The sequence below is a fragment of the Dipodomys merriami genome, unplaced genomic scaffold (genome assembly GCF_024711535.1).
Source record: "Dipodomys merriami isolate MVZ:Mamm:240054 unplaced genomic scaffold, mDipMer1.0.p SCAF_14, whole genome shotgun sequence".
Taxonomy (NCBI): Eukaryota; Metazoa; Chordata; class Mammalia; order Rodentia; family Heteromyidae; genus Dipodomys; species Dipodomys merriami.
In genome coordinates, this window is record NW_027202715.1 from 15755256 (window position 1) to 15898696 (window position 143441).

The following is a 143441-nucleotide window of genomic DNA, read 5'->3' on the forward strand; positions in this document are numbered from 1 at the left end:
TCTCCAGTCACCATGATATCCCACTTAAGTGATCCATTGGCGCTGATGTGGTTTGTTGGTATTGTTTTTCTGCTCTTTGCTTTCTTTTCCTGCTCTCATGACTCAGTTTTCTCACAGTGTTAAGTGTATTTGTGGGACTACACAGATCTTTGAGACAAGAGTCCATCTGCAGACCCCCTTCGCTCTAATAAAAACTCCTGATTCAACCTCAAAAAAAATGTGGCTTCTGTTTTCTTGCTGTACAACAAAACCAGACATGATCCAGAAGAAAATATCACCATTCTTTCCTTTGTAATATTAGATGGGTTGACTAAATGGAGATACACATTTTCATACATAGGAAGACTAATTTTTTTTACAAAATTCCTAACAATTGGCAATAGTTTTGTATTTCCTCAGTAGTAGCTTTTAGTGTGTATTCTTTACCAAAACATTATTTTTAATTTTTTCCATCAGTTATTGGGAGTTGAACTCAGTATCTGATGTTTTTGCTGACTGACTGATGCTCTATCACCTGAGCCACACATCCAGACTCACTCACCCACCTTTTTTTAACCTAACCATTCTAAACTTCAAGTGGAATAATCTTCCAGGGGGCTGATTGTCTTTGGCTCATCCTTGTAATCCTGACTACTTCGGATGCTGAGAGCAGAATAACCATCAAATGGTTAGATGATGGGCCATCAATTCTTAGCCATTTTCCAAATCATTTTTTTCTGTCTCCTCCCTAATCTTCTATTGTTTGTGTACTTCAGTTACATATACATTAGGAAACTGAAAGTTTTCCCAAAGCTCATTGGTCTTTTTTTTTCAGTGTTCTGTTTTTAAGATTATCTGTTCTACTGTAAATCTGATGTCAATCACATTCAATGTGTTTGTCATCTTTACTTTGTAGGTATTATTTCTGTTTGATAGGGATATTATAACATTGCTATAAATATGAATCAATAAATACAATGAAATATATTAAAATATGTTATATATGTGGTTAAATATGTTATATATTTATTTTAATTATGTTCAGTTATTTTCATTATTTTAATGTGTTTAATATTATATGCTAAAATATTAAATACTTATTTTAATATTTCTACTTCTTTAGTATGAAGGTCTTTCATGTATCTGCTTATTTCTTTGAACATCTGAGATAATAGTTAACTTTGTGGTAGGTTTTTAAAAATTATATTTATTTTTCGTGGTCCTGGGGCATGAACTCTGGGCCTGGGCACTGTCCCTGAGCTTTTGTGCTCAAAACCAGATCGCTACAACTTGAGCCTCAGCTCCATTTCCAGGTTTTTTGGTGGTTAGTTGGAGATATGGGACTCATGAACTTTTCTGCCCAGGGTGGCATCAAACATTGAGCCTCAGATCTCAGCTTCATGAATAGCTAGGGTTACAGATGTGAGCCACTGATGCCCAGATTAAGATAACAGTTTTAATGTCCTTGTTGTTTTTTTTAAGTCTAAAATGTTTGTCAGTTCTAAATCAGTTTTCTGTGGTTGGTTTTTCCCATCACAGCAAGTTGAATTTTCTGCTTCTTTGCCATCCTGCTAGTTACTAGGTTGTGCAAATGATAGGGGTGTACCATATAATGTTGTGTTCTTTTACACATTATTGAGCAGGTCTATTCTAACCATCAAAACTCTAGGAGTGGAGTTGTGGTGGCTCAAATGGCAGAGCACCAACATGGAAAGGGACAGTGCCCAGGTGTTAAGTCCCAGTACCAGAACAAAAGCAAAAAACAAAAGCCTTCCTGGCCAGGATGGTTTTGAACTTTAATCCTCAGGTGTCATTCTCCTAAGTAGGTATGAGCCACAAGACCTGGTTTCTTCAGGGCTTTATCACATGACAAAATTGGATTGTTCACAAGCTTTATCTACATATCTTGAGATGATTATATAATCATTGCCCATGAATTTTATTGTGTGTACTGGTATGTGTGTGTTGTGCTATCTTTGCGTTTCTGGCTATAATACACGCCTGCATTTTATCCATTGATTAGCCTTCTCTATAGGAAACCTTTTCAAATATCACCCTGGAAAGCAAAAAAAAACAAAAAAACAAAAAAACAAAAACAACAACAACAACAAAACCCACTGATTTATCTTCCATGCTCCTTACTCGATCTCTCTGACTGCCAGCCCTCTGGTTGAATATGTACACCCTAATCTTCTTTCCTGTTGTCCCCTTTTGAGGCTCACTGCCCTCTTTATTCTGGTGTCCCTTAATAATAAGACTATTTTTTCCATTTCACCTGCTTGGCCTTGCTGCTTCCTCTGTGTCTCAACATCCCTAGCCAGAAAGGAAATGCAAATCAAAACAACACTGGGATTGTATCTCATCCCAGCAAGATTTGCCATCATCAAGAACACAAGCAACAACAAATGTCTGTGGGAATGTGGTGGGGGAAAAAGGAACCATATTACACTAGTGCATTTGGAAGGAGATTTGTAGATTTTTTTGGGGGGGTCCGGTTGTGGGGCTTTAACTCTGGGCCTGGGCACTGTCCCTCAGTTCTTCAGCTCAAGGATAGCGCTCTACCACTTGAGCCCCAGCACCACTTCCAGATTTTTCTGCTTATGTGGTGCTGAGAAATCGAACCCAGGGCCTCAGGCATGCAAGGCAAGCGCTCTACCACTGAGCCACCTTCCCAGCCCCCTGTAGATTCTTTAAAAAAAAAAAAACCTAAACATAGAACTACCCTATGATCCATACTATTCTTGGGCATCTTCCCAAAATATTTCCACTTAGTATGCAGTAGACACTTGTACATCCATGTTCACTTCTGCACTAGTCACAATAGTCAAGCTACAGAAGCATCATGGGTACCCTACAATGAATGAGTGGATCAAGAAAATGTGTGTGTATATGTATATATGCATATATACACATATACATATATATACACACACAATAGAATTTTATTCATCTATCAGAAACTATGTCATTTATAGAAAAATGATGGACCTAGGAAAAAAAATTATGTTAAGTGAAGTAAGTCAGGTTCAGAGAGACAAATGGCAAATGTTTTCTCTCATGTGGAAGTTAAGTCTAAATTATGAACATATACAAAAACATATACAGGGTTATATGCATATATACACAAACTAAAGAATGATATACTTTGGGGAGGAGTCTTATGGTGTAACTCCTCTGGATAAACCATTTAACAAAATGATACTAGGATGTTGAAACACGTTCTGAGTGGGGAGCTGATCAACTACAGTCATTACATGTAATGTACATTATGAAAAAAAAATTGAACTATGTAACTGGAGGGTAGAGATTGGATGGAGAAAGATGGAAGGGAAGAGTTGAAGGGTTAACATTAATCAAGATGCACTGTACTCAGAACCTGACTTTTAGAATTGAAACCTCTTTGTACAATGAAAATATTTTAAAAAAATAAAAAATACAACGATCACATAATGCTCATTGAAAGGAAAACTTTAATATACAGTAAAATGTTGTGTATTTATTTCTATTGCCCTACTATTCTTTTTTGTTACTTTTTTTATTGTGAAAATACTGTACAGAGGGATTACAATTACATTTTGCCATACTATTCTGAAGCCCCACACCAAACTTGTAAATTACTTTTTATAACAATTTGCATTTTCAAAATGTCACTGCATCTTCTTCAAGCTTGTCAAGTGAAGTAAGTGAAGTAAGCCAGGCCCAAAGAAACTTAGGTCCCATGGTTTCCCTTATTTGCAATAACTAGTATATGTCTGAGTCAAGCAGAAAAGGTCAGATAAGATGATGTTAGGGAAATGAACCCTAAGATATGTATTCAAATGTTTCTTTCAGGTGATTGTTTCTAACACATTTATAAGATTATTTCTTTGTTGCTTTGTATGTCCCTCCCCCATGGTATAACCCCTACTTTCACTGTATTTGAGGTTGGTATAATTTGTGGAGGGGAAGGAAAAAAACAAATCGTTTAAATGGGGATCCAGGTGGACCCATTGCAACAATGAGATGTGCAAGATGTTATGTGGAAAAACGAACTTTACAACTTAGGTGGGGGGAGGAGGAGGATTGGGTGGGAGGGGGCGGGGGAAGAATGTGAAGGGATGGGAAGGGGAAACAAAGGAGGAGGCTACAATGCTTGATAAGAAATGTACTCATTATCTTGCCCATGTAATTGTAACACTCTGTACAGTATTTTTACAATAAAAAAAAACAATTTGCATTTCCAAATGTCACTGGATCTTCTTCAAGCTTGTCAAGTGAAGGAACTCTCCATCAAAAATGTTAATTGGGCTGGGCACTGGTGGCTCATTCCTGTAATCCTAGCTACTCAGGAAGCTGAGATCTGAGGCTTGCGTTCAAAGCCAGCCTGGGCAGGAAAGTGCATGCGACTCTTAGCTCCAATTAACCACCAGAAAACCGGAAGTGGCACTGTGGTTCAAGTAGTAGAGTATTTGCCTTGAGCTGAAGAGCACGGGGACAGTGCTCAAGCCCAGCGTTCAAGCCCCAGGACTGACCAAAAAAAAAAAAAAAAGGTCAGGTGCTGGTAGCTCATGATATAATCCTAGCTACTCAGGAAGCTGAGATCTAAGGACAGAGGCTCAAGGCCAGCCCAGGCAGAAAAGTTTGTGAGACCCTTCTCATCAATTTTCAAGCTGGAAGTGTAGCTGTGGCTCAAGTGGTAGAGTGTCAGCTTTCATTGGAAAAGCCAGGTGGGTTGGGGGGTGGGGGCTGTGCCCAGGCCCTGAATTCAAACCTCAGCATCTGGACAACAACAATAGTGATAATAATGAGGGAGAGCTAGGAGGCTTGTGTCTAAAAGTGTCTATAATCTCAGCCTTCAGGAGGCAGAAGCAGGTGGATTTCCAGTTCCAGGTGAAATACAGGTACTGGGTCTAAGTAACATCATCTTGTCCTCACCACCATCTTGGCATCTTAACAGATGATGGGAACTTTCTGAGAACTCTAGAGGTGACACAGGACATTCTTTGAACTGCAGATATGTCATGGGCTGTGTCATGAGTTGTAAAGCTCCAGGAAAGTTTTGTTCCAGAGAATACTTGTCTTTGGTGGTTCTTGATTGCTCCCTCTAGATACCTGGCCCTTGATTGCCTGTGATTGTTCTCCCGAGATAGTGTGTTTTGCTTCTGTTAAACATGCTTGGCTAGTCCCCATTCCATGTGAAATCTGCCTTGATGTGTTTTTCACCTTTATAAACTTTGTGCTAGCTACATTTGGGGCTGCAAATGTTTGGGGACATGGGTCTGCTTGCAGTAATTGGCTTTATAATAAAGACTATGGATTTGACCCTCAAAGTATGGCTTTCCTGTATCTTGTTGACCAAACTCCAATATAACACAGGAGACTAGGCTCCATATTCAAGGCCAGCCTGGACTACATGTGAAGACTGAAAAACAAAGTTCTGAACTGAGATTTTATTAACAACTGTGTTGTATTTCATTGAATATTCTGTAAAGATAAATGAAATTGATTGTCTCTTTGGTAAAAACTGATAGCACAACAAAAAATACTAAATGGGGGAATATAGCCTGAAGAAAATAATCAAGACCAGGGAACCACATCAGACAGAAACCTAATGGAAAGTTCGCTTGATTAATATGAAATTCCCTTCTTTGTTTTTTCTAATTATAATTTGAAATATGTTTTATCTGATAGTATTACTACCTCAACCTCTTTTTGAAGACCATTTTCTTGGAAAACTTTGTTCCAGACTTTCACTTGAAGTTAATATTTGAAAGCTTTAAGGCCATGGTTAAAGACAAGGAAAAAGAGGAATTGTTGCAGATTAGGTATGCTAAGTAGACAGGATAACTAAGCAGGCTAGATTAGATTTTGTGATGGAAATAGAGTATTAGTGAAAAATGCTGGTGAGTATTAAAGGCAATGAACTAAAGCAGTCTAGTTTAAAACATTACATCTCTTGGTAATTATACTGTTCTGTGGGTTTTCAGCCTTAGGAGATGCTGATAAATGACAAGTAGTTCTTTAAAAAAAATTTTTGGGGGGGTCTGGTCGTAGGGCCTGAACTCTGGGCCTGGGCACTGTCCCTCAGCTCTTCAGCTCAAGGCTAGTGCTCTACCACTTGGGCCACAGTACCACTTCTGGCTTTTTTCTTTTTGCTTATGTGGTGCTGAGGAATCGAACCCAGGGCCTCATGCATGCAAGGCAAGTGCTCTACCACTGAGCCACCTTCCCAGCCTCTCTTTGAAATATTTCTGTAATTACTTTATAAATCTAAAATTATCTCTGTTAGTGAAATGAGCTCCCTTCCCATAGCTTAGTCCTCTCTTTCCCTTCTCCACAGCTTAGCATGCTCCATTCCTAGGCAACACTAAGCCCATGTAGTAAGGCAGTAAATAATCAGCCTCCAAACCTCTTTACCTTAGGATGGCACTTCTCTGGGGCAGCTACCACCATATATGGCAATAAGATCCCCTTAGAGTGACCTTCAGCTCTGGGCAGTTGCAAGACCCCTTATCTACTATTTGGATAACAGCCATAAATCCTAGTCTGCCATGATGAAGCCCCTGGCCCACAGGTCCACACGGGGGTCTCCACCTCCTAGCCCCTTCCAGACTCTCCTAAACCTATTAGGTTATATAGGTCACCTCAGACAATAGCTAGTGCTGCTTCTCGTTTCTCCCTTGTGAGGACTCTTGCTGGCCCATTTTCCCAGCAATAAATCTTTCTTTGTTCTCTATACTTGGATGTCTGCGTGGTTCTCTGGCAAAGTCTAATTAATCTTTCAATCTCAAAATACAAAGTCAAGGAATTATGTTTTCCCAAAATCCCTTAAGTAAAATATAGGAAACTTTAGTGGTTTGAGAGGGCACAAACATCTCACAAATTTGAAATGTATTATGATATTGAAATTCGTTTTCATGATTCTTTAAAAATCCTTTTACTCTCTTACTGTACATTCTTCAAAGTACACCTATGCCTTGAACTTGAAACCAGTGAGTTAGTGGTCAGTGGACTTTGTGTCTTGGCAGATACTTATTTAGTATCTGAGGATAATTGATCACAGCAAGTATACCTTCAGGTTGTTGATGCTTTGTGCTTGTGTTTATTGAATTTGCATTTTTGTTGTTATCTTTTCACAACCATGCATCAATAGCTTCAGAGATTTGCAGGGGTATAAAATTTGGGACAGAAATGTTTATGAATTAGCTCCAAATTGCTAACACAAATGTAAACTGAAAAGAGTAATTCATTAAAAGGAAAAATTGCAAAAAGTATCTACTATTGAAAAGTATTTTAACAATTTTTTGCATTAGTATATTGTCTGAGATGAAATCTGTAAAGAGTAGCTGTAAGAACTATGATGTTTTCTTTAATGACATTTCCACAGAATGTTTCAGGACATAGTAAACTAAGGGTATGGATTAAAAAAAATTACTACTATAGACTTTGTGTCCAGAAACCTAGACTTAGTTGTGTAAATTTGGAAAATAAATTAAATTCTAAAAGCCCTTATTTGCTCACTAATGAAGTTGGGGTAATGAAATACAGCTGTAGTGAAGATTAAAATAAATAATAGTGTTGGGAAAGTGAAGAAGAAATGAAGGAACGGGCCAGACTCGATCTCAACAGGCTAGGATTGTTTATTGAGGAACAGCAAGGGACCTTCCCTCTGGTATGGAGTTTTGTGTAAAGACATGGGCTCAGGAATGGGGTTTTATGGGGGCCAGCAAGGAGGCAGGGGTTAATGAAAAGCTACTGGGTCAAGGAAGGTGAAGGACTCTTCAGTTGGGCCCAGGATGAAATATTTACAGCCAGACTTAGATAGATTGCTCTACAGGCTTCAGGCATTCTGCACTTATGGCCTGTCTGGTATCTGTATGCACCTAGGAAAACAGAGTGGGAGTCAGTCCTTCATATTCCACCTTTGGATACCTAAAAATAACCGGCTGAGAGTGGAGAGGTCAGTCCTTCTTATAAGGACTTTGGATACATGAACAGAATAGGGCGGGAAGGGAGCAATATGTTATAACGAGAACAAAGCAGATTCCCATCACTTAGAACAAATACGAAAGGTTCAATAAGCAACTTAAAAGAAGAAAAGTTGTTATTGCTTTGTTATTGCCACTGTATTATTGTGACATATTGGAAAAATTGCCTGTAACAATGCACAAATAAAAAAATGAATCTGGAAAAAAAAGAGGGGAAGAGTAATGAAAAGAGGAAAGGATGGCAAATGCAATCATTATATTGATGATACATATGTAAAAATGGAACCAGGTAACTTAAGAGGATGGGTAGGGCTGGGAAGGATGGAGAAGAACAATGAAAGAGTCAACACTAATCAAGATGCATTGCACTAATAACCAACCTTGTTGAACTGAAACCTCTTTGCACAACAACTTAATGATAAATACAAATGAATAAGAAAAAAACAATTAAATTTGTGCTACATTTCTTATAGTACAAGAAATAAGTTTTAATTTGGGCAAAGCAAAATTAAATGAGATACATGACAAACTCTGGAAACGCCTTGTGGGTAACAATGCCTTTGGAAATATACATGCCTCATTTCAAAAAAAACATCAATCTTCAGCTGGGCTATCAATATTCATTACAGGTTCACGCCTGTAATTCTAGCTACTCAGGAGGCTGAGATCTGAGGATCATGGTTCAAAGCCAGCCCAGGCAGGAAAGTCCATGAGTGAGACTCTTACCTCCAATAAACCACCAGAAAATCGGAAGTGGTGCTGTGGCTCAAGTGGTAGAGCGCTAGCCTTGTGCTGGAGAGCTGAGGGACAGCGCCCAGGCCCAGAGTTCAGGCCCCACGACCGACCCTCCCCCCACACCCTCAAAAAAAACCCGACCAGTATTCTGACTTTATTTTCTTTTGAAAATACAGTGATTTGTGAGCTTTGGGACACTATCATCCTAAAGATCACATAACAAAACTAGATTTGCTAAAACAAAGAACCTGATAGCCATTTCTTCACTCTATTTTCTTAAGACATTTCCTGGAGAAACACTTCTAGATCCTTTCGGTATCTCTTAAATCTTTTCTTTCTGACAATGCTGGGGCTTGAACTCAGGGCCTGGGCGCTGAGTTGCTCAAGGCTAGCGATCTACCACTTGAGCCACAGCGCCACCGGTTTTTGCCGGTTAACTGGAGATAAGCGTCACAGACTTTGTTGCCTAGGCTGGCTTCCAACCCAGAGCTCAGCCTCCCGAGGGGCGAAGACCGCGCGCGGGGCCGGACTTGCAGGCTGGCGCGTGCAGCGTCCCTGTGTCCCTCCAGCCAAATCCCGCCTCCGCGGAGGCTGCTGGGAAGCGCCCGTGGAGCCCGCCTGGGGACGCTCTGCGCATGTGCGGCGCCCTCATCTGTCACCCTCGGCTAGCGGTTTTTGTCTTCGGCCGCGGCACGGCAGGTAGCGGACTCCAGGTGGGCCTCGCGCCGTCCGTCCGTCCGCGGTGCCGCTCGACACAGGGACTGTGCTCGCAGACCGGGCGGCCGGCCGCGACCCGGAGCTGAGGCCGTGACCCTGAAGGTGCGTCAGAGGCCTCTCGGGGCGGGCGGGAGAGCGGGGATTCGTGGCCGGGTGGAGGTCACGGCCTGGAGGCCGCCGCCCCCCAGTCCGAGAGCCTTGCAGTGAGCGCCCCGCCGCACCCAGGGGCCTGACCGCGGGGGGGGAGACCTGACCGCGGGGGGGGGGGAACTGACCGACCGCGGAGGGGGGAGGCCTGACCGCGGGTGGGGGAACTGACCGACCGCGGGGGGGGGAATTGACCGACCTCGGGGGCCTGACCGCGGGGGGAGGCCTGACCGCGGGGGGGCCTGACCGACCGCGGGGGGGAGGGCTGACCGCGAGGGGGGCCCTGACCGCGAGGGGGGGCCTGATCGCGTGGGGGGGGCCTGACCGCGGGGGGGGAACTGACCGACCGCGGGGGCCTGACCGCGGGGGGAGGCCTGACCGCGGGGGGGCCTGACCGACCGCGGGGGGGAGGGCTGACCGCAGGGGGGGAACTGATCGCGGGGGGAGGGCTGACCACGGGGGGGAGGGCTGACCGCGGGGGGGGAGGGCTGACCGCGGGGGGGGGAACTGATCGCGGGGGGAGGGCTGACCGCGGAGGGGGGAACTGATCGAGGGGGGGAGGGCTGACCGCGGGGGGAGGGCTGACCGCGGAGGGGGGAACTGATCGAGGGGGGAGGGCTGACCGCTGGGGGGGCCTGACCGCGGGGGAGGGGGCCTGACCGATCGCGGGGGCCTGACCGCGGGAGGGGACTGATCGCGGGGGCCTGACCGATCGCGGGGGAGGGGGCCTGACCGCAGGGGCCTGACCGACCGCGGGGGCCTTACCGTAGGGGGGCCTGACCGCGCCTGACCGCGGGCCGCCTTCTGCACTTGACCGGTCCCCCATATTCCGGTGCTGGAACCCTGTCAGGGGCGCCCGAGGAGCCGCTCGAGGGATGCGGAGCCGCAAGTCCAGTCAAATCGCGTCGATTCGCCTGGATTCGATTCTTCCCGGTTCAACTGGCTGGGCCCCAGGCTCGCGTTCAGATAGGTTAATCTAGGGCGACTCAGTCACGGGTAAACATGATTGGAATACCTTGCAGGAAAATCCCTCCTTGTAAATAGGGCAGTGGATGTCTAGGGTGATGGGAAATGGGTCACGGGGAGCTGCTTTCTGGATCGCAAAGCATACCTACAGTTGCCCCCCCTCCCCGCCCCAAACACACACTATTTCTGGCTACCTGTAATCAAGGCAATAGTATGAATACAACTTTTTATTAATTCCATTTTATTACTATCACAGGTTCAATTGTTTTACTAAATTCCAGTCTTGGTTTGTATTTGGCCCGGCAGTTGTGTCCAAACACCTCCAGACCATAGTTGTGTAATGCACCAGTTCTTACCATATGGTACTATTCTATTTCCAAAAATTCTTGGGTCTAGCCAAGAACCTGATGAGGACCCTTCCTCCCATCTTCCCATTTGTCTCTCTTCTCAGTGGACTGCTAAGCCGCTCCACCTTTCAATGTTCAGTTTTACTCAAGAGTTGGGAATTCTATCCAAGCTGAAAGCTAGTTTCCGAGTATTTTTTTTTCTTCCAGGGTTTGAATTATGAGCCTCCCTTGCTAGACAAATGCTCTGACAATCTATCCACTTCCCTAGCCTTAAGTTTTTTTGGTTACTGTTTTTAATTTTATTTTTTTCCAGTATTGGGGCTTGCAATCAAGGCCTCAAATTTTTGCTTGGCTTTTTCTCTCAAGGCTGGCTTTCTACAACGTGAGTTTCACCTCTACTCCCAACTTTTTGCTGGGTGATTGGAGATAAGAGTCTCACAGATTTTTATGTCCAGCCTGATTTCAAACTGTGATCCTCAGATCTCAACCTCCTGAGTAGCTAGGATTACAGGCATGAGGCACCAGAGCCCAGCAAGATTTTTTTTTAAAGATGAAAACTTCAGTCCAGCCAGGTTTCATATTATAAAGGTAGTATCATAATGCCTCTGATTGGCTGGTGGTATTGGGGCTTAATTAAGCATTTTGTAAGCACCTGTGTTGTGTGGATATGATTGCTGCTACTAATGAGAAAGACTTTAGGATTATTGCATCTGCTGTGTTTTGCTATGCACATGAAGGACCTGTTTGCTGATTGTGGTGCCAAACTGCTATTTTAGAAGCTGTAGTTGTGTCAATAACAGCAGATTTGGGGGATGATTTAGAGTTCACCAAGATCTAATTAATTTTTACCATAGACCTAACCTAAAATTTGTAGGAGAGCAGAATTCATTCTAGGCATTGTCTTAATTTGCAGTCCTGGGTAAAGAAGTAAATAATACATGAAGAATTAATCAAGATTATCTAATTCTTCCTAATTTCCAAGGTATTAACATTGAAAACAAGGCAGTGACTATGTTTATAACAGGATATGTAGTGGAACCAATCATATTTAGGTGAAAACTTTCTTGGATAAGCATTTTATGAGAAAATAAAATTAAAGAGAAGAAATGTCTAACTTTTGAGGATTTTGAATGGATGTTCTGCCTTTGTGGAATTTAAAATATTAAAAGAAAAAATTGCAATGATATGTAACACCTTTTATGTATCAAAAACACATTAATCCAACATCATTTTAATAGCAATCATAGGGAGAGTTCCATGTTTGGACATGTTATACACCGTATTTAACTGATCTTCCATCACTCATTATTTAAGTTTTCAATCCTTTGTGTTATTCACTGAACAGATACATAATTATCAAAACAACCAATAGAAAAGAAATGTTTAGATTCAGTCAAAAATGTCACATGTTCATCAAGATTATTGTCAGAGTCATCAATTAAACAGGTGAGTACTATTTCATGGCCCTTCTATTCCTTCTCATGGTTCAAAGGGATATGTCCCTAGAGGTTTATAGTGAACTTAAATATGATATGGAAATTTCTCACAGGTAATTCCTGGAACTACAAGATATGATCTGTTACAACTTCTCCCTTCCAGTTTTTCCCACTCTGGCTTCATAGTTTCTACTCTTCCCTGAGAGAATCATAAAAAATGAAAAAATTCAAGGTGAGTCATTTGTTTAGCCTTCACTTTGTGTGTGTGTTTGTGTGTGTGTTTGTGTGTATGTGTGTATATATGTACTGAGTTTTTGTGTGTGTATGTTTGTGTGCTTGTGTATATGTTTGACAGCTCGTGTTAAACTAGAAAAGTGGAACTAGTTTATAATCACCTTTAGGGAAAATATCATTCGATTAAAACAGTAGCCTCCAAAGTATGATCTTCCAAGCCCCATGAACCTGAAGACCTCAAAGGGTCTGTATAGTTATCTCAAAATACTACTGTTGCCTGATTGCCACGAATTAAGGCAATGAGGGTATCAGGAGGGACAAGTGAACACTGAGCAAGTTTAGTAGCAATAAATCATCTTTTACATATAGGATATATAGCTGTGCAGAGAAATAAAATTTTATTCTATGTCATTGTTTGAGTTTTACACCAAATACTCTGGTCTACAAAGAATTTGTAAGTAGGCAACATTCTGCTCTGAACGGAAAGTAATTCTTTAGAGACATAACCTGCTTATGTCTGTGACTCATATTTGACTATCAATAAAGCATGGAACGTGAAGAATCTGGGGAAAAATAATAAAATAATCAAAAATTAATAATCATTGTATTCTTCCAAGGGACTCATAGTATACAAAAATTGCCAAACAATTTACTTAAGGATATCCTTAACAAAAGAATCAGTATTGATTCTCAAGTGCACATCTTTTTTATTTTCCACATGATAAAATGAGCAGTTCATACCTCTCTTTCCTGCTGTATCCTGAGCTATCCTGATTGGTTGTTTCACGGACAATTAGTTGTTTGATATATGTTTACCTGAATACTTGTCATTGGAATACCTTCTTTTGCTTGAAAGAACAACGAGCAGACAAGCCTTGGGTATTTAAGCTTTATAAGACTACTTAAAGTAAAAGAAAACAAAGTAAAAAAAAATAGTGAAGGAGAGATAGGGAGCCAGTGGCTTATGCCTGGAATTTTAGCTATTTAGGGGGCTGCGATAGAAGGATCACAATCCAAAACCAGGCCTAGCAGGAAAGTTTCTGAGTCTCATCTCCAGCTATTTACCAAAAGCCAGAAGTGGAATGGTAGCTCAAGTCGTAGAACACAAGCCTGTGGTTTTTGTTTTCATTTACTTAAAATTATCTTTTGCATAACTAACTTTGATGAACTCTAACTTTTCTTTTTTTAGTTTATTTTGGTATGTTGTCTAAAAAGTCTTCTTTATCCAAAGCTAACAAAGACTTTTCCTATCTTCCAAAAATGTGACTGTCTTTATGTTTTATTTAGGTCTATATTTTATAGGTCATACTTATATAAATTATAAATTTATAAATTATATAATATAAAGCATAAATAAATTAATTGGCTTAGGTTCTGTTTTTAGATATAGATCTCCACATGTTCCAGTGCCATTTTTTAACCACATTATGTGTGTGTATGTATGGTGTGTGGAAGCAAAGTATTTTACATATAATTCAGAGAGAACAATCCTATGCATCTACACAGAGAAATGAAATCTAGGTTCATAAAAAAAATCCATGAAAAAATATCTATAGCTACTCTGCTTATAATTGTCCAAATATACAAACATTTTAATTTTTTAATTAGTAAGTGGATAAATAGGGTACATCATGCAACTGAATAATAATGTATTTTAATAATATATATCTTAAGTATATATTTTGGTAATATGTACTATTTAATATGTATGTACTATATATCTTACATATAAATTAATATACATAATACTACTTATATAATCTTAATAAATACATATTGGTTTATATATAAATATGAGTCATTATGTTTTTGTTTTTGTGCCAATCATGGGGCTTGAACTCATATCCTGTGCACTGTCCTTGAACTTTTTTTCTCAAGGCTAGGGCTCTACCACTTGGAGCCACTGCTCCATTTCCTGCTTTTTTGGTTGTTAATTTGGAATAAGAGTCTCATGGACTTTCCTCCTGGCTTCAAACCACAATTTTCAGATCTTAGCTTCTTGAGTAGGTAGGATTATAGGCATGAGCCACTGGAGCTGAGCTATGAAAGTAGTTACGAATTTATGTACAAAAATAAGTCCAAATATGTGCATGCATTTATTAGCTATGCTGAGAAGGCCTAGGAGCATTGAACTCCACATAGGCAGCTCACATCCTAATTTCTGATACCACCCTTCACAAAAAGGAACTAAAGCTCCTTGGAGAGTTGGCAATGAAAACTAGAAAAGCACTGAAAGTGTTGTAGCATCATAAAGTAAGGGAATGCTGAAAGGCAAAATGACTTGCATGTGTTAAACGATACAGGGACCAACTTAGAAAGCAAGGATGCAGGGACCCACTTCATTGGCAAAGGTGAGACAGTTGGTGCAAAAAATTCAAAGCATAAAATAAATATATGAGAGCTGAGCATCAGTGGCTTGTAATCCTTGCTACTTGGAGGCTGAGAGCTAAGGATCACAGTTTGAAGCCAGCCCAGCAAGGAAGTCTGTGAGATTCTTACCTCCAATGAATACCAAAAAGCCAGAAGTGGAGCTGTGGCTAAACTGATAGAGTGCCTGCCTTGAGCAAAAATGCTAAGGGACAGCACCTAAGCTCTGAGTTCAAGCCCCTGTACTTGCATAAAAACATGCATACACACGAGGCCATATTAATATAGATGTTTTTACAAATAAATGGGGAGAGAGTACTTTTCTTTATGAAGAATTCCAAATAATAGGTACTGCTCTCTCTCTCTAGTAGATATTTTTCCTTCTTTTCTTGAGGATGGACTGGACTTTGTTAAAAGAAAGAAAAGAAAAATTGCTACATAAAGTGGAGAAAACTGGCAAACATTACCAAAACAAAGTGAAACAGGTTGACATCCCTGCTGTACCTCATCTTCTTAGCTATATGATAATGGGGAGGGCTCCCTGCTGAGTTGATTTTCACCCCAAACCTGTAATCTCAGTCTAATCACAAGAAAAGCTTCAGATAAAAACAGTTTGAAGGGTCTTCTACAAGATATTCAAAGTACTCTTAAAACTGTTCAAGGTCACCGGGCGCCAGTGACTCACACCACCTAGCTACTCAGGAGGCTGAGATCTGAGAATTGCAGTTCAAAGCCACCTGGGGGCGGGGGGGGGGGGAGTCTGTGAGACTCTTATCTCCAATAAACCACAAGAAAACTGGAAGTAGTGCTGTGGCTCAAGTGGTAGAGCGCTAGCCTGTAGCTGAAGAGCTGAGGGACAGCACCCAGGCCCTGAGCTTAAATCCTGTGGCCAACAGAAAAAAAAAACAAAACTGTTCAAGGTCATAGAAATCAAGGGAAGGGGGGAAGCTGACATTGATTAAGATGCTTTGTACTCATAAACTGACATGTTGAATTGAAACTTCTTTGTACAACTGCTTAAAGATAATAAAAATATGATGGTGATGACGATGATAATGATAATTAAGGAAAGGTGTTGAGGATACAACTCACTGGTAGAGTACTTGCATAGCATCTTCAGGGCTCCAAGTTCAATTTCCAGCACTACATAAGTGAATAACTTTTTTCTGTGATGGTCCTAGGGCTTGAACTCAGGGACTGGGCACTGTCCCTGAGATTTTTTGCTCAAGGCTAGTGCTCTCCACTTGAGCCACAGTGCCACTTCTGGTTTTTCCTTGGTTACTTGGAGATAAGAATCTCACAGGCTTTCCTGATCAGGCTGGCTTCAAAGTGCAACCCTCAGATCTCAGCCTCCTGAGTAAATAGGATGGTAACATAAGTCACCAGCACCTAGCAATAAATTTTTAAACTAAAATTCAAGGAAACACTTTCATAGGCTATAGGAGACATAACAAATGAAATATGGTATATACTCAATTAGGGAAGACTGAAATTAAGTATGTCTAGAATTCAGTTAATTGTAATATACCAATATTTGTTTTGCCTTTGTGTGTATGTGTACACATGTGCACACATATGTGCTGGTACTGGAGCTTGGAATTAAGTGCCCTCAGTTTTTTCACTTAAGCTGGTATTCTACCACTTGACACACCACTGCACTTCTGGCATTTTGCTGGTTAATGGGAGATCAGAGTCTCCTAGGTTTTCTTGACTGGGAGCTTGGAACTATGATCCTCAGACCTTTGCCTCCTGAGGAGCTAAGATTACAGGTGTGAGCTGCCAGCACCCAACATGCTCTGTATTTTTGGTTAAAGGTAATCATATTGGGAAAAGAGGATTATAGAGCAATTGTCTTGGTCTGTTTGTGCTTTTACAACAAAATTTTCAAAATGTATTAATTTAGAAAGAGCAGAAAGTTACTTTGTCACAGTTATGGGAGTTAGGCTAAAATCAAGGTGCTAACAATGTTTGCTGAAGGCTTTCGTTTCTGCTTTCAAGAGGGTGCTTCGAAATCTGGTCCTCACAAAGCTGAAGAGCAAAAGAGGGTAAGCCCATTTCCCCCAAGCCTTGTGTAAGGTCCTTAATCACATCTATGGGAGTCTGCTCTCCTGACTTGAACACCTACTAAATCCACCACCTCTTCATAATACCACATTGGCCAGTAAGTTTTTTTTTTTGGGGGGGGGGTCTGGTCGTGGAGCCTGAACTCTGGGCCTGGGCGCTGTCCCTCAACTCTTCAGCTCAAGGCTCGCACTCTACCACTTGAGCCACAGCGCCACTTCCGGCTTTTTTCTTTTTTTGCTTATGTGGTGCTGAGGAATCGAACCCAGGGCCTCAGGCATGCAAGGCAAGCGCTCTACCACTGAGCCACCTTCCCAGCCCCTGGCCAGTAAGTTTTAACATTAAATTTTGGGGACACACTAAGACACCTGCAAGAAAAAGTATATCTTACAGAGTGCCTGAGGTTCACACCTCTAATCCTAGCTACTCAGAAAGCTGCTATCTGAGGGTCACTGTTTGAAACTAGTCTGAATAAGAAAATCCATGGGACTCTGAGTTCCAATTAACCAAGTTAAAAAGGCAGTAACAGAGCTGTGGCTCAAGTGGTAGAGCACCAACTTTCTGAGTTAAACCTGCAACACCAGCACCCCTCAAAAAAAAAAGAAAAAAGAAAAAAGTATCTCTGATCATTCGGTATATCTATAATTATTCAAAAATAAAAAATTATATGAAAAGTGTTTTCAGTCTGATATATGTGATCTACTTCATTCCAATGAATGTTTTTCTACTTAGCTGAAATAAATTTCCATTTGTTTTATATAATTAAACTACTTTTAAGAAATAACACAATTTTAGCTGGACACCAGTAACTAATCTTTGTAATCCTAGTTACTTAGAAGTCTGAAACATGAGGACTGCAGTTTGAAGCCAGCCCATGTAGGAAAGTCCATAAGCCCATTCTCCCCAGTTACACACACACACACACACACACACCATTCTCCCCAGTTACACACACACACACACACACACACACACACACACACACACACACACACACACACACACACACACACACACACACACACACACACACACACACACACACACACACACACACACACACACCTCTGCATAGCAAAGAAAACAGCAAAATGAAGACAGAATAGAATAGGAAAAAATCTTGGCCAACTATTCATATCTGACAAGGGCTTAATATTAGAAATACAAGAAATGAAAACAAGATAATCCCAAAAGAAAAAATAATCAATAAATGGGCAATTAAACTAAGCATTTTTCAAATTAAGAAATACAAGTTGAGGGCTGGGAAGGTGGCTCAGTGGTAGAGTGCTTGCCTTGCATGCATGAGGCCCTGGGTTTGATTCCTCAGCACCACATAAGAGGAAAAAGCCGGAAGTGGCACTGTAGCTCAAGTAGTAGAGCGCTAGCCTTGAGCTGAAGAGCTGAGGGACAGCGCCTAGGCTCAGATTTCAGGCCCCACAACTTGCACAAAAAAAGAGAAAAATACAAGTTGACAATAAGTTCATGAAAAAAATGTTCAACATCATGGGGTTGGGAATGTGGCTTATGGAAGAATGCTTGCCTAGCATGCATGAAGCTCTGGGTTTGATTCCTCAGTACACGTATACAGAAAAAAGCTGGCACTGGTGGTTCAAGTGGTAAAATGCTAGCCTTGAGCAAAAGGGGCTCAGGGACAGTGCCCAGGCCCTGAGTTCAAGCCCTGGGAATGGCAAAAAAAATTCAACATCATTAGCTATCAAGGAAATTCAAGTAAGCAAATATTTTATTCTGTTATCTTCAAGTGGTTGTACAAATTGGTTTCAATTCAACATGTGAGTTTATGAGCACAGTGCCTCTTGATCACTGTTCCTCATTTCATAATTCTCTTCCATCTCCTAATCCCACACAGCCCCTTAGTTTTCCTGGCTCCATTTTCACATATGTACAGTGACTATTATGACTGCATTTTCCTCCTTCCTCTCTCCATTGGTCTACCCTCCTCCCCTTGACCTCACCACATACCACCACCACAAGTTTGTAAGATAGTTGTTCAAAGGAGTCACACTATTGGACTCCTCCCCTGTATATACCATACTTTAATCTGTTTGCATATATATACATATGACCCTGTATATGTTTGTACACATACGTATTTAAATTTAGCTCTAACTTCCACATGAGAGAAAACATACATCATATTTTCTTTTTTGTTCTTTCTTCAAAGGCACTGGAAGCACTTTATTTGCATGAGCCCTCACAACACCCATGTGAGGTAGTGACTAGGATTTTGGTTCAAGACCTTCAGTAGGAGAATGCAAACCGAGGGCTGGAAGGTGGCTCAGTGGTAGAGCGCTTGCCTTGCATGCATGAGGCCCTGGGTTTGATTCCTCAGCACCACATAAGCAGAAAAAGCTGGAAGTGGCACTGTGGCTCAAGTGGTAGAGCACTAGCCTCGAGCTGAAGAGCTGCGGGAGGTGTGCAGGCCCAGAGTTCAGGCAACACAACTGACAAAAATAATAAAGAACGAACGCAAACCGAGTTACCTTGCTCACTGATGCAATAATAGGATTCCCAGGCACCTGGATTTCTTCTCCACACTTCTGACACCTGGAAAGTTTTCTTTACCTAATTCTTACTGCCAAAGATAGGAAATAAGTGACGCTTAAAAAGTCTACATTATTTTTCCGGGCACTGGTGGCTCACACCTGTAATTCTACCTACTCAGGAGGATGAGATATGAGGATCGAGGTTCAAAATCAGCCCAGACAGGAAAGGCTGTAAAACACTTATCTCCAATAAACCACCAGAAAACCAGAAGTGGTGCTGTGGCTCAAGTGGTAGAGTGCTAGCCTTGAGCTGAAGAGCTGAGGGACAGCACTCAGGCTCAGAGTTCAAGCCCCATGGCCGACAAAAAAAAAAGTTCTACATTTTTTGCATTGAAAAACCTTTTATGCCAATATTATGTTTAAGAAAATAAAAATGGATTCTTTCTGTGTGTGTGTTGGTCCTGGGGCTTGAACTCAGGCCCTGGATGCTGTTCCTGAGTTTTTGTGCTCAAGGTTAGTGCTCTACCACTTGAGCCACACCTTACTTCAGCTTTTTGGTGGATTAATTGGAGATAAGAGTCTCAAAGACTTTCCTACCCAAGCTAGCTTCAAACCTTGATCCTCAGATCTCAGCCTCCTGAGTAGCTAGGATTGCAGGCATAAGCCACTGGCACTTGTGGGGACTTTTATGATATCTCTGCATTCATTGGTGTTGATAATTGTCCAAGTGTATCTTTTTATTATCCTTAAGTAGTTCTACAAAGGATTTGCCATTTAACAAATTAGCTTATGAATACAGTATATCTTAGTCAATGTCACCTCTTTCAACAGTCTCATCCATCCTACCCACCCCTTCCCTTCTTAATTTTGTAGGATATACATTGGAAAACATGCATCTTTTGTCTCAGTTTTTCCAGGTCCATCCATTCCTCTGCAAATGATATAATATCATTGCTATATTTTAGAATTTCCCAGTGACATATGCCAGAAAATAATCCTCTGAGTTTTGATCAGAATTACATTAGATATACTGATTAAGACAAACTTACATATCTCAGTTTTTTTTAATCTCCCCATTTACACAAGTCTTTGATTTTTTCTTCTTTTATGTAGTTTTCTACATTTAAACCATAAATATATGTAGCTAGATCAATACCTAAATATTTAATATGCTGCCATTTCAAATGATATTTTTTATTTTTATTAATTACTGCCTTTTTATTGCATAAAGAAATATGGAAAATTTTGCAAACGTTTCAAAATATTCTGCTTTTAACATTTTTCATTAAATACAGATTTTTTAAAAAGGGACCTTAGTAAATTCAATTGTTATAGAAGTTGTCTTGAAACTCCTTAAGCCTGTCTAAATAAATGATTTTTTTTGGGGGGGGGTCTGGTTGTGGGGCCTGAACTCTGGGCCTGGGTGCTGTCCCTCAGCTCTTCAGCTCAAGGCTAGCACTCTACCACTTGAGCCACAGCACCACTTCCAGCTTTTTTCTTTTTGCTTATGTGGTGCTGAGGAATCGAACCCAGGGCCTCATGCACGCAAGGCAAGTGCTCTACCACTGAGCCACCTTTCTAGCCCTAAATAAATGATTATTATCTATAGCAGAAACAGTTCTAGGCCAGGTGCCAGCGGCTCACGCCTGTAATCCTAGCTACTCAGGAGGCTGAGATCTGAGGATCTTGGTTCAAAGCCAGCCAGGGCAGGAAAGTCTGTGAGACTCTTATCTCCAATAAACCACTAGAAAACTGGAAGTGGCACTATGGCTCAAGCAGTAGAACGCTAGCCTTGAGCTAAAGAGCATCCAAGCCCAGAGTTCAAGGCCCACGACCGACAAAAAAAAGAGTTCTATTTTCCTCTTTCTTTTTTTTTTTCTTTTTTTCACCAATTGTGGGCTTGAACCCTGGATGTTGTCCCTCAGCTTTTCAGCTCAAGGCTAGTGCTCTTGAACCACAAAGCCACTTCCAGTTTTCTGGTAGTTAATTGGAGTCTCATGGACTTTGCTGCCTGGGCTGGCTTTAAACAGTGATCTTCAGATCTCAGCCTCCTGAGTAGCTAGGATTACAGGTGTGAGCCACCCTCACCGGGCTTTTTTTTTTTTTTAATGGTACTGGCTATGATTTTCTAGTGCATTGAATGAGTGCTAAGAGTAGATCTCTTTACTTTTCTCCCCTGATCTTAGGGAAAATAATTTATTCATCCAGTAATAAGTATCATGCTGTTTATATACTCTTTGTGTAATTGTCTGTTTCTATGTGTCTGTGTGTCTGTGTCTGTTTGTGTGTATGGTACTGAGGCTTGAATATAAGGTCTCATGTTCTCAAAGTACCACTCGAGCTATGCCTCCACCTTTTTGCCTTGGTGATTCAAGGTAGGGTCTCATTTTCTTCCTGTGTCAGCCTGTGTTTCAATCTTCCTGCTTATGCTTTCCAGTGTCACTGGTGCCCAGCCATTGTTCTTCCTCTGTAGGTAGGATAACAGGTCCATGCCACCAGGCTCTTGGGTCTCATCCATGATTGTTTGTTCCCATTGCATTTATGCCAGTGTTCAGGCACAACATGGCAGGTGTGTGTGGTAGAGCAAAATCAATCCTCTATGACCAGAAAGCAAGAGGAAGAAGGAACTAAGGGGTTCAGGTTCCCTTGAGGAACTCTCCCTCTAGATCCCACCTCCCCACAACGGCACCACCTGCTGTGGTAAAAACCACTTGGACCTTGGGAGGAACTCAGAATGGCAGCTATAGCACTGTGCCTAGTTAGAGTTAGTTTTTCATGAACAGATCTTGACTCGTTTCTACATCTTTTCAGATGATTTTTCTTTTTTTCTGCTTTATTTTATTACTATAATGAATTTCATCGAGAATAGAATGTTTAGCCAGATATGTAAAGCCATAATTATTTGTCTTTATCTTTAATGTTGTAGATTCTTCTGCCTACTTAAATAGGATGCTAGTCTTCTCCAGTGAATTTAAAATTTTGTTATTTTCCCCTTAAGTTTTGGGTCCAACTTTTCACTTCCATCTCTTTGTTGATCTCTGTGTTTCTCTGTTTCTTTTTTTTTGGGGGGGGGGTGGAGGTGAACTCAGGACTTTGCAATTGCTAGGCTTGCATTCTGCCATTGGACCATATTTCCAGCCCTTTTTTACTATAGGTTTTTAAAAGATAGGGTCTCACTTTTTGCAGCTTTTGACCATGTTCCTCCTACACCTCGCATGTAGCTGGGATGACAGGCATGTGCCACCATGCCCCACTTGTTTCTTGGATATAGATGGAGGATCTTGTTAACTTTCTACCCTGGTGGACTTCAAACTATCATCCTCCTGCATAGTTGGGATGGAAGGCATCATGCCTAGCTTGTCTTGTTGAGATTAAGGTTTTACCTTTTGCTCCTGCTGGCTTTGAAATGTGATCCTCCCTATCCATTTTCTCCTTAGTAGCTGGAATTGTAGATGTGAACCACTGAATCCATCTCCCCAGTTCTTTGCTGGTATTCTTTATTAGCTTACTTGTGATTCTGTTTCCCTTTATTTCTTCTACTTTGGAAATATTGGGGTTTGAACTCATGGCCTCTACAATGCGCTCTACCACTTGAGCCACACTTCATCCCTCTTTTGCTTTAGTCATTATTCAGTTAGGACTTCGTGTTTGTCCCAAGGGCTAGCTTTGGAACATGATCTTCCTACATACAACTTTTATTGTACATGTACTACCATGTCTAGTTTATTGATTAAGATAGGGTCTAGGGTCTGGTAACTTGTTTCCCAGGCTAGCCTCAAATGGTATTCTACTTCCTGAACAACTCTGCTTCCTGAATAACTGGGATTACAGGATGTACTGCCATGGCCAGCCTCCTTCTTTGTGTATGATTTCCTATAGAACTTTTTTTTTCTTGCCATCTATATTTGTCCTTTTATTTCTGACAGGATAACCAAAGACAGTATTCAGCAAAATTAGTGAAACAAAGAAACTGTGATGCCAACATGCTACATTTAATCTAATTTTATTCATGCTTGCCTTGGGACAAGGAATAGATGATTCAGTAAAAACATACCGTAAAAACTAAAAAAAATCTTGGAAGTAGAGCTGTGGCTCAAAATGGTAGAGTACTAGCCTTGAGCAAAAATGCTCAGAGACAGTGCCCAGGCCTTGAGTTCAAACCCCACAACTGACTAAGTAAACCTTATTATACACAACTTTTAATGAATAATTATATACCTTAATTAACTTCCATACATAGAAGTCTAAAATTACTGGTTTAAAAAAATAAGCACAATTAATCAGGTGCTGCTAGCGAAAGCCTGGAATCCTAGCTACTCAGGAGGCTGAATGGGGATCACAGTTCAAAGAGAGCTAGGCAGGAAAGTCCTGGAGACTCTTTTTTTTTTTTTTTGAGCTTCTTTTTTTTATTGTGAAAATACTGTACAGAGGGGTTACAATTACATGGGCAAGATAATGAGTATATTTCTTTTTTTTAAATCTCCAATTAATACTAAAAAAGCTGGGCAGGGCACTGGTGGCCCACACATGTAATCCTAGCTACTCAGGGTGGTGAAATCTGAGGATCACAGTTCAAAGCCAGCCCAGGCAGGAAAGTCTTTGAGACTCTTATCTCCAATAAAACATGAAAACCAGAAGTAGTGATGTGGCTAAAGTGATAGAGCACTAGCCTTGAGATGAAGAGCTGAGGGACAGCACCCAGCCCCTGAGTTCAAGCTCCACAAGTGGCACTTGTGGGTGTGCATACTCCCTCTCCCAAACCACAAGACTTCTAGAATATTTTAGATATTTTTTGTAGATTAAGTGCTTGTAAAATTCACACAGACACACAGACACATGCACACACTATCTGAAGAGAGAAAGCAACATTTCCTTGGTGGAGAAGGTGGAATAGGAAAGTTGAGTGGAGCCATATGGGCGCAGATTGGGAGGTGTCCAGAGGAGAGAAAATAAGGAAATGAGCCAAAAGAGGGATCACTGGACTTTTTCTGAGTTTTAAAAATAGAAATCTTGGGGCTGGGAAGGTGGCCCAGTGGTAGAGTGCTTGCCTTGCATGCATGAGGCCCTGGGTTCGATTCCTCAGCACCGCATAAGCAAAAAAGCCGGAAGTGGCACTGTGGCTCAAGTGGTAGAGCGCTAGCCTTGAGCTGAAGAGCTGAGGGACAGCGCCCAGGCCCAGAGTTCAGGCCCCACAACCGGACCCAAAAAAAATAAAAAATAAAAAATAAAATAAAAATAGAAATCTTTGTCCTTATCTGGTATGAGAAGGGATCGAAGGTCAAGGCTATCTGTATAAAGAGGAGTGGAAGATGACCCTAAGGGACTGGAACAAAGGAAAATGGCTTTGGAGAAGGCAGATGCCTTGTTGGAATTGGAAGGGAGAAAGCTCAAGGGAATGGCAGATTCCTCCAAAGAACTGGAAGATGGAGAAGAGCTAGACACTGGGCTTGATGATGCAGGTGGGGCTGAGGAAAACTGAGGATCCTCTAAAATATCAAAGGACTTTTCTTCAGGGAATACAATCAGATAAATTGGACATCCCTCTAGAGGTCCTTATTCTGAGAGTCATAGAAGCCTGGATATAAGGAACTTTAGATCATTTAGAGGACTTTCAGTAGAAAAGACCAAGTTTCAAATAGTGCAGCAATTAACAGTACCATTTTGAGGTCACATTACTCAGACTTACAGACTATTAGCTGGCCATGGCACATTGCAAGTAAAGATGAAGCATTTCTTTCTTTCTTTTTCTTTCTCTCTCTCTCTCTCTTTCCTTACTTTTCTTTCTTGTGCTGGTGTTGGGGCTTGAACTCAAGGCCAGGGCACTGTCCTAAGCTTTCTTACTCAAGACTAGCACTCTACCACTTGAACCACAGCTCTACTTCTGGCATTTTTTGTGGGGGAGAGGATGCTTAGTTGGAGGTAAGAGTCTCACAGAGTTTCCTGCTAAGGCTGGATTCAAACCTCAATTCCCAGATCTCAGACTCCTGAGTAGCTAGAATTGCAAGCATGGTTACCAATGAAGCATTTCTTTTTAAGCATTTGAGGTGAAGAGCTAGCCTCGTGCCAGAGAAGCAGCCCAGGGGTGAGTTTGAGGAGATGAAAGTGGCTTGATCTGTATTAGAGTATGGGTTATGGTACCTAAGTTCCATCCTATGTACCTAATCCCACCAGGAGAAAAGGAGCTCAGGCATCCATGGAGGACTGAACCAGGATCCTGCCTCTGATAGTGTATCCCACCCAATCAGAGGGGCTCCAAACTCAAGGTGTGACTCACAAATTGGAAGATACTGTCAGCTTTGAGATGTCTCCTGAAGTAAAGTCTGGATGTGAGAAGAGGAGGCACATGGGAGAACTTAACCACTGGAACTGAGAATCTTTCCACAAGTCAGCAAGAATCCTGCAGGGTACAGATGATGTCATCTGAGGAGCCCTTAAGAAGACTTGAAAGTAAAAGTGTCAGAAGAGGGGTACAAAGACTCACCCAGTCTCCTGCTGCCTCCTCTGCTATGGGAAGTGGAGATATGGAAGAGAGAGGACAAATAGGCTCTTCACTTTAATGGTGTGTAGTGATGTAGAAACAGTGCACAGAAAATAATATCTCCGTAGGAACCACCGTGATGTAGTAGATTCTGGAATCACAGTTTGTGTGTGTATGTACTAGTACTGAGTCTTGAACTCAGGGGCTTGGGGTTATCCATTAGCTTTTTTCACTCAAGGCTCTACCACTTGAGCCACAGCTACAGTTCCAGCTTTTTTATGGTTTATTGGAAATATCTTAGGGGCTTTCCTGCCCAGGCTGGCTTCAAACTGTGATCCTCAGATCTCAGCCTCTTGAGTAGCTAGGATTACTACAGGCATGAGTCACCAGCAGCCAGTTCATACATTGTTAAAAGCTTACCAAGACAGAGGAACAGGAGAAACAAGGGATATTAGGATACATTAATGAACAATTAATAGAGTGCTAGACAGAGGGGTATGCTGTGCTGCTGCTGCTGTCGTCCCTATTCCTGTTCTGATAAAGCTTTGGGGACAGGATTTTATACAGTTTACTTAGGACTTCACAGATTGGCTGTTTCTTTCTCATGGGGCTTGTTAATTGGTTGTTTCTTCCTCAGATTATGGTTTGAATTTTGTTTGCATGGGAACATCTTGTGAGTTTGGCTTCCAGATTCCACCTGACCCCATTGTACATACCTGACTCCCTTCCACATTCTAACTGATCCATTGTCTGTGCTTGACATGTTTCTGCATTCCATCTGGTTCATTTTGAGCACTCAGCCCCTATTTCAGCATTTTGCTGGGCCACTGGTGTTTTATAAGGCCTCCTTAAGAGGGGGGCTTTGAGCAGGACGTTGGTGGCTCACACCTATAATCCTAGCTACTTAGGAAGCTGAGATCTAAGGGTTGAGGTTCAAAGCCAGACCAGGTGGGAAAGTCTATGAGATTCTTTTTTTTTTTTTTTTTGGTTCTGGTCATAGGGCCTGAACTCTGGGTCTGAGCGCCATCTCTCAACTCTTCACCTCAAGGCTAGCGCTCTACCACTTGAGCCACAGCGTCACTTGCGTTTTTTTACTGCTTATGTGGTGATGAGGAATCGAACCCAGGGCCTCATGCATGCAAGGCAAGGGCTCTACCACTGAGCCACCTTGCCAGCCCCAAGTCTATGAGATTCTTATCTCTAATCACACCCCTCCTTTCCAGAAAGCTGGAAATGGGACTGTGGCATACGTGGTAAAGTGCTAGCCTTAAGCAAAAGAAGTTCAGGGACAACTCCTAGGACTTGAGTTCAAGACCCAGGACTAGCATGAAAGAGAGAGGTGGAGGAGAGGAGCTTTTCTACTCACATATGGTTTATGTTAACCTGAGGATGCCCAATGTCCTGGTGCTGTGTCTATCACAGCTGCCAGGGCTGTTCCTGAGATGCCTGGTGGAACAGGCGTTCCTGGCTGGAAGAGATCCTCTGAGTGTTCAACTTTATGCATGAATATATGAGCAGAGGACTGCAAAGGGGCTACATAGCCTCATAGAAAATAAAATGTAAGTCAAAAGCAATACCTACACAATCAAAGGGTTTCCAGACTCCCCTTGTCCCCTCCCCCCCAAAAAAGGAAAGGAATCAGGCTGGCACTAATAGATCAAGCTTGTAATCTTGGTCTTTGTATGTACAGATTACCTCTGAACTGACATTCCTTTGACACTTGGGTTGCCCACACCTTTGCCTTAGCTTTTTCCCATAGGCTCATGCAGAGTTCTAAGAGCAGTTAGAAGAGCAGCCGGTGATCAGTGCTCAATAGCCAAGATGTATTGTACTCATAAACTGACATGTTGAATTGGAACCTCTTTGTACAAGTACCTGAAGATAATTTTTAAAATAAAAGCTAAAAAAAGAAGAGCAAGCCAAGTGTCTTCTAAGATGTCTTTTGAGCATACAAGCACCCTGGCAGGCACACTGCTGTCTGGGTTCTCTGGTTTGCAGACTCCAGTGGATCAGAGCTCTCCTCATTCTCCTGTTACCTTCCTCCTCTGCCTCCTTCCTGGGTGTTGGAAAATGCACCCTGCTTGCTTCATGTTCTTCCACTACATGGCTGCTGTGAAGGCCCAAAGATAGTATTTTTAAATGCTTTTAACTAAGCATTGCTGTGGCACTTGCCTCAGCCTGAGGAGATAGAAAAAAAGGAATGTCCCCCCAGGTATATCCATCATAAAACCATCAAGACAGATAAAAATGGACAGAAACCATTTGAGAAGAATACTCTTTTTTTAAAATAATGTCTTTCATTTATGCCCAGACCACACTGGACTATAATTCTCCAGGTTTCACTTCCCATATAACTAGGATGACCAACACCTGTCACTGTGCCCAGATTTTATTGAGATGAGGGCATTGCAAATGTTTTGCCCAGATTGGCAAACTGAAAGCAAAATAACTAAAAAATTTAAACTGGAACAATGACCCTCCCAATTCTGAGTGTCTATGTTTTTATTTTTAAGGCTGTGGCAAATAGGACTTACTTCTGAATTCTTTTTCCAGGAAGTTTGTTGGTAGTTTACAGAAAAATTATTTTTAATATGTAGATTATTTTATCTAGCTACTTTGTTGAAAAGTATTTATCAAAGCAAGAGCTTTCAGATGGAATAAATGTAGCATCATGTTGTCTGAGATAGGGATAATTTGAGGCTTTCCTGTCTTTAATTTGGTCCTCTTATTATTTTACTTTCTTTATGTTCTATCACTTGACTTTATAACCCAATTAAACTTTGGTCCTCATAGCTCATATATGTTATTTGAGGTTTCCTAAAACTTGCCAGTTATCATGCACCTATGCCATTGCCTGTTAATTGTCCATTATTCCTAACATTTACATTAGCCAGTTTGGCAAGTTAGTAAGAATCTGATACTTCAAAGCACAAACAATCTCTTAGCATTTGCAGCTTTCTGGTATCATGTCCTAGCACCTGGTCCATATTGCCATAAGACATGTACATCTTTGCCTCTGTCCAAGAGTACATTTTTGATAACAGGAAGGGTTATTTTTACCCATCTTTGCACCTGCAACAGTGTTGCATGCACAGAATGTCAGTACAGCAAATATGAATTGAACTGATGGCAGTGCATAAAGTAGGGTTCAGAGTTCAAAGCTTATACTGACTATCCAGGATAAATGTCAATGCGTTAAGAGTTAGTTTAATGTGTCTCTCCAAAGGTACTCATGTGTGTGTATGTGTATGTGTGGGTACCCTGTGCGGAGGTGTGTGTGTGTGTGTGTGTGTGTGTGTGTGTGTGTGTGTGTGTGTGTGTGTGTGTGTGTGAATCCTAGGACTAGAACTCAGGGCCTGAGTGCTGCCCCTGACCTTTTTTTCTCAAGGCTAGCATTCTACCACTTGAGCCACAGCTCTACTTCTAGCTTTTTGGTGGTTAATTGGAGGTGAGTGTCACACACTTTCCTGCCTAGGCTGGCTTTGAACTGTGATTCTCAGATCTTAGCCTCCTGAGTAGCTAGGATTACAGACATGAGCTACCACTGTGTAGCTTTCAGTGGTACTCTTTTCTGATTAGTTCAGACTGAACAGAAATTGTTGTTCTAGGGGCCTGTGACATTAAAGGATATTACTGTTGAGTTCAGCAAGGAGGAGTGGAAATTATTGACTCCTGCTCAGAAGACCCTTTACAAGGATGTTACACTGGACAACTATAATCTCCTGGTCTCTGTGGGTAAGAAACACATCATGTATAACTCTACATAGTTTGGATTACTTTTCCTAATTGCTGGGATATGTGAGGTTCCTCTATGATTGAATGATATCAACTTGACTTCAGCAGGAAGTCAAAATCAATGAATTCAGTCTGGGCACCAGAAAAATATGTGTCCCATTTTATTGAAAGAATCTATGATGATGATGGTGGTGGTGGTGATAATGGTGGTGGTAGTGATGGTGGTAGTCGTGGTGGTGGTGGTAGTGGTGATGATAAAAAGCAGGGCCCTGATGGTAAAGAAAGGCTGTCTCAGGGAGATCATTAAGAGGGAAAAAAGTAGTAGGAACTGAATAAAATAAAATACATTATATATATATATATATATATATATATATATATATTTCTTAAGATAGCATAACAAGACAGGCACTGTGGCTTGTATCTATAATCCCAGCCACTCAGGAGACTGACATCTGAGGTTGCTATTCAAAGCCAGCCCAGGCAGAAAACTCCATGAGACTCCTATATCCAATTTTAACCAGCAAAAAGTTTGGGGTGGAGGTGTGACTCAAATTTTAGAGCACCAGCCTTGAGTGAAAAAATCTAAAGGACAATGCCTGAGTTCAAGCCTAGTACAGGCACACATGAAAAAAGATAGCATAAAGAAACACACAAAACTGCACTTATAAACGGGGGGAAGGATGGGAATTAAGGGTGTATAATAGAAGGGGTAAATTTGTGCAAAGAACAATGTACACATCTGTGAAAATACACAATGAGGCCCTCTGGTATAAGCAATGGAAGGAAGAAAGAAACAAGGAAAGAAAGAAGGAAGAGAAAGAGAAAAGAGAGGGAAAGGGAGAAAAGGTTGGAAGATTGATTCTAAGTATGCCAAATCTAAGTATGATCTTCAACTTGCCAAAACTATACTTACTCTTCAAGCAATTTGTATTATTTCCTTTATGTTTTCTATTAATAGGCTATCGTGTGAGTAAGCCAGCTATAGTTCTTAAATTGAAGCAAGGGAAAGACCCATGGAGCTTAGAAGTTGAATGTCCACGTCGAAAGCATCCTGGTGAGTCAGAAAATTCCATTTCATGTTAATAATGAGGCAGTGGATGCATCTTGTCCTTTGACATAGCTTTCAAGAATCTCTCTAGATTCATTCTACTGAAGAAATTATGAACAGACACTGTTACTCACTCCTATAATCCTAGCTACTCAGGAGACTGAGATATAAGGATCCTGGTTTTAAGCCTGCTGGGCAGTAAAGCCTATGTGACTCTTTTCTCCAAAATAAATTGGAAAGCAAAATATTGGAAGTGGAGAGGTGTGTGCTAGTGGCTCTCTCCTGTAATCCTAGCTACTCCGGAGGCTGAGATCTAAGGATCATAGTTCAAGGCAGGAACGTTCATGAGACTCTTACCTTCAATTAACTAGCACAAAGATGGAAAAGGAGCTGTGGCTACAGTGGTAGAGTGCCAGCCTTGAGCAGAAACACTGAGCAAGAACATGAATCTTAAGTTCAAGCTTCTGTATATGCACACAAACACACACATATACACATGAACAAATCCTGATTTTAATGGTGAAAACACCTCATACTGACCTGTCCAGCATCTTTATCCGATTATGTATTCTGGTCTCATATTTTACCTTTGCATTTCATTCCTTATTAATGTCAAAATAAAAGATACAAGGTCTAGATTGTTGTTAAAAGAGAAAGGTGACTTACATCTGTAATCCTAGCTACTCAGGAGGCTGAGCTGAGGATTGAGATTTGAAGCCAGCCCAACCAGGAAGGTCTGGGTGACTCCTATCTCCAATTAAGCACCAAAATCCCAGAAGTGTAGTTGTGGCTCAAGTGGTAGAACACTAATCTTGAGCAGAAAAGCTAAGGGACAATGTCCCAGGACTGGCACCAAACATAAATTAAATAAATAAGGATATAAAGCACAGGTTTATAGTCTGCTTTCTATAATATCAGTCCCCCTTGTTTGCCTTGTGTGTTTTCATTTACCCATTGTCAAAAATATTAACTGGAAATTTTCAGAAATCAGCAACTTAACCACTTTAAATTACATGCCATTCTGAGGATGATAGACTCTCCTGTTGGCCCACTCTTTCCTGACTGGGATGTGAATCGTCTGTTTATGTTGTGTATCTATACTGTACAAGCTACACTCATCACTTACTAGGCAGTCTTGCTGGTCGTCAGACCTACTACTGAAGAATCATAGCTATTTTACTCAAAGCACACAGTGCACAAAAGTGGTGATGCTAGCAATTAAGACATGCCAGAGAGAAGCTTAAAAATACTTCCTTTACGTAAACAGGTGAAAGTTTCTCATAGGTATGTATGTATAAGAACAACAAATGGGGCTGGGAAGGTGGCTTAGTGGTAGAGTGCTTGCTTTGCATGCATGAGGCCCTGGGTTCGATTCCTCAGTACCACATAAGCAGAAAAAAAAGGCAGAAGTGGCATTGTGGCTCAAGTGGTAGAGCGCTAGCCTTGAGCTGAAGAGCTGAGGCAGTGCCCAGACCCAGAGTTCAGGCCCACGACCGGACTCCCCCACCCCCAAAAAAGAACAACAAATGTATATATAGAATGCAGTACTATCTGTGCTTTCTGGAATCAACTGCGAGTATTGGAAAGTATCCCCTCCAGGGAAGGGAGGAGGAATACTGTATAGAAATCCAAACACAGCAATCTAAGTTTGAAGGGATGAAGACTTTACAGCTCCAACCAGTTTAATCCCTTTGCATATATCCAATAAATAGTTGTCCACTATTTTTCTCATCTAATTTACTATTCTTAATGGACTCACAGCATTCTCTTATTCTCATATTCCTATTAAACACTTCTGAGTATCTTTTGTTTCCTCTAATTTTTGTCAACTTTTGTCTCTAATATGGTTTTGTGTTTTTGGTTTTGTCTGGGTTTTATTTCTGCTTGCTTTTTGAGACAGGATCTTGCTGTATAGTCCAGGCTGGCCTCAAATTCACAATCTCCTACATCAGCCTCCTGCATGCTGATTTTACAGATATGTGCCAGTTTGCCTGGCTTTTACCTCCAACTATTTAAGGTATTTATAGAGGTGTCAGTGGTACTTGGCTTTATGGTTATGTTCTTTTCTCTGTCTAATATGTAAGATTTTTAGTCTTTATTATATTTTTCCCAATGAGAGTTGTTTCATTTGGATAAATTGGCCTGAAATCTAAGGTTTAACTCTATAACCATAATAATGTGTTAAAATCTTGGCTCCTTTGTAGAAAAAGTAAAGAATGTTCAGAATCCCAGAGGAAGATCCCAGAAAAGCCAAACTGGAAATTCAAGGCAAGTTCAAGGTTTCATATTTAACATAGAAGCTTTTCAAAAAAGCCTTGATGGGGGTACTGTAAAGGGAGGACATTAGTTACTATTAAAGCTGTAAAAGTCCTATACATTAATGAATTTGGGGCTTTCTCTCTAGGAATAGAGAACCTGCAAGACCTCAGAAAACACAGAAGCAACAGGAAAGCTATGACTGCAACGAATGTGGGAAGTCTTTCTGCACGAAGTCTGCCCTTACAGTGCACCAGCAGACACACTCCAAGGACATATCCTATGAATGTGAGAAATGTGGAAAGTCTTTCTCGAAAAATGAAGACCTTACAAAACACCAGAAAGTTCACACCAGAGACAAAACCTACGAATGCAAAGAATGTAAAAGCATTTTCTACCATCTGTCATCACTCAGTCGACACCTGAGAACCCATGCCGGAGATAAACCCTATGAATGTAAGCAGTGTGAGAAATCTTTCTACCAGAAGCCACATCTCATGGAACATCAGAAAACTCACACAGGAGAGAAGCCCTTCAAGTGTACTGAATGTGGGAAGTTCTTCTACATGAAAGCATACCTCCTGGTTCATCAGAAAACACATACTGGGGAGAAACCCTTTCAGTGCAAAGAGTGTGGCAACTTCTTTTCCCAGAAGTCACACCTCACAGTACATCAGAGATCACACACAGGGGAGAAGCCCTACAAATGTAAGGAATGTGGGAAATTATTCTCCAGGAATTCCCACCTCAAAACCCATCAGAGAACTCACACTGGAGAGAAGCCGTATGAGTGTAAGGAATGCAAAAAATGCTTCTACCAGAAGTCAGCCCTCACAGTGCACCAGCGAACTCACACAGGCGAGAAGCCCTTTGAATGTAGTAAGTGTGGGAAACACTTCTATTATAAGTCAGATCTCACTAAACATGAAAGAAAACACACAGGGGAGAAGCCCTATGAATGTGCAGAGTGTGGGAAATCCTTCTCTGTGAACTCAGTCCTCAGATTACATCAAAGGACTCACACGGGAGAGAAGCCCTATGAATGCGAAGAGTGTGGGAAATGCTTTTCTCAGAGGTCACACTTCATTATACATCAGAGGAAGCACACTGGGGAGAAGCCATACGAGTGTCAAGAGTGTGGGGACACCTTCATCCAGAAGTCACAGCTCAATGCACATCGGAAGACACATGCACAGAAGGGAAAAGCTGACAAATAGTGTGACTGTTTCTGTTGGAATTCGCCCAGCAGAAGGATCAGATAATTCATGTAATGAGAATTGTCAATAAGAGAAAGTTCTGAGTTGTAACTTTTCCTTACAGAATATCAGCCAGTGCAGTAAGTTTATTAGGAAGACCTTTTAATCACAGTATAGACTTTACAAAGTATCAGACAACAGAGAGAGCACATGGGAGAGAATTCCTGTTAGTAAAATGATGGCCAAGAGTTTTATGTGGAAGTACCTAATGCCAGACATCTAAAAGTGCACATACATGAGAAAGTCCTGTGAATAGCTCTTAAGTATTCCAAACCGTGGCACAAAAGTGGCACTTACAACAGAAAACTGCAGAGATTGTGACAGATAATAGATGTTTTCATCAAGATGATGTTTCACGAAATGCCCTATCATTCATACTTATACCTTTTATCGTACATATTTGAAAGATTGTAAACAAAAATTCGAAGACTGTGTGGAGAGAAGCACTTATAGTATGTTGCAGATTTCCAAGGTGGGTTTGTTTTCTTTTAAAAGAAATATACAGTGTAGCATAGTGGGGCATTCCTCCAGGATGCAGGATTCCAGGTTCAAGCTGTCCTAGGCAGAGCTAGCAAGACTGTTTCAAAAATAGCAACCTAAGGGCTAGTGGTTGGGTGCTTGCCTTGTAAGAATGAGGCCCTGGGTTCAATCTAATAAGGAAGCAAGCAAGCAAGCAAGCAAGGGAGGAAGGAAGGAAGGAAGGAAGGAAGGAAGGAAGGAAAGAAGGAAGGAAGGAAGGAAGGGAGGAAGGGAGGGAGGGAGGGAGGGAGGGAGGGAGGGAGGGAGGGACTGAAGGGACGGAGGGAAAAGGAAGGAAGGGGGGATGGAGGGAAATGGAAGGGAAGGGAAGAGGAGAGGAGAGGGAAGGGAAGGGAGCAAAGCTAGAGCATGCCTATCATATCAGTACTGGGAGAGGCTGAGATAGGAGAATCATGAGTTTAAGCCCAACATGGGCTATATAATGAGACCTATGTCAAGGAACAGAGAGAAACAGAGACAGAGACAGAACACAAAAAGGAAGGAAAGAAAAGGAAGCTTTTTAAAAAGCAAAAATAGAGTAATCGGGCAACATTATTAAACACATTAACACACATGAAGAATTTTCTGGTGTGTGTGTGAATGTGCTACAAAATATAACTTAAAAATGTGTGCCAGACATACGGAACCCATCTATCAATGTACATAGGAAAGTATATAACCTTAGTTCAATAATGTATGCATAACAAGATGTGTCACAGTGCCTCAGCAGTTATTTTGTTTATATAATATGTATTGGTGTACTCTTTTAAAATTATGCTTTCCCCCCTCCTATTTCCTGGCCTTTGTGAATGCATTTAGGCATTCACAAAAAAAAAAGAAGCTAAAATGCTTTCAGAAAACTTTCAACTGTTTTGTGCTCAGCAGAGTTTGGATAAGGAACATATTTACTTATAGCAAAAGTCTGAGATGCTTTAAAAATAGTTGGAAATGGATTTTTTTGTTCTCTACAAAATAAGAACAAGTTACAGTACTATGTAAGAAGTATCATTTACTTGTTTTAGCAAGGTGTAGAGCTTATCTGTGTATTTTGTACGGGAGTCTTAAATGTTTGGTATTGCTGTCCTTTGCCTTGTAGAAGCAGATGGCTAATTAGTGAGCTCTGGAGACCAGACCCCAGCCTGGGCCTCAGCTGCCCTATGCCTTGGCTCCTTTTTTGTAGGAATAGTAGTAGTCACATCTTGGGATTGCTTGGAGGTTGGAAATTAGTGAATATTTGTGAAGCACTTAGAACAGTTTCTGAGACACAGACCACCTACCCATTATTGTCATGCTGCTTAATTGTCCTGATTTATGCAATGAATTAAAACAAAAGAATAGCAATGCAAATTCATCTCCTAATTTAGGGCTGCTCATGTGTCCACTTGATTTGGTGGTTTCCCTCACGGGAACTCGAGAATGGATTCTCTATTAGCCCATTACTCCCATCGGATCCACTGCCCATTCATGTAGCTTTCACGCTGAGACTAGATTTGTATTATTAATTGGTTGAAACAAAGAATATTTGGGGACACATGGAAATGACCTATTAAATTTTTGGCGCCCATAAATAAAGCATTCTGAGAATGTGAATACAAACCATTTGTTTATATTTTGCCTGTGGCTGCCTCCTTCTGTAGCCACGGAGTCCGGAGCTGTGACAGACTTGATGGCCTACAGCACTATTTACTATCTAGCACTTTATCAAACAAGTTTTCTGTTCCTTGGAGATGAAAACATTGTAGCCAATGCAGAGGTATTCCTTTTGTTAATGTTCTTTGCTTCAGAAATTATGCCTACAGTACAAATTTGAGTAGATGATTTCTGTGTAGTGTATTTATTTTTTGCATATTTGTAGGTCAAAAGCCTAAGCTTAGAAGTATTTTTTCAAAGAAATATGTTTATTTTTAACTGGCTAAATTGTAATCATAGCAAATGTCCCAATGATATGTAGCAAACGTGAAATAAACATTGTCTAAACTGAATTGTCAATTCTTTTATATTTCCTTCCAAATCAACAAGTATTGTTTTATAATTTTTTATTTTTATGACAACAACCCAATCTAATAACAAAGAAATATAATACCTTGCTGGGTATTGGTGGCTCACACCTATAATCCTAGCTACTCAGGAGGCTGACCTATGAAGACCATGATTTGAAGCCAGCTGGGCAACCAAATAGGAGAGACTCTTATCTCCCGTTAACCTTTAAAAGCTGGAAGTGGAGCTGTGGCTCAAGTAGAGCCCCAGCTATGAGGCCTGATTTCAAGCTCTAATTTAAAAAAAAAAAAAAGTATACTTGGAATTTACATGCTGTAACTTCTGTACCCTGTATGGTGATTTTTTTTTTTGGTTGGTCTTGGGACTTGAACTCTGGACCTGGGCTCTGTCCCTGAGCTCTTCAGCTCAAGGCTAGTGCTCTACCACTTGAGCCACAGCACCACTTGTTTTTTCTGGTGGTTTATTGGAAATAAGAATTTCGCGGACTTTCCTTCCCAGGCTGGCTTTGAAACATGATCCTCAGATCTCAGCCTCCTGAGTAGCTAGGATTACAGGTGCTCAACATGATTTTTTTTTTATTCCTCAAGTTTTTTAATAAAAAGTGAAGACTGGAGCTGGGTGCTCATACCTATAATCCTAGCTACGAGGAGATCTGAGGATCAAGGTCCAAAGCCTGTGAGACTAATCTCCAATTAACCAGCAAAAAGCCAGAGATAGAGGTGTGGTTCAAGGTATAGAGCACCAGCACTGAGTGAAAAACCTAAGCCTAGGCCCTGAGTTCAAGCCCCAGAATCAGAACAAAAAAATAGACAAGAAGAGAGCAGAGAAGCTTGAATGAATCCTGGTTTAGAGTAAGATATACATATTAATTTTAATATTTACAGATAGAGGTACAGAAATGTGATACTGGTTTAAAGTCACTTTATTTTCTTAGCTCTGTCTATGGAGAGGGCCTAGAAATGCTTACATCCCATAACTATTGAGCTCAGAGCTTTCTCTAATAAAAACTGAGCTGAAAGAGGAAAAATTAGGCAGATGAGAGACAACACTCTTTCCTTTTCCTGAAGACTTGGAAATAGATGAAAGCGAAGACCCCTGACTCTGGAGCAGGCCCACACAGGGGACAAGTGTCTCTTCCCTTGGGGTTAAGGAGTCAGTGCCAGATGCCAGAGCAGCTGAGACTGGCCCAAAAGGTAGGAAACCCACCTACATCCGGCTGATTTCCAGGCCTCCTTTTCCTGTTGCACAGGGAAGTTTGACACCCCCACCCCATCCCCCACCCCCGCAGGGAAGAGAGTGGACAAGACCTCATATAGCATAAAACAACCCTCTCAACTGAGAGTCCTGGTTGGGGGTTTATAACAGCCTGCCAGTAGCTATGAGGCGTGCCTCAATTTACTTTGGTGCCCTACCCTCACATTCAAATGACCTTTCCCTCTATCCTCATCATCCTTTATTTATCAGAAGAAACAATCCAAGACTCCTACAGGCGTATCCATATCAGGGTTTCTTAGACAAATGGCTGATCCTAGGGTTAATGCTGTAAAAAAATGCCACTTTATGGTGTCAGGTATTTTTTTTTTTTTTACCTTTCCTGAGGCTTGAACTCTGGGCCTGGGCTCGGTCCCTTAGCTTTGTCTGCTCAAAGCTGGTGCTCCACCACTTGAGCCACAGCTCCACATCTAGCTCTTTGCTGGTTAACTGGAAATAAGTCTTATGGACTTTTCTTCTCAGGCCGGCTTCGAACCACGATCCTAGATTTCAGCCTCCAGGGTAGCTGGGATTACAGGTCACTGTCCTATCATTGCCCAGGCACTTTCTATTTTTTTTTTTTGGGGGGGGGGGCTCAGGGGCTTGAATTCAGGGCCTGGGCGCTGTCCTGAGGCTCTCTGTGTTCTACTACTTGAGCCACAATGCCACTTTTGGTTTTTGAGTGGTTCATTGGAGATGAGTCTCACAGGGAGTTTCCTGCCCGGGGTTAGCTTCAAACTGTGATCCTCAGATGCCAGATTCCTGAGTAGCTACAGATTCCTGAGTCACTAGCTCTCGGCTAGATTCCCCCCGCCCCCCCGCCCCACTTGGGAGTCCTGGTGCTTGAACTAAGGGTGTCTGCACTATTCCTGAGCTTCTTTTGCTCAAGGCTAGCACTCTACCACTTGAGCCACAGCGTCACTTCCTGCCATTTCTGTTTATGTGATGCTGAGGAATTGAACCCAGGGCTTCATGTATGCTAGGCAAGCACCCCACCACAAAGCCACATCCCCAGCCCAACTTTCTAGTATTTTAGATAAAAGGATGTTCTACCTTCATCAATGAAATTTAAGCACACCTTAACTGTTTTGATCCACACCTCCAGGACACTCCAGCAGCCAGGGGCTGGAGGACTGAACAACGTGAGGGCGAGATGTCCCACTTGGGGGCTAGGACCCCTCAACGTGGCCCACAAACTCCATCCCAACGCCGGGCCTCAGGGGCGCCCCTCCCTCTGCGCATGCGCAGACAGCCATCCTCCGACTCGTCCTTGCCTGGTCTCCGGTCCCTCGTGGGAAACGATCCCCGGCGTTGGGGTCCACACCGCGAGGGAGCGGCAGGTGAGCCTCGGGGAGAATGAGGGGGGTTCGTGGGGGTCGGGAGGGGGCGGGCAGGAGGCAACCGGTACCCCGATGGGTCTGAGCCCCTCGGAGAAAAAACAAAACCCGTGTACGCAGTTGCAGTACGGCTTGGGCATCACTGTCCCGGGAGGGCGCTTGGGTCGCCTCGGGGGACGAAGGGCTAAACTAACGGGGTGCAGGCGCGCCTAGGGCCCCCGCGGCCAGCCGGCGGCGCGGAGGTATGGCCGTGAGAGGGAAGTGCGCACGCGCGTTGCGTGCGCTGGCCTCCGAGTGGGGGGTGGGGCGGAGCTGCGGAAAGGGCACGCGCGCCCGTTTGTGACGGGCCCAACGCATGCGCAGTTAGCGCGTGACGTATTGGCGTGCGCGTCGCGCTGGAAAGGGAAAGGGGGCAGGACTGCCCGGAAGAGAGCCGCTGAGCCAGGTCGGGTGTGAATGAATTACTGAGATTAACGCTCGCGAGATTGGGTCTTTTTTTTTTGTTTGAAATGCGGATGTCAAAAATCCTTAATGCCTTAGGTGGTTTTCTTTGCTCCCCCCCTTTAATTTAGCTGGCTATTACATTTATTTCTGCTGTGTGTCATAACCTGAGAGGGTCCCAGGAAAGGGACTTGGAGTCGCTCCCTGGGCTTGGATGGACGCGGGGCGTGCCCTGGCAGTCACCAGGGCCCTTTCCTGGCCCGACATGCTCCTTCCCAGTCAGACCTCTTTGATGTCTTGCTCTTTTGTTGTTTATTGTGTATAATCATGACACAGTATCTGTCTTGAAGCCATTGAAGGCTCTGGGACTACTAGGTTAAGAAGAGACAGGTGAGCTGGAGCTGAGGGGTGGGTGTACCACAGCCGCACTGGAGCAGTGTCTGGCTTGAAAGGCTTACCAGCTAAGCTAAGGAAATGCTGTTATCGCCCTTTCCTAAAAACCCGTTTCTTCATATCCTGGAGCAGCAGCTGTCCCATCCAGTGGTGGCATCAAGCAGATGTTGAGGTTCTTGCTTTCCTGGCGTTATAGGCCCACGGGATGGTAGGACCTGCAGGCGGGTCCTTTGTAGTGCAGCTGTTTTGACTACTGAGAGATTTAAATATATATGTCCCAACTGCAAAAGCTAGGTGACATGCACTTGTCATCCTCGCTGAGGTGAAGAGGAAAATAAGAGGATAGAGATCCAGTCAAGTCCAATTAAAAACACACACACACACACAGACCTAGCTGGCTGCCTATGGCTCACATGTAATTCTAGTTACTTAGGAGGCATCGAATTGAGGATCATAGTTTGAAGATAGTCTAAGCAAGAAAGTCCATGAGACTCTTTATTTCCAATTAAGAAAAAAAAAAAGCTGGAAGTGGAGCTGTTGTTCAAGTGCTAGCCCTCTAGCCTTCAGTACAAAGCCCACAGACAGCACCCAGGCCACGAGTTCAAGCCCCAGGACCAATACACAAAATGAAACAGGAACCTATCTCAAAACCATAGCACGATGTGTTGGAGGTGGAGGTGTGGCTCAAGTACTAAAGTGCCTGCCTAGCTAGGGTGCAGCCCTGAGTTCTAACTCCAAACGGTGGGGAAAAAAAAAAAATCAAGTTTCAGAAAGTGACTTATTTCAAACGCATGATTTGTTGATACCAGAAGGTTAGAACTCTGGTTTACAAATTCCTGGGACATTGGCATTTGTTTTGCCACTTAGATCACAGTTAGTCTGTGTGTTGTTGTTGTCGCTGTCTCCCCTCCCTCCCCCTTTCTTTTCATACTTAATTGGAGATGTCTCAAGGGCTTTTCTGCCCAACCTGGCTTCAAACTGCTACCTTAAGATCTTGGCCTCCAGGGTAGCTGGAATTTCATGTGTGAGCTTCCAGCACCCAGCTTCAAAGTTAGTTTCTTATTAAAACATGCCTTTGAGAAACTTAACTTAGTAGCAGAACATTCTAATAGGCTATCACTCTACCATTTGAGCCATTCCATAAACTTGGATTACCTGACCCTAGGGATTAGTGATGTTAGCAGGTAAATATTGATAAACGGGATGGCCTGAGGTGGTTTTTTATCTTCAATTATGACAAATCTATACTATTTCCACTTTTAGATTACTGTTATTTGTTAAACTCATTTATGTTTTCAATTTTTCTGTATCACAGAACCTAAATTGGTAATAAATCAATAAGAAACAAATGTTTATATTCACTCAGTGAAAAAATATCATGTCTAAACTCAACATATATCAGAGCCACACATGGACATGTAAGTATTATATGGACCTCTATAGGTAGATGAATCCAGGAACTGCCAAGCAGGCCAAGTCTCTCCTGACATCCTTCTTCCTTTCTTCTCCATCAGCTCTCTCTCCTCCACCAAGAGCAGAAGATGAAAAAATCCCAGGTGAGTTTTCTCCCACTTTAAAGTTTGAAAACCAAAACCACTGACCTGTCCTCCAGAGGTCTTGTATAACTCACTTTTCTGTATACACTGCTGGTTCTTGCAGTGTTGGTTTAATAAGTGCTCATAAGTTTGTGCCCTCATCAAATGTTGAGAAAAGGACCTGTTTTGTTTTGTTTTTTACTTGGTAGTCTTAGGAACTTGGGTAGTTCCCAGCCTGTAGTGGAAACTCAGTTTGTATAAGATATTCAGTGTTATTCTACATAATAAGCATAAAAGGAGGGGTTCTTCTGCCATTTTCTTGTAAACTAAAAAAAAAAATTGTCCTGCTAATTCTTTTCTACATCACAACTGCATAGAGAAACACTATTCTGTTACAGGGACATGTGTCATTCAAGGATGTGTGTGTGGACTTTACCAAAGAAGAATGGTATCTCCTGGACCCTGCTCAGAAGATAATGTACAGAGATGTAATTCTGGAAAATTACAGCAACCTTGTCTCAGTAGGTGAGTTTTTTTTTAATGTGGCTTCCAATCCTATGCATTTCTTAGTTGCTGAAAGTGAAGACCCTGTTGCTTTCTGATTCAAGTCAGACTGATCTCTTTGTCTGAGATAAAGAAAGTGTTCTTTCCAATCTTTGAGGATTATACGTTTGGGTACCTTCTTTGAGCAGCTCCTTTGCCTTCATTTTTTTTTTCAGAGTGCACAAATCTAAGCTGTTTGTCCTCCACCTTATGGTCTTCTGTTTTACAGGGCACTGTGTTACTAAGCCAGAGGTGATCTATAAGATAGAACAAGGAGAGGAACCCTGGATACTGGAGAAGGGGTCCTCAAGCCAGAATCACTCAGGTGAGTCATTGAATCCACAGGTAGGTAAAAACCAGAGGAAATTGATCTTCAGTCCTTGGTTTAGGGTTTGTTACCTGTGGAATATTTTTCAGAAATTCTCTTTTTCACCCCAGATCTTTAGAATTGACCAAGGATGGTTGGCCCACATCTTGCTGTCTTATATAATTTCCTTGTATGGGATTCTTACTCATAAATGCTTTTGTCTTTGACATTGTAGAGTGATTTATTTGTACGTGTCATCCAGTCAACTGGCTTTAGGTTTTTGATGTCTTTTTCTCAGTTTCTCTTTATCTTTTAAAGTTATTCACCATCTATTTTCTTTTAGACAGTTGGCATATATTCATGCACTTCTTGCATACATTCCACGTAACAAAAATATGATGGTGAATAGTCACTGTGGCTCAGTTATGTTCTAGGCAATTAACAGAATAATATCTAGCTGGGTACCTGTAGCTCATGCCTGTAATCCTAGTTACTCAAGAGGCTGAGATATGAGAATTGTGGTTCAAAGCCAGCCTTGGCAGAAAAGTCTGTGAGATTCTTATCTCTGATTAACCAGCAAAAAATTCAGAGGTGGGGTTGTGAGGACAAAATAGCCCAGTGAGAGAACAAGGCTCTGAGTTCAAGCCCCAGTCCTACATTTGAAGGAAGTACTGGCAGGAAAGAATGGAGGGAGGCAGGAAGGGATAGAAGGAAGGAAAGAGAAGAGAAAGTCAGGAGAGAGAGAAAGGGAAGAAGGAAGGAAGGAAGGAAGGAAGGAAGGAAGGAAGGAAGGAAAGAAAAGAGAAACATTCTCTAGTATCTTGTCTTTCATCCTCAGTATTTCACCTCATTTGGTAGAGGTGGAAATGATTCACATGGACCTCAGTTTTTTGGAACTGTTATTTTACCATCTCAGAAGAGGTAGAGGAAACAGGTCTAGTAATACATGCTAAGAGGTAGATCGCAACAGAGGGATTTGTTGTATGTTACAGTGAATTACGTAAAAAGTAGTATCTTCTGAAAGACAGCATACATAGGATCTTACAATGGGTGGATGTTTAGCGACTTTTTGGCTTTCATGTTCTTACAATCACTAATGCTTATATTATCAATTAAAAAAAATTAAAGTAGCATTTCACTGAAGGAGGTATAGGTTTCAAGGAGAAGAAAGGCTGGAATGCCTCTAGTTAATATACTTTTTAACTAAAGGATACATTATTGGGAATGATCAGTATATGAGTCTGATATCTAGCTGGAACCACACAAAGGTACTTTTAACAGACTTGCAAATTTTTAGTTTGAACACATAATGTGAATCAGTTTTGCAAGGTTTTATTTATTATTTTTTGGTCAGGGTAATAACTTTTATCTATTGTCATACACATACATACACACATATACACATATATATGTAAATCTACATGTGTGTATATATTATATTTATGTATTTATATCTATGTATTTTTCTTCTTGCCAGTACTGGGTTTTGAACCCACACATGCTTGGCTTGCTTGCTCTGTTTGTGCTCTACCTAACTTGAACCTGGCCTCCAACTCAGATTTTTTCTAGTTATTTTGGAAATTAATCTCATAGACTTTTCTGCCTGGGGCTAGCACTGAACTGTGATCCACCATATTTCAGCCTCCTGAGCAGATAGACATACAGGCATGAGCCACCTGCACCCTGGTCATAGATTATTTTTGAACATGTGATTAACATGTCATATGGATAGCAACAGTGAAGTATAGCCAACAACTTTATGAGTAAGTATACTGAAGATCTAGATACCATATACAGAAGTATTCCTGTAGACCTCACAGATTAGGCCAAACATTAAAGCAGAGTCATAAATGAGAAACCTACAAATAAATGCAGATTTGAACACCTGTGTGTAGTGACAGATGTGTGTGTGACATACTGTAGTAAGTAGGTCATGGGAAGATGAGGTATAAACTATGCTCTGCCTCAGCCAAGCTTAATTCTTCCTCCATTATATTTCACAACTACTCTTTATTAAAAAGACAACTGTGGGGCTGGGAAGGTGGCTCAGTGGTAGAGCGCTTGCCTTGCATGCACGAGGCTCTGGGTTTGATTCCTCAACACCACATAAACAAAAAGAAAAAAGCCGGAAGTGGCGCTGTGGCTCAAGTGGTAGAGTGCTAGCCTTGAGCTGAAGAGCTGAGGGACAGTGCCAGGCCCAGAGTTCAGGCCCCACAACTGGACACCCCCCCCCAAAAAAAAAGACAACTGTCCCATTTACTGTGAATTTCCTGTCTTTTGTGTAACTTTCAGATCATCTCCATCCCCTGCTTATCCTATCTTCCATTTATTGCACTTCATCTAGCATGTTTTTCCACCAAATTTTGGAAACTCCACTCTTGTCAATAAAATTAAAGAAAAAGCTCTTCATCCTGGGCTTTCAGACTATTCTTTTGAACCTGAGGAAGTTGATACTTATAAAACTTTAGTTTGGTGTTAATATATATTATAGAAAAGAAGTATGGCTGGGTGCTGGTGGCTCACGCCTATAATCCTAGCTACTCAGGAGGCTGAGATCTGAGGATCACGGTTCAAAGCCAGCCTGGACAGGAAAGTCTGTGAGGCTCTTATCTCCAATAAGCCACTAGAAAACTGGACGTGGTGCTGTGGCTCAAGCGGTAGAGCGCTCGCCTTGAGCTGAAGAGCTGAGGGACAGTGCCCAGGCCCAGAGTTCAAGCCCCATGACCGATTAAAAAAAATGAAATGAAAAGAAACATGGACTCTGGTGAGAATCTACTCCAGTGATCTTGGTGAGAGCAGTAAGGACATATCTGCTACCACCTAAGATTGTTCATTTTCTGAAACATTGGGCTCCCCAGTTTTTTCCATGTTTATTGGCTCTGCTGGGCTCATCTTAAAATAGTGTGTGCATTTCTTGATTTTGTTGAATGAGCCACTTGGATTCCCTGGGGTGTAGATTTTATTTGACATTTTTATATCATTTTGAAGTTTATCAAGTGTTAGTCATTGCCCTTTTTTTCTCATGAGAGCTAGAAAAGTTTCCCTGAACTCAATCATACCAGGAAACTGGGTCTAAAGCAAAAGAATTGACTGGATTAGAGCCTTTGTGTCCAAATTCACCAGAAATGTGTGATTATTTTTCTCATTTCTAGAAAAGAAATGGAAAGATGATGACCTATTAGAGAGCAGCCAGGAAAATCAAGATGAACACTTTTGGCAGCTCATAGTCACCAACAACAAACCAGTAAGTGTAGAAGGTGGTGATAAACTTAGGAAAACTTTGAATCTGGACACAGACCAAATGTCTTCAAGAAATTGTCCCTTTAAAATATGTGATACTTGTGAAATGAGTTTGAAAAATATTTCAGATTTAATTATTAGTAAAAAGAACTATTCCAAAAAGAAGTCTGATGAGTTTAATGTATGTGAAAAATTAGTCCTTGATATTAGATCTGAAAAAATTCCTGTTGGAGAAAAATCTTGTAAATACAACCAAAAAAGGAATATTCTCAGACATCATCAGGACCTCATTCAACCAATTTTTGACCAGCCTTTTATGTATAATAAAAATGGCCAAGGCTTCCATGAGGAAGCCTCCTCTTTTACAAGTCAGAGATGTCAGATAGGGGAGACACTCTGTAAATATACTGAATGTGGAAGAACCTTCATCGACAGCTTAAAACTCAATGTATCCCAAAGAACTCATTGGGAGATGGAGCCATGCGAATGCAGTATTTGTGGGAAGCTCTTTTATGTGGATTTACAAGTTGGACATCAGAGAACTCCTTCAGAGGACAATAATTATGAATATAATGAATTTGGGGAAATTATCTGTGACAGTTCAACTTTCATCATCCACCAGGGAGCTTACACAAGAAAAACTCCCCAGGAGTATAAATTGAATGACAAAGCTTGGGAAAAGTCAGCACTCTTTAAACATCAGATAGTACACATGGGTGGAAAACCCTATCCATGCCCTGAAAGTGGGAATCATTTCAGCAAGAAGCCACATCTCCCTCAATCTCGGAGAGCTCATTTGGGAGAAAAAACCTTCGAGTGTGGTGAGTGTGGTAAAACATTCTGGGAGAAGTCAAACCTCACTCAGCATCAGAGAACACACACAGGTGAGAAACCCTACGAATGTACTGAATGTGGGAAAGCCTTCTGCCAGAAACCACACCTCACCAACCACCAGCGAACACATACAGGAGAGAAACCCTACGAATGTAAGCAGTGTGGAAAAACATTCTGTGTGAAGTCAAACCTCACTGAGCATCAGAGGACACACACAGGGGAAAAGCCCTATGGATGCAATGCCTGTGGGAAGTCCTTCTGCCACAGGTCAGCCCTGACTGTCCATCAGAGAACACACACAGGGGAGAAGCCCTTTATATGCAATGAGTGTGGGAAATCCTTTTGTGTGAAGTCCAACCTCATTGTACATCAAAGAACTCACACAGGGGAGAAACCTTACAAATGTAATGAATGTGGAAAAATGTTCTGTGAAAAATCAGCTCTCACTAAACATCAGAGAACTCACACAGGGGAGAAACCTTATGAGTGTAATGCATGTGGCAAGACGTTCAGTCAGAGGTCAGTCCTCACTAAACATCAGAGAATTCACACAAGGCTGAAAGCTCTTTCAACATCCTAAATGGTCAGAAGCCGTCACAACACCTGTTAGGTTTGTTATCCATGTTTTAAAAATGAGATTAGGGAATTTGAAAGGATGCTATGTGTACACCAGAGGGGAACCAGGAAGATGACACAGAACTAGAGGGAATCAGGGAAAAGCATATAACAGCGGGACCCATCAGCTGCACTGGACATTGACCAAAATGAACTAAGCAACTCAATGGCAGCTATGGGAGGGAGGGAACAAGTGGGAAAGAGGGAACAGCTGATGCTATGCAAAACAAAAGAAATGTACATATCACCCAATGTGGAAGATATAACCATATTGCAAAGCTCATAGAACTCATAAATGTTACAGACCATGACAGACATTTGCTCCAGGAAAGTTAGAATGTGTTTTTGACTTTAACTGAGCATCACTATCCCACAATACTGTGAAATTTGGGAAATTATGTAACCACTTAATCACAATAAAAATTTTGGGGAAAAAAAAGGATGCTAGGAAGTAACTTGAAAGTAGCATCTTTTAAAATAATGGAATGCTTTCAAGAAAAATTTAAACTTTTCATTGGAAATTGTATGGAAGGGAAATAATGTGTTTAGAAAAAGTCTTTAGAATTTATATTGCTTAATAACATCTTCCAATTGTGATACCAAAACTGTATTGTAAATATAATGTGCAATATTTATTTTATCCATAGTCATTGTGGCATCTGAAGCTAAAAACTGAATCAGTAGCATTAAACATGCATATATATGAAGAATCCCTGATGTTTTTAGACTTTATGTGAGTATGCTAGTGTAAAAGAAATTTGGGGTGGACTTGGTTTGTATATTAGAGCCCAACATGGCTCTAAGTTACTAATTTTAGTAACTTAAGGTATATATTAATATTTTCCATACTAAATACCACAGTGTCTTTATAGGTTAATACGATTATATATGTGTCTATACATGTGTGATGTGAATGTATGTACTTATATGTATGCATAGGTAGATATATGTGTATACTCATACCTGCATACATTTGGTGATGTAATGTCACTCCTTGGTGAATTTTCAGGAATTTGTTGAGCCAGTTGGGAAACACAGTTATTATTTAAAGTTCATAGATCAGTTGTATTAAGAGCAAAGGAAATACATTATCTATCACTTTCTAATAATGTTGCTGCTTTTCACTGTCATCTTTGTGGATTGGATTTCTCTTGTTACTGGCTCTGAATGGTCTGTGTCATGTTGTGCTATTGCTCTCACATCTCTTTCTGACATGATACACACACCATCATGTTGGTAGGTAGGCCTTAGAATATTTATACAATGGAAATTGATTAGCTATATGTCAAGGGTTTATTTTATCAGAGAATCTGTTGTCTAATACTTAACTAGCATTTCTCTGAGTATGTATGAAAATGTATGTGGCAGATTTAGAGTACAAATCACATGCCCATTTTTTCTACTTCCTGAAATAGCTAATGGCCATTGGCTATTATTACTTACCTGCCTCATTACGAAGGACAACTAAAGATTGTGAGGTTTTTAATTACCTCTGAATCAGCCCGATTCTAAATACTATCAGTCTCTATAGCTTGTATATTAAGTGACACAGAATTTCAGCAAGAGCTATATCATCTACTTTGGACTGCTTTCTGGCATATCTGAATGAACATGGCCATTATTACCAAACTAACTTTTCAGTTAAGAAATCAAATAGTATTTTTCTGAGGTTTTATATGACAACATATAAATGTTGTCAGTAACTATGGTGTTTTTTTATGAATACACAAATATACATCAACTCTAAACATTTATACTACACTCTACAGATTAAAAATGGCAACATTTTATGGAATTTTACTTTCAGACTCTTCGCACTTCATTGTGGACCTATTCAAGCATGATATATATAACCCTCAAGAATTGTGTATTTATATGTACAACTATAGACTATCATCATTTCTCTGCCTCTGTTCTGTTGTTCCTGGTGCTTCTGGGAATACACAGTTCTAAGCGGCCACCTACTTCTTCCCTGTTCCTTCCCACAGGTGACTTTGGGGGCACGGGGAGCAATGAATCCAGAATAGATTACAATGGAAATTCCATTTGAGCCATTTTGTTGGGATGAATATGCGAGTAGTGAGAAGTTCAGAGAACTCTTTGCAGTAGTTCAGGAAATACATTAGTGTTGAAATATTGTCATGACATGGTAAGATGTAAGAGACATCTTCTGGACTTTTCCATATCTGTGATACAGGTTTATAATCTGGGTTCGGAAGATGAAAAATTGTGAGGGGAAAAAGCTGGCCCAGACATGTCACTGAGCTGCTCAACTCTCTAACTCTTCCATTCTGGGACTTTGTCCTGACTTTGATAGTAACTGTTCCTTGTTTATTCTTAGGCCTGTGTGACACTTAACAGCTGGAAGAATTTCAGCTGATACAGAGGAACACTTTTCTAAGTACTACATATAGTGATTTGGGAAATGAATTTCTTTTCATAAGTCCCTCTCAGGATGATTAAAAAAATAAGCCATTGGTTTCTCTGATGAAAATGTAGTACAAAAATTTTAATGGCAAACGTATTACAGTGGTATGGACTAAGAAGAAATAATATTGAAACACCTCAAAAGTGGTACCTATAGGAAACCATTTCCATGTTGAATCCTCAAGGGATGAAGATGGAGACAGCATTATCAGATTCTAGCAAGAGCTGATATCCTGAAGCAGACACCATCAACCTAGCAGAATTATGGCACTCATTGCTAGAAACTTCCTTTGAAAAACCCAGCCAGAGATATCTACAGGTGAGCCCAGGTGGGCACAGAAGGGTGGAGGGGAGTCTGCACAGACAAAAATGTAGCATAAACCAGTATGGTGCTTTTAATTTCTGTAAATTCCTATGTAAAAGGCGCAGTATTAGAAATAAAGATATTACTAGTTGGAAGCTAAGTGTTCCCACTTCATTGTGCTTTCATCTTGGCATAAGCAGATTCTCTTTGGAACTTTGTCTGTAGATAGACAAATCTCTCCTTTGGCCTGTATGCAACAGATGATAAATTTCATTATTCATATGTATCTATGTGGTGTTCCTTATATATGGTGTGAGATGAGCTCAATGTTCTTCCAAATAAACTTCCAGGTGACTATGCAGTGTTGAACAAATTTACCTTTCTTTCTTTCTTTTCTTTCCTTCCTTTCTTTCTTTCCTTTTCTTTTTCTTTCCTTTTCCCTCTTTCTTTTTCTTTCTCTTTTCTCTTTTCCTTCTTTTTCCTTCCCTCCCTCCCTCCCTTCCTTCCTTCCTTCCTTCCTCTCTCCCTCCTTTCCTTCCTCCTTTCCTCTCTCTTCTCCCTTTGTTGCTTCCTTCCTTCGTTGCTTCCTTCTTTCCTTCCTTTCGTGCCAGTCCTAGGGCTTAAACTCAGGGCAGGCACTGTCCCTGAGGTTTTTTGCTCAAGGCTTGCACTCTACTACTTGAGCTACAGCTCAAGTCTTTTTGGTGATTAATTGGAGATAAAAGAGTCTCATTCTTTCCTGTCTGGGCTGGCTTCAAACGATGATCCTCAGATCTCAGTCTCCTAAGTAGCTAGGATTGCCGGTGTAAGACACCAGCACTTGGCTAATTTACCTTTCTCTTGATGTGGCCATATTACTATGTACTTAGAAAATTTTATGGCTGCTACTTTTGTTTGCTCAGTGTAACTTTTCAACATTTTTCTAATAGTGGAATCTGTCTCTGTGATCAAAGAGTAGTCTTTTACTGGCCAGTCTTAGTATTGCTCCAGGTATGTGTTCCAAATTAGGCCAGTAAGAGCTCATTCTAGAGTACTTTGATTGGGGGAGTTATCATATATTTGGTATAGTTTTTGTGCCAGCTCTGATATCAAGAAAATTCACTTGCACTGAAATCTACTATCCAGGGTCTTTTGGTGCCAAGCCCATAATTGTACAGCTCAAGCCTGTAATCCTCACTACTCTGGAAGCTGAGATCTGAGGATGGAGGTTTTAAAGCCAGCCTGGGCAGGAAAGTCCTAAGACTCTCACCTCCAATTAACCAACAAAAAGCTGGAAATTGAGATGTGGTTCAAGAGGTAAAACACTAATCTTGCATGAAAAGGCTAAGTGAAAGCACCCAGGTCTTGAGTTCAAGCCTCAATACTGGCACCAAAAAATTACCAAGTAAATGGTAATAAGTGCTATTAAGACAATTTATAATAGGCAAAGTTGTCTGAGAGATAAAGGAGGCCACATTGAGAGAAGAGCAAAGTGGCTATTTGGAGGAAGTGGGGAGTGGAGGGGGGGAGAGAAAGAGAGAAGCAGAGAGACAGATAAGCGTTGCATGATTGAGTGGGGGGGGGGAGGATGGGAAGGGGAAACAAAGGAGGAGGCTACAATGCTTGATAAGACATGTACTCATTACCTTGCCCATGTAATTGTAACTCCTCTGTTCGGTATTTTCACACACACACACAAAAAGAATGTAGACCAACACAAAATATTGATGTACATTAAAGATGAGTAGGGTGTTCATGCAACTCTTTTTAATTGTGAAAATACTGTACAGAGGAGTTACAATTACATGGGCAAGATAATGAGTGCATTTCTTATCAAGAATTGTTGCCTCCTCCTCTGTTTCCTCTTCCCATCCCTTCCCATCTACCCCCCCTCCCCATCGGTCTACATTCTAATCAAAGAAATTCTTGTTCCCACATACTAAACCACACACAAACAGCTAGGATATCCTCTGGTTCACTAGTGTACAAAAACAGAATGGGAACTGTTGGGTTATAAATTTATACCTAGACCTTTTTTTCAACTCCCCAACAGCCTGGTCTTGAGATTTGGGTCCTCTTTTCTGTGTTGAACTTGCCCTCCCTTATTCTAGCACACCCTGGCACTTTCCAGCCAGAATGTCCCTGACATAGAACCATAACATCTGTGCGGTCCACCCACAATTATCCCTAGTCAACCATCTCTGCTTTCTGTTCCTAATTTGTAGACTGCAACTGTGCCCATCTTGCACATTCCTTAGTATCCCTTTCTCAAGAAGACTTGATTATCACACTGTATTTCCTGTCTCTTCATCTGCCACTTCATCCCTGGGCACTCACACTCAGCCTCCTCCTTTTATCTGTGCAGGCCTCCTTTTCCCAGTCTGACCTTTGTGACCTTACATTTCAGGACCCCACACATACTGAAGACTTCTGACAAAGAAGTCCCCTCAAGCTGGGCACAAGTGGCTCACTCTTGTAATACTTGCTACTCAGGAGGTTTGAAGCCAGCCTGGGCAGGAAAGTCTGTGAGACTCATCTCTAAAAAAACCTGAAGTGGAGGTGTGGCCCAAGTGGTAAAAGTGCTAGCCTGAGCAAAAAAGCCCAGGGACAGTGCCCAGCCCCATGTTTAATCCTCTGGACCAGTGCATGTGCGCACACACACACACACACACACACACACACACACACACACACACACACACACACACACACACACACACACACACACACACACAGAGTCCAAGACTCCCTTCCACTACCTAAGGAGGTTAGAAACTATATTATCAGCACACACACACACACACACACACACACACACACACACACAGAGTCCAAGACTCCCTTCCACTACCTAGGAGGTTAGAAACTATATTATCAGCACACACACACACACACACACACACACACACACACACACACACACACAGACACACACACACACACACAGAGTCCAAGACTCCCTTCCACTACCTAAGGAGGTTAGAAACTATATTATCAGCCCTCCCACATCTGGAGTCTACAGTTGGGACACATGTTTCATCTGTAAGAGCAGGTCTCTCACTTGCTTCCAATAGCACAGGTCAAAATTCACCTTTTACCCGCCTTTCTAAGAAAGCCCAAATCCTCAAAGAAGTAGGGAGTTCAGAGTTCTATATACTCAAGTCCCAAAGGAGGATAATAACATCTAGCTCTTGTGGATCTCTACTCACATTCCTTCAGACATGGACCTTAGATGAGCTTGGAGCCATGACAAGTAGAAAGTGATAAGCTGGCATCCATGACATGGTCAGACTTCTCTAGGCAGACTAGGACTGGTGCTCCTCATGCTGGTGGCCTTAGCAGCAAGCCAGACTGGGAGAATAAATCTGGCATTTGACAGGTGAATAGTCTTCAACTCCACTGGTGCTCTCCTAAATAACTTTGTATGGGCCTTAGCCCATACCTTGTAATATATATATTTATATATAATATACATAAATATACATTATAATTTTAAAATTTTATACTCTATTGGAATCTTACATGAATTTGTTTTAAAAATTAGAAATATGGTAAAAAATATTAAGTCTTTGCCTTGATGTCTAAACAAGGATAATTCACATAAAGATTTTGTAATTAGGGATGGGTAGCTCAGGTTTGTGTAATCCTAGCTACTCAGGAGGTTGAGATCTGAGGACTGCAGTTCAAAGGCATCCCAGATAGTAAAGTTAGAGACTCTATCTCCAATTAACTACCAAAAGAGCTGTAAGTGGAACTGTGGCTCAAGTGGTGGAGCTGTAGCCCTAAGTAAAAAAGAATGAGCTCAGGTACAGTACCCAGGCCCTAAGTTTAAGCCTTGGGACTGGCACATACACACAAAAAAGACTATCATTAGAGCTGAACACCAGTGTACACACAAAAAAGACTATCATTAGAGCTAAACACCAGTGTATCATGCCTGTAATCCTAGCTACTTAGAAAGCTGAGATTTGAGTATCCCAGTGCAAAGCTACTCTAGGAAGAGAAATCCCAGAGACTCTTATCTTCAATTAACCACCAAAAAGCTAGACATAAAAGTTGCTCAAGTGGTTGAGTTCCAGCTTTGAGTGAAAAAACAGAGTTCAAACCTTAGTACACATACGCACACCTACACACAAGATGCTTACATAATGTTAAAATCAAGACATGGGTGAGGGGCCAACGTTGAGGAAGCAAGGGCCACTGAAAACCAAGGCTTAGGAAAGTGGCCCATGCGGTGGACACCCTCGTCTGTAAAGCCCCACTTGAACCACAACTGAGACAGACAATCTGGAAAACAGCTCTCCCACCAGGCTTTTAGACTCCGGGACAATTTGACTCATTGGGATAACACTTTGCAGGGCATCCTTCTCGTAGGGAGAACGGGAAGAGAAGTCTGGCCATTTCTGCTAGTTCCTCCTTTCTCAGGATCGTACACTCAAGAACATTTTATAGAACGGAGAGTCTAAGGCCATCCGGAGAACTAGCCAGCACACAGTGGCTGGTTTCCACTACATCCAAAGAATAGCCCCTACTGACTCCTGGTCTGAGTCATGCCATATAGGATTCGGCAAGCTGCAATGTTAGAGACCCAGGCCCCAAGATGAACCAGATGGGCGCCCCGCTTACAAGGGCGGAAAACACTGGAAACGTAAAACCTCGTACACCCCATCCATAGTGGTCCTGCATTGACCAAAAGCATTACGTAGAAACCCAGGTAAAGCCAGCCACCTGCGGGTGTCACACCTGCAATTCTAGCTGCTACTGGAGGTCGAGATCTGAGGACCGCAGTTCCAAGCCAGCCCAGGCAGCAAAGTCCGTGAGACTCTCATCTCCAATTAACTGCCCCAAAGCCAGACGTGGAGGTGCGGCTCAAATGGCAAAGCACGTGCCTGGAGCCAGGAAGGTGCGCGCATGCGCACGCAAGGCACTAGACCCCTAATGACCCTGAAGCGCTCCGGACGTCGCCGTCAGACGTGCGGGTAGACTGTGGCCAACCGGCCTTTCGGAGGAGACAGGTACGGAGACTCGAGCATGACTAGGACTAAATGCACTCACTTCCAGCTATAACCGGCGACAGGCCGCACCAACAGCCTGGCTTTCGGCGGGGACTAGCCTCGAGAGCGCCGGCGGCACAGGAGTACCAACTACGTATAGGCTGAACGCCGGTCCTGACTTGAGGAAGGGAGGGGCGGGGCTTCCTCCTCAAAGGCGGGGCTTCAGGAGGGCGGGGCTTCCCGGGCAGCTCCTCTCCAGCGCCGCACTCATTCCCTAGATGCCTTCCTTCCGGTTCTGCTCTCAAACTCGTCCCCCCGGAAGTCCTTTTCGTCTGTCTCTTGTTTCTCACCGGCGGGCCGCGTGTGTAATGGGCTTCCGTTTCCGGCGGTGTCCATGCGGGCTCTACGGGTAGCAGTTGTGAGCCGGGTAACCGCCGCGGGTTCTGGGAGACGACGGCAGGCTTTGGGGGCTCGGAGAGGAAGCTGTGCGTGGTAAGGTCCTCCCGCTGTCCTCCCGGAAGCTCAGCCCCTCATTGGCTGACGTGCTCGCTGCCTGAAGGCTTGTAGCAGAGTGAAGCCCGGCCTGGCGCCGGAGCCGTGAGGCAAGTGGCTGGAGAGATCATCTCAGGGCAGGCGACCTGGGCCTTCTACAGAGCTGTCCGTTCCAGATTGTGTGTGTGTGTGTGTGTGTGTGTGTGTGTGTGTGTGTGTGTGTCTGTGTCTGTGTCTGTGTCTGTGTCTGTGTGTCTGTGTGTCTGTGTCTGTGTCTGTGTGTCTGTGTGTGCGTTCGCGCTTTCCGAGAGGGAAAAGGGGAGAGCAAAAGTAGGACAAAATGTACTTTTCTGTTAGGGAATATCTCTGTCGAAGCACAGGAGATTGATGGATGGCGATGAAATTTCGATTAAAGTTTAATTTAGGACACCATTCGTTTAGTGTAGTGGCCATAAGTTATATTCTCAGTTTAAAAAATAGTACTGCAAAACATCTTTATGCCGGTGGCTCACTTCTGTAATCAGAAGGCTGCGATCTGCGAATCGTTGGAAGCCATCCGGGACAGGTAATTCTATGAGACTTATAAGCAGCAAGAAGCCTTAGTGTAGCTGTGGATCAAGTGATAGTCCGTTTCCCTAAGTATATTTGAGCTTCTCAGTAGCCAGTGGCTACACAAATAGTACTGAATTAAATAGTGCCCCTTGATGGTTAAGTACTGTTCCTCACCTTCCCACCCTATTACACGCAGATTGGAATATTTGTGAGTTGATAAACAGTAACCATGGAGACTAAGGATCAGAAGAAGCATAGGAAGAAACACAGTGGACCCAAGGCTGAGAAGAAAAAGAAACGCCATCTGCAGGATCTCCAACTTGGAGATGAAGAAGATGCTCGGAAAAGGAACCCTAAAGCTTTTGCAGTTCAGTCTGCTGTGCGTATGGCTCGATCCTTTCACAGGTATGAATGGCTAGACTCTGATGGTTCTTACATTTTATTATTTCTTATATGGTAGGAGCCACTCACTGCAGACTTTGGGCTTCATGGATAATTCAGGACATCAGTTTCTTATGGCCTTTACTAATGTCTCAGAAGCCTTTCTCATGGGAGCTATTTTGCCTCCAGCATCTGCCCATTGGTTGCCTTATTTTTAATCCAAAAGAAAATAATTTTTAGAATATAATTTGTAAGATGAATTCCTGAACTTTAAATAGTCTCTATGGTAATAAATGTTTCTTTTTTCCTCTGTCTTTCATACCATTGTAATAGTAAATGTTGAAGCTGTAATAGTATTAAGAAGGCTGTATTTAGAAGTCTACTATATAGCCAGCAGAGCACTTTTAAATGTTACTGAATTAAATTCTCCCTATAATCTTAGAAATAAGAAATCTGACTCAAAGTCATTGGTTCACAGCCTGTAATCCTAGCTATGTGGGAGGCTTAAGGATATGAGGATCACAATTCAAGCCAAGCCAGGACAGGGAAATCCAGGAAACTCTTCAGTGAACCAGCAAAAAGCCAGAAGTGGAACTGTGGCTCAAGAAGTAGATCACTAACCTTGAGCAAATAAGTTTCAGAGCCCAGGCCCTGAGTTAAAACTAAGTATTGGCACAAACCTTTTTATAAAAATAAATCTCATTCAGAGAGCGAGTTATTCTCAACTACATAGTGAGAAAACCGAATTTATCTCCAAAGATTTTTACTCTTATTTGTTTTCTCTTTTTCTTTTAAACTATTAAAATCAACACAAAGTAGTCAGATTTACTGAGTAACTTTCACCTGTCTTTTATCTGTTATTTCATTACAAAAGAACAGTTATTTGGTTTGGGGTCAGAAATTAATGTTAATAATTCACCAGTTACTTATATCTGAATATCAGCTGTTCTTTATTTTGAAAGTGATCTTAATCTTTTTTTAAATACATAGGACTCAGGATTTAAAAACAAAAAAGCATCACATTCCAGTGGTTGATCGAACACCCCTGGAGCCCCCACCCATCGTGGTAGTGGTGATGGGGCCCCCAAAAGTTGGAAAGAGTACTTTGATACAGTGCCTCATCCGGAATTTCACCAGACAGAAGCTGACAGAGATCAGAGGCCCTGTGACAATTGTGTCAGGTGAGCAGGTGCTGACATGGAACTCTCCTGATAGATTTTGCCTGAAGAACACATATATTTTTGTTGCTTTTTTTGACCAGAAACTTAAAGTAATAATGTATGGTATCATATTATCATTCTTTTGCTTTACTAAGTTGTCAGATGTAGCTTCACAAAGAGGTAGGTTCCTAGAGAAAATAGTGGCTATATCTATGTCTGTACCTCTCTATATAGAGAGATATAGAGAGTTCTACATCTGCTTTAGCCAACTGGGCAGGTGGCAAAAGGTATATATATATAGAAAGGAAAAGCTTAGTTAGGCACCGGTTGCTTACACCTATAGTCCTTGCTACTTAGGAGAGATCTGAGGATCATGGTTCGAAGCCAGCCTGGGCAGGAAAGCGTGTGAGACTCTTTATCTCCAATAAACTACTAAAAAAAACAAAATGCTGTAAGTGGCTGTGACTCAAGTGGTAAATCCCTCGCCCTGAGTAAAAAAAGTTCAGGTACAGTACCTAGGTCTGGAGGACTAACTCCCCCCCCCCCCAAAAAAAAAAAAGAAAAAAGGAGGAAAGGCTTAGATAAGGCTTACCATCCTGAGCACTTTCATTTAACAGATAGTAAGTAGTACCTGCTTGCATACCTGTCTTTTCTGTATATATTTTTTATTGTAAAAATACTATACAGAGGGGTTACAGTTACATGAGTAAGGTAATGAGTACATTTCCTCTTGAGCCTCCTTTGTTTTTCCCCTACCATTCCTTCCCTCCCCACCTTCCCAACTCTTCCCCCCTCCCCCCAAAGCAAAGTTGTAAAGTTCATTTTCAACATAGTGTCTTGTACATCTCATTGTTAAAATGAGTCAACCTATATCCTTATTTCAGCATTTTGTTATTTCCCTTCCCCTCCCCAAATTAGAAAAATTTATATACTAGATTCAGGGCACCGGAATCAAATACAGTGAAAATGGGTTATGCCATGGGGGAAGAACATACAAAAGAAACAAAAAAAATTACATGATACATTATAAGTACATTAAAAACAACAACAAGAAAGGTAAAACCACTTGTGTCTCTATCTTGGGGTTCATTTCACTTAACATCATCTTATCTGGTCATATGTACACAGCTTTTGACCATTCCTGCTTGTCCGACATAGACTAGTTATTGCAAATATGAGAAACCATGAGACCTATGTTTCTTTGGGCCTGGCTTATTTAATATAATTTTTTCCAAGTCTTTCCATTTCCAAACAAATGGGGCGCTGTCATTCTCCCTGATGGAGGCATTGAATTCCATTGTATATATATACCACGTGTTCTTGATCCATTCATCTACTGAGGGGCATCTGGGTTGGTTCCATATCTTAGCTATGGTGAATAATGCTGCAATAAACATAGTTGTGCTGGTAGCCTTGTTTGTGATTGTTTGGGTAAATGCCCAAAAGTGGGATTGCTGGGTCATAGGGGAACTCTGTGGAGTCTTTTGAGGAGCTTCCATACTGCTTTCCAAAGTGGTTAAACAAGTTTACACTCCCACCAACAATGCAGTAGGGTCCCCTTTTGGCCACATCCCCTCCAGCATTTGTTGTTATTAGATTTCTTGATTATAGCCATTCTAACTGGGGTGAGGTGGAATCTCGATGTTGTCTTGAATTGCATTTCTTTTATGGCTAGAGAAGTTCAGCCTTTCTTAATTTGTCTATTGGCCATTCTTATTTCCTCTTCAGAGTAGTTTCTCTTTAAATCTTTAGCCCACTTATTTATGGGGCAGTTGTTTCTTTGAGGATTTCTTTTGGGGGATTTAATTTTTTGAGTTCTACGTATATTTTAGATATGAGACCCTTATCGGTTATATGGCTAGTAAAGCTCTCCCACTCCGTGGGCTTTCTGTTGATCTTGCTATCTATGTCCTTAGCCATGCAGAAGCTCTGCAGTTTCATGCAATCCCATTTGTCCAACCTTTCTTTGATTTGTTGTTTCTGGGTCTTTATTAAGAAAATTTTGGTCTGTGCCAAGGAGCCCTAGAGTTTCTCTTATTCCTTCCTATAATGTTTTCAGAGTGTCTGCTTTGACTTCGAGGTCTTTGGTCCATTTGGAGTTGATTCTGATGCAGGTGTTTAACCAATTTTGCCAGCACCATTTAAGAGGCTGTCTTTCTTCCATTCTATTTTTTTAGCTCCCTTATCAAAGATTAGGTGGGTATAGGTCTGTGAGTTCATTTCTGGGTCTTCAGTTCTATTCCATTGGCCCTCAGGTCTGTTCTTGTGCCAGTACCAAGCTGTTTTGATTACTATGGCTTTGGAGTAGAGTTTAAAATTTGGTATTGATATTCTTCCAGCACTGTTCAGTCTGCTAAGGATTGTTTTTGCTATTCAGGGTTTCCTATGAATTTTTGGGCTGCTTCTATTTCATTGAAGAATGAGTTTGAAATATTGATAGGTAGTGCATTGAATTTGTAGATAGCCTTTGGCAGTATTGCCATTTTTCACGATGTTAATCCTCCCAATCCAGTAGCAAAGAAGGTTTTTCACTTCCTTAGTTCTGCTTTAATTTCCTTTGTCCAGTTTTTAAAGTTTTCATTGTAGAGGTTGTTCACTTCCATACTTGTCTTCTTAAAGCCATTTTTTTTCTTTTGTTCAGTACTGAGTTTGAATTCAGGCACTCCTATCACTGAGCCACATTTTAGCCACTTTTGCACTTGTAATTTTTGAGATAGGGTCTTGATTCCTGCCCAGGTGAGCATCTAGACCTCAGTCTACCTATTCTAGGTTCCTGATTGTAACTAGGGTGACAGGTGCATGCTACCATGCCCAGCTAGGGTCTCAGACTTTACTCTAGGCTGTCCTTTAACTTCTGTCCTTCCCATCTCAGCTGCTCAAATTGCTAGGATTATAGATGAGACCCACTAACTTCCCAGCTTCAAAGCCACATTCTTAGGGCTCCTTTTTCTGTAAAAAACATGTTGCTTTTGGTGATGGTGACCTTTATGAGTTTGGGGGAAAATTAGAAGTAAAAAAAACAGCAGTGTCGGCTGGGACAGTGGTTTAGAGTGCTTGCCTTGCATGCATGAGGCCCTGGGTTTGATTCCTCAGCACTATATAAGCAGAAAAAGCCAGAAGTGGCACTGTGGCTCAAGTGATAGAGCGCTAGCCTTGAGCTGAAGAGCTCAGGCCCCACTACCAACACCGCCCCCCCCCCCTAAAAAAAGGCTATGTTGAATCTGAACTTTATTATTACGATAATAATACAGCTGAATTGAGGTCTTTAGGATGTCCTTATTGATTATTTTTATTGTAATTGAGAATTATTGTTCTGTGAAGATTATTTGTGTTTTTTTTTTTAACCTCCAGGCCAGCACTCTACTATGAGAGCCACAGTTTCACTCCTAGCTTTTTGGTGCTTAAGTGGAAATAAGTGTCTTAAGGACTTTCTTGCTCTGGCTGGCTTCAAACCATGGTCCTCAGATTTCAGCCTCCTGAGTAGCTAGGATTACAAGAATGAGCTACTGATGCCTAGCCTTCTGTTTTAATTTTAAGGATGCTGTTAACTATGGTGGAAAATGGAAATTGGCAGAGATAAAAGTGTTGACCTGTTGCTAAACAGCAAGGTCATCATGGTCACTCATCCAGTCAGAGTTTACCTATTTTAATACTTTATCAGGATAGAGTTGGTATTAATGAAAGAACCATGAAGGAAACCAAGATGAAATTTGCATTAGTTTGCCAGTTTTTTTCCTGTAAAAATTAACTTCTAATAAATGTACATAGTGTTATAATGGCTATGCTTTTAAAATGGTCAGAGTTAATAGTCTTGTCAGGTTCTTTTAAGAAGCAGAATCTTTATCTTTTCATTTATAGGTAAGAAGCGCAGACTCACCTTTATTGAATGTGGGTGTGACATTAATATGATGATTGATCTGGCTAAAGTAGCAGATCTGGTAAGTCAATAGGGGCATTTGGGTTTTTAAAAAAGAAAACAACAATATAATGGGCTGTTTGAATTTTATTCTGAAGGAATTTTGTTGATTGTCCAGAAATGAGAAGCCAAGTACTGGTAGATATTACCTGTAATACTGACTACTCAGGAGGCTAAGGTATGAGGATCACCTTACAAAACCAGCCTAGACAGGAAAGTTCTTTAGACTTTTACCTCTTATTAACCACCAAAAAGTTGGAAATATATCTATGGCTCCTGTGGTAGAACACTAGCCTTGAGCAAAAATGTTAAGGAACAATGCTCAGGCCCTGAGTTCAAGTCCTAGTACCAGCACAAAAACAAGGAAAGAAATGAGAAATATAAGTACCAGCACAAAAACAAGGAAAGAAATGAGAAATATAATGAAAAGAAAGCTACATTAGATATGATTGGAAGGATCAGTGCCTTGTACTTGATAGGAGTACTTTCTACCATTTTAGCCACTTGGTCACCTTTCTTGCATTGGTTATTTTTAAATAGTGTCTTGCTTCCTGCCTGGGCTAGCCTAGACTATGACCCTCCTATGTGTGGCTCCTCTCCCCATCTAGGGATGAGAGATGTGAACTCCTGTTCTTAATGATTCTGGAACTTTCATTTTAATAATGGTAAAATTAAATACATAGCTTGTCCTAGTGAAGTGGTCAGTTTATCAGTAGCAAATCTAAATAGTGCTGGGTGCTGGTGGCTCATGCCTGTAATCCTAGCTACTCAGGAGGCAGAGATCTGAGGATGGCAGTTCAAAGCCAACCCAGGCAGGAAAGTCCATGAGACTCTTATCTCCAATTAACCACCAGAAAACCAGAAGTGATGCTGTAGCTCAAGTGGTAGAGCACTAGCCTTGACCTGAAGAGCTAAGGGACAGTGCCTCACCCAGAATTCAAGCCCCATGACAGAGAGAGAGAGAGAAAGGAAAGAAGGAAGGAAGGAAAAGAAAGCTCTAAATAGTGTATTTTGCATATGGAAGATTTGTAGCCTCAAATGCATTTTCTAACAAGTAGTACTCATTATTTCTGATACTCTATTACCTGTCTTTAAAGCTAGCATGACAGGATGGCAGATACCTTGGTTACTTGTTTTATATATGTATTAGTTAGCCCATACTGGGGCTTGATATCAAGGTCTTGTGCTCTTGCTTGATTTTTTCACTCACATTCTACCGCTTGAGCCACGCCTCCACTTCCAGCTTTTTTCAAGTAAGGTAAGAGGGAGTCTCACAGACTTTCTTGCCTGGCCTTTGTGAATCCTAAGCGCTCAGCCTCCTGAATAGCTAGGTTTACAGGTCTGAGCCACCAATGCCTAGCTCAGAGTATTACTCATTTCATAATGGAGATTAGAATTCTTCTCTATTTTCTTCAATTTTGAGACATCTGGTAATTTTTTTTGAAGTTGAAGAATGTCATGAATGAATTGATAAACACTGACTCAAACCATTTTTTCCCCCCACGGGAGTGTCAGTCATGAGGCTTGAACTCTGGGCCTGGGTGCTGTCCCTGAGCTCTTTAGCTCAGCTGAGCCACAGTGCCACTTTTGGTTCTCTTAGTGGTTTATTGGAGATAGGAGTCTCACAGACTTTCCCGTCAGGGCTGGCTTTGAATCATGATCTTTAGATCTCAGCCTCCTTAGTAGCTAGGATTATAGGGGTGAGCCACCAGCACTCAGCGCAAACCATTTTTGACTATTACATGACGAAGGAGGCATAGCTTCTCAAGCAGAAACTCTAATAAATTACGTAGCATGTTAAGATAAATTCATGTAAGTTTGGTATTATGAGTCCTAGTCCTATATAGAAACTCAAAAAATACTCCTGCTAGTTTTTTTTTCCCCCTTTCTTCTTCTGGTTAAGAAGTAAAAAGTGGGGCTGGGAAGGTGGCTCAGTGGTAGAGCGCTTGCCTTGCATGCCTGAGGCCCTGGGTTCGATCCTCAGAACTACATAAGCAAAAAGAAAAAAAGCCGGAAGCGGCGCTGTGGCTCAGGTGGTAGAGCGCTAGCCTTGAGCTGAAGAGCTGAGGGACAGCGCCCAAGCCCAGAGTTCAGGCCCCACGACCGGAACCCCCCCCCCCCCCCCCCCCCCCGCAAAAAAGTACAAAGTGGGATTTTTGAAGCTTTCAGATAGTTTGTCTTTTATACTGGGTAATTTAACCAAATCTCCTTGATTTATTATTGAGTTTTTTTCTTTCTTTTACTGTTTATTCTCATTCATCCAGAGTTTTGAGCTGGAAGTTTAATGTTCTGGTTGGCATTGTCCAGCCAGAAAGTGGTGCTTTCTCTGTCAAGGCAATCCCCAAGAATCACTTGGCAGGAGTCAGCAAATTTTAAAGGGCTGGAGAGAAGCCATGCATGCCTTGTGGATCAGGGACTTTGTGATGCTTCTGCTTAACCCTGAACTTGTAGTACAAAAGCAGTGTAGATATATGTGTCTTGATGTGGCTGTGTTCCCATAAAGCTTTAGTTGTGTATGTAGACTCTGGGCTGGGTTTGACCCATGAGCCATACTTTGCTGGCCCTAGGTTTAGATGGTCTTTTTGGATAACTTCCTTGAGAAATTGTGTTCTGTTTTTAGGTACTGATGCTCATAGATGCCAGCTTTGGGTTTGAAATGGAAACATTTGAGTTTCTAAATATCTGTCAAGTACATGGCTTTCCTAAAATTATGGGAGTTCTCACTCACCTAGACTCTTTCAAGCACAATAAACAACTGAAGAAGACAAAGAAACGGTTAAAACACAGGTTTTGGACAGAAGTCTACCCGGTAAGAAGAGAAATTATTATTACTGGGCATTAACATTTAAAGTCCTTTAGGGGACTAGAGGTATGGCTCAAATGACAGAGTGTCAGCCTTAAGTGAAAAAGACAAGTGGGAGTGGCAAGGCCCTGTGTTCAAGCCCCAGTCCCAGCATGAAAGGAAAAAATAAAGTCAGAATGAAGAAACATGAATAAACATCTTATTAGGCTTTATTTGCTGAATTTCTTGTATTTATCGGCTCCTGGTCCTTGAAATCTTTCCCTTAAGATAGATTTTAACCTCTGTCCCTATCTGATTTACTTCTGTACCACTTACACGAGACATGATTTAATAAAGTCACTAGAAGTTTCTCTTAGTTCAGGACCAGCACCTGTCACACCTCTCTCCCTTCCCCTTGTGGGCCTTGAGCTACAGAGTCCTGTGCCTTGAGACCTCTTCTTGTGACCTAAGGAGCTATTCCTACCAGGCCTTCACCTGGAAGTCCCAAAGAAGTTGACTAGGCCCAGGAAGCAGTGGGTGGCAGCTTCCCTGTTGTTCTCTCTTAGTATTCTTGCTTCTTAGGGCCTTTATTTTGCTATGTTATTTTCATTATTATTTTTTGTTTGTTTATGTTTAGGGTGCCAAGCTGTTTTATCTTTCTGGGATGGTCCATGGAGAGTATCAGAATCAAGAGATACACAATCTGGGTCGTTTCATTACAGTTATGAAGTTCAGGCCTCTCATGTGGCAAACCTCTCACCCTTATGTCCTGGCAGACAGGTAAAAAGATGAATGTAAATATTTCCTTCCTGGCTCATTTATTTTAAAGCTAAAAGGATCAGAAAAATTAAGAAAGAACAGTAATAATACATACTTTGTGCCATCAACAGAAAAATATTGTGCCCTCAGGGCATATGAGATCTGTACAGAAAACTAGGAGCTGGGACCAGAGGTAGAGCTCTGTGGTGTTGAGCTTTCTTGTGAGGTCTGGGTTCAGTCCTTTGCTCTGTGAAAAGAGAGACAGCAGAAGGATTTTGGAGGAGGAGAATTTTGCAGTAGTCTCAATTTCCAGTGACCCTCATCCTTGTTTGCTTCAGTCACCCAGTGTGCCTTTATTCTACATCCTGTTGCTACTGGAAATATTTTTCTCATCCTGGAATAGTCTTTATCCTCCTGCTGGGATCCAGGCCACAATAAACTACCCAGAATACTCTTCCATGAAGGGTTATTCTGAACATGTTCTTTGACCTCATATGATGCCACTTCCCTTTGTGTTATCTCATGGAATGTGCTCTCACAGGCAGTCTTAGAGAGATGGAGCTGCCTATCCTCTGGTAGATAATGAACCCTACTTTCTGACTCCAGTGGTTTCTTAGTATGCTTAATGAATGAGATTGATTTTGTCTTTGTCTTTGTCTTTGTTTCTTATGGTGTTAGGAATTGACCTTAACACATGCTACAAAAGGCTTCTAATATTAACCCTCACCCCAGCTCATGAATGAAAATGTGAAGAATTAACAAACCCTGAAGGAAAGCATATAATCATGTTTTCTTTTTGTAGGATGGAAGATTTGACAAACCCTGAGGATATCCGGAAAAATATAAAGTGTGATCGAAAAGTATCTATTTATGGTTATTTAAGAGGTGCACACTTGAAAAATAAAAGCCAGATTCACATGCCAGGTATTGTATTCTTATAAAATATTCTTTATTTGTAGAAGTCTTGGGGTCACTTCTCAGGGAAGCTGATCAAATAATGAAAACTAGACAGAATCACCTTGTTGAATGGAGGTTTTATTTTTATCTATCTATCTGTCTATCTGTTACCTATTTTACTGTTACTGGGGTTTGAACTTAGGGTCTGAGCACTGCCCCTTACCTTTTTCCTCTCAAGGTGGATACTCTACCATTTGAGCCACACCTCCACTTCCAGCTTTTTGGTGGTTAATTGGAAGATAAAGGGTCTCAAGGATTTTTCTGCATGCTGGCTTCATAATCCTTAGGTCTCAGCCTCTTGAGTCGCTTGGATTTCATGTATGAGCCACAGTGTCTGGGGTGTTGGAAGTTTTACAGATAGCCCAGCTGTGTGTTGAGTAAACATTGTGTCATTTAGTCGAAGCACAAGTTCCACTGTTGAATGATACCTGTTGTAGTGCCATGATTTATTTTCCTTCGGGCATTTTTGCCAAGTTGGCACTTGTTGATTTCCTCTCAGCTAAAGTTGCTTTCTGGGTTTAATCCTTAGGTGTGGGAGATTTTGCTGTGAGTGACGTCAGTTTCCTCCCAGACCCCTGTGCTCTTCCTGAACAGCAAAAGAAGCGTTGTTTAAATGAGAAGGAGAAGTTGGTTTATGCACCTCTTTCTGGAGTTGGGGGTGTGCTATATGACAAAGACGCTGTTTATGTTGACCTTGGTGGCAGCCATGGATTCCAGGGATTGGTAAGAGGGGAGTCTTGGTTCTCAATTGCTTTTCTCTATTTCTACTATGAAAAAGGCCCACATACATACTGTAATAATTTAGACATCGTATCAGCAGGATAGCGTCTTGCCCTTCATACCTCTGGTCTATAGTCTATGGGTACCCTGCCCCTGTGATGCCTACATGGCTCACCTGGACATAGACCAGTGTTTTCCAGCTCTCATTGGTCTTATCCTTTTTTAAAATTCAGAATGATCTCCTTGTTTTGCTTTTTAAAATGGACTGTTTTTGTGTGTGTGTGCTGGTCCTGGGGCTTGAATCCAGGGCCTGGGCACCATTTCAGAGCTTCTGTAATCTAGGTTAGGTCTCCACAACTTGAGCCACTGCTTTGCTTCCAGCTTTTAGTTGGTTAATTAGAGATAAGAGTCTCATGACTTTCTTGCCTGAGCAAACTGTGATCTTCAGATCTCAGCCTCCTGAGGAGGGTTACAGGTGTGAATGACCAGTACCTGGCTAAGACTCTGTTTTTATTTTTTCAGTTTTGAAATGGGATTTTATTGGGTCAAAATAATTCTTGTACTATTTAGATTACCAATTGATAAGAATTTTGGAGTAGCTTAATGAAGGTAACAATTAATCTTAAGCTTTGTTAAAAGAATTTTCGGGGCTGGGAAGGTGGCTCAGTGGTAGAGCGCTTGCCTTGCATGCTCGAGGCCCTGGGTTCAATTCCTCAGCACCACATAAGCAAAAAGAAAAAAGCCGGAAGTGGTGCTGTGGCTCAAGTGGTAGAGCGCTAGCCTTGAGCTGAAGAGCTGGGGGACAGTGCCCAGGCCCAGAGTTCAAGCCCCACGACCGGACCAAAAAAAAAAAAAGAATTTTCTTATTTCTGAGGCAGTAAGAAAGGTTTACAGAAGATGCTTTAGGATAATTTTGGTAAAATGTTGAAATAAGTGTGTCACTCACTCCAGGAACCTAGTGCTTCCGTCATTTGCCCTTTCTTGGTATCCTTGATTGACAGGAGGAGACAGGGCCTACACATGAACTGGTCCAGAGTCTCATTTCCACCCATGCCACCATTGATGCCAAGATGGCTTCCAGCAGAGTGGCACTTTTTACTGATTCCAAACCTCTTGAGTCAGAAGAAGTAGATAACCAAGGGTAAGTCTACTTGTCTTCTATTTTTAATGAATAAAAATAAAAACATCCATCCTTTTGCATCATTACATGTTTTTTATTTTGCCAGAAATTACTCTGGGCTTTTTGTTTTGCTTTGTATATATTTCTCAGGGATTTTTTGTTGTTGTTGTTGTTTGTTTTTTTGACTTGTATTTTTGACTAGTATTTTCTCAAAACAACATGATTTGTATTCAGTAGAAGTATTCAAGATATTCCTCAAATACTACAAAGTCCTTTCCATAGCTTGCTTATAGTTTCCAAGCAGACCAAAAGCCATTTGACTATATTTTGGTTGGCTAGGTTCTGGAGCAGTCAGGGAACTCATTGTGTTATCCAGAGCTGCTCACCTAGTCTCTGAAAGTAAGTTTACTTTAGATTGCTTTGTTTTAGTTTGAGAAGGGAAACTATACCTTTATACGTAGTGGATATTTGATAAAACATTGCTTGTGCTGTTGTGTTGTGCTGATTTATGCTTCATAATCTGGATGTGTATGTGTACGTGTATAGCCCTGGGGCTTGAACTTAGCATGGGTGCAGTCCCTGAGCTGCTTTTGCTCAAGGCTAGCATTCTTCTACTTTAGCCCCAGCTTCACTTCTGGCTTATTGGTGGTTATTTGGAGATAGAGTCTTGCAGATTTTCCTGCCTGGGCTGGTTTTGAACCACAATCCTCTGATCTCAGCCTCTTGCATAGTACAGGCATGAACCACTGGTACCAGCAATGATAGAGATTTATATGTAGCATGCATAATTAGTTAACATAGCTGGAAGAGGACTCCACTGCTGCACTGTTTTTGTGTATTCTGGCTGTCCTTGTCTACATTGATATTTCTTTTTCTAACATACTTATGTGCAGAAATTTTATTTCTATGTCTGAGCATATAAATATACATATATATGTATGCCATCTTTATGAATGAGCATATATATGTATATATGCCATTTTTGTATGACTGAGCATATATTAATATACTATCTTCATGTCTGAGATACTGTATATACACCATCTTTATGTTTGAACATATATAGATGTCATCTTCATGTGTGTCTGAGCATACATACATATATAACCATTATGTATATCTGAGCATTATATATAATATATATAATTGATGCCGGGCATGTACTACTGCATCTAGCCATGAATTATGAGTTGGAGGTCTCTTAAACATTATTGCCTTGAGTTGTCCTTGAACTGCAGTCCTCCAGATTTTAGCCTCCCAACTAACTAGGATTACAGATGTGAGCCATTTGGTTTCAGTTGATTTTTTTTAAGTTATTCTTTTAGTTTCTCTTAAGTTCTTCACAAATGTATTGTTAGGAATTGTGCATGATTTTGTTTATTGACCATTCCAGTGTTTATCAAAAAAATTTTTTTATGCTATGGCATCTTAAACTATTCCTTGATGTTTTCTATTTCTTTGCATTTTTATTGACTGTTGCCTTTCTAAAGGAGCTTGTTCCTGCACAAGTTGAATTTTTTTGTCACTACTTGGTAATTTAGGCTGTGGATGCCCAAAGAGGAGAAGCAAATGGATATGAAAACTGGTCGAGTACGTCGGAAAGCTATTTTTGGAGATGAAGATGAGTCTGGAGACAGTGACGGAGATGATGAAGAGATGTCTGAAGGTGACAAGTCAGAAAATAGTGATGATGAAGCAGAAGAGGAGGAGGAAGATGCTGGAACAACCCAAGACAAATATGTGATGATGAGGGGCATCAAGCGGCAAAAACTGGAAGAAGACAGCGAGGTGGATTTGCCAGCATTTGCTGACAGTGATGATGATCTTGAGCAGAGCTCAGGGGGTGAAGGAGAAGCTGAGGAAGCTGATGAAAGCAGTGAAGAAGATTCTGTTGTAGAAGGAGGGAGGAGCATTTTGGAATCGAAGACAGTTGGAGAAGGTAGTAAGGAAGGACTGTCTGCAGCTAACCACCAAAATGACAATCTGAATCTGGGGAAAAAGGCAGCCATTACTACATCTGATTCTGGTCACTGCACAGCAGAAGAGGTACTGGCATCTGAAGATGAATCAGAAGAAAGCTCTTCATTCAGTTCAGATGATGAGGATGCAGAAAGCACAGAGATTGGTAGGGAAAAGCTTGTAAAGCCTTCTCATATGGGCAGTGTGCAGGAACTCAGGTCGGAGAACTTAATTGATGAGACCAGTGATATTGAAGATTTACTCAAAGAGGAAGAAGAATATAAAGAAGAAAACAACTGTTCCACGGAAACTTCTGGTGAGTACCTGCTGCTTTTGGAACCCTGGCACTTGAGGTTTGCTGTCAGTAAGATATGTATATTTGCAATCCCTGTTCAGGGATTTTGCTGAGGCATGGATTGGATTTTGGGCTGAATTGAAGCTATGAGCCCGAAGAAGGGAGGACCAGCAGGCAGGTGTAACTGATGCGATGTTGGCCTTGGTCTTTCAGGTGCCCTCAAGTGGAAGGAAGACCTCTCCAGGAAGGCAGCAGAGGCCTTCCTGAGGCAACAACAGGCAACTCCAAACCTTCGAAAGCTTGTATATGGGACAGGTAAAGAGCACTGGTTCAGAATGAAGCAGAGTTCCACTTCTAATTTTAGATTCTTTTCTGAAAAGGAGATGAGAGATTTGGTCAGAAGCTTAATTTTATGCTTAGCAGATTTGTTGTTTTTTTTTGTTTTTTTGGTTTTTTTTTTGGTGCCAGTACTGGGGCTTGAAGTTAGGACCTGGGTTCTGTCTCTTTTTTCACTGAGGGCTGGCATTGTTTCACTTAAGCTGACCTCCACTTCTGTTTCTTTGGTGGTTAATTAGAGATAAGAATCTCACAGACTTTTCTGCCCAGGCTGTCTTGGATTCACAATCCCCAGTTCTTAGCTTCCTGAGCAGTTAAGATTGTAGGCATGAATCACCAGTACCCAGCTTTGGCAGATTTTTTTTTGGGGGGGGGGGCCGATCGTGGGGCTTGAACTCTGGGCCTGGGCGCTGTCCCTCAGCTCTTCAGCTCAAGGCTAGCGCTCTACCACTTGAGCCACAGCACCACTTCCGGCTTTTTTCTTTTTGCTTATGTGGTGCTGAGGAATGGAACCCAGGGCCTCAGGCATGCAAGGCAAGCACTCTACCACTGAGCCACCTTTCCAGCCCCATGGCAGATTTTTTTTTGTACTTACATCTCTTAAGGACTGCAGACTGCATGAAAATTTTGATGATAATTCTGTTGATTATGTTATTTCATAGTCCTTACTTGAAGTCCTTTATGAGAATTTTTTGGTAGAATTAATGCCTATTATTTCTGCCTATGAAAAGGTGGTGTTTCCTTTCCTGAGAACGAGAATCCTGTGTTACACAATTTTATAGTTTTCTAATTTTATAGTTTATTAAACTTACCTGTGTGTTCTTTTTGGAAAAAGTGGATGTAGCAGAATAAGACAGAAGTAAATGTCAACTGGAGAGCTTTGTATGGGGCTTCTCGTCGCCACAAGATAAGATGAACTTCTGATTGGAAGGTTGATGTGTACTGATACTGATTTAGATTTTGCTTAAAAGACTCTAAATGAGCAGAAATTAATCAACCTTCGCAGAAACTATTCTATAATTTTTTTTTTTTCTGTAGTAGAACTTCAGCTAAAGGCTTGATATTTGTGCCCTGCTATTTGAGCCATGACTCATCCTTTCTACTTTAGTTTTATTTTTGGAATTTGCATTTATTCTCAGGCCCCCTTGGACTTCAGTCCTCCCATTACTACTTCCTAAGTAGTTGGATTGATGGGCACATGCCTAGGTTTGTTGGTTAAGATGAGAGTTTGTGAACTCTTTTTGCCTGGACCTTAAAACATAATCCTCCCATCTCTTTTTCCTGAATATAAACATGGGTACCACACCCAGCTTTCTTCATACTAATTTAAATCTCTGTCTTTAAATGTCCCTCCCCTATTCCAGACCCCAATCTTCGGATTTCCTCCTTGTTTTTTTTGGTTACTACCTTTTGGAAAGGTAAATTTTCTGTAAATAACCAAGGGATAGCCGCTGGCTTTTCCTTGTCAGTGATGAGGTGCTCTTGGTGTTTCTGTCTGGCTCAAGGCCATCATTAAATTGATCACAAAGGGGATCTTATTCCCTGAGTTCTTTTTTTCTCCCCCTCCCCCCCCCCCCATGGGGCCTGAACTCTGGGCCTGGGCGCTGTCCCTCAGCTCTTCAGCTCAAGGCTAGCGCTCTACCACTTGAGCCACAGCCCCACTTCCGGCTTTTTTCTTTTTGCTTATGTGGTGTTGAGGAATCGAACCCAGGGCCTCAGGCATGCAAGACAAGCGCTCTACCACTGAGCCACCTTCCCAGCACATTATTCCCTGAGTTCTAACATTTATGATCTGATAGGTTGGAGATGTGGAGTTCTGATAGAATTTTTGTCTTCAACTTTCTCTCATGGTGTTTTTAGTGACAGAGAACAGTGAAGAGGAAGATGGAGATACAGGAGAAGAACTTGGAGGACTCTTCCGAATCAGCCAGCCTGACAGAGGCTGTAAGCATAAGGCCGATTCTTTGGACTGCTCCAAATTTCTTGTGGAGGCACCACATGATTGGGACTTAGAGGAGGTAAGTTCTGTAGTATGATTAATGTTCATAAGAATTAGGGGGCTCAGTGGTAGAGGGCTTGCCTTGCCTGTGTGAGGCCCTGGGTTCAGTTTCTAGCACTACCAAAAAAAATAGCAATGAAAAAATTAGGGAATCTTTTATTTATTTGTTTTTTTTGGTGTTGGTTCTGGGGCTTGAATTCAGGTCTGAGCACTGTCTCTGAGCTTTTCTGCCCAAGGCTGGCACTCTACCACTTGAGTCACAGCTCCAATTTGGCTTTTCCAGTGGCCAGGCTGGTCACCAAAACTTTCCTGCTCAGGCTGGCTTTGATCCTCAGTCCTCAGATCTCAGCCTCCCAAGTAGCTAGGGTTACAAGTGTGAGCCACTGCCACTTGGTCAGGGAATTATATTAGAAGAACATAACCTGAATTCAGTATTACTTACCTGTCATTGGCTTAGTTTCAAGTATTCCTTTGCCCTCTTTTCTTTCTTCCTTCCCTTCTCCTGTTTCCCTTACTTTCCCTCCTATCCTCTTCCCCTCCCCGTCCTTTTGTGGCTTTGGGGTTTGAGTTTACTAAGCAGGTGCTGTACCACTTGAGCCTTACACCTATCTTTTTGTTTTGTTTTGTTTTTAAGTTATTTTTCAGATAAAATCTTGGTTTTTGCTTGTGGATGCCTCAGATTTCAATCCTCCCATTTGTGCTGCCCCCTGTAACTGGGATAACTGGCATACATTACCACGCCTGTTTTGTTTAGTTGAAATGGAGTGTTTTTGTCCTGGCTGGCCTTGAATTTTAGTCTTCCTGATCTCAGCCTATGATGAGCTGGGGTTACAAACATGAGCCATCATCCCTAACAAGAAACACTGATTTTTCTTTTACTGGAAAATGTTATTCTAGCATCATGATCTTCATTTATTGCTGCAAGTTGTTTATGGTTTCTATGGTTTTCCAGTGGCCAAAGGTAGAACTTACATTTTCAGTTTATAATCAGTACTAAATCTTACATCTGTATCAATTTTCTCTCTGGACACTTAAGTTATTCCCTGATTTAACTTGAAGATGAAAAAAATTAGAAAGCCATAGAACTTGTCATTTATTTGATTTCTCCCATGTTCACATCAGAATAGTGATTATACAGTACTTCTAGTATGGGTTATTATAGTAAATGTAAGTTATTTCCCTAATATTTATTTCTCTCTTTTTCTTTTTCTTTTTTTTTTTTTCTGGTGCCGGTATTGGGGCTTGAACTCAGGGCTTAGGTGCTGTCTGGAAGCTTTTTTGCTCAAGGTTATCAATCTACCACTAAAGAATCACAGATCCACTTCTGGCTTTTTGGTGGTTAATTGACTTTGCTTTTCAGGCTGAGCTTCAAACCATGATCCCCAGATGTCAGCCTCCTGAGTAGCTAGGATTACAGGCGGGAGCCACCACTTTTCATAAGTGGCCATGATATTTCACATTTCTTCCAGTAGAGTTTGTCAGCTCCTTCTCTACTTATATTTTGTAATCTATTTGATTATAGGGATCCTAGATGATATACAGTGGTATTTTATTAGGGTGTTAGGATTTCTGATGCCTACTGCCAATATCATTTCATGTGCTTTTTGGTCATTTCTATATACACTTGGAAGAAATATGTATTTGTATTGGTTGCCTACTTTTAAATTTTAGTTAATATATTCTGATTACCTTATTGGTACATGATCTATTTGGAAATATTTTTCTACCATTCTCTAGGAATGTCCTGTATACATGATAGCTGTGGATTAACAGTTAAGAAGAACACTTTGAAAATACTGTTAAAACTTTAAAGATTAGTGAATGAGTAAAATCAGATTATTTGCAAGGTCCATGAGCTCAGAGTATTTTTCTAAATCTCACTAGTGTGACATTTATGTTTTATATTGATGGTATACTCTCATTGTCACAGGTAAGTGCTGTCAGGTCCATATGAAATGAGACTGCCCAGGAAAGGGACATAAGCACTATTGGAAGACAAGCTGATAGTTCCTAAGTCTCATTCCTCCTTAAGGTAGTAACCATTATGGCAGGAAATAGTTCTTAGGAACCAGTCAACTAAGTTCTACTCTCTCTGTGTAGGTTATGAACAGTATCAGAGATTGCTTCGTCACTGGGAAGTGGGAAGATGATAAAGATGCAGCCAAGATCTTAGCTGAAGATGGTAAATAAAGGGCTGAGGATTTTCTCTTATATCTTAAAATTATCATTAATTAATTTAAAATAATTACATAAATTAATCAAGTCTGGGGGTACGCTGACTGGACTTTGTATCTTCAGCAAAATATCTTCTTTCATGATGGTCTTATTTTCCCCCCCTTGATTAGCTCAGTTATTAGATACTGTCTTTTAAAGAAAAGTAAAAGGTTTTCTGTAAATTTTGCTTAAAATTGTATTTGTACTTGTAGGAATGGTATACTCAATTTCTTACTTTCTTTTGATGGTAGTATATTCATTTGGGAACATTTACAATTAAAAAGCTCATACCAGATTCCCAGCATTGTAAAAAAACAAAAACCATTTCATTCTAGAATCCCAGCACCCATTAAAAAAAAAAAATGGAGATTTTTTTTTTCCCCTTCTAGTCATTTAAAAATTAAAATGGAGATTTTTTTTTTCCCCCTTCTAGTCATTTAAAAATTGTATTGTACAGCTGGGCATCAGTGGTTCATACCTGCAGTCCTTGCTACTTGGGAAGTTGAAATTGAGAGGATCATAGTATCAGGCCAGGTCAGGCATATATGTGAAGCTCCTTTTCAATCCAAACCTGGGTGCAGTATGCACACTCATCCTCAGCAAAAGGAGAGGCTGAGAGATCATAATGCTGGGCTAACTTAGGCAGGAAATTCCCCAAGACCCATCTGAAGGGAAAGAAGCCGGGTGATAGAAAGCTAAAATGGGTGGATCCAGGTCCAAGTGCATGCCCAGGCAGGAAGTGAGAATCTATCTAAAAAAATAACCAATGCAACAAAGGACTGGGGGCATGGCTCACAAGTAGAATACCTGCCTAATAGGCACAAAGCTGTGAGTTCAGTCAGACCCTAGCCCTAGGAGGGGAAAATATTACAGTGGCTTATACCTGTAATACCAGATGCTCGGAAGTTGGAGATTAACATAGTAGTGGTTTTAGGCCAGCCAGAACAAAAAGTTAGTGAGACTTCTCAACCAATAAAGCTGGTCAGGCATGGTGACATATGCTTGTGATCCCCCAGCTATGAGAGGCATAAATAGGGTTGCAGTCTAGGTTTGCCTGGGTAGAAACCTAGACACCCTATTTCAAAACTAAAGCCTTGGTGATGACTTTGTATTGTTAACTGCATTTAAAGAATAATTGAAATAATTGAATAATTGAAAGAAATGAAAGAATAATAAATTGGCATTGGTGTGACATTTTGTCCTCCTTTCTAGATAATCCTTGGTAGATAATCCTTGCAGTCCTTCCTTGAGTTATGTGAAAAAGGTAGCTAAGGAACAGCCGTACTAAAAGCACTGTCTGCAATAGAAGGCACTGGAATTGCTGACCAATGATGTTACTGCTTATGCCCAAGTTTACAGTTTTTTACTCTGTTTCTGTTTTGTTTTTATTATAGGAACTTCTCATCTGTTGTACCTTCTTTGGCTCTTAAGGGAAAAACGTTTAATACCTTTGTAAATATTGCCTTCCTAGAGTTGTTTGCACTTCCAGCATTTTGATGACTAATTAGGATGAGAGTCTCATGGACTTTCCTGCCCCAGCTGTCTTGTAATTGTGATCCTCAATTCACAGCCTCCAGAGTAGCTAAGATTACAGGTGTGAGTCTGCCTACCAGTCTTCCTAGAGTTTTCACCTTGCCTGTTTTTAGAATCTGGAACTGAACCCCGTACCCTACAAATGTTAGAGCACTGATTGGGCTCTGCCTTTACTTTAAGTTCTATGCTTCATACCTATAATCTAAGATTTTCCCTAGGTTGTTACACTGTAATGATGGGTAGATTACTGTCAAGACTCTTTCATATTAGCTATTACCAAGCCATGGCTGTTTATTCACTCTTTGAAATGTTGGTTTGGAGCCCTCACCTTCAGGTCTGTGCCCCCCATCTCTAGGGATGTGTCTCATATAGTGTCCATCACTGTACCAGAAAAATAGCCTCTGGAAATGTGCATTCAGTGATGAATTGCAATTTTAAAAGGATATTCGATAGCTTGTATGCTGATGGCCTGGAATGCAGAGCACACAGTCTGCATGTGGATGGTCTCCATGGGGCCACATGCGTGGTCCACACAGCACATGGTCTGCAGTGGATGATCTGTGTGGGGCCACATGCGTGGTTCACAGCATAGTCACTCAATACGTTTTTCCTAGAGGAGCTCTACGGTGACTTTGAAGACCTAGAAACAGGGCACGTGCACAAGGGAAAACCAGGCCAGGATTCTCAGGTAAGAGTTTGCTGTAGCTGTTCCCAACTTCATCTGCAGTCACCATGTTTTGAGGAACACCCATTTTGAGACATGCAAATCTGTTGTAGACCAGTTGTGCAGATTGCCTGATGGGATAATAAGCATTATCATCATTACCATGATAATGCTTATCATCCCTTCTTACTGTAGTCACTTAGCAAATTCTGAGTGATTCTTCACTCATGGAACTGTAAGCCATGTCTTCTTCTCACCATCATTTTCTTCTTAAATTTGTCATTTAAAAAACAACAAGGGGCTGGGAGGGTGGCTCAGTGGTAGAGTGCTTGCCTTGCATGCATGAGGCCCTGGGTTCAATTCCTCAGCACCACATAAGCAGAAAAAGCTGGAAGTGGTGCTGTGGGTAGTAGGGCGCTAGCCTTGAGCTGAAGAGCTGAGGGACAGCGTTTGGGCTCAGAGTTCAGGCCCCACGACCAGAAAAACAACAAATTCCCTATTCTCTTCAGTACTGCTTTAGAACCATATCTCTATCAAACACATTGGTTGGTATCTCATTCATGTTTGGTGCGCCCCACCAGATTGGGGAGTGGCAGTTAATTATTGCACACTACTATCTCCTACCAGGTTGTTTGCCATCAAGATTTGTGTGTTGTTTTGTTCTCTTCATGATGCTTGTAACTAAAATTTTTGTGGCTCAAATAGAACTTTGTAAATCTGCCGTATTATCAACTATCATCTCAAGAAAAGGTTGCCATAAACATTTACATTTTTTCTTGGGGAAATTTTAAGATTGAAGATGAAGAGGAAGAAGTTAAAGAAGAAACTGATCCTAATGAGGAGGAAAGCGCCAAGAAAAAACACTTGGATAAGAAGAGAAAGTTAAAGGAGATGTTTGATGCTGAATATGACGAAGGAGAGAGCACATACTTCGATGATCTCAAAGGAGAAATGCAGAAGCAAGCACAGGTGAGAAAGTGCAAGTCTTGTCAGCCTCCTCCCAGAGGCCTCCCCACGTTGTGAATCCTTGTCTGGGCTCTGCTCTGACCTATCATAGTCTTCTGAGTCCTTTAATCGGAACTTCACCAGAAAAATATCAGTAACTCACTCTTTTGCACCTTGGCGCTGAGCAAGCAGAAATGACTGAGACAGTGCAGTGGTTGTTACTTCTAGGAGTGAGTTGAGGCAGTGTGCCTTTAAATGCAGGAATAGATTTCACATTCTCATTATCCCTCCCTGATTTGAACTGGGAGGTGATTTGTGACCTGTTTGGCTTAAGTACACATAGTGCCCTCTGGGGAGAGAGGGCTTTTTGCAAACTCATTTTACTGAGGTCTGGATATTTCATGTAAGGTCCTGGGCAGAGATTGAAACACACACAGATTGTGGAGAAGGTGTGTGTGCCTACAGCCTGAGGGTGGTGAGCAGGCTGTTTTTATCTCACTGTGAAGCAGACACAGAGTTGTGCACACTACTAACTGTAGTTGTCTGACTAGTTTTTTGTTAGTGGGGCACCAGCGATCTTTTTCAGCTTAAGGAACAAGTGTATATAACTTGGAATAACATTGTTGACAGGCTTTGCTCTACCTAAACCTTCATCTGTCATTACTTAGGGGTTACAGTCTGTGGTTGGTCTTTGACAACTGGTCTTTTCCACTGGGAAGTGGAAAGCTGGTTTTGAAGTCTTTACTTCAGGCCATTTACTAGAATCCTGTGGGCCACTTTAAAGGACTTTAAATTGTCAATCTGAAAGAAATGAGATCTGGCAGGAGGGAAGGATTTGAGCAGAGGAAGTGGTTCCTCAACCCTTAAGTCAGAAATGGAAGTTAAGTATCCAGATATGGCCACGGAGGAGGGAGGAGTCAGGGCTGGATATACTTTGTTGGGAAGACAGAGCAGTGAGAAAGTAAGATTGACAGAAGTTTCTGGAAGGATGAGTTGTCACAGGCAGGCAGGAAGCCCAAGCCCTTCTTGAGTTGGATAGGTTTGAGATTATGTTTAGACAAGTGGAGTGTTGAGTCCAGCCAGGGCCTTCGATGGACAGGCCTCATCATGGAGATGTTGCTTTAAGCCTGAGGAGTGACTGGGCAGCATGTACAATGGGAAAGAGCTGGGATGGGGTGGAACTGAGCAGAGACTAGCAGAGGCATCTCAGAGCAGGTTGCTCGCTAGACACAGTTGTATGTTTAAATTTTAATTTTATGCTCATAGATAATCATGGTATGATAAGAGTTTTTATTGCTGGCATGCATGCTTATGTCTGAATTTCAGCCTTGTGCTCATAGATGATCATGGTATGATAGAATTGTATTGTTTGTTTCTTTCTCTCACATACAGCTTAATCGGGCAGAATTTGAAGATCAAGATGATGAAGCTAGAGTCCAGTATGAAGGTTTTCGACCTGGGATGTATGTCCGAATTGAGATTGAAAACGTTCCCTGTGAATTCGTGTTGAACTTTGACCCCCACTACCCAATGATTCTGGGTGGTTTGGGCAATAGCGAGGGCAATGTGGGGTATGTGCAGGTAGGTACGTACCCTTCACTGTATGCTTGACCACTGAGCTCGTTTGGATGCACACTGTTTTATCCAACCCTTCTCTCCTCAGATGCGTCTGAAGAAGCATCGTTGGTATAAAAAAATCCTCAAGTCCAGAGATCCAATCATTTTCTCCATAGGCTGGAGGAGGTTTCAGACCATCCCACTGTATTATATTGAAGACCACAATGGAAGGCAAAGGCTTCTAAAATATACCCCACAGCACATGCATTGTGGAGCAACCTTTTGGGGTAAAGCATTATTGCAATGATTAATTAAATTAGATTATTGCAATAGATTAATCTATACCCTTTTAGCTCTATTATTGCAGTTTGCTCTTTTCCTTTCATGGAATATTGATTCATAAGATTTGTCTCTCTTGGGGGAAACTGTTTGAAGTGGAATATGTAAAATAGAATCTAAGTTTTGTGGTTTACTGTGTGAGTTTTTCTTGTTTCTTTAAGGTCCTATCACTCCACAGGGAACTGGATTCTTAGCAATACAGTCTGTCAGTGGCATAATGGTAACTATCTGAGAGGTTTTTACAGATTATGTTTGAGAATTCCTTAATATAAATTACATTTGCAAGTTGAAATCTACTTAAATTGTAGTATATAAATTTCTCTTTGGCTTTTCTTTTGGGGGGGTAAAGAAGACAAAGGGTTTGCTGTATAGCTCACAGTACCTTGAACTCACTATATCACCCTGCAGGCCTAGAATTTGATTACTGGGGTTACAAGCATATGGCACCATGGCCAGCTTTTCTATAATTCTTTTGAGTAGAATGTGAATAGAGAGAAGAGGGAGCTAGAAGGATTTTGTTCTTTGTTTAAGTTCTAGCATTATATCAATAAGTGTCTAGACATGATTACTCCCTGCTAATGTTTGTTGGGCAAAGTATTTTCATAGTCTTAGACCAGTCAGAGCAAGTTTTATTGACCCCCATTTAACAGGAGAAAATAGAGTAATTGCTAGATATAATCCATCTCAATGGTCCCAAACAATTTCTTAAATAAAACTAATTCTTTTTCATTCCAAATTGATTCTTATTGTGAAATAGTGTTAGTATGAAATTACCCTCAGGCAAGTATTGGAGTCACCATCATTAATTAGTATGCTACATGGTATAACAATTTTAGATTACTTTTGTTAAAATTCTATTTTCCATGTTCATAAGTTCTCTCTTTTTTCTTAGCTATATGTAAGCAAACTAAACTTTGGTTATTTATTACATCACAGAAATACAGTTTTTCTCTTGATTTGATCCTATATTCAGACTTCCTGTTTTTGCTTTTTAGCCTGATTTCCGGATCGCTGCCACTGGAGTTGTCCTTGATCTGGATAAATCCATAAAAATTGTGAAGAAATTAAAGCTTACTGGTTTCCCATTCAAAATTTTCAAGAATACTTCTTTTATTAAGGTCTGTATATATATTTAGATATTCACAAATGGATTGTGGTTAAAGCATATTGGATAATGGACAAGAGTCCATTTCAGACAGTCCCTGTCTGAAATGTTTGTGACCAGAAGAATTTCATATTCAAGACTTCCTTTAAGACTTCTGAACATTCATTTGCATACATAACAAGATACCTTGGGATTGGTCTAAATTCATTTGTACTTCATGTGCAACGCATCAACATAGTCTAAAGACCATTTTGTACAGTATTTTTTTTTTTTTTTTTGGTCCGGTTGTGGGGCCTGAACTCTGGGCCTGAGCACTGTCCCTCAGCTCTTCAGCTCAAGGCCAGTGCTCTACCACTTGAGCCACAGCGCCACTTCCGGCTTTTTTCTTTTTGCTTATGTGGTGCTGAGGAATCGAACCCAGGGCCTCAGGCATGTAAGGCAAGCGCTCTACCACTGAGCCAACTTCCCAGCCCCTTGTACAGTATTTTTGATGCTGGGTTTTGACTAAAACATGGGGTCAGTTAAATTTTCTGTGTATATGTCAGCACTCAAAAAATTTTGGGCTTATTCCTGTAGAGTATTATTTTTCTAATGTTTAAGAAAAAAAATCATTGCTTGACAGGCTCACACCTAAAATCTTAGCTTCTCAGGAGGCTGAGATCTGAGGATCACAATTTGAAGCCAGCCTGGGCAGGAAAGTCTGAGACTCTTATCTCCCAATTAACTATTCAGAAAATGCTACAAGTGGTGCTGTGGCTCAAAGTGGTAGAGTGCTAGCCTTGAACAGAAGCAGCACAGGGACAGAGTCCAGCTCCTGAGTTCAAGTCCCAGGACCAGCACAAATAAATAAATAAATGTGCTTAAATCTCTGAAGGTGAGGTCAAACAGATAGTTGACGCTAGTGCTGAAAATCTATAATTTGATCTACTGCCTTTGTTTTCTGCCTATTAGGTTTATGAAAGCAAAGGAGAAAAATCAGGCCAGTGTGTAGTCATCCTAGCTCCTAGGGAAGTGGAGGCAGGATCATAGTTTGGGGCCAGCTTTGGAAAAGTAAGACCTCATTTCATAAAATCCAAACAGAAGTGTAGGAGGCAGTAATATAGGAGTACTTGCCTAATAAGCTTGAGACCTTGTAGTCAAACTGCTCAGTACAGTAAAGTAATAAATAATAGCAATAATAGGAGAGAAAAAGAAAGGAAAAAAATTAGGTTTGTATAATAGTTCAGTAGGAAGTTTAAAAAGCAGTTCATCACATAAATGCTTTGCAATGTGAAGAGATGAGAGGATGTTTGAGAAGAATTTATTGAAAGTTTCATGGATGGAAAAGGATGTTCCCATTAAACAAAGAGAGTGTTAAAATCCCAAAGGCTGGGGATGTAGCTGAGTAACAGAGAGCTTGCCAGCCGGTGCTAGGCCCTGAATTTGATCTCCAGCATTGAAGGAGGTAAGGGGAAAAAGCAAAGAAAACTGCCATAAAATATCAGTATCCAATATTAATATCCAGTAATGATAACACTGGCCTTTTATCTCTATTTATTTATTTATTTTTGTCTGTTGTGGAGCTTGAACTCGGGACCTGGTCTTTTTGTGCTCAAGGCTAGCACTCAACTACTTGAGCCACAGTGCTACTTCTGGTTTTTTAGTGGTTTATTGGAGATAAGAGAGTAAAGGGAATTTTCTGCACATGCTGGCTTTGAATTGTGATCCTCAGATCTCAGCCACCTGAGTAGCTAGGATTACAGCCTGGTATTTGTGTTTGTTTTAACAAAAACCCAGAAACTATATTTGCAATTAAGTAGGTAAAGTGTATGATTTTATATTGTATTTTTATTTTTTTCTGTAGGGAATGTTTAATTCTGCCTTAGAAGTTGCCAAGTTTGAAGGGGCTATGATTCGAACTGTCAGTGGAATAAGGGGGCAGATCAAGAAAGCACTCCGGGCTCCAGAAGGAGCTTTCCGGGCCACCTTTGAGGACAAATTGCTGATGAGTGGTAAGAACCTTTTCTAGTCTTGTTTTTTTTTTTTTTTTTTTTTTTTTTTTTGTTGTTGTTGTTGTTATTGTTGGTTGTGGGACTTGAACTCTGGGCCTCAAGGTGAGTGCTGTACCACTTGAGCCACAGCACCACTTCTGGTTTTCTGGTGGTTTATTGGAGATGAATGTCTCATGGAGTTTCCTGCCTGGGCTGGCTTTGAACTGTGATCTCAGATCTCACCTCCTAGGATTATAGACGTGAGCCACCAGCGCCCAGCTCTTTTCTAGTCTTTTTAAGACATTATGGTGCATTAACCACACTCAATTTATAAAATAAACATTACTGGACATAAAGGCCCAGATAGACTCCAACAGAATAATAGTGGATGACTTGAACAACCCACTGTTGCTAATGTACACAGGTCAACTAGACCAAAGAAAACGCAATGAACTAACTTTGGAAGTAAATGATATAGATTCATGGATCAGCAGCCATACAATACATATTGATCTTAGCAGCGCATGGAACTTTTTGCTAAACTAAATCATGTTTTAGGACATTAAGCAAGTTGTTTCCTTGATTTGTGTTTTGGCTTTTGTGCCAGTACTGAGGCTTGAACTCAGGACTAGGCGCTGTCACTTAACCATATCACTTGAGCCATACTTCTGTTTCCAGCTTTTTGCAGTTTAATTGAAACTAGGAATCTTGGGATTTTTCTGTCAAGGCTGGCTACAAATCTCAATCCTGGGTAGTAAGATTATAAATTGAGCTTATATGATAACCAGCATAAAGCAAGTTTTGAGAAATACAAGAAAATTAAAATAACCTCCTGTATTTTGTCAGATCACAATGGATAAAACTAGAAACTGTTTTTAAAAGCTTAGAAAATACTCAAAGAATAATATTCACCAGAGACTAAATTGTACACTTGAACGATCAGTGGGTAACTGAAGAAATAAGGAAGAAAAAAAATTCCTTGATTCAAACAAAAATGAAACTTTAGCTTACTAGAATCTTTGGGAAACAGCAAAAACAATATACTAAGCAAAGTTTACAGTAATGCACACATTTGTTAAAAAAAAATCAGATCACAAAATAAATGATGATGTACCCCACGCACTTAGAAAAACAAGAACCGAAAGCAATAGATAGAAGTACTGAAGATCAGGGCACAAATTAAAGATTACAAAACAGCATAATCAATGAAATAACAGTTCTTTGAAAAGATGAACATTATTAACCAATACTTAGCAAAACTAACAAAAAAAAGAAGATCCAAACTATAAAATTAGAGATGAGAAAGTAGATATAAGCAAGTAGCAATGAAATTCAAAGGCTTTTTAGGGAATATTTCAAAAACTGTGCACGTCTAGAAACGAGTAAATTTCTAGACCCATGTCTGAGATATAAACCACTTCATCAGCTCTTTAATGATGAATGATACTGAGAGAGTGGTAGAGTCTGCCAGTGAAAAAAACTCAAACCAGCAGCATGTGCTTGTCATTCCAGCAACTTAGGGATAGATGTACAAATAACATCATAGTTCAGACTGGCCTGGTATACAGTGATACCCTATCTGAAAAATAACCAGAGCAAAAAGGGCTGATAGAGTTGATCAAGTGGTAGAACACCTGCTTAACAAGTGTGAGGTCCTGAGTTCAAACTCCAGTACTGACCAACAAGGAAAAAAAAAACTGAATGTCAATGATCCATATACTATTTCCTCAAGTAGAAAGGAACTTACTGCTTTGATACCCAAATCAGATTAAGAACACAACAAAGAAAAACTATACACCAATTCCCCTGATGAACAAGACACAAATTTTCAATAAAATACTTGTAAACTAAATTCAGATTATACATCATGATCACATGGGTTTAATCCCAGTGATACAAGAATAATTCAAAATAGACAAATTTAATACAGGACATAATCAAAATAATGGTCTAAAATGACGTGATCATCTCGATAGATGTAGAGAAAGCTTTTTGATAGAATTTACTGTCCTTTCATGATAAAAGTGTGAAGTATCCAGGAGCAAAAGGAGCATCCCTCAACATAAATAAAGGTTATATACTACAGTATACCAAATGGGGTTAGGAGCGTGGTTAGGTGTCCATGTCTCCCCTTTTACTCGATATAATGCTTGAATTCTTAGAACAGTATGGCAAGGAAAAAAAGAGGGATATAGGGAATAAAAATTTTTCAGATAATATGATCCTATCTTTAGAAGACTCTAAAGATTCAAGAACTTTTACATATGACAAACACTTTTATCAGAATCGCAGAACTCAGTAACATTTTTGTGTCCCAGTAATGAGCAGGCTGGGAAATCAGGAAAACAGTTCTATTTGTAATAGCTTAAAAACAAAACCAGGAATAAAAGTAAATAAGGGGATAAAAGACTTCTACAGTAAAAACTAAGGTAAGGGAGAAGTTGTAGAAGAAAGTAAAACGTGGAAAAGGAAGTACCTCCCACGTTCATAAACAAGGAAGAATTCATATTGAAAAGCAGTCTACAAATTTAATGTCATCCCCATCAAAATCCATTTTGGCCTTCATTATATGGAAGCACAAAAGATGCCTAATAGCCAAAGCAATCTTGAGCAAAAAGCAAGGCTGGAGGCTTTACAATACAGCAGTTTAAACTATACTACAGAGCCATAGTAACAAAAACAGCCTAGTACTGGCACAAAATGATAAGAAGACCAGTGAAACAGAACATCGTGCTATATGTGTACTTATAGAGTATTATCCAGCTATAAAAATAAAATTACCTTATTTGCGAGGAAATGATGGTTATGTTAAAATAAGCTAGATGCAAAGACAGGTGTCATATTTTCTTATAGTTATACAGAAAATAGAACATAATGGGGACTGTTTGGGAAGGGCAGGAACCAAGGTAGAGTGAGGGGAAAGAGGGTGGAGGCTAATTGGAGTATGTTGTATGGCTGTATGAGGACATCATAATAACTCTTTCTCCTTCTACCCCCCTTTCCCCCAATTTTCAGGAGGGTCTGGGTGTGGTGGTACATGTTTGTGATCCCAGCTACTTTCAAGATAGGTATCTGGAGGACTGTGATTAAGGTTAGCAGCTGAGAAAAAGTTAGCAATACTCCTGTCTCAACCAGTAAGCCACATGTGGTAGGATACGCCTGTGATCCCAGCTACCTGGGAAATATGAGTAGGAAGACTGCATCCAGAGTCAGCTCCAGGCAAAAACAGGTCTGCAGCAACAGGGTCTGAGAACATGGTTCACAGTGTAGAGCACCTGCCTAGCAAGCATAAGGCAGTGAGTTTAAACCTCCAGAACAGGATTATTTTGCATGCATGGAAGATTAAGAGTGGGTAGGGTGAGAAAAAGGGGGAATAAGTAATATAGGTAATAAATATGATCAAGGCATATTATATATATGTATGGATGGAAATTCCCAAACCTCACATTGTATGATTAATATGAAATGATAAGCATGGTGCTGGTGGCTCACGCCAGTAATACTTGCTGCTTAGGAGCCTGAGCTCTGAGGGTCACAGTTCAAAGCCAGCCCAGGCAGAGACTTTCCTCCAGTTACTAGCAAAAAAACAGAAATGGAGCTGAGGCTCAAGTGGTAGAGCACATTAGCTTTGAGTACAAAAGCTAAAGGGCAGCACCCACGCCCTGAGTTCAAGCCCCAGGACTAGCATAAAAAGTTTTTTAAAAAGATAAAATGGGCCGGGCGCTGGTGGCTCACGCCTGTAATCCTAGCTACTCAGGAGGCTGAGATCTGAGGATCGCGGTTCAAAGCCAGCCCGGGCAGGAGAGACCGTGAGACTCCTATCTCCAATAAACCACCAGAAAACCGGAAGTGGCGCTGTAGCTCAAGTGGTAGAGCGCTCGCCTTGAGCTGAAGAGCTGAGGGACAGCGCCCAGGCCCAGAGTTCAAGCCCCACGGCCGACAAAAAAAAAAAAAAAGATAAAATGGTGAGATAAAGACAATGTGCATGTCTGTTGTATCTGGTTTGTGGTAGGAGTTCAAGTCTTTATAAAGCCAGAGGGAACTCAGTTCTCTCCAGATGGGCATCTCTCACTATAAGCAGTTTGGGTATCTGCAGCCTCCTGGTTCACACCCAGACTTCTGCCATAGAGTTTTTGTGGTTGAGCTTTCCTCTCAGGCTCTGTGCAGCTAGCTAGAGACGCCTGGGGTGATTGGGAGTGTGTGATGGCTATGAGTCTTTGGGAAATGTTCAAGTTCATCTCTACTGTAGATATCGTCTTCATGCGAACGTGGTACCCGGTCTCCATTCCCGCCTTCTATAACCCAGTAACGTCCTTGTTGAAACCTGTGGGTGAGAAAGACACCTGGTCAGGAATGAGGACAACAGGCCAACTCAGGCTCGACCATGGCATCAAACTTAAGCCGAACAAGGACTCACTGTATAAGGTACAGATCACTTACATGTGTCAGTGAGCCAGCACCTGTGTTCACATGAGTCACACCTGTGCTTTCATATATAACATATGCTTTGAAGTCTTAACATTAAATCAGATACAATTGTGATGCATAGACTGCTTTGGGAAAGAAAAAAGGCAAGTACTTTTCACTGGATTGGGAAGAATAAGTCAGTTTTATTATGTGTATTTTAGGTTATTTTATGTGTGTGTGGTGGGGGTGGTTTTGAGGATTGATTCCAGGGCCTCACATATACTAGGTAAGTACTAACATTCCACTCACCTTCTTCCCTGGGTACTTCCCTGCTTGTTTTTCTATTATTGTAAATGTTTATGAAGACTGATTATTGAACCTTTACAGATAAATGGTTTGCAAGTAATTTTGCCCAGTCAGTAGGTTTTCTCTTCATTTTGTTGGTTGTTCCCTTTGTGGTACAGGAGATTGTTAGTTTGATGCGGTCCCTCTTGTGTATTTTTGCTTCTTGTATCCTAGTTTTTGGTAGTGAGGATGTCTAGGAGTTTTCCCCGTTCTTTTGTAGGGAATTAGGTTTTTGTTGTTTTTCAGCCATCTTCACTTGGTGTATGCTGTAAGATAAGGGGTCAGTTTCTTTCCTTTACATGCAGAGGTCTAGTTTTCTAGTGCTGTTTTCGGGGTGGAGGTGATATGCACCTATACTAGGGCCTGAGCGCTGCCCCTTAGCATATTTGCTCAAGGCTGGCGCTCTGCCACTTGAGCCACACTTGCCACAGCTCCACTTCTGGCTTTTTGCTGATTAATTGGAGATCAGTCCCGTTCCTCAGCTCTCAGTCCCGATCTAGGAGGCAGACGTGTGCCCGGGCGCCTGCCTTCTAGCGTTCCACGTCGTGCCTCCTCCTGACTGCTGTAGAGCTTCTGGACACTTTAGCTTATTAGTTGTTATTAATCAGGAAATGTGATGCTGCCTTCAATTTTAATTTGCCTTTTTTAGTCATTTTGAGTGGTGTGTGTGTGTGTTTCCAAATTTTAGGATAAGCCATTGAGCTTATTTTTGCCAGTATTAGGGTTTGAACTGAGGACCTCATGCTTGCTGAGTTTGTGTTCTACCACTTGAGGCTCCCCTTCATCCTGGCTTTTTGCTGATTATTTAGGGGATGGAGTCTTACAGATTTTCCTGCCTGGGCTGGCTTGAAACCATGATCCTGAGATCTTAGCCTCCTGAGTAGTTAGGAATATAGGTGAGAGACACTAGTGGTTTGCATATTTAAAACATCCTGGTGTAATCGCTTCAATGTGTTGTTGCACTCAGTTTACTAATGTTTCATTCAGGATGCTTGTTTTGGAATTCATCTTTGGATTAAGTAGTAGGTGATATTGGCCTCAAAACCTGAACGTATTGCCTCTACTCTAGTTCTGTTTTTTAGAATTTGAATGTTTGGTATGACCCATTTATGAAGTGTGTCTACTCCTAGACTTTTCTTGTTAGAAAGTTCTTAATGGTTTCTTGTTATTGGTCTGCTCAAACTTTGCATTTCTTCCTGATTCTGTCTTGGTAGGTTATATTTTTCTAGGAATTTATTCTACTTGCATATATTTTTTTCATACAGTTCTTTTTTGTTGTTTTGTGTTTTGTTGTTTTTCTTGTGTGCCAGTTCTGGGGCTTGAACTCAGGGCCTAGGTGTCATCCCTGAGTTTTTGTGCCCAAGGCTAGTGCTCTACCACTTGAGCCACAGCTCTACTTCTACTTTTTGATAGTCACTTGAAGATTAGAGTCTCATTTTCCTGCCCTGGCTGACTTAAGTCTTAGCCTCCTGAGTAGCTAGGATTTACAGGCATGAGCCACCAGCACCCAGCTCAGTTAAACTTCTTAATTGGGGTCAGAAATGGCCACCTGTTGGCTGCTGGGGAAGAACTGTACCCTTCATCCAGAGGGTAATACTCAAAATGGGAAGTAAGATTTTCTTTGGGAGGATGAGAATACCACCTCAGTGCCCCAAAAATGAGGCCTGAGTTGTCCATTAAAAGAAACTTTGAATCTGTTTGTTTTGATACAGACTGTGTAGGCCCTGCTGTCTTTAAACCTGTAATCTTCTTTCCTCAGCTTGCCAAGTGCTGATATTACAGGCATGCAGCACCACACCTGGTTCTCAATCTATTTTTAAGCTCTGTGCATATAGTTTCATTACATAGATAGGGCATGGTTGATTTCTTAAAGGATTATAAATATGATTTGCATGTACCTCTGTTTGCCTAGACACAAGGATTTCCCTCAAGGCAGTCCAAATGGGATGGTGATTGAATTCTGATGTGTGGTGGTCAGCAGACAAATGTTACTAGTTCCATGGAAAAGTTGATCCATTGAGATTTATGCAGAAGGTTTAAAAGCATATAGATTAATTTAACTATTTCATTGTTTTTGCTTTGTCTTTTCAGCCGGTCCTGAGGCAAAAGAAGCATTTTAATTCACTACACATTCCAAAAGCTTTGCAGAAGGCTTTACCATTTAAGAACAAGCCCAAGACCCAAGCGAAGGCAGGCAAGGTGCCAAGGGACAGGCAGAGACCAGCTGTCATCCGCGAACCCCATGAGAGGAAGGTACTGTCCGCAGGATGCTCACTGCTCTGTGCATATGGATGTGAAAGTAGTGATTGCTTCTTGTTGTTGGTGTTTTGTGTTTTTTTTCTAATATTTTGTTTGGTGCTAGTTGTGGGGGGGCTTGAACTTAGGGCTTGAGTGCTCTCCCTTAGCTTTTTCCATCAAGGCGGTGCTCTGCCACTTGAGCCACACCTCCACTTCTGGCTATTTGCTGCCTATTTGAAATAAGGGTCTCATGGACTCTTCTGCCTTATCTGGCTTCGAACCGCAGTCCTCAGATCTCAGCCTTCTGAGTAGCTAGGACTGCTGGCATGAGTACCTGGCTCACTCGGGAGAGGGGATTGTTTGGATTTTTTTGAGACAGAGTCTTTTTCCCATTGGTGATCCTCTGGCCTGTGCTTCCACAGTGCTGCAGTATATGGCATGTGCCAGCAGGCCTGGCCCACAGTTGGCATTTCTCCTGCATTGTCAGTCTTTCTCACTAAAGGATGAAACCCAGACTTATGCAAGGCCCTAAAATTGCAAATTGGAGGGCAGACTTTGCACCCTCCGGAGAGTCGTGCTGCCCGTCATAGCTGATAGAATGGGGAGCACCAGCCACACAGCTGGTGAAGCACTCTGCCCAGGCAGGTTGTGTGCCCACAGAGTGGTGCACAGAAGTGGTTTCACAGCAGAGGCACAGTACACTCACAGCGCCATCTCTATGCAGACTGCAGTTCCTAGCTCAGGTGACCTTCCACTAGATTGATCCTTCACTGGGTTCAGTAAATGAACCTACTTTTGGTACCACGCATTGGCCCTGAAACGTCACTCACACGCAGGCTATCACTGAGAATGGCTGGGCACTCACTGCTTTTATCCCTCTTAGATCCTGGCTCTGCTGGACGCCCTGAGCACTGTGCATAGTCAGAAGATGAAGAAGGCCAAGGCACAGAGGCACGTGCACAACCAGGAGCACGCAAAGCTGAAGCAGAAGGAGGAAGAGGAGAAGCTCAAGCGGCAGAAGGACCTCAGGAAGAAGCTCTTCCGGATTCAAGGACAGAAGGAGAGAAGAAATCAGAAGTCTAGTCTGAAAGGAGCTGAGAGCAATTTATCTAAGTGAGCCCTTAGGCCTCTGTGACCATCCCTGAGAGGTGGATGGTCTCCAGTGTCATGGTGCTGCTGTCTGCCATGCTGGGACGAGGACCCGAGAGAGAACTCTCAGCTGGACCCATCACCCAGACTGCACCAAGGGAGGAGCCCTGGAGAAGGCAGAGCTGGTGGCACTGAGCGGTTCGGAGCTGTGCAACTTTGGGTTATATGAATTGTCTCACGTTCTTTCCCCTGTCTGTGGAATTATTTTGTGCTATAAAAATGCTATTAAATATTTTTCTGTTAATTTTGTTATAGTAGTTTTCATTTGGAATCAATACCTGATAGTTGCTTGTAAAGAAGTGTTTACCCTAGGCGCTGGTGGCTCAGACCTGTAATCCTAGCTACTCAGGAGGCTGAGATCTAAGGATCATGGTTCAAAGACAGCCCGGGCAAGGAAAGTCCATGAGTTTAACCACCAGAAAACCAGAAGTAGGGCCATGACTCAAGGTCGTAGAGTGCCAGCTTTGAGCAAAACAGCTCAGGGTCCAAAAATAAAAAGCAGTGACAACAGGGGATATACCAAAAGAAATAACTTCATACAATACATTTAAAAAACAAAAACAACCTCTTGTTTCCATTTCTTGGAGTTCATTTCTGTTAGTATTACCAGTACTCTACATGATCAGTGGAGTTTCTCTAGTAACAAAGTATAGAAATGACCCCTGAAAGTAGAATTTGGATTAGGTTTTGTTGTTGAAACAGAAAAGGATATATTTACTTTGGCTTGTACATGACAGGTTTCAATCCAGTCAGTTGGCCTCGTTTCTGAGCTGAGGTAAGGCAGAATGTCATGGCAAAAGGGTAAGGTGAAGCAAAGTGGCTTACCTCATTGTGGCCAGGATGCAGGAGACAGAGTCAGACAGAGATAGGAAGGTCCCTGGATTGAGCTGAGTCTTTCCAGGCCCCTTTGCACTTCCCAATAAATTCTTGATTCATGAATCCAAAGCTTCATGAGCCAGTGCTTTCCTTCCAGCCCTACCTGTGAACACTGCTGTAGTGGGAACCAAGCCTCGGATGCATGAGCTGTTGAGGGATGTTTCATGTGCCTCACACATGTGCCATACAGTGAGCATAAATCTGACCCAGATTCAACTATGTTCCTTGTACCATTATACATTCCCTTACTTTCTGTCTATATAAATTAGAACTCAAACATTCCTTTTAGCTTATAGAATACCTTCCTTCTGATTATGCTGTCGTCCTCACCTTTTAAGGCCTGCTGGAACTTGAATTTATAGGTCTAGAAGCAAATAGGGATTGTGGAGGTGGGTTCTGAGGAGACAGCATTGGGTTGTATAACACCTGCCTCTGGGAAAACCATTGTAGCTTCCTCTTGTAACTCTAGGATTAATTCCCTCCCCTCCCTCACCCCAGATGGGGGCAAGGAGACCTATTCCACTCAGAAGTTGTGTCTACAGGGACTGTCCTAAGAGACATCTTCAAGAACTCACTTCTCTCCAATCAATACCTTACTTTAAAAGTAGACAACCTCAGGCTGGGAAGGTGGCTCAGTGGTAGAGCGCTTGCCTTGCGTGCATGAGGCCCTGGGTTCGATTCCTCAGCACCACATAAGCAAAAAGAAAAAAGCTGGAAGTGGCGCTGTGGCTCAAGTGGTAGAGCACTAGCCTTGAGCTGAAGAGCTGAGGGACAACATCCAGGCCCAGAGTTCAGGCCCCATGACTGGACCCCCCAAAAATTAAATAAAAGTATACAACCTTGTAAGGTACGCTCTCTCTCTCTCTCTCTCTCTCTCTCTCTCTCTCTCTCTCTCTCTCTCTCTCTCTCTCTCTCTCTCTCTGTCTCTCTCTCTCTCTCTCTCTATATATATATATATACAAATGCATTCTGCATTTGTTTTTCAGCAGTCTCAGCCCTGCAGTTACAGGAGTTAAGAATCTGCAAGAGGGCAACAGAAATTTTCATACTATTCAGGAGAATTTGGATTCCCAAGCTTTTCCTTTTCCCTTCTCACTTTGCCCAGTAATGATAGTCTCTAATATATTCATATATGGATGGCATGGCCTGCCAGTGATCTGCTACTGAGAATAGCTCAGAAAATCAGAGAACCAGTTCTAGAAACCAGAACCAATTTAGAAAACATCCTCAAAATTCTATTCCTCTAGGCCCATTCTCTGCGCTGAAAATCTGTTGAGGGTTCTTGAGAGAAACAGAACCAATAGGGTAGTTGTGTCACCTGATAATGGAAACAACTCTGAGATCTATAGTCAACAAGTTGGGAGTTCTGTGAGAGCTAATAGTAAAGTTCTAGTCCATATTGTAAGACTTGGGAAGCTGGAATGCTCATAGTGTATAGCTCCCAACTCACATGCTAACAGGCTCATGAACCAAGAAAACCTTATTAGTTTGAGTCCAAAGACAGGAAATACCTAAAGTCCTACTTCAAGCAAGTCAGAGATATGTTAGTCCTTGCTTGACCCTGGTTGGGGCCACAGCCATGATTAGTAAGCAGCAAAATAAAGAAGTAATTTAATCCCATTTGTGGGATGGAGGGCTGAAAGGGAGAACCCTAGGGAACTGGGAAATGCCCTGGAAACCAGGAAGTCATTCAGAAATGTGACTCTAAAACATTTCCAAATTCCCAGTCTAATGAAGGGGCCAAAGGTACCTCAAAGAACTTTTGTAAGAGTGCTGCTCCTAAATACTGGCATCTGGAGCCAGGTGCTGGTGGCTCACACCTGTAATCCTAGCTACTCAGGAGGCTGAGATCTGAGGATTGCAGTTCAAATCAGCCTGGGCTGGGCAGAGAAGTCCATAAGACTCTGATCTCCAATTAACCAGCAAAAATCAGAGTGGTGCTGTGGTTCAAATGGTAGAGCACTACCTTTGAACACAAAGAGGGTCAGGGACAGCGCCTAGGCTGTCCCTGGGCCTGGTTAAAAAAAGAAAAGAAAAGATTGTCATTGAGGTTGCCAAGTCCTTTCCAACACAAGGTGCACTTACCCAAACATCTGAAGACCTAAACAAAGCAAACAGAAAAAGCATGTAAAAGGGAACTCATCTGATCTGACTGCTTGTACTGGGACCTTGGTTCCACCCTCAGCACTGCCCCAAACAAAAAGTAAACAGAAACCAGACAAACATTTCTATTATTTACATGTCCTATAATTTGGGACCAGGAACTTATGCGTTCCCTACCTCAGTCTACAAAAATTTGATGTTTTGTTTTTGTTGTTTGTTTGTTCCCTAGTAGTGGGGCCTTAACTCAGAAGCCTAACATTCTCCCTCATCTTGCTCACAGATGGTGAGATACCACTTAGGCTATGCCTCTACTCTAGCTTTGTGCTGGTCCATGGCATCTTCCAGGCTGACTTCAAACACTGATCCTTCAGATCTCTGCCTCCTGATTAGCTAGGATTACAGGTGTGAGCCCTTAGTCCCTCCTTGGTCACCTTTCTTTCCTTTTTGGTCTTGTTTGTTTCGGAGGCACTGATTGGAATTTGAACTCAGGACCTAGGTACAAAGGCAGGTTAAAATGTAAGCCACTTAACCCATCCCTTTTTGTTTGGGGCTATTTTTCAGATAGACTCTCACTCTTTGCTTGGATGGGCCTGAGACTGCAATCCTCTTTCACTGTTAGGAACAGACATGTATGACCACACCTAGTTGATTGGTTGAGATGGGGGCCTCATTAACTTTTTGCCTGGTCTGGCCTTGAACTGTGATCCTCCCAGTTTCTGCCTCCTACCTAGCAGGGATCACAGATGTAATGATGTTTCCATGCCAGGGCCAAAGATCAGACCCATGCTGGTGCACACAGCCCTAGGGTAGATTGTGTGGGGCCAAATTGTTGATCAGAGACTAGCCACAGCTCACCTTGTGCTGGCAAAACACTGCTCTTGGCTCATCCCTTCCCAAGTGACTAATGTCTGTTGCTGGTTGGTGAAAGCACTGAAGGGGTTTTCCTCCCTGCCAATCTGTTAAACATACTTGATAATTGTTTTGCATGTTTATTAGATAATGAGAGAATTATCCAACAACAAGTATGTCCTTGGCCCATCTTTTGTTTTTGTTTTTGGTCCTGGGGCTTGAACTCTGGGCCTGGGCACTATCCCTCAGCAGTTCTGCTCAAGCCAGCCACTCTACCACTTGAGTCACACCTCTACTTCTGGCTTTTTGGTGGTTAATTGAAGAGTCTCACAGACTTCCCTGCCTAAACTGGCTTCGAACTGCGATCCTCGGATCTCAGCCTCCTGAGTAGCTTGGATTACAGGCATGAGCCACTTATGCCGGGCTTTCTAAATCCGCTCTGACACCTCTTCATTTTGCTGAATCCTCCCAGGATCCTAGAAGGACAAAGATTTCGGCTGTAACTGACCCAGGCTTCCTCTGCAGAGCCTGGCCAGGGCCAGCGCGCTCCACCGGGGCCGGTGTCCCCGACCTGGGGCCAGCACCCTGCACCCCCGGCCCGTGCGCCCCGGGCCCACACCGTCCACCGGGACCAGCGCACCCCACAACCTGGGACCAGGGCGCCCCACCTGGGGCCAGCGTGCACGCGTGCGAGCGTGTCGGTGAGCGCCAGGCCAGTCCCCGCCCTACCTCCCAGGTCCAGCTGGGGGCGATTCAGAGTCTGGAGTCAGCCGCACCCTGGAGCCCTCGGAGCCCTGCGGATCGCGGAGCGCTCGGCCCAGCCCGGAGGCCCGCCCTGCAGCGCGTCCTCACCGGCAGTTCCAGAGGCTGGCGCCAGGGGGCGCAGCGGACGAGCGCCGGCACCTGCTGGGAGGGCGGCTCGGGCTCCCAAGGCCTGGGGCTTGGGCTGGGGCGGGGAGTGGGGCAGGACAGGACCCAGCACGACCCCTACATGACCCCTAACCAGGGCAATTAGACCACGGTTGTGAATCACAGCCTTTACCGCTGACCTCGTGCTGTGTTCCATTCCTCCTCCCATCTAATTTCCCCAATCTTTAGATCCTTTGTGTTTTTGTGTTTATATGTATTTACTCATTCATTAATTCTTTCTGTCTCTAACCTTTGCTACTCAGAAGGCTGAGATCTGAGTATAGCAGATCAAAGCCAGCCCCCGCAGGCTAGTCTGTGAGACTCTGATCTCTAATAAACCACCAAAAAAAAAGCCAGGAGTGGAGCTGTGGCTCAAGTGGTAGAGCACTAGCCTTGAGCAAAATGAGTTCAGGGACAGTGCCAAAGCCCTGAGTTCAAGCCCCAGGACTGGCACCAAAAACATTTGTTAATTATTTTATCATATTTTTATTATTTTCTGTGACAAAACTGGAGCTTGAACTCAAGACCTGGGTGCTATCCTTAGCTTTTTTACTACAGGCTGGCTCTCCACCACTTGAGCCACACCTTCACTTCTGGCTTTTTAGGTGGTTAATTAGAGATAAGAATTTTCTGGACTTTCCTGCCCAGTAGCTGGCTTTGAACCCTGGTCCTCAACTCTTAGTCTCCTGAGTAGCTAGGATTACAGGTATGAGCCACCGGCCCCTGGCTTAAATTTATTCTCTTATTTTGTACCTCAAGGCAAGTCCATTGTGATCCCCATTTCACAGTTGATGAAACGGAGCCAGAGGAGTCCCTTAACCAAGAGGTGGCAGAACCAAGGTCGGGCCTAACTTGCAGAAACCAAAGCTTGTACCTAAACACCTCATCTTGAGCACTGTGCCAGCGTGTTGTGAGGTCCACAGACTTCTTCTGCTGGGACGAAGGTGCAGATGGGGGTGGGGCCAGGACAATGTAGCTGGGGCTTTCCCTAACAATGGCGTCCAGGGCTTGCCCATGGTGCTGGCCATTTGCTTGTTGTGAGAATCTCTTGTTTCATTTTAGTTTTTTTGTTTTGTTTTCTTTTTTCCTTTTTCTGCAGCTCTGTAGTTTCTTCAGGACCTGTAAACCCAGGTCCTCTGATATGGGGCTGTGGGCAGGTAACTGGGTGCAGCAAGTGCCAGGCAGACACCTGCAGGTGATCTCAGAGTGAGTGTGTGTGTGTGTGTGTGTGTGTGTGTGTGTGTGTGTGTGTGTGTGTGTGTGTGTGTGTGGCTGGAGGAGGGGATGAGGGGGGAGCTGGTGCTGAGCCATGCAGACCAGCGCCTCTGCTGGCTCTTGTGGCCTCCTACAATGGGGTCCTACTGCAAGCTTCCCTCCTTCCGCTGCGGCTGGCCCTGGTGGGCCTAATTCTGCCATGTCCGGAAGCCATAGCTTCCAGGGAGATTTGATTATGTCCTGGTGGTATGACCTCGATAATGCAATCAGGAAGTTTTCTCAGACTTCAGCTGCCTTGCTGGCAGCCAGACAGCTCCTTCCTGGGCATCCGTGCTGCTCTGCACTTAGTGCTCACAGCTTCGCCTCAAGCAGAAAGGCCGGCACCTCCAGAGCCCAGCTGGTCCCCACAGGAGAAGCCAGCCCCAGTCCAGCGCCACCATAGCTCTTCCTGCTCCCCCTCCGCTCCCCCTCCTCCCCTCCCCCTCTTCTTCCTCTTCCTCTGACTTCCTCCTTCTCCTCCTCTTACTCCTCCTATTTCATCAGTTCTTAGACAAAGCTCTCAACCACAGGACTCATCAGTCTAAAGAATATTACAGAGGAAACAACAGCTATTTTCCATCAAGATTAAGCCCTTCATTAAGAATTTTAAGAGGAAGCTGGGTGCCGTGGCTCACACCTGTAATCCTAGCTACTCAGGAGGCTAAGATCTAAGGGTCTTGGTTTGAAACCAGCCAGGACAGCAAAGTCTGTGAGACTCATCTCCAATTAACCAGCAAAAAGCCAGAAGTGGGAGTGTGATTCAAGGGGTAGAGTACTAGCCTTGAACACAAAAAGCTTAGGAGCAGTGGCAAGGCCCTGAGTTCAAGCCCAGAATGAGAGAGAGACAGACAGACAGACAGACAGACAGACAGACAGAGACAGAGAGAGATAAATTGGGGAAAAGTTTAGAAATTCTCTCCATTATTGTACTAAGATGTATAAATTCTTCATCCCTGGAGCTCTCCAGACTCTGATGACCTGCTCTTAGGGCTCCCTGCCCACCCTCCACCCCCAGCTTGTCCCCAGCCTGCCCCCCTTCTTGGCCCCCAGACTGGCTCCTGCCCTCCCCCTGCTGACCTCAGAGGTGAGTTGGCTTGGAGAAGTTTGGAAATACAGGGACAGGATCTTTGGGCAGACAGACAGAGGAGAGCCATAGCAGAGGCCATGAGGGTCTGGATCTAAGTTTTTCCCAGCCAGGCAAGGGCAATCTGAGCAAGCAAATGGTGAGGAGGAGGGCAGGGACACTGGGGGGGGGGGGCTGCAGAGAACATACCTCAAGAGATAAGGAAATATACATCAGTGTCCCCTGTCCCCCGTCCCCTGCTGGACTTTTCAGAGCCTGAGCCCTGCGATGAGGATTTAGAGATGTCTACCTTACTGGCTTGGAGGGCTGGGGCGTGGCTTAAGTGGGTAAAGTGCTTACATAGTATGCATGAGTTTCTTGTCAGCCCAGGTGGGTGGGTGGGTGGGGGTGTACTCCAGTGATAGAGTGCTTGCCTAGCACCTGCAAGACCTTGGGTTCAAATCTCTAGCATCACAAAAAGACAACTTGATGCCTGGAGCAGCAGTGGCTCACACCTGTCATCCCCACGACTGGGGGTGAGGGAGGGGGAGGTAGAAATCAGGAGGATTGGGATTTGTAAGTTAGCTGGTTCCTATACCAGCCAATAAAAAGCTGGGCACAGGGACACTGCCAGCCATCCTACCGGTATGGAAGCCTGGGAGGGTTGTGCTTCAGCCTGGCACAGGTGAGCCCCTGTTTGTTAAATAGCTAAAATCAAAAGGGTAAGGGGGTATGGTTCAAGTGGTAGGGTGCCTGCCTACCAAGCTCAGAGTCCTGAGTTTAAATCCCAGTACCAAACAAGAAAACAAGGCAACTTGGCACAGAGATGTGGAAGCTTCAAGGGACAGGGGGAGGTAATATCCAGACATCAATGAGGTGCTATCTCGTCACTGCTTTCCACCAGCCTGCCCGGTCCAGCCTGCTTCTGCCATGGCCAGCTCATTTAGCTGAATGCTTTGCCAGACACAGGGCCTCACATGCACAGTGCAATGTTTGCATGGGTCTCTCTGCAGGCAATTAATAAAATAAAAGCACCCTCCACTTTTTGTGTCTTGCTGGCAGGGGTGTTTGCCTACCACTGGGTCCCTGAGCAAGTGTGCCCTGTGTGATTCAGGGTAATGGGCTCCAGGGGGCTCAGCGGACCACTTGCTCCACAAAGATGCCCCAAATGACCCATCCTAGGGGACACAGATGCCCAGGTGCCATAGATCTCTGTCTGTGAGAGGAAAGACAGGCAGAGGACAAAATCTGGCCCCTGGGAGATGTGTCCCCGCTATGCTGCTGGCAGCTGACAGCTCTCGAGGTGGCATGGTGGCTGGTCATCTCTTTCTGGTGGCCTACTTATGTTCTCTGTGCCCTTGTGTCACTTGACAGCAAGCCATAGAAGGGACCAGAAACTGAGAGCCTGTGCCCATTGTGAGAAGAAAGCCAAGACTGCCAGGGAACCAGGAGCCATGGCCACCGTTGCCAGCGTTCCTGACAACAACCCCCCCCCCCCCCAGCTGTGACTCATTCACTAAGTGACCATCCTTGATCATGTAAGGTCTGCCCTGGGCCATGCAGGCCCTGGCCACCCCATCTCTGGCATGACCTAGGTAAATAGCACACCTGGAAGCACTCACCTCCCCCTCCTCTGAGCTCATGATCAAGCTGCTCATGGGAATGTCAGAATCAGAGCCTAACCTGGCATTCTGATGAGGTCAAGGTGCGATGAAGTCATATAGAGAAGCTTGCTGTCTGGGTGCTAGTGGCTCACACCTGTAATCCTAGCTACTCAGGAGGCTGAGATCTGAGGACAGGGTTGGAAGTCAGACCAGGTAGGAAAGTCCGTGAGATTCCTATTTCCAATTGATCAGCAAAAAAGCAGCAAAAGTCTTGAGTGAAAAAGCTAAGGAAAAGCATGAGGCCCTGAGTTCAAACCCCAGTACACACACACACACACACACACACACACACACACACACACACACACACACACACACACACACACTGTTCCTGTATTAGCTAGGGAATCATTGGAGCCCCTAGGAAACTTTATGCCTGATTTTTGTGTGTGCCAACAAAAGGACACATCTCCTGAACCAGGGTTGGGAAAGCACTGGTCTTTTTCAACTAAAAATTGGTACTTCTGTTCCTCAATTTCATTTTTACTCTGGCTTCCAGGAAGCTCAGGGCAATATTTAAATTAATTTACTTTATTGTTATTATGGGGGTGATGTTCAGAGGGATTACAATTCCATGAGTCAGGTAATGAGTGCATTTCCTTTCATACAGTGTCTTCTGTTCCCTCTCTCTCTCCCAGTCCCTCCCTCCTGGCTCCACCCACAAGTCCTATAAGTTCACTTTTATCAGTTTCCAGGGAGCTCCACGGCTGCACTTTTTCACCTTTACCCCTCGAGTTCTGTAAATCGTTTTGTTTTTGTTTTCATTTTCTGTGCTGGTACCAGGGCTTGAACTCAGATCCTCTTGTCCTTGCTTAGCTTTTATTTATTCATGTATTTATTTTGCTCCAGGCTGGTACTCTTACCATTTGAGCCACACGTCCATTTCTAGCATGTTGCTGGTTAATTGTAGATAAGAGCCTCTTAGATTTGTCTGTCCAGGCTGGCTTTGAATTGCAACCCTCAGATCTCAGCCTCCTGAGTAGCTAGGATGACAGGCCTGAGCCACCAGTGCCCAGTTCAGTGCCAGGTTTTAGACTCCACTGTAGGCCTGTTTTCCTTTGGCTGGTTTCCTAGTACAGTCCCTGGCCTGTTTGATTTTTGGTACTTGGTGCCGATTGTTGGGCTTTGCTTCTAGAAGGGATAAAGGCTTACAGTGGGTATGACAGGGCTCTCTGCCGGGGTGTGGGTGACGGCAGCTAGGAGGGAGGAGAAGTGCCCTGCGTCCTGATGCTCTGTCCCAGAGGACCGCAGCTAGTGCAGTTGAAGCAGAGGACTTTGGGCAGCTGCAGAGGCAGGGAGGGGACACTGGGCTTCCAACAGGTCCAGTAAATGCTGTGCTTCTCTGATGGTAGAGGAGAGCCCTGCCCTTCTCTTTCAGGACCCCTGTACCCAGTGTCTGCTCAGCCTCTGCCATGCTTTACCTGGAAAGTGTCTTGTCTTCTGTCAGAGTCCCTCTGACCCTGCACACATCTCTTCCTCCTCTTCACCAGCCTTCCCTTCCTGTCTGCTGCTGGCGGGGGCCCAGAACATGGTGGCAATCCTGGAGGGCTTCCTGGAGAGGTGTTTGGCAGGTGACAGCTTGCTAGGAGCTTGGCCCAGGAGGTGTGCAGTTTGAAGCCCACCACACCTTGCATGTGAGATTAGGGGTGCTAACATTGCCTTCTTCCTGCCCACCTCGAGTCAGGGCCTGGGCATAGCTCAGGAAAGCGGCCAGCTGGCCATTCCTCTTGTCTCTGGCCTCCTTTGTGTGTGAGTCACCATCTGGAAGTAGCTTGCATTAGTTTTAATTTAATGGGAATCCCTCATGCCCACAGCGCAAGGCAGGCTCAGCGCCCCCGACCCTCCCTGCAGTCAGGGAAGGGGTGTTGCTTTGTAATAAAGCACTTTCCCCTTGATCATCCTTAAAGGAAAAAAAATCTTAGCAAAAGAAATGGGGGGAAATTTACTGGCCTGTCAGAAGGGCCATTTCTCATTAGACGAGAGAAAGGAAAAGCAAAGGTCATCAATTCTTGGGCAGTGTCTCAGGAAGGGATTAAATCATTTAGAAACTTGTCCTTAAGATATCATTGAAGAGTCTCACTGCTGTCGCCTCCGCCTGGCCGCCCAAGTCATCCTCCAGATGCAAAGAGTCAGATGCCCATGGCACAGCCCAGCTGCTCAGAAGCCTCTGTTCATTTCTGATAGAAGGCTGAGCAGACCCATGTGTGTTTGTGTGGAGGGGTGGGAGGTGGGGGGGGTGGGGGGGGAATGTAATGCATACTTGCATACCCCAATTTGAGTGATAAGATTATCCAGCTATGACCATGTTCCTTTCTTTCTTTCTTCTTTCTTTCTTTCTTTCTTTCTTTCTTTCTTTCTTTCTTTCTTTCTTTCTTCCTTCCTTCCTTCCTTCCTTCCTTCCTTCCTTTCTCTTTCTTTTTCTTTCTTTCTTTCTTTCTTTCATGCTAATACTGGGGCTTGAACTCAGGACCTGAGTGCTGTCCTTGAGCTTTTCTTTGAACAAAAGATAGTGCTCTATCATTTGAGCCAAAGCTCCTTCTGGCTTTTTGATGGTTAATTGGATTTAAGAATCTCATGGATTTTTCCTGTCTGGGCTGGCTTCAAACCGTGTAGATTTTTTTTTTCTCATGGATGCACAATTACTGTCCTTATTAGAATGTTGTTCATATGTTAGCCAGGTGCTCATTACAGGCTCATGCCTGTAATCCTAGCTACACAGGAGGCTGAGAGCTGAGGATCATGGTTCAAAGCCAGCCTGGGCAAGAAAATCTGTGAGACTCTTATCTCAATAAACCACCAGAAAACTGAAAGTGGTGCTGTGGCTTGAAGTAGTAGAGTGCTCATCTTGAGCAAAAAAGCTCAGGGACAGCACCCAGGCCCTGAGTTTTAGTCCCATGACCATTTTTATGTGACAAACTATTCCAACATTTAGTGGTTTAAGACAATTCATTCTTTCTCCTGACTGCACTTGGTAGTTTGGGCAGGGCTTTTCCTTATAATCTGACCTGCTTAGCCAATGTTGTACTAGGCTGTAAGGTCCAAGAAAATTCCACAAACATGTCCAGTACTGTGGGTGTCTCCACATGGTTGATTTCTCTCCACATGGATTGTGTGCATTCTCAAAATATACCTGTTTTGCTGGGCACTGGTGGTCATACCTTTAATCCTAGCTACTGGGCTGAGATCTGAGATCTGAGGATCGCAGTTCAAAGCCACCCTGGGCTAAAAAGTCCATGAGTCCAGTTAACCATCAACAAAAGCTAAAGGTGGAACTGTGCTCAAGTGGTAGAGCACTAGCTTTTAGTGAACAATTAAAGGATAGTACCCAGGCCCTGGGTTCAAGCCCCAGGACCAGCACATAAATAGATTAATTCATTAGAAAGCACTTATATACCTGTTTCAGGGCATTCAGATTCCTTGCACTTGCTGGATTCTAGAATAAGAGAATCCTGAACCTTTCTCCAAAGAGACACATAATAAAGAACATTGTCTCTAGAATGTTCTACCATTGCAGGTGAGGCCTGAGACCTGCTCAGAGAGGAAGGAAGAAGAGAAGAGTCCATGGTTTGGCTGAGGTCACCTGCGGAGATGACCTTTCCTCTTGTTACTGCCAGCTCCAGGGACCTGAGCCTGCACTCTCCAGTCAGATTCTGCTCCAGTCATTCTTATGTTGCCAGGGCCCCGATAATGGCTTTCACACTGTTCTGGGTGTGTCTGCCAGATTGAGCCTCATTCAGGCCCTTGAAGAAATATATTCTATAGACCTGACCACCTCCACGCTGGGACAGTGGCTTTCTCCAGCCATTGGATGTCGAGTTTACACCATCTGAGGCTGCATTTCTGCTTGTCATACCTTTAATCCTACCTCTACTGCCTTCTGCTTGTGAACCCTGTCTCTGTTTCTGTCTATCTCTCTCTTTCCCTGGCTTTGTCTTTCTGTCTCTGTCTCTCCATCTCTTTCTGTGTCTCTGTCTTTCTCTGTCTCTGTCCCTCTCTCTGTGTCCCTCTCTGTCCCTATCTCTGTCTCTCCTTCTCTGTCCCTCTCTTTTTTCCGATTTCTGTCTCCTGGTCTCTGTCTCTGTGCATCTTTGTCTCTCTCTATCCCTCTCTGTCTCTGTCTCTCTGTCTTTGTGCCTCTCTGTCTCTGTGTACAAAGAATGACCTATCTGAAATGCCTGGGATGGGAAGTGTTTTAAATGTGTGTGTGTGTGTGTGTTCTCATGTTGGGATATACTGGAGATGGATACTATTCTACTCATGGGATCCACTATATTTCCTATAGTCCCTAATAAAGCCAGGTCGTGTTTTCACACAATGTTTTAAAGAATTATGTGTGTGAAATAGAATTTGTGCACAGCAGCTAGGGCTGGGAGAGTCTTTTTCCCTCCTTTGAGATCACTGAACACACTGTATGGTATAGATATGGGTTTTTGTGTTTATTTTTGATGCTGGTCCTGGGACTTGAATTCAGGGCCTGGTGCTTTCTCTGAGCTTTGTTGCTCAAGAGTAATGCTCTACCCCTTGAGCTACAGCTCCAGGGTTTTTTTGTTTGTTTATTTTTGCTAGTTAATTAGAGATACATGGATTTTTCTGCCCAAGTTGGTTTTGAGCCATGATCCCCAGACCTCAGACTCCTGAATAGCTAGGATTACAGGTGTGAGCCCCTGGTGTCTGGCCAGATCTAGGTTTGACTGTGGCCTGTCACAGGAAGCCAGGGGTAGAGTCCTCTATTGTGGTACCATATTGGTACTCCACAAAAAAATTCAGACTTTGGATTTCCTGGTTAGGATTTTCAAAGTGTGTGTGTGTGTGTGTGTTGTGTGTGTGTGTGTGTGTGTGTGTGTGTGTGTGTGTGTGTGTGTGTGTGAAAGAGAGAGAGAGAAAGAGACAGACAGACAGACAGACAGACAGACAGATGGACACAGAGAGCAAGGAGGGAAGGAAGGAGGGAGAACTTTTTTGGTTCTCTGTCTTTGGAGAACCCCCAACCTCTGCCCTTTAGACAGAAGGCTGGAAGCTGAGTAATACCTGGATATTTTGTTTATTTTAAAGCCATCAATTGTGGCTCTGCAGATGTATCTCACTTATACTTATTCACCCCATCTTTTATTTATGAAGATTTGATGATTTTTCTATTTTGTTGTTGGAAACAAGGTTGTAACTCACAACCCTACTCAGATGTCAGACACAGCAATAGATCTGTTTGTGGGCCAACAAACAGAATCGATGGGTGTCAGAGCAGGAAGGTATGGCTGGAGATGTTGCTTAGTGGTAGAACACTTGTCTTGAACATTCAGGGTGCTGGGTTCAAGCCTCAGTACTGTAACAGACAAAGATCAGAACTCCCTAGAGAGAGGGGTGGGGAACGCGCTTAATTTTGAATGTGTTAGCAAATCACTGACTGCAATTTACATATGCGCCCACATGTCCCCCAGCCCCCCACAGCCTCACAGACAGGAGCTACTCACAGAATTTTGGATTATTTTCCAACATTAAACTGGAAAATATGATTGTATCATCATCAGATTATATGCATTAGAATAGTTTTTAAATTAGGAATGAAATACAGCATCTTTTATGTTTTCATAACCCTACTGATTTCCTGTGTACCCCAGTACTTATCTATGTATAAACCTGTTACATATATGACTACATATAAGTGTATAATTTTATTTATGTATATATGCATCATGTACATAAACATATATGTATATTACATTACAGATACACACAAGTATATATGTATATAAAGACTTATATACATATTTACACATATGTGTTGTACATCACACACATATATACCTACTTACTTAAATATATGCATACATGTGAATATTTATATACAAATGTATATTACATGCATATCGTAGAAATATGCATGTTTCACATGTTACATGTATATATTCATATGTGCATAAATGTCTGGGCGTGTTATGTGTATTATATACATACATGTGTAAGTATACATAATCTATGTCTATTATATTAGAAATAGCTCAGGAGTTGGAGGTGTCATGTAGGAATAAGGACATCAACTCAAAAGAAACTCCAGTGAGGCCAAGTTTACTTCTGCAGAAGGGTGCACCATCAGCTAAAAATGGCGAGCAAAGCTGGGCACCATTGTTCACATCTGTAATCCTAGCTACTCAGGAGGCTGAGATCTGAGAATCGGAGTTCAGGACCAGCCTTTTAACTCCAAAAACTACTCAGAAAAATCCAGAAGTGGCACTGTGTTTCAAGTGGTTGAGTGCTAGACTTGAGCACAAAGAGGCTCAGTGACAGTGCCCAGGCCCCGAGTTCAAGCCCCAGCACTGGCAAAAAAAAAAAAAAAAAAAAAAAAAGGCAAGCAAGAAGAGCAAGCAGGCTGCCTCCTTTTTATCCTAACCCAACAGGCCCCACCCCTCTGCTCCCATTGGCTGATCTCAGGTTCACAATCTGCAAAAGGATGTAGCTTAATTAACAGGATGCAACCAAAATTCAAGGAGCTTCTAACAGGATGTCTAAAGTGCTCAGGAAAAGGATGTATGTAAAAGGATTCATGCAGCCAAAATGTCATTAACAAGCCACTTGGCCAAAGCAGGAACCCTTCAGAAAAAGAATTCCCTCAAGGTTAACAGAAAGAAAGCAAAACTACTTTGATAGAAAAGGCACTTTTCTCACAATTATATATGCCATAGACAAGAATATATGTACATATATATACACCTTTATACATATATATGTTTGTGTGGATGTGTGTATATATGTATATGTATATGTATGTAAACATCCATCTATGCAAAAACAACACACTTTGCCTGTGACGTGTCCCATATATCTCTTTCTAGTTGTTTTTATTTCTTCTCAATTATAACGCATAGGGAATACAGAGAAAAAGAAGCCCTTTGCTTGGTTGTGTTTCTTAGTGGTCTAAAAATTTCATCCATTGTGATATAAAAGATGAATCAAGCTAGTTATTTGGCTCACACCTGTCATCCTAGCTGCTCCGGAGGCTGAGATCTGAGCATCACGGTTCAAAACCAGACTGGACAGGAAAGTCTGTGAGACGTTTATCTTCAATTAACCAGCAAAAAGCCAGAAGTGAAGATGTGGTTCAAGTGGTAAAGTACTAGCCTTGAGCCAAAGAAGCTCAGGGAAAGTGCCCAGGTCTTGAGTTCAAGCCTCAGTACAGATATCAAAAAAGAATTTTAATTAAATTTAAAAATGTTCTTTCAAGGTTTATTTTGTTTCTCATTTGATGGGAGATTATCTCTGTTCAGAATCCATGAAGGTTTACAGAAAATGCTTCAAGATTCTCTCTTTCTCTCTCCCGCTGTGCTAGTTCTGGGGTTTGAACTCAGAAAAAAGCAACTCAGCTTTTTTGTTCATAGCTGGTGCTCTATCACTTGAGATAAGAGTCTCATAACCTTTCCTGCCCAAGCTGGCTTTGCTTGCTTGCTCAGATCTCAGCCTCCTGAGTAGCTAGGATTGCAGCTTTGAGCTACTGGCATCTGGCTGTGGTTGCTTTTTAAACCAAGGAAGTCATGAATCTGTGTCTCTGGTTCCTGTGTCTTTTTTTCCTTTGCTCATCATTAAAGTAATGCAGTGAACAGAATCCTTTCAATGCTAACCTTGACCTTGGACAGGAAATGAATTTCCTGTTTTGTGGAAAAGGAGCTACACTGGGGGCCTGGCAGAAGCAACAAAGCATCACACACAGGCGCTGGGCCCAGCTCCTGCCCATACCGCACTGCATCTCCGTGCCTTCAGGGCCAACTCTCCCCTGGAGCCGGCATGCTGCTTTGCTGAACAGGAAGAATGTTTTGGACTACGGCAGCATGGGTGGTGGTTTTTCCCTTCAGCAGTCCGTGTTGATTGGCAGTGGGAGGTGGAGCACAGGACTAATGTCACAGTCCTTGAGGCCTTGGACTTGTGGTAGAGGATTTTATTTTTATGTTTCATTGTATTGTGCCAGTCCTGGGGCTTGAACTCAGAGCCTGTCTCTGAGCTCTTTTACGCAAGGCTAGAGCTCTACCACCTGAACCGCAGCTCCATTTTCAGCTTTTTAGTAGTTAATTGGAGATAGGAGTCTCACAGACTTTCCTGCTCAGGCTGGCTTTGACCCTTGATCCTCTAATAACAGCCTCCTGAGTAGAAGGGATTGCAGACATGAGTCCCTCTTCTTCACCCACTTCCTTCCTTCCTCCATCCCTTTTGTTCATCTGTCTCTCCTTCTCTCCCCCACATCCATACCTCTTTCTCTACCATCCTCTGTCTCTCTTTCCCTGTCCCTTTATTTGTCTCTCCTTTTTACACACACACACACACACACACACACACACACACACACACACACACACACACACACACACACACGAATAAATTGCAGTTGCCACAGGCCTTTCCAAGCATCTCAGCCTACTTCCTAAAACAAGGACATTCTCTTACAAAACCATAATCTAATGATCTCATTCAGCATCGATGTGCTCAGATGCTGCGCAGTGGTTCCGGCTGCTCGTTTCATTGGATGAATTTGAGTTTGATGGTTGTTCCTGATTCGGTCTAGGTGACACTTTTTTGGCAGGAACAACAGTGCCTTTCTTCCATTCCATGCAGTTTCTTTAACCTTGAGTCAAGGGAAAGTGTCTGCCAGACTCTTCCATTGTAAGGAATCTCCTTTCTCCCTCAAAATTTATAAGCAATCCATATAAGGATTCCATTTCCCAATTAATGCCATTCGCTGGTGACGTTTGTCTGAAGTGATCCCATTGCTGGCTGTGAAACGGCAAGACCTTGTCCTTTGGAAAGAATGTTCATTCATTCACTTAGTCAACTCATTACTCATATTAATACTGTGATATCATCCTATAAAAATAGAATACATTTAGCCAGACACCAGTGGCTTATGTCTACAATCCTAGCTACCCAGGAGGCAGAGATCTGAGGATTGCAGTTTGAAGCCAGCTCAGGCAGGAAAGTCCATGAAACTCTTATCTCCAATTAACCAGCAAAAATCCAAAAGTGGAGTTATGGCATTAACCTTGAATGAAAAGGCTAAGGGACAATGCCCAGGTCCTGAGTCCAAGCCCCAGGACCAACACTCACACTTAAAGATACACCATCTCCATGTTCAGATGATCTCAGATCTGGCCAGTGGGAATGTCTCAAAGTAGGGAGCTGTGTCTTTCTACGCCCTCAAGGGCTTTGGTGCCCACTTTCCTGTCTCAAGAAAATGTCCCTGGCTCACAGTATGTATGTTCGTCAAAGAGGCAGAACTAATGGCTGTGCACATGTAGACACACATGTGTACATATAGATACACAACATATATGTGTGAGGAAGAAGGGAACACACTAGTCAGAGAGACCAGAGAGACAGACAGACAGGGGCCCAAGGGAGACAGCACACTTTTTTCTTCCAGAAGACACTGGGGAACAGAGGTCCCTGATGAAAGCAAAGTCCCTGAGCAGACCCCAGAGGGGACAGGCACCCCTCCCCTGAGGGGTGAGGGGGACAGTGACCCAACCCAATGCCCCAATAGCCAAAGCACTATGAGAGAGGAACCCCATGACCCCCACCAAGCTACCGATTTCTAGACCTCCCTCTTGCCCTGTTGTACTGAGAACTTTCCTGCTCCTCCTCCTCCTCCTCCTCCTCCTCCTCCTCCTCCTCCTCTTCCTCCTCCTCCTCTTCCTCCTCCTCCTCCTCCTCTCCTCCTCCTCCTCTCCTCCTCCTCTCCTCCTCCTCCTCCTCCTCCTCCTCCTCCTCCTCCTCCTCCTCTCCTCCTCCTCCTCCTCCTCCTCCTCCTCCTCCTCCTCCCCCCCTCCTCCTCCTATTCTTTCTCTGCCTCCAATTTGCACAAGAAGCCAGTGGACAAGACCTCACACAACATGAGATGGCCCTCCTAGCTGGGAGTCCAGTTGGAGAGTTTATATTAACCCATCAGTAGTTAAAAGGCTGGCCTCAGTTTCCTCTGGCATCTCACTGTCACTTTCAAATCAACTTTGCCCCTGCTCCCATTTTTCCTGCTTCATCTTTATCTGGTAGAGAAAGAAAGTGCCCAAGATCTTTAGATGGTATCATGTGTATTCTTTTGGATTATTTTTATTAGCATACATTAGCTGTACAGGGGAGGGTTTTATTGTGATATCTTCTCACACGTACGCAATGTATTCCAATCAATCTCACCCCCTCCTTCACTCTTCCTTCCCTTTCTACTACAATTACAAGAGATTTCATTGTTCTATTTTCCTACTTGCCAACAATCCATTTTAATAATATCCATCTTTCACCCTGAATAGCTCAGCTCCCTCTACCACAGCCCCCAAATAGGCAACAGCTTTTATTGAGGTTATTTTCTTTTTTAAAAAAATTCGTTTTTATTGTTATTATAAAAGTGATGTGCAGAGGGGTCAGGTAAAGAGTACATTTCTTGTTGGACAATGTCACCCCTTCCCTTGCTTTCTCCCAGTTTTTCCCTTCCATTCCCATCCCCGTTTTATAGTTCATTTTTCACATCATGTCCAGTGAGTACCACTGCTGTATTTGTTTACCCTTTGTCCCTCCATTTCTGTTCTCTTCCTGCCCTCCCAAAGACAGACAGATGAACAAACAAGACAAAGAGAGAAGAACACAAAAGCTGCAACAAAGAAAAAAACCTTTTGTTTCCATTCCTGGAATTCATTTTGATAAATATTATTTTATATGACTTAAAGAAGTTTTAAACAGAGTTTGATGCATAAGCGACTGCTTCTGTTTGTTTCTATTTTCCGGGGACATTTCTGCCCATTTCTCAGTGCATTTCTTGTGGAAGTATTAACCTGAGTTTTATGATTGGCCCACCATGTCCATGGCCTTCACATTTACAGGTTCAACCAATACAGATGGAATTATTTGTAAACTGTGTCTTTGCTGAACATGCATAGATTTTTTTCCTTGACATTATTCCCTAAATACTACACCTAACACCTACTTCCATAAAGTTAATCTTATATTAGATAGAACATGTAACAGGCCGGGCGCTGGTGGCTCACGCCTGTAATCCTAGCTACTCAGGAGGCTGAGATCTGAGAATCGTGGTTCAAAGCCAGCCCAGGCATGAAAGACAGTGAAACTCTTATCTCCAATAAACCACTCAGAAAACCGGAAGTGTTACTGTGGCTCAAGTGGTAGAGCGCTAGGCTTGAGTTGAAGAGCTGAGGGACAGCGCCCAGGCCCAGAGTTCAAGCCCGACTGGAAAAAAAAAAAAAGAACATGTAGCAAAAAGATGACTTAAAGCTCAAAATAGCCTGTATGCAGGCCAGATGCAGAGTCTTATGCTAGCTTCTGGAAGACTTGATTTAAACATCTGAGCATCACCTAGAGTTCCTTTCCCAACTCCCCAAGGTACAACTGCACTTTGTGATACAACCTGCAGATCTTTTTCTGGAAAAACAGATGGAGTCAGATATCAGTGATTTATGCCTGCATTCCTAGCAATGTCAGGAGGCAGAGGCCTGGAGGATCACAGTCAGCCTGAGCAGACTTCTGCCAAGATTCCATCTCCAATAATGCCAGCCTGGAGATGTGGCTCAAGTGGTAGAATAGCCAAGGTGAGCAGCAAAGCCCAGCAGAGCACTAGGTCCTGTGTTGAAGGCCTCATACTGGAATAAAATAAAAATCAAAACCAGAGCCATACCTGCAATGCTAGCTACTCAGGAGGCCAAAATCTAAAGATCCTAGTTCAAAGCCAACCTTGGCAGAAAAGTCCAGGAGATTATTTCCAATTAACCACCAAAAAGCCAGAAGTGGAGTTGTGGCTCAACTGGTAGAACCTTAGCCTTGAGTGAAAAGGCTAAGTGATAGTACTCAGACCCTGAGTTAAAGCTCTAAGACTGGCGTGTGCACACACGTGCGCGCACACACACACACACATATCATTTAACTCCTCATGGGTGCTGCATTTCCTTTTTTCATTACTTGCAAGAGAGGATTGCAGAGGTGTGCTTGCTGGCACAGAAGGTGACTGCTAGGCTTTGCTCTCCACAGCCTCTGAGAGCTGCATCCCTTTTTTTTTCTGGATGTTTCTACAACCTCTCATCACATACAGTGGTCTGCTATTAACCACAGCAACCATGTTGCATGACCCTCTGTGCATTCCTGAAACCACAGATTGCACCAGACTCCTAGAGGTTGGTTTTTCACGTACATACATATGTGGGAGAAAGTTTAAGTCATCAATTAAACACCATAGTACCAATGAATGGTAATTAATACGATAATAGGGCAGCTGTAGCAATAGACTGCAGTAACAGATTATCCTTCAGGCTTGTCATTAAGTGAAGTAAGTACTGAGCTCAAGTACCACACTAGGACAGCCTGTCTGATACCTGATAGCCATGCAGTGACTAAGCGCGGGGACCATGGACAGTAGGTTGCCCTGACCAGGGGTAAACTGTATCCTAAGCAAGGCAGAGCTGGACAATTCTGGATCTTATCTCATCACTCAGAATAGTGTGCAAAATAAAACCTGTGACAATTTCATTGAGGGAATTTTTCTAGTCAACATTTTCAAGCCATAGATGACAGCTGGTAACTGTTTTTGTGCCAGTACTCAAGCTTGAACTCAGTGCTTGGTACTGTACCTGAGTTTTTTTGTTTTTTGTTTTTTTTGATCAAAGCTAGCACTCTACCACTTGAGCCACAGATCCACTTTTGGCTTTGGGGCGGTTAATTGGAGATAAGTATCTCATGGACTTCCTACCGTGACTGAACTTCACACCACAATGCTCAAATCTCAACCTCCTGAGTAGCTACGATTATAGGTGATCCACCAGCAACCAGAGGTGACTTTTTTGTTGTTGTTGTTGTTGTTTAAGAAAACAGTGAATGAAAGTCTGCTTTGTTCTTCCTGGTGGCAGAGTTCTCTATAGTGTTGATTAATAGCTCCACTAATAAATTTGAGTCCATTCATTCAGTAAACAAATGGTTTCAGGAAATACTACCGCATGCCAGGTGCTGCTTTTAAGCCCTGAGTTTGTCTCCAGATTTCCTCTCTTCCAGAAAACAAGAATATCTGTGTAAGTGATTTTTTTGGAGGACAGATTCTTGGAGATGGAGTTGTGGGTCAGAGGGAAATTGCATTTCCAGTTTTAATGGATTTTTTTAAAGAGAAATGTCCCTGCTTTAGCTGAGCCCAGCTCCTTGCTTTGTGTCTCTAGAGAAAGTTAAAACAGCAGAGCAATTTTGCTTTGTGCTGGTGCTGAGGTTTTGAATGCAGGGCCTGGGCACTGTCCCTTAGCTTTTTTTGTTCAAGGTTGGTTCTCTACCACTTGAACCAAAGCTCCATTCCTGGCTTTTTGCTAGTTAATTGGAGAAATCAGTCTCCCAAACTTTCCTGCCCTGGCTGGCTTTGAACCAGGATTCTCAGATCTCAGCCCCCTGAGTAGCTAGGATTACAGGCATGAGCCATAGGTGACCTGTTTAGAGCAGATAATTGTTAGCATGTCTTTGTTCTTTTCTACACAGTGATTGCTTGGGGTTTATCCTAATGTCTCTGGGTATTCACAACAGAGCCTCCTTACAGGAGAGGTGGTGAATAAATAAATGCTCAGTAATGGAGGGGATGAAACCTATGCTTTTGCATTAGGACAATGTATGATGGGCTTGGCTTGATAATGTTATTTGGTTTTACTTCCCTGGAGAAATATTTAAAAAGTGAATTTTTTGTGTGTTTCTGTCTTGAGGCTTGAACTCAGGGTCTGAGCATTTTCCTGAACTTTTGTGCTCAAAGCTGATGCTTTACAACTTGAGCCACAGCTTCACTTCTGGCTTTTTGGTATTAATAAGAGATAAGAATCTCATGAACTTTCCTGCCTGGGCTGGCTTTGAACTTCAATCCTCAACCTCCTGAGCTAGAATGATTGATTGTTTCCTTGACAGTGGCTGTGTTATCTGGAGAATCTCTTTGGAGGGGAGGGCTCATATGGAAAGTTCTAAATTTAGGCATGCTTTTTAATTTTACTTCTTGAAATTCTCAAGAGATAATTAAGGAGGTGTAAGATTGAGTTTCCCACAGGACATTTACAATGGAAAAAAGTTGAAAACAACCTATGTTAGTTGTTTTCTAAATTTCTAATTTCAGATCCGATGACATTCTGGATAGCTATGAGATAAATTCTATATAATATATATGATATGATATATTACATAATATAATACTATTATATTGTTGTATGTAATACAATGTATTATATGTAATACAATTCTAACATAAAAATGTAATACATACAATTATATAGCATATAGTACTATAATTGCTATGTAATAGATATAATTATTGTATATATAATTATTATATATTTAAATATAATACAAAATATAGCATTATACTACAAAATTTTCACATGTAATATATTATGTTATATAATATGACAAAATAGATCATGCTAATGTATTTACATATATAATATTAGATTATATATATATTCACATTGTGACTGAACTCAAGTCCTCATGCTGTCTAGGCAGATGCTTTACTCTTGGGTCACATCTCCAGAGGTTTTTTGCACTGGCTATTTTTATTTTTTAACTGATGAATTTATTTACTCATTTAAAAAGTCTTTAAGAAGTTGTACAGGACTGGGAAGGTGGCTCAGTGGTAGAGTGCTTGCTTGCATGCGTGAGGTCCTGGGTTCGATTCCTCAGCACCACATGAGCAGAAAAAGGCGGAAGTGGCACTGTGGCTCAAGTGGTAGAGCACTAGCCTTGAGCTGAAGAGCTGAGGGACAGCACCCAGGCCCAGAGTTCAGGCCCCACAACTGACAAAAAAAAAAAGAGGTTGTACAAAAGGATTTTAAGTCACCTCATCAGTTCGTGAATACTATGCATCTTGATGAATGTTACCCCTTCCATCAAACCCACGCGTCCCCTCAAGTTACCTGTTTCCATTTCCACACATGCACAATGAATACTATGACTGCACTCACCCACCCTTCCTCTCACCATTCATCTCTATCCCCTTTTCTTGACCCTCTCCCCCAAAATGTTTTAGCTTCCTAGAATTCATTTTGCACTGGTTATTTTTGAGATAAAGTCTTACTTCCTGCTCGGATTATGATCTGCCTATTTTATGCTTTCTATCATAGCTGAGATGCTAGTCACTTACTACCATACCAAACTTCTTCTGTTGAGATGGTGTCCCCTGAACTTTTCATATTGGACAGGCCTGGAATTGTGAGCCTCTTGATCTCAGCCTTCCAAGTAGCTGGGATGACAAGAGTTGAACATTGTACCCAGCTATTGGTTAAGAAGGGGTTTTGAGTATATGCCTCGCTGGCCTAGAACCATGATCCTTCTGGTAGAAGAATACATGATCCTCCCACGTGTGTTCCACTACTGGTTGTGTATCAGTATCTCTTTGTGCGTGTATGAGCTCGTACTGAGGTTCGAACTTGGGGCCTGGACATTGCCCTTAGTTTTATGGTGATGGTTGGTGCTCTACCACTTGAGCCACAGCTACACTTCTGGCTTTTTGCTGGCTAATTGGAAATAAAAGTCTCCCAGACTTTCCTGCCTCAATTGGCTTCAAGCAGTGAGCCTCCAGAGTAGCTGGGATAACAGGCCCAAGATTCACTCCATGGGTGCCTTTTCGTCTTACAAAGTGGCTGTTGGTTTAAAGAGTGACACAGTCAAGCCGGGCACCTCATGCCTGTAATCCTAGTTATTCAGGAAGCTGAGATATATGGATTGTGGCTCGACACTAACTCGGGCAGATAAATCCATGAGCCTCTTATCTCCAATTAACCACCAAGAAGCCAGAAATAGAGTTGTGGTTCAACTGGTAGAACACCAGTCTTGAGCAGAAAAAGAGTAACATTTCCCAGAGATCCTACTGCTTTCAAAGGGACTCTGCTCCTCCGGAAGCAGAGCAGGGAACAGATACCCACTGCAACATGGCAGGGCCAGGCCCACCCTGGGCACAGAACAGGCTCCTCCCCATCCTGCCGCATAGACTTTCCATTAGCATTCAGGCTGGCCTTAGGAGATTAGCTCATTGCTTTTCCAGTAAGTGAGTTGGCTACTTATGTATTCTGCAGCATCAACGCTCATTTCTCAATCCTCCTGTGCTCATAGGACAAGTTCAGGAACAGGGCGATTCTACCTTCCTCACGTCAATCTGTCGGGCCAGCATGGCAGGTGGCTCCACCCTTCAACTCTGGCTGTCCAGGAGCCTGTCAGCCTCCGGATCCCGTGATGTCAGACAGATGCTCCCCCGAGGGAGAACAGCTGTGTCCGCACCGTTCCCCTGCCTTCACAACCCCACATCCACAGTGAGAGCTGGCGGCTGTGTGGCTCATTTACACGTGGCAGATGATGTTCTTTATTTGAGCCAGTCCTGGGGCCTGAACTCAGGGCCCAGGCACTGTTTCTGAGCTTTTTTTGCTCAAAGCCAGTACTCTATCATTTGAGCCACAACTACCCTTCTGGCTTTTTTGGTGATTAATTGGAGATAAGTCTTCCAGACTTTTCTGCCTGGGCTGACTTTGAACCACAATCCTCACATCTCAGGCTCCTGAGTAGCTAGGGTTACAGATGTTAATTACACCATTTGCATGGGGCATGATCTTGATTTTTTTCATTTTCATTTATTTATTTATTATGTTTTAAAATATTTATTTTTAATTATATTTTATTTTGTTGTAAAGGTGCTACACAGAGGGATTACAGTTACATAAGTAAGATAATGAAATGTTTGACATTTCTTGTCAAACATTATTACTCACTCTGTTTTTCTCCCACTGTCTCTCCTTTCCCAGTCCTCTTCCCTCCCCCCCAATAATGTCCAACATAGTGTCTTGTGAGTATCATTATTGCATTGGCTCACCCTTTGTCCTTGTTTCACCATTTTATTTCCCTTCCCTTCCCCCAAATCAGATAAATGTATATACAAGACACAGGGTACCAGAACCAAAAACAGTGACTACTGGGGATAAACCAAAGGGAAAAATAAGAATAAAATAAAATAAAGTAGGAAAAAATAACTTGATATGCTACATTAATGACAAGATCAACAACAAAAAAGGCCTCTTTTTTCCATATCTTGGAGTTCATTTCAATTGGCATCATTATATGGTCATATGTACATAGCTATTGAGCTATTGTGATCCTCTTCTAGGACTATGCTAGACATATACTAATTATTACAAATGAGGGAATCCATGGAGCCTATGTTTCTTTGGGTCTGGCATAGTTTACTTAATATGATCTTTTTCCAAGTTTGGCTGGTACTGAGGCTTGAAGTCAGGGCCTGAGCATTCCCTGTCCCTTGGCTTTTTTCACTCAAAGTTGGTGCTCTACCATTTGAGTCACACCTCCACTTCCAGCCTTTTGCTAGTGCATTAGAGATAAGAGTCTCTTCTGATCTCACTCTCCTGAGTAGCTAGGATAACAAGGGTGAGCCACCTGCATGATGACCTTGGTTCCTTTTATTGTGGTGTGTGTGTGTGTGTGTGTGTGTGTGTGTGTGTGTGTGTGTGTGTGTGTGTGTGTGTGTGTGTGTGTGTGTGTGAGTCCTGGAGCCTGAACTGTCTCAGGGCCTGGGCACTGTCCCTTAGGTTTTTCACTCAAGGATGGCACTCTACCACTTGAGCCACAGCTCCACTTCTAGCTTTTTGCTAGCCAACAGAGTTTTTTCTCTCTCTAGCAAATGGGAAAAAGTCCTCCCCCTCTCCAGTATTTCTGTAGACACGTGTGAAAAGGTGTAGGTCCTTCACCCCTAGTCTGCAATGCACTCCTGCCAGCTGGGCCCACCCAGGCCCAAGGGTGCCCAGCCAGGACCCCAATCCTGGGCAGCAGAGATGGCAATCTACAGGACAGATACTCCTTGAGAACAGAGCTGGGGTCACAACCTAGAACAGCTGAATTAGGATGCCCTCCCTCCCTGCTTCCTCCTGGGCTGTCCAGACTTCAGCATAATCCTTCCTGGCAAGGTCCTGAGTGACTCTGTTCCCCCTCCCACCCCTCCATGAGCCATTTGAATTTGTCCTGCCCTCCACCTGCGGTGCCTGATGATGTCACTGGCTGACATCACCCACTGGAGAGAACTAGAGATCCTTCCGGGTTCCCCTCCCTGCATCTGGCTGACTGGGCAGGCAGCACCCTCTCCTCTGTCTCTGCAGGGATCTCATGGGGCCGTGGAGACTCCACTGTAGCCCAGGCAGGCCCCAGAAAAGGCCGTGCCCCTTCCTTCCCCATAGAAATACCTAGGACAATAGACCTGGGTACAGGCACTCATGTGCAGAAAAGAAAGAAAAGGACACTTGTAACCCTCGCTACTCAAAAGGCTGAGAGCTGAAGATCACAGTTCAAATCCAGCCTGGGCAGGAAAGTCCAATTAACCACCCAAAAAGCCAGAAGTGGAGCTGTGGATCAAGTACTAGAGTGCCAGTGACCAGGCCCTGAGTTCCAGTCCTAGTATCTACACATACAAAACTTTAGACAGCTCAGTAGAGGTAGGAAGGGAAAAGTGGTCCCTGTAGATCCCCACGGGGGAGGGGCCCCAGTGCTCCTGCCTGCTCTGTCCTGTGGGGAAGGGTCCAGTGTCTGAACATGACAATAGTCTACTACTGGGAAGGAGCAGCAGGTGCGTGCCAAGGGTGAGCCTGGGTGCTGTGGATGGGACCAGCACTTCACAGGTCACTAGCTGGGTCAGGGTGCTCTGTCCTTCCTGTGTGTCTGAGAGGGATCTAGACCAGTGCTTTCTTGTTACCGCAGCTACTCTCTGGCCATGACTTGGGTTGGGGGGCAGCTCTCAGATTGTTTACAATCGCCAGAACACAGCCCTCTTTGGGATCACTGGCCACGGGCCCTGCCTTTCCTTCTGAGTGCCTTGTGGCCATTTAGCCCCAGGCCATTTGCCTCGACCTTTCATGAACCGCAGTAGGTGCTCAGGGAGCATGTGTCACAGGGAAGGAATCCGAGACGGTAGGTGATGGATTCCGCTTGCAGGCACGCTGTTGAAGGGGTCCTCGGAGAGCCCTGGGCTGTGGAAAGCGGTCTGTGTCCCTCCTCCAGAGACCCAGCAATTACAGCTGGTGATAAACCTGCTGTTTGTCCTAATTAGCAACCTTAATACTTCATACAAGCCATTAACAGGCTGGTACCAGGGATACACATCTTTAGATGTAATTAGTAATGTTGTTAGCCTAATCCATAATCAATACCTGGGTAAATTGCTTCCTCGGGTTTATATTTAGTCCTTGGGGTCTGCTGCTATGAGGAAGAGCCATATGCAGACGTGCTAATGTGTGTGTGTGATCATCGATGACAGCCCACCTCACCTGGGAGTCCCCCCAAATCTGCGGCTGTGGCTAAGCTGCAGACAATACTGGGCAGAGAGAGACAGGAAGTGGGCTCTGCTGACCCGGTCACCTGTAGCTCTAGACCACTGGCCGTGCCCTTCTGCATGTCTCCTCCCTTCCAAGAGTCTACAGAGGGTACTGGAGTTGGCCCCCAAACTAAATGTTCAGAACTAGTTCTAGCCCTCCTGTGCCTCCTCCACGTGCCCCCTCCCCTCTGTACCGGTGGTCAAGTGTAGTCTTGGCCCAGCTCAGCTTCTGGGAAGGCCTCGATGGAGCCTGGTTCATTTTCTTCCCTCCCTGGGGCCAGCACCAGCCTTGGTGGCTCAAGGTCAGACCACGGTGGCAAGAGATACGTCTGTTGAAGGCGGTCCGGACAAATGGGCTCCTATCTGGCTATGATTGGAATGAATATCTAGCTTCTGCTTCCAGGAACTTCTCCGGCAAATGAGTCTGGGCTGTGAAGGTCTGAGCTGGAATGCGCCAAGAGTCGGTCATAAATCTCTCCTCCCCCCAAATGATGATACACAAGCTAATTGCTCTGGAGACACCCAGCTCACCCCTCAGAGCCAACATGTCACTGTGTATCTTCCGTCTCCAGCTCTGCCACTTGCCGGGAGCAGGGCCAAAGAGAGGTGGATGGGAGTTGGCAAAGTCACCGTGAAGGAAAACATTTTAATTCATTTCATTATGAGCCTCTCAGAAATCCAAGCTCTGTTTCTTCTTGAACTGGTTAAAGGAAATGAGAAGTGACGTGTTCCCACCCCCACCTTCTCTTCGGCGGAGGACGCTCCAAGCTCAAGGGTGATGTGCGGGCACCATAGGGCTGTCAGGAGCAGCACCTTACAGCGCCTGTCACGCACTCAGCCACTGCCCAGCTTCTTGTGTTCTCCCCGCACCCTCTTGCGCTGACCTGTGGCTTGAACTCCTATTTGCTCAAGGCTAGCACTCTACCTCTTGAGCCACACCTCCACTTCCAGCTTTTTGATAGTTAATTGGAGATCAAAGTCTCACAGACTTCCCTGCCTGGGCTGGCTTTGAACCATGAGCCTCAGATCTCAGCCTCCCTAGTAGCTAGGATTCCAGGTATGAGCCAGTGGCACCCAGCCTGATTGATATTCTTAGAGTTGATCTGAGAGAACCCCTGAATGCCAGGCTAAGGGGAAGCAGGATTTCCTCCTGGAAACTCAGGGGGAATTGTTCTTTCTCATCTCTGACGCCTTGCTGTGCACAAGTGCAAATTTCTATAACATCCACATGGCACACTTGGGCATTAATCCTGCTTCTTCTAGTACTGAGACCCCAGACAGTGTCTTCCTTCTTTAATGCTCATTTGCTTCTCTGTGAAATTTAAATTTTTAGACAATAGACAGTTACTCGAATCACATTGAAAATGTTGGCTCATCCCCCTCTACATCATCAAAAGTCTGCTTTGAATTGGTTATGATGAGGCCCCTCAACTTCTTTGCTGGGGTCGTGTCAGAGGGTCAAGGGAGAGAGCCAGGATCTCCACCCCCACAGGATAGTGGCCAGCCCCTCCCCCCCATGTCGGAAAGATCACACAGGAAGTGATAGTGAAGTGCTCCTATAACTCCCAGTTAGAGTGCTCCCATCAAGGCCATGAGGGGTGATGGAGCCCCTCATCCACTCAGCAGTGAGGAGGCATGGACAGAAGCCAAGTGGGGAACCTGGACTCCTAACCCCACCTCCACGCAGCAGGGTGCTGCCTTCCTTTCATTCCTGTCTCTTCCACAGGGAACCAGAAGAATCTAGTTAAAATTCTCATTCAGAGTCTCATGACATAGTAGTAGATAGTCTGGGTCTCAATCAAGTCATTCATTGCTAGCCAGGTACTAGTGACTCATACCTGTAATCGTAGCTACTCGGGAGGCTGAGGTCTGAGGATTGCGGTTTAAAGCCAGCCTGGGCGACTACCACCAAAAAGCTGGAAGTGGGGCTGTGGCTCAACTAACTGGTGCAGCACTAGCCTTGAGCACAAAAAATTCAAGGACCAGAGTCTAGGCCCAGAATTCAAGTTCCAGGATTGGCACACATGCACGTGCACGCACACACACATACACACAGAGTCATTTATCACATAAAGATCCAAGAAAATCTCAACTTGAGTGAAAAATTCAACTCAATGGATGTCAACGTCTAGACAAGAGAAAAGATCTTTTCTTTTTTCTCCCTCCCTTCCCTCCCTCCCTCCCTCCCTTCCCTCCCTTCCCTCCCTCCCTCCCTTCCCTCCCCTCCATCCCTCCCTCCCTCCCTTCTTCCTTCCTTCCTTCCTTCCTTCCTTCCTTCCTTCCTTCCTTCCTTCCTTCCTTCCTCCCCTCTTTCCTTCCTTGCCTTTAAGTAGTTGTACAAATGGAGTTTGAACTCGTCAGATTATGAGTTCACTGCATCTTGATCGCTATCATGGCTCCCCTCTCCCCCCACCCCCGTCCCCCCATCTCTCCCAACTCCACCCATTTCATCTCACATATGTACACTGAATAGTTTGACTTCATTTACCCACCTTTCCCCTCTTCACTTGTCTGCCCCCTCTTCCCTTGACCGCACTCTGTCCCTCCACCCTTGGGTTCCAGCTGCCTGGTATTCGTTTTGTTTGGCTGTAAGTTAGTTGCTCAACAGAGTTATACCTTTGGAATCCTCCCTGCATTGCCACTTATTTGTTAATTGTGTATGCATGTATATGCCCCTCTGTTTACACATATACTTATAAGTCATATGGGAGAAAACATGCATCCTTTGTCCTTCTGAGCCTGACTTTCTTCACTTGACATAATTTCTACAGGTCCATCCATTTCCCAGCAAATGACATAATATTATTCTTCCTGATAGCTTAGTAAAATTCTATTGTATATCTATACCACATTGTTTTCATCCATTTACCCATTGTAGGGCATCTGAGCTGTTTCTAAACCTTACTATATAGTGCAGCAATAAACATAGATGTGTAAGTGACTTTAGTGAAGTCTGACTTATGATCTTTTGGGCAAATACAGCAAAGTTCTCAAATCCATAATGAAAATTCTCCAGTGAGCAATTACAAACACTCCTGAAAGAAATAAGTCTCAGGAAAGAAACAACAAAATTAGGTAAATAAAATGAAAGCAATGCAATAGGTGAGCTTAACTGTATCATGATTAGGTCAAAAGAAGTAAATCTCTTGTGTGTGTGCACATGTATGCACAAATCCCAGCCACTACTGGGATTTGAACTCAGGGCCTTGTGCTATTAGTGCTTGGCTTTTCCATTCAAGGCTGGCTCTTTACCACTTGATCCACACTTGTATTTCTGAATTTTAGCTGGTTAATAGTAGATAAGAATCTTATAGACTTCCTATCTGAACTGGCTTAAAAAATCACAATCCTCAGATCTCACCTTCCTGAGTATCTAGGGCTACAAGCATGAGTCTCTGTGCCAACTTTACACATTTTCTTTCTTTCTTTCTTTCTTTCTTTCTTTCTTTCTTTCTTTCTTTCTTTCTCTCTCTCTCTCTCTCTCTCTCTCTCTCTCTCTCTCTCTCTCTCTCTCTCTCTCTCTCTCTCTCTCTCTCTCTCTCTCTCTCTCTCTCTCTCTTTCTTCTTTCTTTCTTCTGCTCTTGGGGTGTGAACTCTGGGCCAGAACATTGTCCTTGAGCTTATTTGCTCAAGGTTAGCCCTCTACTACTTGAGCCACAACTCCACTTCCTCCTTTGTATGGTTAATTGGAGATAAGAATCTCACATACTTTTCTGGACAGTCTGGCTATGAACTGTAAGCCTCAGATCTTAGCCTCCTACATTTGTATGATTACAGGCATGAGCCACCAGTGCCTGCCTTTACTCATGGTCTGAGACCATACCCTTGATCTTAAGACTCAAAAAAGTTAAAGTAATTAAATGGATGCAAAGCATGTTCTCTGACCTCAAAGGTATTCAAATTAGAAAGCAATCAAAGAAACTTAGCAGGGAAATCCTCCAAGCTGATTTTCAGATCTAATACAATTCTTAATCACAGTCTCAGCAACATTTTTCTGTAGTTATAGACAATATCATTCTAACATTTACACGGAACTAGAAGGAACTGAAATAGCAAAAATGGCTTTTAAAAAGCAGTACTGTGGGAGTGATTAATCCATAGCATTTTGAGAATTATCTATACTGTGCTATATTGGTGGGGTGTTAGTTACACAGATGAATAAAACCAAATCGAGAATCCAGAAATAAACCCACACGAATACGTTCAACTGATTTTTAATTTTCTTTCTGAGTATGACTGTTCTTTTAATTGTGTGTGTGTGTGTGTGTGTGTGTGTGTGTGTGTGTGTGTGTGTGTGCGCGTGTGTGTGCTGGTCTTAGGGCTTGAACTCAGGGTCTAGATGCTGTCCCTGAGCTTTTTTGCTCAAGGCTAGCATGCTACCACTGGAGCACAGCTCTGTTTCCGGCTTTTTGCTGGTTCATTGGAGATAAGAGTCCCACAGACTTTTCTTGCCCAGGCTGGCTTTGAACCACAATCCTCAGATCTCAGCCTCCCGAGTCACTAGGATTACAGGTGTGAGCCATCAATAGTCTGGCTTTGTGTTGGTTATTTTTAAAATAGGCTCCATTTTATACCCTGGCTGGACTGAACTGCACTCTTCCTATTTGTGCTTCCCTCATAATGAGGATGACAGGCACTACCATGGTACCCAGCCATTGGTTAAAATGAAGTCTCTCAAACATAAAAAATAATCCGCCCCCCCCCAACTTGTCTCATACTACAGTCCTCTGATCTTGGCCACCATACTCAGCAAAACAATTTATTTTTAATAGTCAGGGAGCTGAAAAAGAAGCAAATACTTCAAGAATAATATCCAATGAAGTTGAGTGTCCTGGGGAGGTCCAGCTGAGAAGAAGACACATAGCTAGGCACAAGGACTGAGGAAAGAGCCAGGCAAGTTTCTAGAAGAGTCACCAAGCAGAGCAAAAAGACTTGGGAGCCGGGTGCTGGTGGTTCATACCTGTAATCCTACCTGCTCAGAGAGGCTGAGATCTGAGAGGATCATGGTTTGAGGCCAGCTAGGGTAGGAAAATCTGTGAGATTCTTATCTCCAAAATAAGCTGCAAGTGGAGCTGTAGCTCAAATGGTAGAGTAGTAGCCTTGAGCAAAGAGCTCAGGGAACAGTGCCTAAGATCTGAGTTCAAGCCCCAAGACTGGTGCATTTGCACATACACAACCCTGAGACTTAGGAGTCAGCTCATTGGCATCCCCCCTTAGGGGCATGGAGCTGGTGCTAGATTCGAATATGCAGGAGGCGGTGCCAAGGCTGCCTTCTGAACAGCTGGCTGCCCTCCCCATCATCCCCATCGCCTTGGCTTTCCCAGCCTCTATTCTGGGTCAGGCTTCAGGGACCCAGCTGTTGTATTAGCAAGGGGTGGGTGGTGGCTTGCCCACCCCCTCCAGCTGGGCAAGGCTGGCAGGGAACCAAACCAGTCTGAGCTGGGGACATGCAGGGAGTTCTTTAAAGAGGCAGGAATTGTGGTCCCTGAAGCAGAAAGGCCTAGTTAACACCAACTTTAGAGTTCAGCTTGGGGCAGAGCTGGTAGGCATTAAGCGAACACCTTGGGAGTTAGGATATAAGAATGAGGGAAAATTGTACAGGTGTTTAGGCATTCACACAGCGAGACGAAAAGAGGATCCTCTTAGGGGAGGAACACAAAGACACAAAGCTTATGTGCCTCTCAGCACACAAAATATTTATTGAAATGAACTCCAAGAAATGGAAACAAGGTGTTTTTTCTTTTAAGCTGTTTTTTGTTTTTGTTTCTTTTTGTGCTGTTTGTTCATTTATCTGTCTTTGGAAGGGTGAGGGGACACACAGATATGGAGGAACAAAGGGTGAACAAATGCAGCAGTGGTATTCACTGGATACTATGTTGAAAAGGAACTACACAATTTGTGGCTAGGGACAGGAGGGAACATCTGGGAGAGAGGGAAGAGGTGACATTGTCCAGAAAAGAATGTCCTCATTACCTGAACTATATAACTATAAAACTTCTGTATATCATCTTTATAATAACAATAAAAAATTTAAAACGGGCTGGGAATGTGGCTCAGTGGTAGAGTACTTGCCTAGCATGCATGAAGACCTGGGTTCGATTCCTCAATACCACATACTCAAAAAAAAGCTGTGGCTCAAGTGGTAGAGTGCTGGCCTTGAGCAAAAGCAGCTCAAGGACAGTGCCCAGGCCTTGAGTTCAACACCCAGAACTGGAAGGAAGAAAGAAAGAAAGAAAGAAAGAAAGAAAGAAAGAAAGAAAGAAAGAAAGAAAGAAAGAAAGAAAGAAAGAAAGAAAGAAAGAAAGAAAGAAAGAAAGGAAGGAAGGAAGGAAGAAAGAAAGGAAGGAAGGAAGGAAGGAAGAAAGAAAGAAAGAAAGAAAGAAAGAAAGAAAGAAAGAAAGAAAGAAAGAAAGAAAGAAAGAAAGAAAGAATTGAGGGTAGTTCAGGCACTGGGGGCTCATGCCTGTAATCTTAGCTACTCAGCGGTCTAAGATCTGAGGCTCTCAGTTGAAAGCCAGCCGGAAGAAGGAATGTTCTTGAGAGTTTTTTAGGAAAATGGACAAGAAAGGAAGGAAGCAGGCCGCACTGGATCTTCCACAGGCTAGGACTGTTTTATTGAGGAACAGTGAGAGGCACAATCTTCCCAAGGGTTTGGAGACTATGCAAAGAGGTGAGGTTGGAGTTGGGCTTTCATAGAGTCTGAGCAAGGAGGCAGAGGTTAATGACAAAGCCATTAGGTCCAGGGAGATGGGGGGCTTTAGTGTTAGGCCCCCAATGGAGTATTTACAGCCAGTGTGGGATTGCCCTGTTTGTGTCAGGCACATCTGTGGATGCCTGAGGTCCTTCATATTCTAGCTTTAGACACATAAGAAGATTAGGCCAAGAGGGGAGAGGCAAGTCCTTCACTCTTATTTCCAATTAATTCATTCAAAGAAAAAACACCAGAAGTGGAGCTGTGGCTCAAGTGGTAGAGTGCTAGCATTGAGCAAAGGAGTTCAGGGACAGCATCCAGGCCATGAGTTCAAGTCCCAGGACTGGGACCCAAAAAAAAAAAAAAAAAAGAATGGAGGGCAGGGTCCAGACATTCAGATCATAACCCAAATCCTTGCCACATTCAGAAATCCCAGCTGGGACTGGTAGCTGGGCAGGGTGTGATCCTGGGTATCAACAGCCACATTCCCACACACCTTCACACAGCCCTTCCATGGTGATCCTGTTCCTCTATCACAGGGAGGGAAAATGAGCGACACCAAGATTCAGGCCCCGGGGCCAGTCAGTCCTGTGTGGATTGTCTATAATCCTTGACCCCCTTCCTTCCTAAATCCAGAAGCACTGTCCCTCCCTGGGAAAGGCTGGCCATGCTTTGGGACACCTCAGTGACTGGAGGTGTGTCCTGACTGGTCTAAATGGCTGGGGAAAGGATCAGGGACAGGAGCTCACCAGGGTCTGATGGCAACCCATTTTAGGTACAGAAAAGGGGAGGAGTTGCTGGGGTGAGCCTATGAGGATGAGGATGAGGAGACATATAAAGGGGGGAAAAAACCCTCAGAAGCCAGGCACTGATGCGCATGCCTGTAATCCTAGCTGCTCAGGAGGCTGAGATCTGGGATCATGGTACAAAGCCAGCCTGTGCAGGAAAGTCTGTGAGGCTCATCTCCAGTTAACCAGAAGTAGAGTTGTAGCTCAAGTGGTAGAGAGCCAGCCTTGAGTAAAATTGCTAAAGGACAGTACCAAAGACCTGAGTTCATGTCCCAGTACTGTGCACACACACAAAAAGACTTATGGCTTTCAGGGGAGAAATAAAGAGGGTGGATGACCAGGCACTCAGGGGTTCGGGATAGGGGCGGCAAGCAGTGGAGGATACAGATGCGGACCTTCCATCTGGACTTGGAGATTCCCAAGTCCAGGGGCAGAAAGGCAAATTGATGATTTATTTTTATTTTATTTTTGCCAGTCCTGGGGCTTGAACTCAGGGCCTGTTCTGAGCTGCTTTTGCTCAAGGCTAGTGCTCTACCACTTGAGCCACAGCTCTACTCCCAGCTTTTCTGCTGGTTAATTGGAGGTAAGAGTCTCACAGACTTTCCTGCCTGGGCTGACTTTGAACCATGATCCTCAGATCTCAGCCTCCCGAGTAGTTAGGATTATAGGCGTGAGCCCCTGGTGCCCGGCCATCCTCAGTTCTTGACTTGTCGGGCTTTCCTGCAGCACACATTAGCTCCACAGTGTTGGCTGTGAATGACCTTGAGTTGTCCTGACCTTTATGGAGCCTCTTTTGGTAGGAGTTGAGCAGAAGCAGCCTTCCTGAGTTGGGGTGCTTTGGGGGCCCATGGGGGGGTTGAGAGCCCCATTCTCCTCCTGGTTACCCTGCGGTAGAGGGCTGGCCTTTATGTTGTTTCTCAGGGGTATTGAGTCCCGTGGGTCACCACAAGTTTATGGCTCACAGACCTGTGACCACAATGCAAATGGGGGAAGATAAATGTGGACAGGACCTCAAAGCTTTTAAAATCCTTGGGCCTAGAGTCCCCCTCCCATCCCAGACTTCCACCTCAGTGTCTTGAACACCTCCAGTGCTGGCCTGTCACCAGAACTCTGGATTTGCCTGGCAGCAGGTGCCGGGGGTCCCACGCATGGCCACCGTGGAGCCCGCAGCGTCCTCGCCCTGCTGATTAATTGCATAATTAACTGGAAGCCACATGTTGCCACTCACAAGGAATTCGCTCTAAAAATATTTTCGTACCAAAAAAAAAAAAAAACCCAACCCACAACAAAAACTAAAAATACCCCCCTCTACATTGCCCAGAGAAAACTCCTGTGTACCCCACACCCTTGGCAATCCTGTTTCTTGGTGGAGGAGGGGCAGGGAAGAGTTGGGGGTCCTGACACAGGAAGCTAGCAAGGCATAGCTCCTGTCCGGGGAGGGGTAGGCTCGGGCCTCACTTTTGCTCCCACTATTTACCTAGTATTCTCCAGTTACCACGGGGATTACCCAGAAAGGCTTGTTTATACACAGGCCTGGTGTCAGGGAGGCTGTGGCAGCATCGTGGGAGACAAGAAGAATTCGTGATATGGGGGCCTCCTCACCCGCACCCTCGTCCAACAAAGATGCCCTGGCTTGTCCTTCTGCTCCGCCATCACGGCCTCCTTCAGTGCAGGTCCCTGTATGGAATAGGGAGGGGCCGTTTTGTGGTAGAAAAATTGGAAAACAGTAAAATGTAAGCCATCAAAAGCAAACTGGAATCCTAGCTACTAGAAGGGCTGAGATGTGAGGTTTGTGGTTTAAGACCAGCACAAGCAGACAAATTTGAGAGACTCTTATTTTCAATTAACCAGCAAAGAGCCAGTAGTGGAGCTGTGGTTCATGTGATAAAGGACCAGCCTTGAGTAAAAAAAAACTATGAGAGTGTGAGGCTTTGAGCTCAAGCCCCAGTATCAACACACACACACACACACACACACACACACACACACACACACACACACATACACACACACACACACACACACACACACACACACACAGAAAGCAAAAAGACATCCAACCAGATAGGTACTATTCTATGCCTTGTAGTTGGGGAATTCTTTGGGGGGGGGGGTTTATTTTAATTTTTGTGTGCCAATCTTGGGGTTTGAATTCAGGGCCTGGGTGCTGCTCTTGAGCTTCTTTTGCTCCAGGCTGGCATGCTATCCCTTGAGCCATAGCTCTACTTCTGTCTTTTGGGTAGTTAACTGAGCTAAGAGTCTCACAGACTTTCCTGCCTATCTGGCTTTGAACCAGGTTCCTCAGATCTCCACCTCCTGTGTAGCTGGGATTATAGGTGTGAGCCACCAGCGCCCAGCTGTAGTTGGGGAATTCTTCAAGACCCCCCACCCCCACTGCTAGTCCTGGCTTTGGCCTGTGTGAAAGGCCTGCATCCTGGGTGCCCTTCACCCCATCTCTGAGGTAGGAGGTCAAACCTTGATATTTCCACTGGCTCTTCTGGCACCTAAGTACACCTCCAGACCCTCCCTTCTAGTGCCAGCCAGGCAGGTTAGGCCTAGAGGGGGAAAGCCCTCCTTATCACAAAGGCAGGTATAAGCATAAGCTGTAAACCCTGCTTTTCCTGAGCTAGCCCACGTATGGGCGTGACAGGTGAAGACTCCTTGCTATACTGCCAGCCCCTAGTCTCTTGCAGAACCCAGGCAGGCATGGCAGGGTCAGGAGCCGAGTGTGGCCTATAGGGACCCGCAAGCACAGAAGTTCCACACACTTTAATTTGCTGACTCCTGATTTACACAGGGAACATACAGTTTAATCCCAAGAGACAACAGGCAACTTTGTTTCTGTATCTCCCCCTCTCCCCCCACCCCAAGTTGGTGGGGCTTGAACTCTGGGCCTGGGCATTGTCCCAGAGCTCTTCAGCTCAAGCTACAGTGCCACTTCTGGTTTTCTAGTGGATAACTGAAGAGTCTCTTGGACTTTCCTGCCTGGGCTGGCTTTGAACTGTGATCCTCAGATCTCACCCTCCTGAGTAGCTAGGTGCACAGTGTAACTTTGTTTCCTTTTTTTTAACTAGTCAATACAGTTTTATTTTAGTATTTACTAAAGTTTTGTATATAATCATGTAAAAAACAAACATTTCAAAATGCAAAATATTAGAAAGCTAATCAGTGCTATCAACTTTCCAAGCAAACAGTGACTTATTGAAATAAGCAATCTTAATTCTGCAGCTAGGTAACTTTGTTTCTGTTTTGCTAGCTATATGTTCCTTCCCTTTCCTCAGGGTTCCAATATGGCTGCCACGTTCCAGCCATCACACCTACCAAGAAGGAAAGAGGCAATACCCTTATTCACTTCTGTCCTTTTTTGGTTTCTTTTCAGGAGCCAAAGGCCCATTGTCAATAGCTTCTTATCTTCATGAGAGCAGAGGTCATGAGGCTATTCTTCATTGCAAGAGTCTGGCAAAGGAAACGTCAATTGCTATGACTGGGTTGGACCAAATAGAATGGCAACCTTTGAAAGTAAGTATACTAGAATTCCAAATGAAAGCAGGTACTAAGCTGGGCACCAGTGGCTCATGCCTATAACCATAACTACACAGGTGGTTAAGATATAAGGATCGTGGTTCAAAGCCAGCCCATACAGGAAAGTCTGTGAGACTCTTATCTCTAATTAACCAGCAATAAGCCAAGTGGCTCAAGTAGTAGAGTTACCAGCCTCAAGCAAAAAAACTCAGGGGCAGTGTTCAGACCCTGAGTTCAAGCCCTCGGACCATCACACACACACACACACACACACACACACACACACACACACACACACACAAACCATTTTTATCTTTAAGCAATTGTACAATGGGATTTCAATTCAACATGTTAATTTCTGTGAGTTTTTCACAACAAAAAAGTTAAGCTGGGTCCTGGTGGCTCATGCCTGGCTACTCAGGAGGCTGAGATCTGAAGATTGTGGTTCAAAGTTAGGTTGAGCAGGAAAGTACAGCAGTTCCTTATTTCCAGCAAAAAGTTGAAAATGGAACTGTGGCTCAAGTGGTAGAGTACCAGCCTTGAGTAAAAAAGATAAGGGACAGTAGTACCCAGGCTCCCAGTTCAAGCCCCCAGTACTGGCACCAGAAAAAAAAAAGATATAAATGTAACTCTTGGAGCAAACACTGAAAATAGGAAACAAAGGGCTATAGCTACGGAGCCAAAAATAGGAGATACAATGTAATCACAACACATACTTGATTAATTCAGAAGGGAGGCAAAAAAAAAAAAAAAGAGGCAAAAAAGGAGAAAACACAGATGTATCTCCACTTCTGGAACATTCCATGAGGCATAGTGTTGACTCACCCCAACAACAGAAGCATGACAGGTCAAAATTATTTTTAAAAACCTAAACATTTAAAGTTGCTAGAAATTATCCAGGAGAATATAGAAAATGAATAAATATTTTTCTAAGAAACTAGACTAAGTCTCAGCCAGAACAATGAAGTCTCCAGCATTTAAACAGGAACTGGTCCTTCTCCCTGGCACCTGCCCAAAGTTTCCGTGTGTGTGTGTCTGTCTGTCTGTGTGTGTGTGTGTGCATGTGTGTGCACGTGCGTGAGTGTGCACCAGTCCTGGAGCTTGAACTCAGGGCCTGGATGTTGTCCCTGAGCTTTTTTACTCAAGGCTAGTGCTTTACCATGTGAGCCACAGCTCTACTTCTGGCTTTCTGCTCTTTAATTGGAGATGTGTCTCACAGACTTTCCTGCCTGAACTGGCTTCAAACCATGATCCTCAGATTTCAGCCTAGTCAATAGCTGGGATTATAGGTGTGCGCTGTGTAATAGCTCCTTTGGATGGGTCAGTGTGGCCAAGAAGACAAGGCTTCTTGATCTCTTCATATGCAAAGCCCAATGCTGGTGGTTCACACCTGTAATCCTACCTCCTTGGGAAGCTGAAATGGGAGAATCAAGGTTTCAGACCAGGAAAACTAGATGTGGTGATGCATACCTAGGATCCCAGTAAGAATGGGAAGCTTAAAAGTAGGCAGATGGAGGCTCCAGCATTCATACATTAGACCCCATCCTCAAAAAACAAAACTAAACAGACAAAAAACAGAGAACTGTGCACTGGTGGCTCACACCTGTAATCCTACCTACTCAGGAGGCTGAGATCTGAGGATCCTGGTTCAAAGCCAGCCCAGGCAGAAAAGTCACTGAGACTTTTATCTCCAATTAACCACCAGAAAACCAGAGTGGCACTGTGGCTCAAAGTGATAGAGCACAAGCCTTGGGTAAAAGAGCTTAGGGACAGCACCCGGGCCCTGAGTTCAAGCCCCAGGACTGCGGAAAAAAAAAAAAAAAGGAAGAAAGGAAGGAAGGAAGGAAAGAAAGAAAGAGGGAAGGAAGGAAGGAAAAAAATAAAAACAGAGCTAGAGGTGTGGCTTAGATGTATTACATCAGCCTAGCAAGTGACAGGCCTGAGTTCAAGACCCATAATGTCTCCCCCCCCCACACACACACAATCATCATGAAACATAGTACCTGGTAAACAGAATATGCCTCCTGTAAAATCCCTAGATTTTTACAAATCCAACCTTGAAGGAAAAAGAATCTTTGCAGATGGGATTGAAGAATCATTTATTTTATTCTGAAGATGAGTTTATCTTGGATCACTTGAATGGGTCATAAACACCATCACCCCTGCCTTTGTGAGGGAGGCAGGGTAGACAGGACAGATGACAGAAGTCTGTGACAGCATAGGCAGAGAATGAATGATGAGGCCACAAGCCCAGGAATGCAGGTCAGCCGCCACCAGGAGCTGCGAGAGGCACAGAATAGACTCTACAACCACAGGATATATAGTGTTCCCAACACTTTGATCTTGGATCAGAGACCTTGGTTTTGTTTTGTTTTTTTTTGGGGGGGGGTCCGGTCGTGGGGCCTGAACTCTGGACCTGGGCGCTGTCCCTCAGCTCTTCAGCTCAAGACTAGAGCTCTACCACTTGAGCCACAGTGCCACTTCCGGCTTTTTTTCTTTTTACTTATGTGGTGCTGAGGAATTGAACCCAGGGCCTCAGGCATGCAAGGCAAGCGCTCTACCACTGAGCCATCTTCCCAGCCCGAGACCTTGGTTTTGACTTCTAACCCTCAGGACTATTTAGGATTAATTGCTGTCACTACATATGTGATAATTCATTATAGTATTCATTTAAACACACACACACACACACACACACACCACACACACACACACACACACACACACACACACACACACACACACACACAGATTCACGGCATCTCAGTTGGAGAGGCAGGTCACCAATTTATTTTTGCAACTGCATGCCAGTACTGGGGTTTGAGCTCAGGGCCTTGAATTCTCATCGGGCTTTTTCACTCAAGGCTGGTGCTCTACCACTTGCGTCACAGCTCCTCTTCTGGATTTTTAGAGTCTCACAGACATTTCTTTTTTTCTTTCTTGCTTTTTTTTGGGGGTCAGTTGTGGGTCTTGAACTCTGGGCTTGGATACTATCCCTCAGCTCTTTAGCTCAAGGCAAGTGCTCTACCATTTCAGCCACAGTGCTTCTTCCAGTTTTCTGGTAGTTAATTTGATATAAGAGTCTCACAGACTTTCCTTGCCCAGGCTGGCTTTGAACCTTGATCCTCAGATATCAGCCTCCTGAGTATCTGGGATTACAGGTGTGAGCCACTGATGCCTGGCTTCACAGACATTTCTAACTGGATTGGCTTTAAATCACTATCTTCAGATCCTTCCTGAGTAGCTAGGATTACAGGTATGAGCCACTGGCTCCTGGCTCAGATCATCAATATTTCTCAGCTCCTTCAACTGAGTTTTAGAGTAAATTCCAGACAAGGACTGCAGAGAAGTTGGAGACTCTACTTTTATGAAGACAATTGTAAGGATTTAACTAAAAGGAATTTAAATCAGTGCATTAAGGTTTCAGAATACAACGTTAACAGGGGAAAACCAATTGTAACTTCCTTATCTAAATGAAGAAATTAAGCATGTTGACACATGCTTGTAGTCCCAGCTATTCAGAGAGCATAGAGGATCATGGTCTGAAGCCAGCCCTTGACAAGAACACAAGAGTGTATTTGAAGGATCCCCTCAATCAAAAATGGCTGAAGGCAGAGCTCAAAGGTAAAGCATTTGCTAAGGAAGTACAAGGTCCTGAGTTCAAACCCAAGTACTACCACATAGCAAAACAAAAATACCAAATAATATGCATTTGTAAACACTTGAAATGAGCATACCCAAAGTGAATTTTAGAAGTTCTATTTACAACAACATCAACATAATAAAATATTTTAAAAATCATTTATCTGAAGAGAAGGAGAGAGGGAAAGGAGTGCGGGAAGAGAGGAAGAGGGAGAGAGAGAGGGAGGGAGGAAGCCTAGCTCAGACTTTTGTAGTTAGGGATAAGTCCTTAGTTTAATCTTCAATAATGACAAAAAGGATATCAAAACTAAAAAATGAGTTTTTTTGGAGGAGGGGGGAGACTTTTCTTGTATGTGCCAGTCCATCCCTGAGTTTATGTTCAAGTTCGGTGCTCTACCACTTGAGCCACAGCTCTCCTTCTGGTGTCTGGGTGGTTAATTGGAGATAAGAATCTCATGGGCTTTCCAGACTGGGGTGGCTTCAAATCATAAAATCACAATCCTCAACTCTCAGCCTCCTGAGTAGCTATGATTACAGGTGTGAGCCACAGGTGCCCAGCTTATAAAGACGTGTGTGTGTGTGTGTGTGTGTGTGTATGTGTGTGTGTATGTGTGTGTGTACATAGCTATAGTGTTTATAAACTCTCAGCAGGGTGCTATCATCTATCTTGTCTCAGTGTCTCAGTTTGGGAGTGAAAATGGATGAAATTCCTTATTGTACCCTTAGCAGAGGTAGGACTTATTTATTGCTCTTTTTTAGCTTACCCTTTTCCATCTTATTTTAGATACACCATGGTCCAGTCCCAGGCTTTGGTTCTGACCAGTATTCATCAGGGAGTCATGAAGCTCAAGAGTTCAAGCTCACCTCTTTTGGAAGATTCTCTCTAGCCAGATGCTGACAGTTTCTGGCTTGCCTTTTGGGATTTCCATGGTCTCTTGTTTGACTTGAGAAGCTCTTACTTTCTGGCTAATTTATTTTTATTTTTTTCTACTTTCTGGCTAAATTTTAAAACATTCTTGATTTTTTAAAAACATTTTGTTCAGATTATCTGTTGTTTTCCAAAGAAGATCTATCATCCAGGTGCCCAGCCTGCCATATCATCCAACTTTCCAAATAGTATAATTTCAAAATAATTCAAGCCAGGCACCAGTGGCTCACACCTATAATCCTAGCTGCTCTGGAGATTGAGATCTGAGGATCATGGTTCAAAGCCATCTGGGACAAGAAAGTCTATAAGATTCTTATCTCCAATAAACTACTCAAAAAAAGTCAGAGGTGGAGCTGTGACTCAAGCATTAGAACATTAGCCTTGAGCACAAAGAGGCTCAGAGACAGTGCCCAGGCCCTGAGTTCAAGCCCTAGGACCAACACACACACACACACACACACACACACACACACACACACACACACACACACACACAATTTCAGTAGCTGGACATCTGTGGCTCATGTTTTTAATCCTGACAGAAGGCTGACATCTGAGGATTGCAGTTCAAAGCCACCCTGGTCAGAAAAGTTGGTGAGATTCTTCTCTCTAACCACCCACCAAAAAGCTGGAAATGCAGGTATGGTTCAAGTGATAGAGCATCAACCTTAAGCAAAGAAGCTTAAGGACAGCACCCTGAGTTCAAGCCTCAGTATGGTCACAAAACAAACAAACAAACCCCATTGAGCATACTGTGTCTTTAAGGTTGGGAGATCTCAATCTCCCTGTCTCAATCTCTTCTGTAACACGTGCTCATTGTATGGACAGAATTCAGGGACTGGGCTGGGAAGGTGGCTCAGTGGTAGAGCGCTTGCCTTGCATGCCTGAGGCCCTGGGTTCAATTCCTCAGCACCACATAAGCAAAAAAAAGAAAAAAGCCGGAAGTGGCTCAAGTGGTAGGGCACTAGCCTTGAGCTGAAGAGCTGAGGGACAGCGCCCAGACCCAGAGTTTAGGCCCCACGACCGGACCCAAAAAATAAAAATAAAAAATAAACAGGATGCAGGGACTGGTTAGCTTTGTGGGACTCCCTTCATCTCCACAGTAGCCTGGTGTGGAGGGGAGGGGAAGCTCAGAGAATTCTGGAACCCTCTATGCTAGGCTCCATTCTGACCTTCTTTGCATCATTGACTTCTAAGAATCTGATGAAAGCAAACATTCAGAGTAGAACATGGTGAATGAAGACAGTCTCTGTGGGGTGCACCTTTTGGGGAGGCAAAAGGGTCCTCTGATTCTGGAGATACCTGATCCTCAGACCGAATTAGAGGTGTGCATGGGGCTACCCCCATTTACCAGCACATCTTGAGTCTGCTGTAGGCAGCACAGGGGGCTCAAGCCAGCTGCGCCTGGATCAGCTACCAAGGTCATGATTTAGGCAGAGGTGGCCCCCTCATGGGCTCCAAACTCCTCCAGGAATTCTTTGAGCCTCCACAGAGACACTGGCCAAGGGATGAAGTCTCCAGGAGCCATCTGGCCCTAAAATCCATCCAAAGCACTTTCCCTGCCAGTGATGACACAGTCAGGTCAGTGCTGCCTTCCTGCTGGCGCTGTTGTAGGGCTGGGAGCATCTTGGGCCAGGACCTTTCTCGCTGTGCAGGCAATAGACCCTGACAGCGTGTCCTGCAAACAAGGACGGAGCCATGGGCCACAGCTGTCTGTGTGGGAAACTCCTTCCTACCCTGGGCAGCCCTTTGGGTCTTGATGAGATCACACAGAACGGGAGAAGGGGGGGTGCCTTCTATTTCTGGAACTTCAGAACAGATGCCCCAGAGGAGGATCAGTCTCGAGTATTCATTTGACATGAAACACCCTCCACCCTCAGAGGAGAAGATGGGACCCAGCATGGGTAAGGCCTTGTTAACTCTGTCCAGTAGCAGCTAGTGCTAGCTCCCCCTGCACAAGACCCCCCAAGAAGCAACAGCTAGCATTTTCTCAGGGCTCACTGCCGTTGTTGGCTGTCTCGGAAGCACATTCAGCTGTCCTTGGGGCCTGGCCAGCCCCCCCCACACCATAGGGACAAAGCCCACAGGCAGTGGCTCAGCTGCACAGCTCAGAGCTCTGTCCTGGGCCTCCCAAACAATTTTTTTATTAAGCATGCCTTTCTGTTTATGCACTACTCACTTTTGGAGTGTTTATAGCCAAAAACCATCCTAATCATATATTAAAACCCACACAGGGATTTCCCAAGGTAGACTACTTAGAGGCAAGTTCTGCACCGCTGATGACATTTCCAGAATTGTTACCTGGGCATCCTGGTGTAGACCCAGACACTGACCCTGATGGAGTCTCACCCAGAAAAAGACAGTTTCCTGGGGGAGCCCAGGGCCTGAAGACACAGAGGGCCCCCACCCGAGTTCTGGCCTGCTTCAGTAACTCGATCTGGACCTCTGTTTTCTCATCTGGAACCAGAGGAAATGATCCTTGCCTCGCTTGTAATAATCATCACGCTTAAACTGAATTGCTGTTATTTCTAGGATGTCCCCAAACAGCCCTCAGACCAGCTGTGTCTGACGCCACAGTCCAGCACTCCTCCTCAACATGGCATGGGTCCCCGTGGCTCCTCCACCGACTAAGCAGCCTGTGATGCTGTGGCCGGGAGTCTAGCTTGCTGTGGACTCCTGAGAGGCCTGGGAAAAGGGGGTTTACCAGCTCCCCATGCTCCTTGGGTTCCTACACACCACACACATATCACAAACCATGCATGCATTCACGCACACATCCATACCCATGTACCTACGTACATACCACGTACATACGTACACACGTGTGCATGCATGCTGTCTTGGTCCTCCCTTGGCTCAGCCTGCAGCACAAGTCTGGCTGCCCAGCTAGTGTGACCCCAAGAAAAGAGAGCAAGTCAGGTGCAGTGTGTGTTCTCCAGGCCTTTGTTGGCCTCATTTACCAATCTGTGCTGAGCCAGCCTGGAGCCTGGAAGTCAAGCCCTGTCTCTGCTCTGGTGAGAAGCCTAGTCACTTCCTGACACCGCTGGGACCCATCCTCCATAACTAGTGTCTAGTTGGTCGCCAGTGCTCCAGACCTGTGCAGGGGGGTCATTCCTGCTTTCTACTCAGGGTTGCATTTCCCTGTGAACCCCAGGGTCTTAGGCACCCCCTTCTGGCTGGGACTCTGCAGGGGCCCCTTGTCTCCTCCACTCTTCTCTGCATGCTGGGCTCTGTGTGTCTCCTCCTGGGGCAGGGCTGGGCCTGAAAGGCCAGGAGGGAAGTGAGAGGAAGAGGAGGAAGCAGCTCTAGTCACTGAGTCTGGATGGAGACCCAGAGTCTCCAAGGGAAGGTCCAAGAGGGACAATGGACAGATGGTGAGGCCTTGTAGAAGCAGAGTTAGAGGCTCCATGTTCCAAAGCAAATGCCGGGGCGGGGGGGAGGGGAGGGGAAGGACAGTGTTTCCCTGGGGACAGCAACTGTAGCAAGGTGCCTACTGTGCTGCGGAAATAATGACAGCAGCCCCCTGCCTGTCCTGCCATGGGCACCCCTTGAATCTGTGGTTAGTTCCTCTCACACCAAGGCCAGGACCTCAGAGTCTCCAGAAGCAAAGACCTCTTCTCTTTGCACCCTCTTCCTGGCTACCCAGAAGTCATTGTGGCTGCTGCTCAGGTGCCATCTTGGCACATAGCTTGGGTGTGCGTGGTGGAGAGGAAGGCCTCGGGGTCATCTACAACAGAACCTGACAGAGTCCTTGGCCTTCACTAGCCACCAGCATGGACAGTCAAGAGGACACCCACCCACTGGAAGGCCTGCCCCCCCCCACACTTAGGGGAGCAGGGTGGGCTGAAGGCTGCCCCTTCATCTGATTGGAGAAGGGAAACCCATTGGGAATCATGAGGTGGAGAGGGATTGACCAGCCCAACTTGGACACACCTTGGACATTTGGAATTTGTCCAACCAGAAGGGACAAAACCAGAAGCTATAGCATTGGCAGTGGCTGAAGAGAGACACCGAGACTTGAACTCACGCAGTAGGATCTCCAGATCTCTGTAAGGCATGAGCCACAGGTAGACTAGAGAAAAGAGATTCCAGGGTGGGTGTGAAATCACACAAAGGATTCTTCACCAGCATAAGTGACTTTGAGATCCATCTATCTAGTCCCCAAACCATGTCTCTGAACCATGTCACTTGTCAGTACCAAAAATCAGACAAAAAAAAAAAAAACCTAGTCAGATGCCAGTGTTTGCTGCCTGTAATCCTGGCCACTCAAGAGGCTGAAATATGAGAATTTCAGTTCAAAGCCAGCCCAGGCAGGAAAATCTGGGAGACTTTTATCTCCAATTAATAAGCAAAACCCAGAAGGGAAGGTATGGCTCAAGTGGTAGAGCACCAGCTTTGAGTGAAATAACACCAGCCTTCAGTGTATAACATGAATACAACTAATGTAAGAAACTGGCTGGAGATATCCCAGGCACAAATTCTCTCCTGTGGTAACATCTTGTAAAATTCCACAGTGGGGGGCTGGGAAGGTAGCTCAGTGGTAGAGTGCTTGCCTTGCATGCATGAGGTCCTGGGTTTGATTCTTCAGCACCACATAAGCAGAAAAAGCCAGAAGTGGTGCTGTAGTGCAAGTGGTAGAGTGCTAGCCTTGAGCTGAAGAGGTGAGGGACAGCACCCAGGCTCAGAGTTCAGGCCCCATGACTGACACACACACAAAACAAACCCACAGTGGATGCCTTGAGAAAAAGAAGCTCAGAGACAACGCCCAGGCCTTAAGTTCAAGCCCCAGGCTCGCTCTCTCTCTCTCTCTCTCTCTCTCTCTCTCTCTCTCTCTCTCTCTCTCTCTCTCTCTCTCTCTCTCTCTCTCTCTCTCTCTCTCTCCCCCCCCCCAAACACATACACCACAGCATGAGCTATATGCATTCAAGGTTCAATTTTCTTCTCAATGCTTCAATATGTAAAACTTGAGCCAAGCTAGCTAGAAATCTCTAAGACATTTAATTAAGCACATGTGTGTGACAGAGAGGCCAAAGTATATATCCATCCTACAGAAAAGATATAAGAAATAGTTTCTTGAAACAGTATGTATGTATAGTTATACATAAAGTAACAGACTAATTCACTATCAACTTCACAATTTCTAGAAAATACTATGAAAAACAGTTTACAGTAACTATTATTTTGCTAATACTGATGTGTGTGGCATGCTCTGGATAAAAATTTTACTGCAGGCTCATGCCTGTAATCCTAGCTACTCAGGGGCCTGAAATCTGAGGATCATGGTTCAAAGCCAGCTCAGGCAGGAAAGTCCGTGAGACTCCTATCACCAACAAACTACTCAGAAAAAGGCAGAAGTAGAGCTGTGGCTCAAGTGGTAGAGTGCTAGCCCTGAGCAAAAGAAGTTCAGGGACAGTGCCCAGGCCCTGAGTTCAAGCCCCAGGATTAAAAAAAAAATAATGCAAACAAATATGTATGACCAACAAAACAAGCCAAAACAAAATAGCACAGTGAAGACTCACATTCAGCATTCAGCATGGATGTCATTGTGACCACTGTCACCTTGTGCAGCCCTGTCTGCTTTACCCACTGTCTTCTTTGTGATCCCTGGTACCCGATGGTGCCTTTCTTCATCTGAGTACTGCTGTCATTTTGAGAATGTTATATAAAGGGAATCATTAGATTATGAAACCTTTTGACATTGTCTCCCCTGCATGCTCCCCCCCTCCACTCAGCACAGATCCCTGGAGATCCATCTGAGTTGTTCTGTGCATCAGAAGTAGATTCGTTTCTAAGGGTGACAAGGATTCCCTGCAGTGGATTGCACTAGCTGCTTAAGTGCATCTGCAATGGTCTCTCATTTTTGTACTATTATGGAAAAAAGCTGCTGTGAATCTCCCTCTCCCTCCTTCCCTCCCTCCATCCCTCCCTCCTCTCTCTCTCTCTCTCTCTCTCTCTCTCTCTCTCTCTCTCTCTCTCTCTCTCTCTCTCTCTCTCTCTCTCTCTCTCTCTCTCTCTCTCTCTTGTACCAGCATTATGGCCTGAACTCGGAGCCTGTATACTTTTTTTTTTACATCTTTTTTTTACTCAAGGCTGGTACTCTACCACTTGAGCCACATCTCCACTTCTGGCTTTTTGTTGGCTAACCAGACCTAAAAATCTCACAGACTTTCCTGTGAGGCTGGCTTCAAACTGTGAGTCTAACATCGCAGTCTTCTGAGTAGTTAGGATTACAAGTGTGAGCCACTGGAGCCTGGCTTGTACACATTTCTAAGTAAATATGAACCTTCATTTCTTTGAGATAAATGTCAAAGAGTGCAATTGCTGGGTCATATAATTGTATATTTTGTGTGTAAAGAATTGACAGCCTGGGAATGGTAGCTCACACTTGTAACCCTAGCTACTCAGGAAGCTGAGACATGAAGTTATCAGTTGAAAGCCAACAGAAAAGTCCATGAAACTCATCTCTAATCTGCAGGAAGCCTGAATTGGTACTCTGGCTCTTGTAGTAGAGGGCTTGAGCAAATTAATTGAGAGCAAGAGGCTCTGAATTCAAGCTCCAATACCCACACAAAAAGTGGGGGAAAAAAGATATCAACAACTGTTTTCTAGTGTGGATGTATCATCCTACATTCACATCAGCAAAGTATATGCAATTCAGGTATTTTACATCCTTTCTAGCACTTAGTATTAGCATTGTTTTTTCAGTCATTTTAATGGGTATGTAGTAACATCTCATTTTCTCATATTAACATACTTTCTGAGTTTATTCATTGTCAGCATAGACTTTTTTTTGGGTCAGTCATGGGGCTTGAACTCTGGGCTTGGTGCTATCCCTCAGCTCTTCAGCTCACAGCAAGCACTCTTACCGCTTGAGCCACAGCGCCACTTCTGGTTTTCTAGTAGTTTATTGGAGATAAGAGTCTCACTGACTTTCCTGCCCAGGCTGGCTTTGAACCACGATCCTCAGAGCTCAGCCTCCTGAGTAGATAGGATTACAGGCTTGAGCCACCAGCGCCCGGCTCAGCATAGATTCTTCAATGAAATGAATCATCTGTTGTCTATTTTCTAATTGGATTTGTTATTATTATCTATTCTTGTGCCAGTTCTGGGGCTTGAACTCAGAGCCTGGGCACTGCCCCTGAGCTTTTTTGCTCAAGGCTAACGCTCTTGAGCCACAGCTCCACTTCTGTCTTTTTGGTGGTTAATTGGAGATAAGTGTCTCATGAACTTTTCTGCCTGGGCTGGCTTTGAACCACAATCCTCAGATCTCAGCCTCTCCAGTAGCTAGAATTACAGGCATGAAGCCCAGCTCCCTTTGCATGTCCAGCTGGCATTTGCTGAGCTGTGTCTGTCAGGGAGGTCCCAGGTGTCTGGCAGGTGAGAGATGAGGCTGGGAGGCATGGAGGACCCCTGAGAGGCTCCTAGCTAACACCTCCCTTCAGTGGCTGCACAGACCCCTTACCTTAACTTCCGGGGGAGGGCAGTGATGTCAGGATCTGCAGTGAACCTTGGCTCCTGAGGCTAGCCGAAGAAGGCCTCCCCAGAGGGGCCCTGGGAACATGAAATTTTTTCTTCCCAAACAAGGAGAGATGGTCATTCAGCAAAGTACCAGCTCTAGAGCAGCCAGGACTGGGTATCTGTCTGGACCACAGGCCTCCTTCTCTGGCTGTCAGGCATTGGGTCCTCAGGACTGAAAGCCATCTCTTTTCCCATTTACCCAAAACATCTGGGTAGGGCAGGGATGGGGCTGGTTTTAGAGAAAAGTAACTTTATTCTACACAAAATAGTCTGACATTGGGGTTGTTTTAGAGAAAAGTAACTTTATTCTACACAAAATGGTCTGACTTTTTTTTCTAGATAGCTGATTTATTGCATCACTTTTCTGAATGATCTATAATTTCCCAGTTCCCTGTCCACTGATTTTCATTCTGGCATCTAATTGTGGGGCTCTGTCTTGTTAATTTTTATGCAGTACCAAACTACTGCAATCAGAGTTATAGAACACATTTTACTATTCAAATAAAAGCCTCCTTCCTTCCTTCCTTCTTTCCTTTCTTTCTTCCTTCTTCCTTTCTTTCCTTCTTTCTTCTAGTACTGAAAATTGAACTCATGGCCTTGTGGTCTTGCTTGGATTTTCTATTCAAGGTTATTGCTTTACCATTTAAGCCACACCTCCACTCTGGCTTATTGCTAGTTAATTGGAGATAAGAATCTCATCGATTTTTCTGCCCAGGCTGGTTTCCAATTGCAACTCAGATCTCAGCCTCCTGAGTAGTTAGGATTACAGACATGAGCCATGGGTACCAAGCTCAAATATAAGCCTCTTACTATCCTTCAACAGCAATTTCACCTTTTCTTCATATAAGTCCTAGACATTTATTATTTCTAGATATTTTTATTTTAGGTATTGTTTTTGTAAAGAGGAGTCTGTTATTATTTTCTATCTTTATTTGGTCCTAGTTGATGCATTGGAAACACTTAATCTTGTGTATTCTTTTTTTCCTTATGAGGAATCAAACCCAGGGCCTCAGGCATGCAAGGCAAGTGCTCTACCACTGAGCCACCTTCCCAGCCCCTCTTGAGTATTATTATCGTTATTTTGTGCTGGCACTTGAATTCAGAGCCTATATACTATCTCTGAGCCATTTTCACTCACGACTGGCATTCTACCACTTCAGCTATAGCTCCACTTCTGGCTTTTTGCTGGCTAATTGGAGTATCACCAACATTCCTGCCAAGGTTTCCTTTGAACCACAACCCTCAGATCTCAGCCTCCTGAGTAGCTGGGATTACAGGTGTGACCCACTGCACCCAGCTGTATATTATTTTTGTTAGTATCAACTCCAAAGAATTCTCTTCCTTTTAGTAAGAGTGATGGGGGCGACATGGAATGGGTGTGGGAATGGGCAGAGAAGGACTCTGGAGGTTGCCATCTTCCTGGGAATGTTCTGGTAAACGGA

The 143441-nt window shown here is 43.2% G+C and overlaps 3 protein-coding genes across 16 annotated transcripts; all 3 read left to right on the forward strand.

The window, feature by feature from the left end:
* Positions 1–9339: 9339 nt before the first annotated feature.
* Positions 9340–34968, forward strand: Znf25 (zinc finger protein 25). Of its 6 annotated transcripts, none has more exons than XM_070020814.1 (7): positions 9340–9500; positions 12204–12304; positions 12408–12526; positions 29547–29673; positions 30635–30730; positions 32929–32992; positions 33129–34968. In XM_070020814.1, exons 3-7 carry the CDS (start codon positions 12512–12514, stop codon positions 34195–34197), a joined length of 1371 nt encoding a protein of 456 aa, XP_069876915.1. In that variant the 5' UTR covers positions 9340–9500; positions 12204–12304; positions 12408–12511; the 3' UTR covers positions 34198–34968. The 6 variants fall into 6 exon arrangements, with proteins under 6 accessions (XP_069876915.1, XP_069876918.1, XP_069876919.1 ...); XM_070020819.1 differs by lacking the exon at positions 9340–9500 and adding an exon at positions 25632–26019 and having other exon boundaries at positions 10347–12304; XM_070020816.1 differs by lacking the exon at positions 9340–9500 and adding an exon at positions 10348–10541.
* Positions 34969–39173: 4205 nt separating this feature from the next.
* Positions 39174–50329, forward strand: LOC138825981 (zinc finger protein 248-like). 7 transcript variants are annotated; one of them, XR_011371547.1, is made up of 9 exons: positions 39744–39786; positions 41491–41593; positions 41690–41731; positions 42109–42235; positions 42483–42578; positions 45713–45804; positions 47897–47982; positions 49057–49237; positions 49862–50329. XR_011371547.1 is itself a non-coding variant. In XM_070020824.1 (8 exons), exons 3-8 carry the CDS (start codon positions 41717–41719, stop codon positions 49091–49093), a joined length of 453 nt encoding a protein of 150 aa, XP_069876925.1. In that variant the 5' UTR covers positions 39744–39786; positions 41491–41593; positions 41690–41716; the 3' UTR covers positions 49094–50329. The 7 variants fall into 7 exon arrangements, 6 of the variants coding, with proteins under 6 accessions (XP_069876923.1, XP_069876924.1, XP_069876925.1 ...); XM_070020824.1 differs by having other exon boundaries at positions 49057–50329; XM_070020826.1 differs by lacking the exon at positions 49057–49237.
* A 4572-nt stretch (positions 50330–54901) lies between these two features.
* On the forward strand, positions 54902–91091 carry Bms1 (BMS1 ribosome biogenesis factor). Of its 3 annotated transcripts, none has more exons than XM_070020829.1 (23): positions 54902–54974; positions 56194–56402; positions 57369–57559; positions 61397–61476; positions 64075–64263; positions 64874–65016; positions 65798–65919; positions 66482–66675; positions 67674–67813; positions 69334–70067; positions 70260–70361; positions 72243–72400; positions 74482–74563; positions 76743–76816; positions 77585–77761; positions 79130–79318; positions 79401–79581; positions 79795–79853; positions 80629–80751; positions 82582–82729; positions 86958–87133; positions 89552–89713; positions 90582–91091. In XM_070020829.1, exons 2-23 carry the CDS (start codon positions 56227–56229, stop codon positions 90813–90815), a joined length of 3834 nt encoding a protein of 1277 aa, XP_069876930.1. In that variant the 5' UTR covers positions 54902–54974; positions 56194–56226; the 3' UTR covers positions 90816–91091. The 3 variants fall into 3 exon arrangements, with proteins under 3 accessions (XP_069876930.1, XP_069876928.1, XP_069876929.1); XM_070020827.1 differs by lacking the exon at positions 54902–54974 and adding an exon at positions 55296–55445; XM_070020828.1 differs by lacking the exon at positions 54902–54974 and adding an exon at positions 55456–55555.
* Positions 91092–143441: the final 52350 nt, after the last annotated feature.

Bases quoted from the DNA above. Each gene is read 5' to 3' on its own strand.
- Znf25 (XM_070020814.1), top strand. The intron at 29,674-30,634 runs GTAAGAAACACA...TTCTATTAATAG, and splicing joins TAATCTCCTGGTCTCTGTGG to GCTATCGTGTGAGTAAGCCA. The intron at 32,993-33,128 runs GCAAGTTCAAGG...CTTTCTCTCTAG, and splicing joins AGCCAAACTGGAAATTCAAG to GAATAGAGAACCTGCAAGAC.
- LOC138825981 (XM_070020822.1), top strand. The intron at 42,236-42,482 runs GTGAGTTTTTTT...TCTGTTTTACAG, and splicing joins CAGCAACCTTGTCTCAGTAG to GGCACTGTGTTACTAAGCCA. The intron at 42,579-45,712 runs GTGAGTCATTGA...TCTCATTTCTAG, and splicing joins CTCAAGCCAGAATCACTCAG to AAAAGAAATGGAAAGATGAT.
- Bms1 (XM_070020829.1), top strand. From the start codon at position 56,227: ATGGAGACTAAGGATCAGAAGAAGCATAGGAAGAAACACAGTGGACCC. The intron at 67,814-69,333 runs GTAAGTCTACTT...TTGGTAATTTAG, and splicing joins GAAGAAGTAGATAACCAAGG to GCTGTGGATGCCCAAAGAGG. The intron at 76,817-77,584 runs GTAAGAGTTTGC...GGAAATTTTAAG, and splicing joins AACCAGGCCAGGATTCTCAG to ATTGAAGATGAAGAGGAAGA.